Source organism: Jaculus jaculus, chromosome 8, assembly GCF_020740685.1.
Source record: "Jaculus jaculus isolate mJacJac1 chromosome 8, mJacJac1.mat.Y.cur, whole genome shotgun sequence".
Taxonomy (NCBI): domain Eukaryota; kingdom Metazoa; phylum Chordata; class Mammalia; order Rodentia; family Dipodidae; genus Jaculus; species Jaculus jaculus.
In genome coordinates, this window is record NC_059109.1 from 47397618 (window position 1) to 47541796 (window position 144179).

Consider the following 144179-nt stretch of genomic DNA (forward strand, 5'->3'; position numbering starts at 1 on the left):
ACTTTTTGAGGGGTACAGAAAAATCTATCAAAAAAACGGAGAAAAGTAGAGAGTGTCTTTTTCCTCTCACCATAACCCCCCCCACACACACACACACACACTCGTGTGGGGCAGTGGATGAACCTACTTACACATCTGTGGATCCAAATGTTCCCTCTTAGTGTTACTTTTACTTGCTTTGACCATGTAAAAGGATATCCTACATCCACCAGTATGGTATCTTACAGACTCATTTCCCTCCCCTAAAAGTCCTCTGTGCTTCACCTCCTCATCCTCCCCTCCCAATCCTGAGCAACTCCATTCCTTTAAGAACCCAGCTTGCTTTCTGTGGCTCCTATATCTAGCTCCCTGCACCCCACTGCGGGGGCCTACTCAGCCCGCAGCCCGCAGTGGGGGCTGAACAAGGCCGGGCTGTAGCTGGCGCTGCCCTGGGCTGCGCTCCGGCGTCCTCCCTCCTCTCCCTGGGCATAATGACCTCATCCTCCCCGCTGGCGGCCTCCCAGTCTGAGCCGGCAGCAGGAGCATCGTCGTTGCTGCAGATTTTGTTCTGGGATTCGGATGTTCATTCTTTTCTCAGGATCCCCCAGGTTGCTCAGACAGAGTGGCTGCCAGTCAGCCCCAAGAGTCCTGGAATTTGGCCTCAAACCAAGTTTGCCTGGGGCCAGAGCTCTGCCTCTCCCCAGTCAGGCTGGCAATCAGAGAGGACAGACTTCGGAGCAAAGCGTCTTGGCTCAGGGAACAGAGCCATAGACTTGGGTCTTAACTTTGAGCTTTCCTTAAACTGCTGCAGCTATCGCTTTGTTCGTCAGGTGGACAGGATGTACTGGGCTGTCCATGCGCAGAACGTGGCATGCCCTGTACCAGGCACCCAGGCTGACCCCACCTGCTGAGCCTTGTCCCACAGCCTGCCCTTTCTCCACAACCGTAGGAAGGACCTTCAACTGGACACATTGGCCACCCACAGTTACTTCACATTTCTCAAATTCCCTTGCAGTTAGGTGTGACATAAGTTCTAGTACTAGGAAGTGTGCAGAAGTGGGGTAAGCACCTTCTAGAAAGAAAAAGAACGTCTCTTCATGTTTCCTTCTTGCAAGCGGGAAATGTGATAGCTGGAGCCAGAGCACAATAGCCTTGGAAAGAGAACTCTGAATAGTAGATGAATAAAATAGAGGCTGGTACCCTGACTCGAGGTAGCATCTCTGGCTGGCCCTAGACCATCTTCCTAACCTTTGCCAAAGAGAGAAATAAGTTTTAATTGTAATTAGGCTACTTAGTTTGGGTTTCTATGTTATATATACCTTCACCAAGTATGGTAGTAATGAGAAGAAAAATGGTGGGATAAGGGAGACAGCTCAGGCAGTAAAGTGCTTTCCTTGCAAGTATGAGGACCAGAATTAAATCCCCAGAACTCATGTGTAAAATCTGGGTGTGGTATTGTGCACTTGTTATCCCAGTGCTGGGGTGCCACAGATGGGTGAGTCTGTATAGCTCACTGGCCAAGCCTATTAGTTGAGTTCCAGGTCAGTGAGAGATCCTGACTCAAAAATCAAAACAACAAAAGGTAGACAACATCCCAGTATCCAAGGAAGTCATCCTCTGGCCTCCACATGCACATTCTCTCTCTCTCACACACACACACCAAGAACACTTGCTACAACTTGGAACATGGCTGTGTCCCACACACTGTTCTCAGTACACTCAACTTAATGCTCACAGTGACCCTTCAAAAGTGGATGCGATAATCACCAGTCACTAATGAGGAGCTAAGGTTTAGAGAGAGTAAATAACCTGCTTAAGGTAGATTCATCCTTAAGGTCAAACACAGGGTTCAAATCACTATAAGGAAAGACTGAAACCAGGAATTAGGAAAGAAGAAAAGCTCCATCAGGTAAGAGGATAAATCCTCTATGTCCAACTCTAGGACAAAGCGCCCCAGATGCCCCAGAGAGCCGGCAGGACTGCCTGCAGGTATTCCACATTCTCAAGGGAGACAGCAGAGCTTGGCAGCTGTGAGACCCAACACAAGTCTGGAGCTGGAGGCAGCTCGGAGCCTCAGTGTGATTGTGCTGTAGACCTTCCATTGCTAGACCTGTGGGAGAGAACTTCCACTGCGGAAGAGCTCAGAATTAAGTGCAGCATTGCTGATGGCTAGTCCTGACGATAGAGCCAGAACAGAGGACAGAGGAGCTAAGGTAGGTGAGACATTCCCAATGCCATTCTTAGAGCACCTAGATCCAGACATACCTGAAAGCTTGGCTTCTTAATACTATGTTTCATATTTGGAATTAAGCCACCTTGGGTTGAGATTCTGCCACTTGCAACAGAATATCACATGCACATACACACAGGTTTTGAAAATCAGCCAATGGGTGAGAGCTGAGGAAAAAAAAAAAATCTTGAACTGATTTCTGGAAAGTTTAAGAAAAGTAATCTCATGGATTCCCATGGCAGGCAGGAACTTCTAAGACCTGCAGGAGCACAGCGAGGAAGAGGTGATAGTATCATGTCCACCTGTCCTGTCCCATGTCAGTGTGGATTTTAGAGCCATCCTGATGTGCTAGGTCATGTGACTTCTCTGGCAAAGAAGCAAAAGGTACCTCTCTGCCCTGCCACTGTTCCAATGTCTATGAGATCACCTAAGATGTCCTTCAAGTCCGTTCTGGTCACCAGAAGCCTGCGGTTCTTAATGTCCTGTGGCCCTGTCCTTCCCTGGGAACCCTTTGATCCTTCTGCTCAACCCACCTTCTCCTTAAAGCACTTCAGGGTGAGGACAGAGGTTGTCGGCTATCACTTCAGTCACATCCCACGTCACTTGGGGATTTTCCTTTGCTAATTGCAGCCTCCTCATCTATAAAATGGGGACCTTTATTACTCTCCATAGATGTCTTGGGAGTTGTTCTACAAAATATACAAATGTACCTCCCACTGTATTAGGCAAACAAATGTCACTATGTAATTGTGGGCTCCCTCGCTGCCTTTTAATCTCACAGGCTGGGCACACAAGAATGCTTTATAAATCTATGTAGGAAGATTTGGGGTTTATGGAGATCAAACCCAAATTTGACTGAATTTACATAATGCATCCACTACTAACAAAATAAATGAAGACTTTTAAAAATATTTTATTTTATTTAAATATATTTTTATTTTATTTATGAGAGAGAATGGGTGCACTAGGGACACTAACCACTGTAAACTCCAGATGCATGTGCCACCTTGTGCATCTGACTTATGTGGGTACTAGGGATTTGAACCTAGACCCTCAGGCTTAGGAAGCAAACTTGTTAACCTCTAAGCCACCTCTCCAATCCATTTTTATTTATTTGCAAGCAGAGAGAGACAGACAGCAAAGTGAGACAGGAAGAGAAAGAGAGAAAGGAAGAGAATGGGCATGACACCACTGCAAAAGAATTCCAGTTGCATTGGCCACTTTGTCCAGCTGGCTTTATGTGAGGACTGGGCAATCAAACCCTGGTTGTTAAACTTTGCAGGCAAGTACCTTAAGTGCTGAGCCATCTCCCTAGCCCTAAGTGAAGACCTTTATTTATCTTCGCAGAGCTGGGGATCAAACCCAGGGTCTCACATGTGTTACACAAGCACTTCATCACTAAGCCACACCCCAAGCCCGAATTGTCATTTAACTTTTTGGTAAAGAGACAGAACTCTAAGTGTTCTCTCACTTGTAACAAGGACCTTCACTGAAGCCCTTTGGTGTGCCCAGTATAATACTCAGCTCAAGAACGAGCACATGTGACCTGGCCCAGCCTGACCTTGATTATGGTATGCAAGGAAGGTGCCTGCTTCACAAACACTGACTTTGGGAGTTAGAAATTGCATAAAGGTTTGCTTTGTTTGTTTGTTTCAATTACAGCCACCCTTCCTCTTCCATCTGACATCCACACCTTGGAAACAGCATCTGTGTGGTGGCTCAGTCCTTGCTGGTGTGTGCCCACACCTCCGCCCACCGCCAAAAGCACATAGGAAGCTCTCTGTGACCCGAAAGCACCAGCTCCTCTGTCAGCGCTCTGCTGAGTCTAACAGAGAACAAAACGGGAATTAGATATGTGCGGTGGCTTCAGCATGAGACAGTTACTCGGTTTAATGCCAAATGCAAACAGAGAAGAAGGGAAAACGCATTTGCCAAAGGGAGCCCTCCCCGTGGGCGTTGGCGTGGCCCCAGACTACTTGACAAAGAGCCACAAAGATGGCATGGTCGGAGCACATCAACCAAATCCCTGTGTAGCTCCGAGGGGGGAAATTCCTGGGTGGCTCTGATGGGGGATGCTTGGCCTCCTTAAGAACCTTCACATTCTTGTTAAATGTTCCTTTCACATGCATGTCTGTTTTTCTTCTTGCCTTTTATTTTTAAGCTCTCACTTCCCTAAACATAGGAAACTTGGATTTTCAACATGAGTCCCTCTCTCTAAATTTATTTCCTCTACCTTGATATGCTGTCCAACACAGCTGGTCACTTTTCAACACAATTTAAAATTCAGTTCCTCACTCAAAGTTGCCACATTGTAAGTGCACCGCGGCCACAAGTAGCTATGGCCCACCATATTGGACAACACAGATATAGAACTTTTTCTCTGTGTGTGTGTGTGTGTGTGTGTGTGTGTCAGTGTGTTTGTATGTGTGCACATGTACATGTGTGTGCAAGCATGTGCAGACCAGGAATCAACACTGAAGATACATATAATAAAAGATTATTTTAGTATTTTAATATTTTCATTTATTTATTTTCAAGCAGAGAGAGAAGGGGAATGGGCACACCAGGGCCTCTACCCACTGCAAATGAACTCCAGATGTATGCAGTACTTTGTGCTTCTGACTTTACGTGGGTACTGGGAGATCAAACCCAAGGTCGTTAGGCTTTGGAGGCAAGTGCCTCAACTGCTGAGCCACCTCACTAGCATCTCACTAGCCCTTCACCTTCTTTTGTGAGACAGGGATTCTGGCTGAACCTAAAGCTCACCAGTGAGCACTAATAGGCAGTGAGCCCCAGGGATTCCCCTTCTCCACCTTTCCAGCACACGAATTACAAAGGCATGTCACCATGGCTGTGTGGGTGCTGGGGACCCAAACCCAGGCCCTCATACTTGCATGGTAAAGCACCTTCCCCACTGAGCCATCTCCCCAATCTTCCCTACTCCCCAGTTCCCTAGATAAAGAACTTAGTGTTTCAAAGTGAGTTCTGTCAGACACACCTGGTTCACTCTCCAGAGGCTGTAGCCCTGTGCTTGCCAGCAAGTGAGGAGGAAGCAAGCATGAGTTTCTTTTGTTGTTGTTGTTGTTTATTTTTATTTATTTATTTGAGAATGGCAGAGAGAGAAAGAGGTAGATAGAGAGAGAGAAAGAATAGGCGCTCCAGGGCTACCAGCCACTGCAAATGAACTCCAGACACATGCGCCCCTTTGTTCACCTGGCTAACATGGGTCCTGGGGAATCGAGCCTCGAACCGGGGTCCTTAGGTTTCACAGGCAAGCACTTAAGCGCTAAGCCATCTTTCCAGCCCAAGCATGAGTTTCTGAATCAAACACATCTTGAGTCTGATCACCACTTCCCAGCTTAGCAACAGTGTATGTGATGATTAATATTGATGTCACCTTAACAAGATGTATAATCACCTAGGAGATAAACCTCTGGGCATGTCTGTGCAGGACTTTCTAACTTGAGTTAATTGAGGAGGGAAGACCCATTTTGACTGTGGTCTGTACCATTTATGGACTGAGGTCCCAGACCGAATAAAAAGGAGAATATTAGCTGACCACCAGCATTCATTGCTCTCTGCTTCCTAACTGCAGATGCAATGTGACCAGCTGTCTCACACTCCTGCCATTGTACCTTCCCCACCATGATGGACTGTATCCTCAAACTGTGGGCTGAAATAAACCATTCCTTCCTTTAAGTTGCTTCTGTCGGGTATTTTGTCACAGCAACAACAAAATTAGTACAGTACAACTGTGTGGGCCAGATACTGGACTTCCTTGAGTTCCACCTCAGCTCCTCCTCCTCAACATGCCTCATGAGGGTTACTTGCACCTCTCATTCAGTCATAGTCAAGCTGCCTGGCTCTGAGGCAGTGCTGTGTGCTTCCCTTTCCCAATAGCCAGGAAGCTCAGGTTCTGCACTCTACACTGTACACAAGGTGGTGCTGAGCTAGCAGCAGGACTCAGTGGTTGTCAGCATAAGTGACACTACCATCTCTGTGTTGTGAGTGGATTTAAATTGGGAGCATTCTAAATACTTACATGTAAGGCCAAATATTAATGCTACTCTCACTTTTGGTTAGAGAAGCTTCTCTTTTCAGATGAAGGTGACCACTGGCGTGACTCAAAACTCACCAATGTGCTGAGAATAGGTGACAATGGAGTGTTCAGCACTGAGACATATCTATCACAACCTCCAAGGCTCAGAGACCATTTCAGAAGAGGTGATGGAAAGAATGTAAGAGCCATAAGAAAGGGAGGAGTGCTTATTATACTGTCTTCCAGACACAAAGTGGCTGTGGTCTTCATGACTTCACAGTGGCTGATTCAAGCTGCACAAGGTCTGCCTAATAGTAGGGGAAAAAAATGATAACATCAAGATAAAAGTTAGATTATGCTCATAGTATATTATCTATATATACAAAGTTTTCAATAAAAATTTTTTAAAAATTAAAAATAAATATGGGGCAATTCATGGTTTTTCTTGTTGCCTTTCAGAAAAACCCAAGACTTGAAAAATACCAAGGGGTTGATTGATCGACCCTTTGGAGGGTTATCACATTATTACCAGAGTAACAAATGTTTAGAGAACACTTACTATGGGTCAGAAACTATGTTAAAATGTTTTACCCATGTTTAATCTTCATGGGAATAAGGTAGATATAAGTACCCCCCACTGGTTTGCGTATGATGAAACTAATTCAGAGGCTGGGTAATTTCCCTTAGGGTACATAGCCGACAGTCAGAGGCACAGGATGACTCCTGGGGTCCACAGGTGGGCACTCTATTCAGAGGCTTGCTTCCTGTAGATGACTAATGTTGGCTCTTTCCTGAGACACAGGCCCTGCTACTGCCCTCACCCTGAAACTGAAGTGCCAAGTGGTAATCCACCAGCAAGACAACCAGAATGACCCACACTTGGGTTTGCACAGTCGGTCCAGCCTCAAGTGTCTTATATGTGAGGAAGGGTGAGGATATTTACACTGGGTGTAAGTTGGAGTTGATGCTCCAGATGTGGCTTTCCAATGTTTTCTTCCAGTGTTGAGGATCCATCCAGCGCCTCACACTCACTAGCAAGGGCTCCACTACTGAGCTCCATCCCCAGTCCTCCAATGTTTTTCCCCTCAAAATATGCATGGGTCTGCACTTTGACATAGCAGTTTCTCTTTGAGAATTTATTCTAATACTGAGAAAACATGCAGGCAAAATAAGTTAGTCACAGGGAAATTCTCAATCATAGTGTCAATGGAGAGGATGTAATCTGAATATCTAAACTGTGGGGATTGATGAAATAAACTTTGTTTCCCCGTAGGTCATAAAAGTAATCACTTAAGGGCTGGAGAGATGGCTTAGCGGTTAAGCACTTGCCTGTGAAGCCTAAGGACCCCGGTTCGAGGCTCGGTTCCCCAGGTCCCACGTTAGCCAGATGCACAAGGGGGCGCACGCGTCTGGAGTTCGTTTGCAGTGGCTGGAAGCCCTGGCGCGCCCATTCTCTCTCTCTCCCTCTATCTGTCTTTCTCTCTGTGTCTGTCACTCTCAAATAAATAAATAAATAATGAACAAAAAAAAATATTAAAAAAAAAGTAATCATTTAAAATAGCCTTGTGAACATAGGTGTTTAATGGCTTCAAATACTTGGAGTCATATTATGTGGGGAGGAGAAGTAAGTCACAGAACAGTTTCTACCTAATAGCCCAAGGTTTGCTAAGCCGTGGTACAAAGCTCTTCTGGACACCAAGTGCGAGTGTCCAGTGGAAGGCTTCCCTTGATATTTTCCTTTCCTAGTACTTTTCCTTTTATTCTCACAAACAATGTGACTGACACCTGTAACATGATTTATAAATCTCTAGTATTGTGCTTCCAGTTTTGCCGTATGATTTCTTATAGAGTTGAGCAGTCACTAGTTCACATTTTTTCCAAGGAGCCATTTCCACTGACACCATCCCATTTAGTGGAGGAGAGGCACACGGGCCTGGAGGAGCCAGGCTGTGGGGCTCCACACACTGGTCCACACAGCCCTTTCCCATTCCTGGGCTAACAATTGGCCTGTGGTTTTTATGGGCAAGGCTATTTATTTTCCAATCAGAGGCATTGAGTGGGGACTTCTGGGGGTAAACTGGTAGCTCTGGGCAGCTTTGAAGCATCACAAGTGGGAGGTTTTGTCCCGTGAAGATTTAGGAGGGCAGGCCCTCTGGACTGTTTTATTGGCTTCTTTTACATATGTATGGCAGGGAGCAGGGTGGGGGCACTGCTCCCGGGGGGGCAGGACCTCCCCCAAAGGCTACAGCCTCGGAAACCAGGGAGAATATTGGAAGCTTCTCAGACAACGGCCACTTCTCCCCCTAGCCACACCAGCCCCACCTCAGCCTTCCAGATCAATCCTTTCCTTTCTTCCACATTCTCTTCTAGTGGAGATAGAACTTGGAAGTGGGAAAGTATGGACCTTAGATGCAGATGTGAGCTGGCTCGATAGGCAATTTTTTTTTTTTTACTTCTCTGGACTATAAGTACAAAGAAATGGACCAATAATAGCTGCTATATTATCTTACAGATTGTTGTGAGAAATAAATACCATGAAAGTGCTTAGCACAGTTCCTGCTTATTAAGTGCTCACTCAATGCTATTCTTTCCTTCCCTACCATCTTCTCTTACTCTTTCCTCCTCTCTCTCTCCCTTCCTTCCTTTTTTACCTCCTGTGTCCCTTGCTTTTCTTCTTCTTCCCGTAAACTATGGGCGAATAAGTAATATTCTCAATCCTGAAGCTAGTGGAGGAGGACTAACACCGGTAGACATGTGATTTCATCCGTTCCTTAGCCCTTTGCCGCAAGAAATGTTGCAACTTCTCCAACTCCAAGCTCGAGAGAGCGCGCGCGCGCGCGCACACACACACACACACACACACACACACACACGCACACGCACACGCACACGCCCTGAATATAGTTTGCCCTGTGACTGTGGCTGCACATTCGCCTTGACTCGGGCGAGTGCAGGGACAAATTGGACCTCCGAGTGTAAATGTTAGCACTTTGGCTCTTCCTCAAGAGGCGCTGAGCACAGATGTTTGCAGGGGCAAGCGCTGCCGGCTAAGAATGGGGGCATTGTGTGCGGGCTCACACAAAGGCCCAGTGGCCCCACTCGGCTGCCAGCCTCCCGAGCATCCCCTCTTTACGCATTGATTTATTAGGCCAGGGATGAATGAAAACGTAATTAATATTACTGAAGCATTAGAGTCTATTTAATTTAAATGCCACTGAATATTTCACTTTCAGCTGGGAGTGACAATGTGCTTAGGCCCGGCTGGTGAAAGCAGGGGCCATCTGTTACCCCGGTGAAGAAGAGAGACAGAGGAGGCCGAGAGTGCGCGGCTTTGTGGGCATTCCAAAGGTCCTCCATCATCATTCAACTCAAGGGCAGCCAAACTGCATTCCTCCGCAGGAGCCCTCGGCTGGGGGGGCCTTAGAGAGCAGCAGGGAGGCTGTGGAAAGGTAGGAGCCCAGCGCTGGCTGCTGGCTGCGTGCAGAAAGCCCACCGGGAGGCGGAATGCTACGCCCAGCAGAGGACATGAAGCTGCAGACGGAATCCGCTGCCTGCCGTCCAGGGAGGAATGAGGGCCATGGCTAGAACCGTGCCGTCCAGCAAGGTAGCCACTGGCTACATGTAACAACTTCACTAAAATTAAATTCTAACACAATGAATTCTCACCTTCCACGTTTGTTAGGTCCAGTAGCCACACGTGGGAGGTGGCTACTGCACTATGTAGGCAGTAGATGGATCCCATTGCCACAGAAAGCTCTGGATAGCTCTGTTCTCTAGAAGGCGACTGCACCTGCGTAGTGGCAGAGAGAAGACTCCTGATTGGCTGATGTGTGCGCTCTCTGAGCCTCCACAAATCACATTGAGCATCAAGAGCAGGTGCTATGCGTGTATGTTCAAAGCCAGTTCTGAGGCTTGCCCTTGAATTTGAGCTCTCATGACTCAGTTTCTCCACCTGTGAGAGAGTGATTATAAAGGGGCCTGACCGACAGTGTGGCAGGGAAAAATAATAATTGTTAATTGCTTCCAAAGGTTCTTGTCATACATGAGCTACTTGCATGGCGTAGTTTAAAGGGAAGAATGAATTTGCATTAAAGGAAGAGTATTGCCCTAGTGTGTCTGAACGGAGGGAGACATGTGGATTTTGAATTCAAGAGAATAAATCTTCAGACCGACCACGGGGCCCAGATCTTGGGTTGGGGTAGGGGGAGGCTGGAGAAAATCGGGAGTATCCCGGAGCACTTGGTGCAGCCGCAGTGGGAGCAGCAGGAGGGGGAGGTTCCATCCTTAGCAGGCCGATAATTAGCCCGGTGGGTTCTCTCATAATTGGGATCATTTGTTCTCCTGGCTTTTTCTCTGACAAACTGATTCCATGCCAGGGGAAAGCTGTGTGACTCACACCTTGCCATGCCAATTAGCTGATAAACATCAAACGTAAACAAAGATGGCCTAATTAAAACTAGTCACTGAACCTCTGTGAGCATCTTGTCAAAACTGCACCAACATTCTGCACCCAGGCTTGTGTGGGTCTTGGGAGCTAAATGAGGGACTCCAGGGAGAGTCTGCAGCTGTCCCTTCTGGGCCCCAAGGTAACTGGGGAAGCAGGCAGAAGGCAGAGGAAGGCTCCTCTCTTTTGGCATCTCCATCTGCAAATCTCCTCCCGTGCACGGAGGATGTCCATGTGCCCCTTGCAGGGTTTCTTTTGAGGCATCTTTGTCCTGATCTTGGATATATCTCATCCTGAAGTTAGTTCTCACATTTTCCAGAGAGTTCCATGATTCAGTTGTTTTTTGTTTGTTTTTTTTTTTTCCCCCTGGAAAGGAAGAATGACTAGACTTGCCCAATTTACCATTCAAGGTCACGGCAAGAATCAAGTGGGTCTACACTCACGAAAGCACTTTGCAAAGACAAAAACATGATTCCACAGTAAACGATGCTGTCTGGCTGAGAATAGAGTGACACTTTGGGAGCTGGGGCCGTATCTCAGGGGTAGGGTACGTACTTAACAACCAGGAGACCCTGGGTTCTAGTGCCAGCACTGGAAAAAAGAAAAGGTAATACTTTGGGACTTAGATGTACTTCAGTACAAACTTCAGCTCTCACTTCCTGACTGTCAAGGTAAGTCACTTTGCCAACTCAGCCTCAGTTTTCTCATGTTATGTGGGGCTGCTGAATCATGCCAAGGGAAGGATTAAAGGCAGCAAATGCCCTTGATACAGGGCCTGGTATATAGTAGAAGACTAAACACAGTGGGTCCATATGCTGCCACTCCTTTCCAAGAAGAAAGGGGAAGAGATTATCAAACAGAAAAGGGAGGAAGGTGAGGAGGAGAGGTAGAAAGAGAGAAGGCTTTCTTGCACACTAGTCTCCATCTGCCACATACCTTCACTCTCTGCTCTGATTCTCTCTACTTACAACTTAACCACCAGCTCCTGGGATTTCACCGAACTATTGTTCGCTCCTCACACATACTAGACAATGTCGCTGGCCATCATTTGTCATGTTGTTCCCTATGTAGGAAAGAAACTCTCCACCTGATGTCCTCAACTCTTAAACCCTCTTCTCTGCCTTATACAACCTGGAGACATAATCCTCAGGCTGTTCTTTTGCTGTATGCCCTGTATCTGTTCAGCCACCATACAGAAATGCATAAGTGCATAAACACATAAATCGTTGAATTATGTGTGGCATGTATTCATACCAGACCCTGCCTTCAAGGATTCAAACTGTGTCTGAGAAGCCAGACTTGTAAATTATTTTATGCCTCACTAAATTATTGGGTGCTTAGTCCAAAGCATGACTTTCCCTCTTCCCTGTCTTCAGACTGTGATCCCCTGAAGGGTAGAGACTTTGTCCAACATCCTACAATACATAGACAGGGCAGAAACTCTGTATTCCTGTGAAGAAATGAATGAATAATCAAATCAGTACACGAATGAGGCCATAAGCAACCTCCTTATCTTTGCAGCAGTCATTTTGCCTGCCATCTATCTACCTGATCCACAGTGGTCTCCAAATTTATTTTCAGCTGACACTCAAAAGGACAGAGCCCTGTGCACTGTCTCATGCAACATGTACCCACTGAAAATCTTCCTTTTTTGTGTAATAAATCCACTTTATGTTTTACATACCATGAAACATGTATTATAGGAAAGAAAACCACAAGAAGAGTATGGGAGGACAGCCAGTGTCTCCAAGATCTCTGCTCCTGGTGCTTATCTGCTGTGATCGCCCCCTAATCCCTTACCTGCTATGGGAGCTTAACTACTTCTGCTCCTTCCTCAAAGTCCTTCCACTTGAAACATTCAAGGCGTCATGGTGCCATCCTTGGGGGCAGCAGTGTCCTGGATCTATCACTAGGTTCTAAGGCCTCAGAGCCTGTAAAGTGGAAGTGATAATTACACCCACAGCTCTGTTGTTTGTCCCAAAGATTAGCCAAGTTCATACATGCTGAGTGCTTGTGACTTCTTAAGTCAACACCTGGTAGCTCTTCTTATTCACCCTCCTGAGCAAAGGCTTCCAGTGTCTGGCAACCCGGAGCTACTCTTCGCCAAGTAGGGTGCAAATGGCTTGAGAGTGACTCTGAGCTGAGTTGGGGGCCAGTGTGCCCTGACTGTTAGGACTGTTTTCCCCCCAGCACTGGATTCTGAGCTGTTTCTCCCCGCTAGTACAAAGCCAGTTTCGCTCAACACTTCTAAAGTCAACAAAAGGGTTACCGCCGCCCTGGTGAACTCCTGGGAAAACGGAGTTTACTATCAGCGCCCTTTTGGCAGGTCACTTGACCGCGGAAGTGCCCATTCCCTGACAGGATGCAAGCCATGGCCACTACCCACCTGCATGCCAGCCAGCCAGAGTCCTCTTCCATCGTTGAGATGGCCTGAGAATGGGGGATTGTCACTAGCCTGGTCCTTGGGAGGCTGGGAGTTTCATTGTTTGCCAGGGCTATCGCTCTATCATGGGACCTGAGGTTGGTTTTGGCAATGGCCATATTTCCTGAACAATCGTCATGCAGTGTTTGGTGTAATGGAGGAGGGTTGGGACAACAGAAAGAGCCACTCAAAAGACCCAGGTTCGAGACAATGCTCTACCATTTACCAGCGCGTGGCTCAAAGCCTTGACCGCGGCACTGCTGAGAGGTTTCTGCCCGAGCCTGGGGCCTGACCCGGAGCCCGCAGACAGTCCGCCTGCCCGGCTCCCACTGGCCAGAGGACCGGGCACGAAAAAGAGAAGACCTCAACTGGTGCCCAAGGGATCCTGGCTAACAAGCAGTCACTTTCCCGTCTCCAGAAGAAGGGAGAGTCCCCGCAGATAAGCAGTCCTGAGTGAGGGAGAAATAAACCCTGGAGCGGGTGCAGAGAGAAGTTTAGGGTGCCGCAGAAGAGGCTGCGGAAAGACGCTCTACCCGAATCCACCTCCCACCTGGAGCCCCGCGGCTTTCGGGGCTCGGGGCTCTATTCAAATGCAAACACCAGGAGGCGCCTGTGCATTGCCGCCCAGCAGGAGGAGATTGACAAGCGGCCGCGGGGGAGACCCGGGAGTGGAGAGGAAGAGGCGGGCGTGGAAGGAAAGGACCTGGAGGGCCTGGCCCGGCCAGGAAAATCCCGGGTGCCGCCCGGCTCACTTTGGGCCAGTGAGCCCTGTCACGGTAAGAAGAGGGTGCTCCAGAACCCTCTGCCAGCCAGACTACCTGGGAGGGCCAGGGCAGGCCAGCCTCTGCAAGGAGCTTCCTCGTTTGAATCTGCTTCTGTTAGGCTTCTCAACCGAGCCTCCGTTTCCTCTCAAAAACGAGGGCTGGAGCGCCTTGCTCTAGAGTTGTCGGGACAGCCATTCACTTGCAATCAACAAATGTTTGCTCAGTAATTTTCCAGAAGTGTGTTCAGCTCAGCCCTCCAAGGAAATGGCTTTTAATCTGTTTAAAAAAAGAAAAAGAAAGAAAGAAAAGCAAGCAAGCAAGCAAACAAAAAACAGCAGAACCTAATGCAAGATATGGGTTTAGTTCCTGGGATAGAAAGGGGACATAGAGAAAAACTCATCAAATCCAAATGGAGTCTAGTTTTGGTCAATTATTACCAGTGCTACTTTGTTAAATTGGGGTGGGGGGAATGTTGAAACAGTGTCTAACTATAGAACCCATATTGGTCTCAGATCCTCCTACCTTAGCCTCTGAAGAGCTAGGATTAGAGGTGTGTGGCCCCCACATCCAGTTTCATTTGTTAGGTTTATTTATTTTATTTTATTTATTTGAGAGAGAAAAGCAGGTAGGAAGAGGATGGGTGCCCCAGGGCTTCCAGTCACCACAAATGAACTCCAGACACATACATCCTTGGCTTATGTGAGTCCTGAGGAATTGAACCTGTGCTTCAACTGCTAAGCCATATCTCCAGCCCTAATTGGTTAGGTTTTAACAAATGCATCCATGGTCCCATGGCTATGAAAGATGTCAACATTAGAGGAAACTGGTTAACTGGCATTTGGGAATTCTGTGGGTGGAGGTTATATAGACAGACCAAACTTTAATTGAAATTTGAATTAATGTTGTTTATTATGGTTTTAAAAAAAGGAAAAGAAAAGAAAACGAGGCTGGGCATGTGCATGCTTTTAATCCCAACACTTTGGAGGCAGAGGTAGGAGGATTGCTATGAGTGCAAAGCCATCCTGAAACTACATAGTGAATTCCAGGTCATCCTGGACTAGAGTGAGACTCTACCTTGAAAAACAAACAAACAAACAAAAAAAGAAAAGAAAATGGTCTCAATGACAAGCAATTGGAAATCTTGTAGTTGATCCATTCAAGGGGATAAGCAAACATTACAAATAATTTTGTATGATTTCACTTGTGGACATGGCACCAATTAGAATACTTTCAGCTTTAAGTAACAGAAAATTTCAATTCAACCCATTTAAATTAAATTTATTATTTTAAAAGGAAAGGAATAAGCCTGAAGTTGCTGTGGATCTGGTCACCACATACAGGAAGGCTAATGTGCAGTAGTAAAGAAGGTATTCCAAAATCTCTCCTTCTACCCTCACATAAACACATTCTCTCCAAGGCCACCTCTAGTCTATCATTGCAGTATCCCATTCCTTATCTGTGGCATGCTAGCCAGGGACAGACACTGCTATTTACCTGAGGCAAATTCTGTTTTACCCTGGAGATTGTAGATAGGGTCTGCTTCCCAGATACATGGCTCTCCTCAGAGGAAACTGAATGCCTGATTTCAAATAAGACTTCTGAGGTGAGTGGTGGCACATTCCTGTTCTCCCAAACCTGGGAGGTGAAGGTTCTAGGATCAGAAGTTCAAAGACAGTTTTAGCTACATAGTGTGTTTGAGACCAGCCTATGCTACATGAGACCCTGACTCAAAAAAAAAAAAAAAAGAAAGAAAGAAAGAAAGAAAGAAAGAAAGAAAGAAAGAAATAAAGAAAGAAAGCTAGAATGAAACCAGACCTCTGTTTGAAAGGAAGAAAGGTATAGTAATCACTGGGTATACATCCAACCATTTGTGGTAACATGGAAAAGTTGTAGCATATTGAGTGGAGAAATAAGGGAACATATTTTCAAATAACTTAGTAGTATGATACTACGTATGTAAAACTGGTCACACATATGTATCTGCAGTGAGTAATATCTTCCAAAGGCAACAATGGCCATTAGTAGGTGATGAGATTTCAGAAACATTTTGTATTATTTGTACTATGCTCAGTTCTTTGTGATCAGTTGTATTGAGTTACTTGCTATTTGTATGTGATGCTTACACAGACAACAATTGTTTTCTGGGGGAAGGGGTCTGTTTTATCTTAAATAGGCAAGATCTTTGTGTGGAACCCTATAGGAGCTGCTGATCCCAGCTTTTGAGACTCCTAAGGAGTAAAAAATCATGAGTTTTTGTTTTTGCAATTTTGTTTTACAATTTTTTTTTGTTTGTTTCTTTGATGTCAGGTTGAAAACATGTCCACAAAAGAAGAAGGGGTTTGGTGGAAGAGGGGAAGGGAGTGGGGACAAGAGAAGGTAACGCGAGAGGATTATGATCAAAATATATTATATACATATACGAAAACTGTCAATAAAAAGTTTAAAAGAACCATGTCCACAGATTCTTTGAAATCCCTATTGAAATGCAGAGGCTATGTCACTTCAACTTAAACCTGGATGGCTGTTTCGAACAATAGAGTGTGTCAAGAACAGCACCGTGTCTGAGGCTAGGTCACAAAAGGTCACACGGCTCCCATCTTGTTGCCTGGAACAGGTGTTTGGGGGGCTCTGGGTCTGTGTGTAAGAAGTCTGACTACCTGAGACCATGTTGGAAAGAAGTCCAAGCCACATGGAGTGCCATGGACAAGCCATTGTAGTCATCAGACTAGGCCAGTGCCAAATGTGAAAGAAAAACAAAGAATGCATGGCCATCCATTCTCAGTTGTTCTGGTCACCTCTAGCCATTCCTGTCTTCTGAGCTATGGCTCCAGACAACCAGAGAGAGTCTTTCTCCACTATGCTTTTCCCACACTCTTGCCACATAGAACATATGAACACAATAACATGACTATTATTATTATTAAATTTTTACAATGCTGCAATACAACCTAGAACATTTTGTCCATGAGTTTTTTTGTTTTGTTTTGTTTTGTTTGAGAGAAAGAGAGAATGGGCATGCCAGAGCTTTCAGCTGTTGTGAACAAACTCCAGATGTGTGTGTCCCTTGTGCACACGTGGAACATTGTGTGCTTGCATCACTGTGGGTCTGGCTACAGGCGACCTGGAGATTTGAACATAAGTTCTTGGGCTTTGCAGGCAAGCGCCTTTAACTGCTAAGCCATCTCTCCAGCCCTGTCCATGAGTTTTTTAATGCTACAGCTATGTTCTCACAGGGACAGGGTACAACCCAAGGGTTGTCCTTGAACTCATCAGAAAAGCTGAAAGCAAGAAGATACACGAGGGTAGGAAAACACTGGCTACCTCACAAACTTCCCAAACTTGTGAAGGACAGAGGTGTATGAACAAAACATGAATCAGATGGGATTAAGGAAAGAACCGTTTTTAGTAGTGTTTCTGACAACAAGAAAGAAAAGGAGACATCTTGAGAAATCACCTAGGTCAACATGGAGGCTCGGAACACAAGATTCACAGAAGCAGGACTCAGAACAATTTCTACCCATTAGCCCTTTGCCTTTGGAGACATCTCCCTCCAAAATGGAAGCCCATCTGATCTTATGGTTGTGTGGGTGGTAGAGCTGCCTCCTGTTGCTGCCTCCCAGCACCTCCCAAGTTTCGCACCACACATGGCCAGCCTGGGACAGGATCATCGCTCCGAACTCAAAGTACAGAAGTAGTGAATACTGTCCAGAATGCTGGTGCTTTGGAAGGTAGAGGTAAGAATATTGCTATGAGTTTGTGGCTACCCTGAGACTACATGTTGAATTCCAGGTCTGCCTGGGCTAGAGCGAAACCCATCTTGGAAAAGAACAAAAACAAAAACAAGTACTGAATATTTATTGCCTGTTCGCCACCCGAAAGTCAAAAATTAAAAGTCATCATTGTGAACTCCATTAATAATGTATGATAAGTTTGCATTAATAAGCATAATATTAAAAACACACAGAATGGGTCTCATCAAGAATGAGACCTAATGTAAGCTATGGACTTGAGTGAATAATAGTGTCAGCATATAGACTCAGGAGTTGTATCAGATGAAGCCACACTGGTTGCAAGATGCTACTGCTGGGGGATGCCAGAGGGGAAGGGGAGGCAAGAGAGTATATATGGGAATGTTCTATGTCTCCTGAAAACCTAAAGCTGCTCTTAAAGGTCTATTAAAATAAAAATAAAGGTCTTGACTACAAAAATATATTCTGACAGCTGTTATGTCAGGAACCATCTGTAATAGCATTTATTCTCAATAGCATTTCATTTATACTCTGCCTCCCTCCACCAGAATGTACCCTCCTTGACAAAAGGGACTCTGTCTTAATCATCTTAGTATCCCTAAAAAACCAAGAAAAGTTCCTGTTTGTTGACAGATTGCAGATTATTGACTTGAAACTTCTTCCTGTTCCCTGTCCTCAACTTCTCCAGCATGTGGCCTTGCAGGATAGATTTGGCACCAACTCCAAGCCCATTAAAGTGATACTTTCAGGTGTATCCTGCCACTCAGGGACACTGTAACTTTGTGTATTTTAAATATCTCTCTGACACCCCTACAGAATACTTAGCTTGGAATACTTGCACAAATAAAGATGTTCCTGAGCTATCTGCTGTTTATCTGATAAGTTGGTTCGTCGACTTGCAGTCTCTCTCTCTCTCTCTCTTTTTCTTTTTTTCCTATGGTATTGAGGATCAAACCCAGAGCATCACACATGCTAACAAGTACCACTAAGGTATACCCTCAAGCCTGGGTTAGCACTTTTATCCCACGTTAGTCTCCTCTCATTCCTTTGAGCTGAAAGCTCCTTCCTAATTGTTCCATGGCTGGCTGTCACAATGACTCCTCCTTGTTTCCCAGTTGCTTCTTCAGTTGCAGAGGCCTTTCTGTGAAAGGATTGCCTTGACATGAGGCTCACTCATGCACTGTATGCCCTGATTTCATGTCCAGTGTAAACACAGGCAAATATGTAATTGACCACCATTATTACCACTTGCAATTACCTCAACTCCTCAGTCAACACTGTGAACTAAAGAAATGGGCGTGAAGAGTATGCATATTTAAAATTTTACCCTCTGGTCCCTTAAAATATTTATTTTTCAATCATAACTCCAAATATTTTAATTATGTCTTGTCACCCAATTAGTGCATGTATGTAGAATTTACAGGCCATCTAGGGTAAGGCTTCATAACTCTCCAAATATCTGCATCTCACTGAATGTCCCATCAAATTTTCCTAAGTGTTCATTTTCAAGGCACTGTTTCTAGATTGCTAAGCAACAACCACCAATAGCATTTCTGTAGAAATTAGGATGCTCTCTGAGCTTCCTCACAGCAAGATTCCTCTCCAAGCCCTGCATGTGAGAGGACTCCACCTGTAGCTCTCTGGCTTCTAAGGACTATTTACACCAGAATGACTTAGGATATTTGTCAAATCTTATTCTCTATCATGTGTCAGATTTATTAAATTGGCATCTACAAGGGAAAAGCCAAGGAGTCTGCACTTTAACGAGTACCTAGGTTGTTGCCCTTTATATTGAAAAATCATTCTTGTGCCCTATCCTTGACCCATGCCTTGCCTCTGTTACTGCTCTGAATGAGCAAGAGGGAAGTCAATGGCAAAGAAAAGCATTTCCTATAGAACACTTTTCACATGTGATCTTCCAGAATTACTAAATGTGTGCTCCAGAGAATTCATGAGAACTGTACTGGTTAGAAGGCCAGTTGAGCTGCCTCTATAACAGTTGAAGTAACTGGTTCAAAAGTGACATCATGTAAAAATAACATAATTTGTTTACCATGAGTGGAAGAGCTAATGTTATGTAGAGCATCCTTCTGTCTTGTTGCTCTTCCATACTCAATACACAGCTTGTAGGTCATATCCTAGAGGATATACTTGCTCAAGATCCAATACAAGTCAGAGAGAGAGAAAGGGATAAGGGAAGAGAATGCCCTTCCTTTCCTATGAATGACATGACCCTGATTCCACTCTTATCTGACTGGTAATGTCAGCTGCAAGGGATGCTAAACAACACCAATCTCTCTTTCTTTTCTTTCCTCTTGCCCCCTGTCTCCTCTCCGTCTTCACACTAATTTTCTCTTTCCATCCCTTCATGTCTGTACTCAGAATAAATCTGAAAGTTCTATTGCTAAAAGAAAATGGAAATGATTATTCCTTAGTACCTAGCAGCCATTTTCCACTATCCTTTCAGTAGGGTTATCAAACTCACAGTGTGTGTGTGTGTGAGAGAGAGTGTGTGTGTGTGTGTGTTTGTGTATGCATGGGTGTGTGTGTATGCCGCATAACACAGTCTTCTAGTGTTATTCCAATTACTTAAAAGTTCAATTCCTGCACTGGAAAGATGGCTTAGTGGTTAAGGTGCTTGCCTATATAGCCAAAGGATCTAGGTTCTATTCCCCAAGACCCATGAAAACCAGATGCACAAGGTGGTGCATGTGTCTGGAATTTGCTTGCAGCAGCTGGAGGCCCTGGTGTGCCCATTCTCTTTCTATCTTCCTCTCACTGTCTCTGCTCCTTTCTCTCTCTCTCAAATAAATAAATAATTTTTCTTTTAAGTTCAGAGCCAGGCATGGTGGCCCATGCCTTTAATCCCAGAACTCTGGAGGCAGAGGTAGGAGGATCACTGTGAGTTGGAGGCCACCCTGAGACTACATAGAAATTCTAGGTCAGCTTGGTCTAGAGTGAAACTGTAAGGGTCCTAGAATTGCTGAAGAAAGACCCTGGACCCAAATAGTATGTAAAAACAAAGAGTGTTTATTCTGCAGAATCAGCCAGCATGTGGGGCGTCAGCAATTCATACAAAATGGTGACCAGGAGAGGAGCACACAGGCTCCTTTTAAGCACAACTAGGGGAATTCCAGGTAGGTTAGGAATCTTCTAATGTGATTGGCTAGGCAAGGAGCAATTACACTTGTATGGCTCTTATTGGATGGGGCAAAAGCATGCTAAAGGGACATGTTTGGGCATGTTTAGACATGTCTCCAGGAACTGACTCACCCCCAAAGCACAAAATGGCACCTATATTCCTTGGTCACATGTCAGGGTCACTATTGATTAATAGTCTATCCTTTGTTTGTGGTTTTTCCCAGAAGTCATGCCTACCTCTCCAGGAAAGGGAAACTTAGGCCTGGTTAGAGCGGCACCTTACTGAAGCCTTTCATGGCCTCAGTTTGGTCCCTTCTAAACCTTACTTTGAAAAATCGAAAAATAAAAATAAATAAAAGGTTCAACACCTTTCCAAGTAAGTCATACAGTCATAGGATTTCCAGATAAAATTCAATGCATTTAGTTACATTTTAATTTAATTTCATTTATTTTTTTTGAAGCAGCAAGAAACTTTATTAAGAGCAAAGCCCTAGTAAAGTTCTGAACACTTTGCCTAGAGGTGGCAGTCCACTCAAGTGGAGAGTACTCAAGGGCTTTTTGTAGGACTTCTAGGGTCCATTTCAAGGGGCATAGTGTGGTCATCTTGTTTGATTGGCAAGTTTGGGTTATATTTTCCTCTACTGAAAAAGTTTCCTCACTTTTTTTTTTTGAAAAAATATTTTTTTCACAATTTTTATTAACAATTTCCATGATTATAAAAAATATCCCATGGTAATACCCTCCCTCACTCATCCCCCGCACTTTCACCTTTGAAATTCCATTCTCCATCATATTACCTCACCATCTCAATCATTGTACTTACATATATACAATACCAACCTATTAAGTACCCTCCTCCCTCCCTTTCTTTTCCCTTTATATCTCCTTTTTAACTTACTGGCCTCTGCTACTAAGTATTTTCCTTCTCACGCAGAAGCCCAATCATCTGGAGCTAGGATGCACATATGAGGGAGAACATGTGGCGCTTGGCTTTCTGGGCCTGGATTACCTCACTTAGTATAATCCTTTCCAGGTCCATCCATTTTTCTGAAAATTTCATAACTTCATTTTTCTTTACCTCTGAGTAGAACTCCATTGTATAAATGTGCCACATCTTCATTATCCATTCATCAGTTGAGGAACATCTAGGCTGGTTCCACTTCCCAGCTATTATAAATTAAACAGCATTACACATGGTTAAGCACGTACTTCTAAGGAAATGAGATGAGTCCTTAGGATATATGCCTAGGAGTGCTAGAGCTGGGTCATATGGTAGCTCAATCTTAAACTGTTTTAGGAACCTCCACACTAATTTCCACAATGGCTGGACCTGATTGCATTCCCACCAGCAGTGTAGAAGGGTTCCTGTTTTTCCACATCCCCACCAGCATTTATGATCATTTGTTTTCATGATGGTTGCCAATCTGACAAGAGTGAGATGGAATCTCAATGTAGTTTTAATCTGCATTTCCCTGATGACTAGTGACATACAACATCTTTTTAGATGCTTATATGCCATTTGTATTTCTTCCTTTAAGAATGCTCTGTTTAGCTCCATAGCCCATTTTTGGATTGGTTTATTTGATTCCTTATTATTTAACTTTTTGAGTTCTTTGTATATCATGGATATTAATCCTCTATCAGATATATAGCTGGCGAAGATTTTTTTCCCATTCTGTAGGTTGCCTCTTTGCTTTTTTCACTGTGTCATTTGCAGTGCAGAATCTTTGTAATTTCATGAGGTCCCAGTGATTAATCTGAGGTTTTATTGCCTGAGAAATTGGGGTTGTATTCAGAAAGTCTTTGCCAAGACCAATATGCTGAAGGGTTCCCCCTACTTTTTCCTCTAGCAGTTTCAGAGTTTCAGGTCTGATGTTAAGGTCTTTAATCCATTTGGACTTAATTCTTGTGCATGGCAAGAGAGAAGAATCTATTTTCATTGTTCTACAGATACATATCCAGTTTTCCCAACACCATTTGCTGAAGAGGCTGTCTTTTCTCCAGTGAGTATTTTTGGCACTTTTATCAAATATCAGGTGGCTACAGCTACCTGGACTTACATCTGGGTCCGCTATTCTGTTCCACTGATCTACCTGTCTGGTTTTGTGCCAGTACCATGCTGTTTTTGTTACTATGGCTCTGTAGTATAGGTTAAAATCAGGTATGGTGATACCACCAGCCTTACTTATGTTGCTCAGTATTATTTTAGATATTCGAAGTTTTTTGTGATTCCAAATGAACTTTTGGATTGTTTTTTCTATTTCCATGAAGAATGCCTTTGTAATTTTGATAGGGATTGCATTAAATGTGTAGATTGCTTATGGTAAGATTGCCATTTTCATAATATTGATTCTTCCAATCTAGGTACAAGGGATGTTTCTCTACTTCTTAATGTCTTCTGCAATTTCTCGCTTGAATGTTTTAAAGTTCACATTGCAGAGGTTCTTTACTTCCTTTGTTAGGTTTATTCCAAGGTACTTTACTTTTTTTTTTTTTTTCGGTGCAATTGTGAATGGGAGTGATTCTCTGCTTTTATCCTCTGTGTGTTTGTTGTTAGCATATATAAAGGCTACTGCATTCTGTGTACTTATTTTGTATCCTGCTACATGGCTGTAGGTTTTTATCAGCTCTAACAGTTTGCTAGTAGAGTCTTTAGGGTCCTTTATGTATAGAATCATGTCATCTACAGATAATGATAACTTGATCTCTTCCTTTCCAATTTGTATTCCTTTTATGTGTGTCACTTGCCTTATTGCTATGGCTAAGACTTCCAGAACTATATTAAATAAAAGTGGGGACAGTGGATACCCTTGCCTTATTCCTGATTTTAGTGGAAAAGCTTCCAGTTTTTCCCCATTTAGTAATATGTTGGCTGTAGGCTTGTCATAAATAGCTTTTATTATATTGAGATATGTTCCTTCTATTCCCAGTCTCTGTAGGACTTTTATCATGAAGGGATGTTGGATTTTGTCAAATGCTTTCTCTGCGTCTCATGGGAAGATCGTGTGATTTTTGTCCTTCAACCCATTTATATATATATATATTTGCATATATTGAACCATCCCTGATCTCTGGGATAAAGCCTACTTGGTCAGGGTGAATGATCTTTTTGATATATTCTTGTATTCTGTTTGCCAATATTTTGTTGAGAATGTTTTCATCTATGTTCATGAGGGAGATTGGTCTGTAATTTTCTTTTTTTGTTCTACCTTTGTCTGGTTTTGGTATCAGGGTGATGCTGGCTTCATAGAAGGAGTTTGGTAGAATTCCTTCTTTTTCTATTTCCTGGAAAAGCTTAAGAAACAATGATGTTAGCTCTTTCTTGAAGGCTTGGTAAAATTCAGCAGTGAATCCATCTGGACCTGGGCTTTTTTTAGTTGGGAGATTATTGATAACTGTTTGGATCTCCATGCTTGTTATAGGTCTATTTAAGTGATTAATTTCATCTTGATTTAATTTAGGTAGGTCATATAAATCAATGAAATAATCCATTTCTTTCAGATTTTCATACTTTGTGGAGTATATGCTTTTATAGTATGTCCCAATGATTTTTTGAATTTCTATGGAATCTGTTGTGATGTTACCTTGTTCATCTCTGATTTTATTAATTTGTGTCTCTTTTCTCTTTCTTTTGGTCAGATTTGCTAAGGGTTTATCAATCTTGTTTATCCTTTCAAAGAACCAACTCTTTGTTTCATTAATTCTTTCAATTGTTTTTGTTGTTGTTGTTGTTTCTATTTCATTCATTTCTGCCCTAATCTTTATTATTTCTTCCTGTCTACTGACTTTTGGTTTGCCTTGTTCTTCTTTTTCCAAGGCTTTAAGGTGAAGCATTAGGTTGTTTACTTGCAACCTTTCTAGGTTCTTAATATAGGCACTTCAGGTTATAAATTTACCTCTTATAACTGCCCTCATTGTGTCCCAGAGATTTTGATATGTTGTGTTCTCATTATCGTTTGGCTCTATAAATTTTTTGATTTCCTTCTTGATTTCTTCATTGACCCATTCATTATTTAGTAGTGTATTGTTTAGTTTCCATGATTTTGTGTATGCTCTATAGCCCTTCTTGCTGCTGATTTGTAGTTTAATTCCATTGTGGTCAGATAGAATGCAAGGAATTATTTCAATTTTCCTGAATTTGTTAAGATTTGCTTTGTGTCCTAATATATGGTCTATTTTAGAGAATGTTCCATGTGCTGCTGAAAAGAATGTATATTCTGCAGCCTTTGGATGAAATGTCCTGTATATATCTGTTAGGTCCATTCCTCATTTAGTCCAGATGCCTCTCTGTTTATTTTTTCTCAGGATGACCTGTCAATTGATGAGAGTGGGGTGTTAAAGTCACCCGCTACCACTGTGTTTGGTGTTATCTGTGACCCTAGTTCTAATAGTGTTTGTTTGATGAATTTGGGAGCCCCCATGTTAGGTGCATATATGTTTAGGATTGTAATGTCCTCCTATTGGAGTGTGACCTTCCTTATCTTTTTTGACTAATGTTGGACTGAAGTCTACCTTGTCAGATATTAGGATAGCAACCCCTGCTTGTTTTCACCCTAAGATCATGTCCATCCTTTGCAGAAAGGTGAGTTTCTTGGAGACAACAAATTGCAGGATTCTGCTTTTTAACCCAGTCAGCAAACCTATGTCTTTTCGTTGGGGCATTGAGGCCATTGATATTAAGAGATATTATTTAAAGGTGTGTATTTATGTTTGCCTTTTTTTGTGTGTGGTTCCAGTTTTACCTTTTCTCTCTTTTGTTAACTAGTATTTGAGTATTGCTTGGTTTTTTAGGTTCCTTATATGTGTGCTTTCCCTTTTCTTCAGCATGGAGAATTCTATCAGGTATTTTCTGTAGAGCTGGTTTTGTCTTAAAATACTCCTTTAACCTGCTTTTGTCATGGAATGTCCTTATTTCTCCGTTTATTTGAATGGATAGCTTTGCAGGATAAAGTAACCTTGGTTGACAGTTGCTATCTTTCAGAACTTGGAATACATCACTCCAAGCCCTTCTGGCTTTTAAAGTTTGTGTTGAATAATCTGCTGTCATCCTGATGGGCTTGCCTTTGTAGGTAACTTGATTTTTCTCTCTAACTGCTTTCAATATTTTTTCTTTGGTTTGTGTGCTTGGTAGTTTGATTATAATATGGCGAGGAGAGTTTCTTTCCAGGTTTTGTCTGGCTGGGGTTCTAAAGGCTTCCTGTATCTGCATTGGCACCTCTTTCCCAATTTGGGGGAAGTTTTCTTCTATGATTTTCTTGAAGACACCTACTATGCCTTTGGAGTGGAACTCTTCTCCTTCTACTATGCCCTGAATTCTTATATTTGATCTTTTCATACTGTCTTGAATATCTTGGAATTCCCACTCATACTTTTCTATAAGTTTTTCTTTCTCTTTGTGGGCTGTATTAGTTCTGCCATCTGGTCTTCTAGCTTAGATATTCTGTCTTCTCCTTCACCCATTCTCCTGGTGAGATTTTCTACAGAGTTTTTTATTTCATTAACTGTGTTCTTCATTGCTAGTAATTCTGACTGGTTTTTCTTTATTATTTCTATTTCCTTATTTATGTCTTTTATTGCCTTCTTTATTTCATTAAATTGGTGTCCTGTGTCTTCTTTGATTCCTTTGATTTCCTCTTTGACTCCTTTGATTTGTTCTCTGACTTTGAACATATTTACAATCATTCTTTTGAAATCTTTCTCAGGCATTTCCTCTAACTCGTTCTCACTGGAGGTCATTTCTGATGCATTAATACTGTTAGGTGAATTTATATTGTCTTGCTTTTTAGTGTTTCTTGTGTTATAATGTACATATTTTTGTATCTTGGATTAAGTTAATGGTTGGATTTTCTAGCTAGCTAGTATTCTTAGCTGTATCAATTTATTTGATGTTGTATATCTTCAGGATAGGAGCTTTAGGTGTTAGGTGTGGCTCTTAAGGCTCTCAGAGTTTCTACAACGGTGCTCCTAGAGGTTCAGTTTCCCTGTTATGGGAGTATTCAAGTAGGCTGAGTGGAATAAAATACAGGTAGATTCTAAAATTTAACTAAACACTGTACACATTCAATCAAAAACAGCACCGAATATTTATGCAAGAGTAGTTATTATAACAACCAGATCCTCTAGCAACAAAGAGGTCAATATTTCTGGTCTGTTGAGGGATCCAAATCAGCTTGTGACCAAGTGAAACCCTTCCCTGGTGCAATCAATCCCAGTTACCTTGTTGGTTGATTTTGGTCTCAGTCAAGTTGTTGGCTTGGTCATTGGGTTGCTGTCCTGATTTCTGGAGCTGGGCAGTGGCTTTTCCTGCAGGGCAAACCGAGCCTGGCAACTTTGGCCCTGCAGATCGGCACCCCCGCTGCTGGAACCGCTACTGCTGCTGCTAAAGCTGTTGCTGCTGGATCTGTTGCCGTTGCTGCTAAAGCTGCCGTTGCTGCTGCTGCTGCTGCTGCTGCTGTAGTTGCCACTGCTGGATCTGCTGCTGGTGCCTCTGAAGCTGCTGCTACTGGCTCTGCAGCTGCTGGGGCTGCTATTTCTGGTGCCAGAGGTGCTGATATTGCTGCCGGACCTTGCTCCTCCTTGGGTCCCGCTGTCAGCTCAAGTTGGTGTGGCCGGGTACCAGGACCACTGTTCTGTTCGCTGGAGCTGGGCTCAGGTGGTGGGGGAGGGGAGGGAGCCACAGCTGCTCTAGTTCTCTTGCTGTTCCACATGTTCTTCTACCTTGTGATCTGCTCCTCCGTTGTTCACTGCCACTCTCCCTTCACATTTCTTGAGTTGTGGAGAGCGCCAATGTGAGGGAAAGCTCCCTGCACCTGTATTTTCCCGCAGCTGGAGCTGAGCCTGGCGGTTTCTGGTGCGCTGCTGCCGCCATGGTTGGCGGACCTGCCAGGGCCACTTTTGCCAGCCTGTGTGGGCTCTGGATGCTCTGGATGTCTTCTATTTCTCTCCTGCTGTTTCAATTTCCTATACACTTCACTTTTTAGTAAAAGTGTGTATTTTGCTGAGTTTTTTTTTTTTGGTCTTTTTCCCTAGGCTGCTTTGGCATGGTAACTATGCCGCCATCTTAACCGGAAGTCCCTTCCACATTTTAATTTTAAATAACCACCATTTCTAAGTGTAAATGTACCCCAGATATTAAGATTTAACTAGAGGTCTTTTATTTTTATTTGCTAAATCTGCCATCTCTATGTGTTCAGAGACCAAAAGTTGAGAGGTCAGGAAATTAACACTTGTTTTTCATCCCTAAGGGTAGGAAATGGGTCTTTAAAAAGGCTCTATGCCAAGAAGTCAGTTCATTCCTTTCTTAAATGATGGAATGTCTATGGCAAAACAAACAGCCCCTCCCAAAGAGAAGAGAGTGGAGAGTTGGGAATGAATGGTGCAGCAGCATTATGGACTATGTACAAACAGGATGGAGACCACTGTGGTGAGCCAGGGCAGCAGAGGCACAGGAGCAGGGCCTCTCTCAGAGAGCACCCCTGAGGTCTGGAGAAGACAGCCCAGATCAGTGAGTGACATCAGCCCCTGTGTCAAGAAAGTTGATGTGATGGTTAATCTCCAGTTGTCAACTTGATAGGATTGAGAATCACCATGGAGCCTCCCCTTCACCCTATGGTGCCTGGGACTTGCCATCTTGTCTAGGATGGGGGTGGGAGGGAGCATAAGCGACAGCAGCTGGATACATACAGTAATATCCTGTCTTTCACCACATAGTGCTTGGGACCTGCCATCTTCTCGGGGTGGCATGCTGGTTGTTATCACCCCTGTAATACCTGCACAACCTGCATAACTGTAAGCCCATCAGCATGTTGACAGAGAGGATAGACGAGGACACAAAGAACGAGACACCAAAACAGAAGGACTACTTGGAAAGCAGAAGAGCTCAGTGGAGAGAGGTTGGGGAGGGGGGGACAAGAGAGGGAGCTAGCACAAGAATACACTCAAATCACAGTATGTTCCTGCACTAGAATCACCATGATAACAGATATCTGGCCAAGTCTGTGAGGTATTTCCTAGATCAGGCTAGTTGAAGTGGGAAGACCCACCCTCAGGAATTGTGGATGGCATCACTCCATGGGCTGGGTTTCTGAATTATGTAAAAAGGGGAGAGAGAGCTGGGCTGTGGCATTCACTGGTTTTTCCTTCTTTACTATGGATGGACTGAGTGTGACCAGCTTTGTCAAGCTCCTGCTGCCATTCCTTTTCCTCCACACAGAGCTGTATGTAACCCAGGACTGTAAACCAAAATAACCCTTCCTCCTTTAAGGTGAGTTTTGTCAGGTATTTTGTCTTATTAAGTATAAGAAGGTAACTAACACCCATGGGCATCTGGGGAAAGGGTGGATTGTAAAACTTCAGGAACATAGGCAGCTGAAGCTCTTCACAAAGGCAGTAGAACCCCTGCACTGGAGTAACCTGCCTAGCTTCTCAACTTCCTGGTGACAAATCCCTGGAAAACAAATTTTGTCGCACTTGAAGTAGTACACATCCTCCACAAGGGCCTCCAAATACACAGTGTGGTTCAAACCCCAAGTTGTTTCATGTATCTGTAGGAATCAGGCTCCAGTTGATAGGAGCAAGAACCAAGCTATAGGCCAGCCATTCACAGTTAGTGTCAGGTCCAGTCCTCCACCTTCATCTTCCCCAAGTGGATCTGACCTGACCTGCAATCCCTCCTGATATTCTAGCTATTTCTGACACAGGTGGGGTAGATATGCATGGCCCCTTCCACATACTTCACCTTATTAAAGCCTCAGAGTACCTCCTATATGACAGGATCCCATGGCTAAGGATCAAGTCCCATGGGCCATACCATTAACTCATATTTCTGCCAAAGAACAAGAGCATCAGTCTGAATCCCAGCAGGCATCAAGGATAGAGTCCTGCCCCCACCCCAAATCTAAGGCTTTGTTTCCTTCATCTCTTGGAGTTCCTGATACCTATAGTGTGATCATAAGGTGCAACTGCTTCCTCTGAATTGCACATCCAGCTGGCCTCCTCTCTACAACTGGCCCCCCTTGTGCTGTCCCTCCCCATAAGAATAGTCTCATAGTCAGGCCTGAGGTCACCAAGCCAATGCATGGTTGTCAAAGGGACACATTCAAAATACCCAGAGTGCTTTTCAAGCTAGAGGTGACCAGACTCCACCCCAAACTAACTAGATCTCTTGGGAAAGTGTTCAGGGCTCTGCTTATATTTTTTGAAGTGCCACAGATTATTTTGGTGTATTTCCTTGGAAGATGTCTCAGTGGGTAAAGTGCTTATCGCAGAAGTATGAGGACAGGGAGGTTGACCCCTCAGCATGCACATAAATGCTGCAGGGGGTGGGGAGTGACTCACTGGAAATCCCAGTTTTCAAGAGGTGGAGACAGGCTTTCTCCTGACTGAGTAGAATCGGTGACCCTGTTTCAGTAAAAATAAAGTGGAAAGCAACCAAAGAAGAAGCCCAGCATTAAATTCTGGCCTCCACACATGCATTGACACATACACATGTATGTATTAAATATGTACCCCCACACACACACACCAAAAAGAAAAAGGAGAAGGAGGAGGAAGAAGAAGAAGAACCCTGGCTGGTGCATGGCACCTTGGATTTGGAAAGCTCTTGTACCCAGATGAGCTTCCCAACTCCCAGCCAACTCCTAGCCAGCTTTTCTTCCTTCCCCTTTGCAACTGTGATGTCAAGATGCAAATCTTCCTTGACCCTGAGTTTTCCAGAGCTGTAACACAGTGCTCCCTGGGGATGCTAGATGTGGTGAGCAGATAGATAAAAATTAAATTTGCTCCTGTTCAGTATGTAGATTTTTGTTAAGACCAGATATTTCTTTGCAGTGAAAGTAATTTATTCACAAAACTATGGTCAATAAATTGAACTCTTGGGACTGGAGAGATGGCTTAGCACTTAAGGCATTTGCCTGCAAGCCAAAGGATCCAGGTTCAATTCTCCAGAACCTACATAAGCCAGAGCACAAGGGGGCACATGCATCTGAAGTCCATTTGCAGTGGCTGGAAGCCCTGGCAAGGCCATTATCTCTCTTTTTCTTTCTCTCTCTAACTCCCTCTCCCCCTTTCTCTCTCTCAAATAAATAAATAAAATATATTTTAAAATAAATATATTGAAGTCTCAACTGAAAGATTATAAAGAGACAATTTTGATAGTGTCCACAGTGATGTGGATCACCTTATTGACCACTGATGTCCAGGGACTCCTTTAGTTCACTGTTCTGAGGACCATCTGAGCATTGGGGATGAGTAAAACAAAGAATCAAATGATTGGAGGGTCATAAGCCCAAGGGGAGAACTGCTACTTTTGCCTGACTAAGTGGATATATTATGCCCATGGATATGTGTATTCCCATATATTAATGCTACCCTCCCTTTTGGTTAGAGGAGCTTCTCTTTTCAGATGGTGTTGACCCCTGGGGAGACTTAAAACTGACAAGTGCTCAGAAGTGACAGTAGAGTGTTCAGTACTGAGACATCTCTGTCACACCCTCCAAGGCTCAGGGACCATTGCAGAAGAGGTGGCAGAAAGAATGTAAGAGCCAAAGGAAAGGGGAGGAGTGCTTACAATGCTGTGATTCAGATGCAAAGTGGCCTTAATATTCATGACCTCAAAGTGGCTGACACTACTTACACAAGACCTGCATAATAGGAGAAAAAAAATGATGACATCAGAATAGAAGAGAAACTAGTTGAAAAGAAGGGATTCAATGGAGGGGGAACTGGGGAGGGGGAAGGGAAGGGTGGTGGGAAGGAATTATGATCATGGTATATTGTTTATATTTATGGAAGTTGTCAATAAAAAGGTAGAACAGGGCTGGAGAGATGGCTTAGCGCTTGCCTGTGAAGCCTAAGGAACCCATTTTGAGGCTCAATTCCCCAGGACCCACGTAAGCCAGATGCACAAGGTGTCACATGCATCTGGAGTTCATTTGCACTGGCTGGAGGCCCTGGTGCACCCATTCTCTATCTATCTGCCCTTTTCTCTTTCTGTCTGTCTGACACTCTCAAATACATAAACAAACAAAAAATGTAGAATAGAGTGATAGACATGTATATAGCTTATGTAAGTAAAATTACATATATGTAGCTATATCTGCATGTATCATACTTACAATGTCCAATGATGGCTATCAATTTACTTGGTGGATAAAAGGAAAAAGGGAAAAGCAACAACAAAATGAGAAAACCATATCGCCTTTTTTCCTGTTCCATCACTTCCAGCCTTGTTCAGCACCACTGGCCCTGCAGCACACTCCTCAGACCCAATCGCATCTCCAATTCACACCCTTCTACTTGGCTGGGTCTCTGGGAATGTATATTGATGTGTTACCAGCACAGCCATTCAATACAATTCTGTCAGTTCACTGCGCGTTTAGTCAGCACAACGCCAAGCTATTTTCTTTGAAATTAACCAGATTTTTTTTTTCTGCTGGAGATATTGAATCAACATGGTATGTGTAGCACAGCATGACTTACGCTGCACTGATAGCTGCCCCTGTGCACTGTCTGGCAGCCAGGAAGGCTACTTTGCCTCAGCTCCCCTGTGTTCTCATCACTCAGCCCTGCCCTTTCTTCAAATTCAATCCATTCCTGTCATAAAAGATCCTCTCTTCAAACTCAACCCATTCCTGTTGTAAAGGATTCTCTCATTCCTGTTTTGGAACCTACACAAATAGAGGCTGCCCTTTGGGGTGCAGGGCTGCCCCTTTATGAACCCATTTATAGAGCGCATACCAAATCCAGAACATTTGAAAACCACAGCATAAGATCTAGAATGTATGTGAAGGTGCAGTATAGGGAAGGAAGAAAGGAAGGGAGGGAGGGAGGGAAGGAAAGAAAAGAGACAGACTCAGAGAAACAAATGCTACATGTACTCTTTTATATGTGGATCCTAGCTTCAAATTTTTAGATCTGTATGTAAGTTGGAGTAAGAGTCAGAAAAGGTCAGAGGCTGGAAAGGGGCCATGGAGGTATGGGGAAGAAAGGGTATGGCATCAGAGGAGGGTACTGTAAATATGTAAGTAGAATGACAGAATATTGGAGGTGGAAAGGTCTAAGTGGGGTCAGGGGAAGGAGATGGAAGAAAAGAGGTGGTTGGGGAAGAATTAACCAAAACTAAAGATATTATGGAAAAGCCATACAGAAACCCACTCCTTTATTAGCTAATTAAACATTAGAATGAAAAAAGAGTTTGGGAAGAACTATCCTTAAGGGGTGGGTAACACTGTATCCAGAAGCCACATGTTGTTATAGGAAAATCTAAGTTCCAGGGCTGGAAGCCTTTGAAGACCCCAAAAACAATTCAGGCTGTTGCCAATGCTCATGGCTGCCCACCAGAACTAGATGATAAGACCCTATTGCTGAAGACATCACATACTTTAGTTGGAGAACATTGTGAAACCAAGCTGGAACTGAGCTGGAAGCCTCTTCCATGCTGACTAGCTGTCAGAGTGCTGGAAAGTGCTATGCAGCCTGCTGGAGGAACAAATTCATCAATAATCTTAACTATAAATAGACCTTGTGAGGTATAACACCCATCCAGCCAGGCAAGATATGTGTGCTGGTGCAATAGTGGCATGACTGTGACGGGAGTAACCAACTGCTCTCTGATTGGATTTGAAGCCCACTCCACAGGAGGGAATTCATGCCTGCTACTATAAACCTAATCAAAAGTCTGTGGTTAAAAAGGTCATAGGCCCTAAGGAGGAAGCTACTTCTGTTGCAGTAACATTTATGTATGTTTATGCTCATAGATTAGTGTTGCTATCATCTTTGGTCTAGGAGGCTTCTTTTGGTAGTTGGGAGGGACTGCTAGGAAAATGAAAAATCATAAAGTGTTAAAAAATGTGTGACTGTTGAGTGTTCAGCACTAAATGGAATGTCTTTCTCATGCCTGTTAGGACTCAGGGAACATTGATTGATAAGAAGAGGCAGAAAGATGTAAGAGTGAGCTAAGGATAGGGAGGAGTACTATGTGGTACTAATGCTGCCTTCTGGACATGAAGTAGCTGCTGCATTCGTGTCCTCATAGTAGCTGTCATTACTTGAAGAAGACTGGCACAAGAGCCATACAATATTGGGCCCATCAACATTCTGCCACAGGTGGTAGAGGAAGGGAGAAAACACCAAATTAGAAGAGGGGCTAGTTGGGAAGAAGAAGTGATTTGGTGTACGAGGGGTGGGAAGGGGAGACAAAAGAAGGTAATAGGTAATATTATGATTGAAATATATTATGTACATTAGGAAAATGTAAACAAAAAGCTTCAAAGAAACGAAAGATGGAAAGAAAGTAAGGAAGAAAGAAAGAAAAAGAAGGAAAAGAAAAAGAAGAGAGGAAAGAAAGAAAGAAAGAAAGAAAGAAAGAAAGAAAGAAAGAAAGAAAGAAAAGGAAAGGAAAGGAAGAGAAAAAAAAGAAAGAAGGAAGGAAGAGAAGGAACAACATAGCTCATCTGCCATACTAAGCATACTAAAGGACCTGAGCCTTTTTGGGTTTTGGTCACTGCAGGAGATCCTGGGTCTGATCTGTGGATACCTATAGATGATAATATTAATAAGGGATTTTTGTCATGGACAACAGAATCATCCACAGTTATAGTACTAGATTTGCTAGAGGATATTGGGCTGTTTTTAGAATTTCCAATAGTGTCAGATCAGAACTCTATACCTCTAGAAGAGAAATTTTACATCCATAATACTAGTCTGTCCTCAAGGCAGCCCATTCTGTACTCTTAATTCCACTTACAGCATGGTACTTGCTGGGACACTTCTCTCTTTCTTTTTCTCATCTGCCTCCCCATGCCAGGCACATAAAGTATTTTGTTGACTTTGGTCACAGAAGCATACTGAGAGAATGTGTGGGAATGCAGTTTTGTGTTCCTGTCCTCTGAAGTAGGAGGATGATGGGGGTGTGCTTGTGATGTGGAGAGATGGGGACAGAGGAGATTTTGTGAGTAACCAAGTGTGAAACCTTGAGGGGTAAGTAGTCACTAGTCCAAAGGACAAGAAAAGGGAACTCGAGAAAGCGGGAAAACCTTCAGGTGCATGATCCAAGAGAGCAAGCCATGGCCAGACTAAGTCATACTGACATTTTCTTGAAGCTCAGGTGCTCCCCAGCAGAGGTAGGTTCAGGTGGATTCTTCTGGCTGATCAACTCTGCAAACTGCCAAATGTTTCTCTCCTTTCTCTCCCAAATACATACCTTCAATCCTTTTCTTGGAAAGTAGCCCTTTTGATTAGTCCATTCAGACTTCTTTAACAACTACAAAAAAAAAAAATACTATAACCCAAGTAGCTTACAAGCAACAGAGAACATTTCTCACAGTTCTGGAAGATGGGAAGGTCGAGATCAAATTGCTAGCAGATCTGATGTCTAATGGAAACTCATTCTTACATAGATCACCTCTTACTATGTCTTCGCATGATGGAAGAGGCAAGGAGCTCTCTGGGGCCTCTTTTATAAGGGCACTGATGTCATTCATTTGGGACCCACCTTTATGATCTTCTCAGCTGACAAAGGTTCATTCTCCTAATACCATCACATCAGAGGTTAGCTTTTCAACATATGAATTGGGGGTGACACATTCAGACAATAGCATGTCCTAACTACATTGTCCCATTGTGCGGTAAACAAAACAACGTTCAGTGTTGTGGTATTATCCATAAACAAAGAAGAATTTCCTTCATCTTTTCAGAATATTTCCTTTGAAAATTCTAATATTCTAAAATACTAAAATATGCTCAAGATGATTTTTCTGTTAAATGGCCCCTTCCTTACAAATGTAGTAACATTGTCCCAAACAGTGACTCAGCAGCTCCTACAAAACAAGGAATCAATAATTCTGGTCTTATTTATTTCTATTTCCCCTTTTGAGATGGGGTTTTATGCAGCCCAGTCCAATATATAACATATTATATAACACTTGCTATGTAATAAAGGATGGCATTAAACTCCCTATCTTTCTGCTCCACCTCTCAAATGCTGACATTCTAGGCATGAGCCACTATGCCTGGTTTAAGGTATCATTAATTCTTTGTTCATTTAACTCTTGGGGGATACCTTCTTGGTGATATCATCTTTTCTGAGGACCATATCCTCTCCATCCACCAGAGCCATATATGATCCTGCCTCTGGCCAGTACTGGTTGGACCAGGTTATGGGCATCTTACCCAAGCTGAATACATTGGATTCCATCCCTTCATCACTTAGGATATCTTCATCATTCCATTTGGCAAATGTTTACTGAACTCTGACTTCAGGTCTTGTTCTTGGAGTGGGAGATCCCATGTGTCCATGCCTCAGTGTGTGGTTTACATACTGACCAGTACTGAGCCTCATTTCTGCTGGGTAAGTGGCATCCATTCCCTGCACAAAGCAATCCTGTCAAAGCAACATCACAGGCCTCTCATGCAGGGAAATACCTTGCTATTGTTCTTTATACTTTCAGAGCCATTTGTCCCTGGCAGAGTACCTGAGAAACCTCCCCAAAGGCTTAATCTTCATTGAAAGAAATATTTGTTTTTAATATTTAAACTATATCATCCACTTTATGAAAACATTAAAAAAAATTCAAAGGAGAGGCCAGGGAGATGACTCAATCAGGGATGGAAGGATCAGGAGTTCAAAAATCATCTGCTATTACTTAGCAAGTTCAAGGTCAGCCTGGGCTACACAATATCCAGTTCAAAAAGTCTATCCCTTGATGATCTTGAAAAATCTATAGGTAGTACTGTGCCATATGATTATTGTGAGAAAGGAAGTGAAGGTGTATGTAGAGACACAAGTGTGTAAGGGGCTAAGTATGTAATCAGGGCTTATGATCTTTCTCTTTGAGCCGAACCGATATGTGTATGAACATAGATGTTTATGGCGTAAAACCCATGGAAAAATACCAGGAGCCAAAAACAGCCCCCAGATGCAGACAGGCAAACAATCTTGTGACCATAGCATGACCATTGACCCCGCCTAGTGTACTATAGATAACCCTGACAGGATGTTTCCGAGAAGAAAACAAAAAAAGATCCCCACCGACCCCAAGTCTATTAATAAGTAACCAGTGCTGGGACTGTAACCATGCTTCTGCTTCTGTAAACCTGCTTCTGCTCTCCCTAACCCTATAAAAAGAGACCCTTCCCCTTGCTCGGCACGCTCAGTCTCTCGAAGGACTGGAGTGCCCACAGGCGCCTGCGTGAACAATAAAGCTGCCTCTTGCCTGTGCATCCAGTGGCTCGGTCTTGGTTCTTGGGTGTGGGTCTCCCACCACGGAAGATTCCCCCCGGGAATCTTACAACTGGGGGCTTGTCCAGGATAGAGAGACCCCCTGCCCAACCCAACTACTGCCCACCAGAAGGTAAGCGATTGATTTGGTGCACCATTCTGTCTGTCTACGTCTGGTTTCGTTTTTGACTGTTTGCGCTGCATTAGAAAATCGGCTCGGATCCAATGTCGTTTTGTATCTGGGCGGCCTGAGAAGGAGCTGACAGGCTCAGACTTCTCCCCCGCCACCCTGCAGGACACTCCAGGGAATCTGGGAGCCCGATTTTTTGGGGCTCAACAAGTATCCGAGGGATACGTTAGTCTGTTGGGTGGACGAACAGTCCTCCCATCTGAATCTGCATTTTCAGTTTGTTACCGAAGCCGCGCTGCGTGTCTCTGTGCCGGCTGTCTCTCTGTTGTCTTAGTCCTTGGTGTTTGTTTAGTGTTGTCTCTTGACAAAATGGGTCAAAAAGTGGTGACCCCCCTGAGTTTAACCCTAGATCATTGGAAAGACGTTCGGAAGATCGCCTCCAACCAGTCAGTAGACGTCAAAAAGGAAAAATGGAAAACTTTCTGCTCACTTTCAATGTGGCCCACTTTCAATGTGGGCTGGCCAAAGGATGGAACTTTTAACCTCTCTACTATTTTACAGGTGAAAGCTAAAGTGTTTGATCATGGCCCACACGGACACCCAGATCAGGTCCCCTATATAGTTACCTGGGAGAGTCTGACAGTCGACCCGCCACCCTGGGTTATTCCTTTCATTCCTCCTCAACCTACCCCACCGCTGCCTATCCCTGCCCCTACATCCTCCTCCTCTTGTTGTCCAGTTGATACCAAGAAGCCCCTAAAACCAGTACTTCCCCTGGACCCCAACACCCCCCTTATAGATCTCCTCTCGGAGGAGCCCCCTCCCTATAGATCTCAGACCCAAGATACCCCTAGTCACCAGCCACCGGCCCCTTCGGCCCCACCCAAGCTCCCTTCCCCAGTGGCTGGACGTCTGAGGAGCCACCAAGAGCAGCCACCTAAGAAGGAGACTTCACAAGCCTTTCCCTTGAGGCAGGGGCCAGGGGAACAGGTTCAATATTGGCCCTTCTCTGCCTCAGACTTATATAATTGGTGGACCCACAACCCGCCTTTCTCCAAAGACCCTACTGCCTTAACTAACCTGATTGAATCTATCTTAGTTACCCATCAACCCACTTGGGATGATTGCCAACAACTCTTACAGGCTCTTCTTACGTCAGAAGAAAAGCAGAGAGTCTTTCTGGAAGCTCGAAAAAATGTTCCAGGCAATAACGGGAGACCTACCCAGATACTAGATGAGATTAATGATGCTTTTCCTTTGACCCGCCCTGACTGGGATCACACCTCAGCAGACGGTAGGGAACACCTACGCCTTTATCGCCAGTTGCTCATAGCGGGCCTCTGTGGTGTTGGGCGCCACCCTACTAATTTGGCCAAGGTAAAGCAAGTAATACAAAAACCAGATGAATCCCCTGCTGCCTTTCTAGAGAGAATTAAGGAAGCCTATCGCATGTACACCCCCTACGATCCGGAGGATCCTAATCAGGGGGTAAATGTGTCCATGACTTTTATCTGGCAGTCTGCCCCAGATATTAGAAATAAACTTCAAAGATTAGACAATTTACAAGGACAGTCTCTCCAAGATTTATTAAAGGAAGCAGAAAAAAATTTTAATAAGCAAGAGACACCAGAGGAGAGAGAAGACCGCTTACGTAGGGAGGCAGAGGACAGGGAGGACAAACTTAGGAAAGAAGCAGAGGACAGGGAAAATGCAAGAGAACGCAAAAGAAGCAAAGAATTGAGCCACCTCTTGGCCACTGTAGTACAGAACAATGATAGGACTAATAGGTTGGGAGACCAAGGGAGACCCAGACCCAGAGTGGACCGGGACCAATGTGCATACTGCAAAGAAAAAGGACACTGGGTAAAGGACTGCCCTAAAAGACCCAGGAAACCAACGCATTCCACCCCGAAATCCAACCTGTTTGCCCTAGATGAAGACTAGGGCAGTCAGGGCCAGGAGCCGCCCCCCCAGAGCCTAGGTTAACTCTTACTGTCGGGGGGCACCCTGTCACGTTCCTAGTGGACACCGGCTCCCAGCATTCGGTCCTCACCCAATGCCCTGGACCCCTGAGCGGCCGGACTGTCTGGGTACAAGGTGCCACAGGAGGAAAACAATACCACTGGACCACCGAACGGAAGGTACATTTAGCCACCGGTAAGGTCACACATTCTTTTCTACACATACCGGATTGCCCCTACCCATTGTTAGGGAGGGACCTTTTAACAAAATTAAAAGCCCAAATTCATTTTGAAGGAACTGGGGCCAAAATATCTGGTCCTAAGGGAGTTCCCCTACATGTATTGACTCTTAATCTGGAAGATGAATATCGGCTCCATGACAACTCCCCAAGTGAACCTAAAGATATAGATTATTGGCTAAAGGCCTACCCACTGACCTGGGCAGAAACTGGAGGGATGGGATTGGCCAGACAACAGGCCCCCCTTATTATAACCTTAAGGACATTGACATCCCCAATATTATCAGTTAAACAATATCCAATGTCTAATGAGGCCTACCTGGGAATTAGGCCTCACATAAGAAGGCTCTTGGACCAGGGAATTCTGACCACCTGTAGATCCCCATGGAATACTCCACTATTACCTGTCAAGAAGCCTGGTACCGGGGACTATCGCCCTGTCCAAGACCTTAGGGAAGTTAACAAAAGGGTGGAAGATATCCACCCCACTGTGCCTAATCCTTATAACCTGCTGAGTTCTTTACCTCCCTCTCATCAGTGGTATTCAATCTTGGACTTAAAGGATGCCTTTTTCTGCCTGAGACTGGCTCCCCAGAGTCAGCCACTGTTTGCATTCGAATGGAAGGACCCTGACTTTGGAATCTCAGGGAAATTAACATGGACAAGACTTCCCCAGGGATTTAAAAACAGTCCCACCCTCTTTGATGAAGCCTTACACCGGGACCTGGCTGACTTTCGAGTCCAGCACCCGTCTTTAATTCTGTTCCAATATGTGGATGACCTCCTGCTTGCGGCCTCCTCACATCAGGACTGTCATACAGGTACCGGGGCCCTGCTTGAGACTCTGGGACAGTTGGGCTATAGAGCTTCTGCTAAGAAGGCCCAAATCTGTCAACAAGAGGTCATCTACTTGGGGTACAAATTAAGAAATGGCCAACGCTGGTTAACACTGGCATAGACACTGTAGCTTGCATTCCTGTCCCCCAGAACCATAGACAACTCAGAGAGTTCTTGGGGACCACTGGGTTCTGTCGCCTATGGATATCAGGGTTTGCTGAAATGGCAGCCCCCCTTTACCCCTTGACTAAACAAGGAACCCCCTTCAATTGGACTAAGCCACAGCAAGAGGCTTTTGACAAAATTAAACACTCTCTCCTCTCTCCTCCGGCTTTGGGCTTGCCTGACATCACCAAGCCCTTCGAGCTATTCATAGATGAAAGACAGGGGTTTGCGAAGGGGGTGCTAACTCAGAGGCTTGGACCATGGAGGCGCCTGGTTGCATATCTCTCAAAAAAGTTAGACCCAGTGGCCTCAGGCTGGCCACCATGCCTAAGGATGATCGCTGCAGTTGCAGTCTTAACCAAGGATGCAAGTAAACTAACCCTGGGGCAACCTCTGACTGTGCTAACGCCACATGCCATTGAGTCTATCGTGAGACAGCCCCCAGATCGCTGGATGTCTAATACACGTATGACTCATTACCAATCCTTGCTTCTTGACAAAGACTGTGTGCAATTTGGTCCAATAGTGGCCCTAAACCCTGCCACCCTGTTGCCCCTCCCTGAGGGGCCAGAGACTCATAATTGCCAGCAGATTCTTGCAGAGGTACACGGAACCAGAAAGGATCTCACTGACCAGCTGCTGCAGGATGCAGATTTCACCTGGTACACGGACGGTAGCAGCTTCCTACTGAATGGTGAGAGCGGGCCGGGGCCCGCAGTGACCACCAGAGACCAAGTAGTCTGGGCTAGCGCCCTGCCTGGAGGGACCTCGGCACAAAAAGAGGAACTCATTGCCTTGACTCAAGCCCTCCAGCAGGCTAAAGGTAAAAGACTCAATGTGTACACTGATAGCCGGTATGCATTCGCCACCGCCCACATACATGGGGAAATTTACAAAAGAAGGGGCCTGCTGACTTCAGAGGGAAAAAGAAATCAAACATAAGACTGAGATATTGGCCCTCCTCAAGGCTCTGTACTTACCCCAGAAGCTCAGCATTATACACTGTCCAGGCCACCAGAAAGGAAACAGCCCCAAGGCCATAGGGAACAGGTTCGCTGATAAAGCCACCCGTGAGGCAGCTCTGGGACCCCAACTCTTGATTTTGATGGCCACTGAGGAGGGGACTCCTAAAGCAGCATCTCCAACTCCGGGATGGGAATACACGAATGAGGACTTGGGCTTAATTCAGAAACTGGGGGCATCATATGATGCTGCCCACGGCAAATGGACTTACCTAGAAAAGACTATTGTACCTCAAAAGATTACAGCCCTCCTCATTAAGCAGCTTCACAGGCTAACCCACATGAGCGCTCAGAAGATGAATATTCGACTAGAACAAAAGGAAACAGGACATCTTTTTCTAAACAAAGGTTCAATCCTAAAAGAAATTGCAAACACTTGCAAAGTATGTGCTCAGGTAAATGCTGGATGAGCCCAGATGGCCCTTGGGTCCCGCCTGAGGGGACACCAACCCAGGGCTTGCTGGGAACTCGACTTCACTGAGGTAAAACCGGGTATGTATGGTTACAAATATCTCCTAGTCTTTGTAGACACTTTTTCAGGATGGGTAGAAGCATTTCCCACCAAGCATGAAACCGCCAGAATGGTAACCAAGAAATTACTAGATGATATCTTTCCTCGGTATGGAATGCCACAGGCACTTGGGTCAGATAATGGGCCTGCCTTTGTCTCCCAGGTAAGTCAGTCAGTGGCCAAGGCACTGGGGATCAATTGGAAGTTACATTGTGCATACAGACCCCAAAGTTCAGGTCAGGTAGAAAGGATGAATAGAACAATTAAAGAGGCTTTATCTAAATTAATGCTTGCAACTGGCTCAAAGGATTGGTACAACTCCTACCCCTGGCCCTCTACAAGGCCCAAAACACCCCAGGCCCTCATGGCCTAACACCCTTTGAAATCCTCTATGGCAGCCCCCCGCCAGCTGTCACTTTCATGCTTACAGAAATTTCTAATTTTACTGATACCCCCACCTTACAGGCTCACTTGAAGGCCCTACAGTTGGTACACCAGGAAGTTTGAAAACCTCTAGCAGCTGCCTATAAAGAGGCGACTAATAAACCGCTAATCCCCCACTCATTCCAGATAGGGGACTCTGTTTGGGTCCGTTGACATCAGACCAAGAATCTGGAACCTCGCTGGAAAGGACCTTATACCGTGCTCCTGACAACTCCCACGGCCTTAAAGGTAGACGGAATTGCCACTTGGATCCACGCCTCCCACGTCAAAGCTGCCCTGACAGAATACCCAGACAGCACACCACCAAACCCCGCATCATAGAAAGCACATCGCACTCCAAATCCCCTAAAGATAAGACTCTCTCGATCTTAACATGCCTCTTCTTAACTTTCAGTTTTGTGAGTAACGTCTCTGCTAGTCCTCACCTTCCCTTATCCTTGACTTGGCTAGTCATTTCTGAGGAAGGACAAATTATTTGGTCTACTACCTCCCCTGCCCCATTATGGACATGGTGGCCCTCCTTAACCCCCAATCTGTGCGCCTTGACTGCCCATAGAAAACCTTTTGAAGAGACTCTAAAAAGGGCCCATCGGAGGAGACACAACCCTCCTGTTAGCCCAGGATGTTACTCCAAACCTGCCAGGCAGTTGTTAAACTCCACTCTATATGTTTGCCCCCAATATGCCCAGGCATCAGACTGTGGGACTAGATTGGACTATTATTGTAAAAACTGGGGATGTGAAACCACTGGAAATGTATACTGGCAACCCAAATCCTCCTGGGATTTTATTACTGTAACTCGCCTAAATCAGGGTAACAAGATGCTTCTAAACATTACTTTCACCTCTCCCGGCAAGGCAGATAGGACATGGCTCAAAGGCCACACTTGGGGGGTCCGTTTTTACATAGGTGGGCCAGACCCAGGTTTCCTCCTTACCATTAAGCTCCAATTATCGACTGACATAAGTCCAATAGGCCCCAACCCAGTTCTACCAGATCAAAAACCTATCCCCCGACTCCCACTTTCCTTGGCTCTGCCTCCTAAACCTACCAATGTTATAATTCCCCCTTCTAAAAGACCAACCACTCAACCCTATAAACCCCAGGGAACAGGTGATCGACATTTTAGTCTAATACAGGGGGCTTATCTCTCTCTAAATGCCTCTAACAGTAATTATGCCCAAGACTGCTGGCTCTGTTTAACTGCTAACCCTCCTTACTATGAAGGTATAGCCTTACCAGGAAATTTTGCCAATTCCACTAACATTCCTACTCGATGTCTTGCTGTTGCATCCCATAAATTAACTCTTGCAGAAGTAACTGGCCAGGGCTCCTGTATCGGGACCATACCCACTACTCTTCAACATTTATGTAACAAAACTACTCCTGTGTCCCCTGGATCTTACTACTTAGAATCTGCAAATGGAACCTACTGGGCCTGTAATACAGGACTGACTCCTTGCGTTTCTGCTACTGTCCTTAATTCTACTGCTGATTACTGTGTCCTAGTCCAGTTATGGCCATGCATTACCTACCATAGATCAGAATTCATTCTTCAGGTATTTGAAAATAGACCTAGGCGGGAGCCCATATCCCTTACCATCGCCCTCCTTTTGGGAGCAGGAGGAATCTTAGCGGGAATAGGAACTGGAACAACTGCCCTGGTACACTCTGAGCAGACCCGAGCCCTACAAGAAGCGATAACCACAGACCTACAGGCCATAGAAAAATCTATTTCTGCCCTAGAAACTTCCCTTACTTCCCTTTCAGAGGTAGTATTACAAAACAGAAGAGGCCTAGACTTGTTGTTTCTAAAAGAAGGGGGCCTCTGTGCTGCCCTTAAGGAAGAATGCTGTTTTTATGCTGACCACACGGGCATAGTCCGGGAATCTATGGAAATGCTCAGAGAAAGACTAGCCCAAAGGCAGAGATTGCTAGAGTCACGACAAGGCTGGTTCGAAGGTTGGTTTATAAATCCCCTTGGTTCACCACCCTCCTATCCACCCTCCTGGGTCCTTTGCTCATTCTTGTACTCCTATTAACCTTTGGTCCATGTATTCTTAATAGGCTGGTACAGTTTATACGGGACAGGCTCTCAGTTATCCAGGCGTTCGTCCTCACTAGTCAGTATCAGTCATTAAGCCAAAATGATATAGGATTATAAGTAAAAGATTTTACTTAGTTCCAAGAGAAATGGGGGAATGTAAAACCCATGGAAAAATAGCAGGAGCCAAAAACAGCCCCCAGATGCAGACAGACAAACAATCTTGTGACCATAGCATGACCATTGACCCCGCCTAATGTACTATAGATAACCCTGACAGGATGTTTCCGAGAAGAAAACAAAAAAAGATCCCCACCGACCCCAAGTCTATTAATAAGTAACCAGTGCTGGGACTGTAACCATGCTTCTGCTTCTGTAAACCTGCTTCTGCTCTCCCTAACCCTATAAAAAGAGACCCTTCCCCTTGCCCGGCGCGCTCAGTCTCTCGAAGGACTGGAGTGCCCGCAGGCGCCTGTGTAAACAATAAAGCTGCCTCTTGCCTTTGCATCCAGTGGCTCGGTCTTGGTTCTTGGGTGTGGGTCTTCCACCACGGAAGATTCCCCCCGGGGAATCTTACAATGGTATACAGGCATGTCTCTGCAAAACAACTATGCTACCTTATTTGCCTAAGAAGAAACTGTTGTAGGGGTTTTGGGGATTCAGAAAACGTTCTTAAACTTCAAACGCTGAATTTGTATGTATTTTTTAAAAGGAATTGGAATAAACAGATTGAGAAGGCTAGTTTATAAACTGTTACATTTATTCAAGGAAGTCAGGAGAATGACCCACATGTGTCTGAGATCCACATGGGCCTGGAAAAATATATGAAAAGGGAGTTTTTTAAGGTTTGCAATTTATTTATTATATACATGGACAGTTTGGTGGGGGTCAAGGTAGGGTCTCACTCTCTAGCCCAGGCTGACCTGGAGTTCACTATGTAGTCTCAGGGTGGCCTCAAACTCAGAGAAATCTACCTACCTCTGCCTCCTGAACACTGTATACTGGAATTAAAGGTGTGCGCCCACCATGCCCGGCTAAGGCTTGCAATTTAAATTAAATTAGATTTAGAGAGGAAAAGAAAAAATACAGAGAGCTCCTGCCCCATGGCAGGCAGAAGGGGATAGGGAGTCCATGTGGGAGGAGGCTTTCCCACCATCTCAGCCCAGCAGGGACAAGTCGAGGGTGTGCTTACCAGAGCTGGGATCTGAAGTTCAGGGGAAAGGTAAAAAGACCAAAAGAGGCCTTGCCTACCTGGTAAGAATTATTACAAACTTATTGAGGCAAGCTTTACCTTCAGGCTCAGGTGAGTCTGAGAAAGAGCTAATTGGTCTGGGCTCAGGGGCTGGCTCTGGATTAGGGGGTGAGAGAGCTGATTGGATAGGCTGGATCAGACCTTGAACTCTGGTTCTGCTGGAGCAGGCAGGTATGGTGCCTCCTCTTTGGGCCCTCTCTCCCCACTGGCTACCTAATTCCCCCTCACTCAAACAGTAGATAGGCGAAGAAACCCATGTGTATATCTAATTACATTCCCAACAAGAACTGGTAACCAAATCCAATGGGGTAACCAGAAGTGTGAACCACGGCCACTCATCGTCCAACCTCGCCCTCCACAAACCTTCATGTCTAGAAACTCAACATGCCTTCCTGGGAACTGAGGGCCGAATGCTTTCAGTGGGGCTACTACAGTAGAATATTATTTAGAAGTGCATCAACCATGGTCATCTACTTTGCTCATTTCTGGAGGCTAGGCAGACCAAGGCAGCTGCGCTGCTAGATTCTGGGTCCGTGATGGTGTGTTTCCCTATTACAATGGTCTGTTACTGCTGTGTCCTTACAGGTGTTAATCCTGTTCTTGAGGATTCAGCCTCATGACCAGAACAACACCCAAGGGTCTCACCTCCTTATATCACCACATTAATAGCTGGATTTCAACTCGTTTGGGGGAACAGAGACATTCAGACACAGCAGGAGGGAAGAAAGAAGACATCATGATGCTTATAGTTCTCAAATGCTGAGTGGTTTCAAAGAAGAGATGTAGAACTCTTCTCTACCCAGTCTTTCAAGGTGACCACTTAGAAATGCATCAGAACAAGTGCCACACAACAGGTCATCACTTACCAGAGCAGCATGGATGTCATGGGACGGGTTAACAGGGTGACATAGCAGGCTCTGAAGTTTGGCTTCTGAAGTTCAAGTGACATTGGCCTAGTTTCTTAGTTTTCCTCACATTCTATTTCCTCTGGCTCAGTTATCCCTGGTGTAAATGGCTATATGACAATGTTGCCATGTGCTCCAGCAGGTTTGTATGAAACATCAAAAACTTGGTTGTTTTCCTTTACAGTTGGTTGTGGGTTTTTGTTGTTGTTGTTGTTGTTTGCACCTGACAGGTCCCTTTTTGCATTCAGAGGATTAGGATGTGGATAGTGTGGGGAAGCTACATTCATCCTGCTGCATCTGATTATGGACTTTCTGTGAGGGTTGAACAGGATACGCCAGCATCTCTCACAGTGGCTGGAATATGGGCATTTTCTAGCTTTATTTATCATTGTCAGGTAGATCTTACCAAGTGCAAAGTAATCTTGCCCAAGGAAGAGCAAGAGGTCACTAGTGGAGGTTGACTGTCACCAACTGCATATGAACACTGGAAACTGTTTATGTTGGTGGTCTTAGCATATTCCTTTCTGAAGCCCCACTGTGTGAAAATGAAGAATATTGCAAGGTCTAGGAACTGAGGCCAAAACTTTATTCTCTTGTTCTTACTAGTCCATATATAATTAATTAGTTTATACCAGCTATATTTTTACTCTAATTCTGAAATAATCTTCAAATTCTGGATGAAGACATTTCAAAAAAGTGAGACAGGGTTTCATGTATCTCAGGCTGGCCTCAAGCTTGTTAGGTGGCTAAGAATGACCTTGAACTTCTAATCCTCCTGCCTATACCTCTCAAGTGCTGGAATTACATGTTTGCACTGCTACGTTGGGTTTAGGCAGCACTGCGGATCAAACCCCAGGTGTCATGCATGCTAGGCAAGTATTTAACACTGAGCTCCATTCCCGGGCTCACTGTGGTTTAATATCTTTTTTAGCAGTTATAATAGGCTAAGCAGGCTAGAAGGATAGCTCAATGAGTAAAGGGCTGTGTTCAATCCCTAGGACCCTCAGTAAAAACTGGGTGTAGTGGTTCTCCCTTGTAATTCCAGCACTTCGAAGGCAGTCCCTGGTGCTTGCTTACCAGCCAAGCTAGCCTGCTTGCTGAGTTCCAGTGAAAGAAGCTACCTCAAACACAATAAAAGATAGAGGTTGGTGACACAGAGGAACAACACTTGAGGTTGTCCTCTGGCCTCCACAAGCCTGTGCATATATGTGTATACACACTCACATGCACACACCCTAAACTGCATATGCTAGACTTCTCCATGTTGTCATAAGAAGACTTCTTGGTGAAGCTGTTAGTTGAGAAAGCCCAGAATGGCAATCAAGATAGGATCTTTTAACAGCTTCCTAGCTATGGGCTTGGCAGGTAGACACTGAGACTGGGCACGGGTTCCCGCTTACAAAGGTCGTTCTCATTACTTCAGTTTATGTTTTTGGTAATTCCAGGAGATAGACAGGCACAATGAGTCCCATTTTCTTAGACATAGATCTGGAAAGTAAAGTGAGAAATTCAAGCCTTAGAGAGTGAAAGGAGCTGCTGGTGGCAAAGGAAAGCCGGATGTGAATGGTGTGTTCTCACTCCTGTTCACTGACAAAGCAGAGACATGCACACACACTCTGAGCTGAGTATTGGAGACTTCTCCGCACCATCATAAGAAGCCTTCTTGTGGCTAGAGAGATGGCTTAGTGGTTAAGAGCTTGCCTGTGAAGCCTAAGGACCCCAGTTCGAGGCTCGACTCCCCAGGACCCACGTTAGCCAGATGCACAAGGGGGTGCACGCATCTGGAGTTCGTCTGCAGTGGCTGGAGGCCCTGGCACACCCATTCTCTCTCTCTCTCTCTCTTCCTCTCTCTCTCTCTCTCCCTCTCTCTCTCACTCTCTCCCTCCCTCTCTCTCTCTCTCTCTCCCTGCCTCTTTTTATCTGCCTCTTTCTCTCTGTATGTCATAAATAAATAAATAAATAAATAAATAAATAAATAAATAAATAAATGGAAGCCTTCTTGGGAAAGAGGCTGACCCTGAGCAAGGGTGAGAATTTCCTGGAAATCTAGCATTAGGTGAGTTTGAAAGAAGAGGCATGGAGTGAATAAAGTCCAAGTTCTGGTCAGTCTCCTATTATTTTTCTCTTAGTTCAGTAATGAGAACAGGTGAAGATACAGCAGAGGAGAGACAGAGAGAGAGAGAGAACACTTGTAAGGCCCTGGGTTTCACTTATCCCTAGCAAAAGGGAGGAAGGAAGGGGAAAACTGGGACTTGCTGACAACAAGCCACTAAGCCAGTGATTCACTGCATGTCTTGTCCCATTGATGTGTGCCTGGGCTATCTCCACATGATACAGTACGGACAGTGTGTGATTTCATTCACAAGCTCTTATTCTAAGCCACATGCTGTCACCCAGGTAGACATCTGAGTAGGTGAGAGGTGCATGATTCAAAAACATACTTCTAGCCAGGTCTGGTGGCACACACTTTTAATACCAGCACTCGGAGGCAGAGGTAGGAGGACCACCATAAGTTCAGAGCCACCCTGAGACTACAGAGTGACTTCTAGGTCAGCCCAGGCTAAAGCAAAAACCTTCCTCAAATAATCAAAAAAAAATCCCCCAAAACAAAACATAATTCTTGAGGAAGCTGAGAGCAGAATGCACACAGGTGAATAGAGAACTGAGGACCACATTGACAACCCTGGTTTCAAATACGTTTAACAGAAGGGACAGGCTCCAGAGGAAGTGTGAGTGTGAGTGTGTGTGTGTGAGTGAGTGTGTGTGTGTGTGTTGCTCAGCTCTTTTTTCTTGCTGCAATTCTCTCCTCTTCCAAGGGGGTGTTATTTTCCAGACCATCTGCATTTCCTGTTTTTCTACTTGGCAATATCACCTGCAGCCTTTGTATGGTGCAGATGATGTTACAGAGTCCAGTCTTTGTGGTTGCAGGACCACATGAACATCCCTTGGGGAAATAGTACTACTTTATGCAGAAAGAGAAGCCTGGTATGGGAGCACACACCTAGGATCACAAAATATTCTCTAAAGCAGGACTTCTCAAACACACCTCACAATTACTTTAAGGGCTTGAAAACAAAAACAAAAACAACCAAACAATAACAACAACAACAAAAAACCTGTTGTCTGGGCCCCACCCTAAATGCCTGCATTGTTCTGAGGGCGGAGCCTGGGCATCAGATGATGTAGCCAGGTTTGAGAACCCAGCACTTTTTAAAATAAGGGACCAAATAACACCAAAAAAGGTTACCAGAGCCTCACTTCTCGTCCCCAGTCTGTGTGCATGTTCATGCTTACATTAAAGTAGTCTGAGACTGGATTGCAGAGATGGCCATGTGGTTAAGGCACTTGCCTATACAGCCTAGTGAACTGGATTCAATTCCCCAGTGCCCGTGTAAAGCCAGATAACACAGAGTGGAGCATGGGTCTGGAGTTATTTGCAGCAGTTGAAGGCCCCGGTCCACCCATTCTCCCTCCTCACCCCCCCCTCTCTCCATAGATAGATAGATAGATAGATAGATAGATAGATAGATAGATAGATAGATATCTTCCTTCCTCTCTCTCTCTCTCCTTACAAATAAATAATATGGAAAACAAATACATAAAAAACGGAACCTGAGATTGAAAGCACAACTTACCATAACATGTGCTCAGACTTTCTCAACAAATTCTTCTGAGGTTTTGGTTGTTCTATTATGATGACAAGAAAATGACTGAGGCATTTAAGTCCAAGTAGAAGATGGCTAAACACATCCAATTTTTCCTCTCTCCACAAATACCCCGACTTCACACATGCATTTCAAGTCTCTGCTTGAGTCTTGTCTAGCCAAAAGTAATCACATGACTGAGCCCAATCACATGGCATAGAGTATGTACTCTGCCTGCTGTATGACGACAGCATGATGTGGATGCTGATATTGCTGTTGGCAAGGAAGACTTGAAGGGTGAATTTCCATGTGCTCTGCTAGATGCCAGTAAACAAGGCCTATAAAAGCATATGGGGCTGGGAGATGGCAGCTTGTTGCACAAGCATTAGGACCTGAGTTCAATCCCCAGAATCCACATTAAATTTTTAAAAGAGCCAGGAGGCAGGAGAGATGACTCAATTTAGGTGTACTGACTGCACAATCATAAGGGCCTGAGGGGGCCTGAGGCTGCCAGAGTTCAGATCTCTAGATCCCAGGTAAACTTCTAGGTATGGCCACATGCTCATGAAACCCCATTCCCATAGGGGAGCAGAGATTCTGGAATCACTGGAAGCTCCCAAGCTTGGGAATTAGCAGAAAAAGAGACTCCAGCTCAAAACAAGTCTACATGGAAAAGCAATAGAGCCAGACACCTGCCATTCCACTTGAGCCACTGCAGCAAGCAACCTCCACCACAGGAGATCATATGAGGCACATACACATGCCCATCACACGTGTGCACGCATGCACACACACACACCTCACATATGAAACAAAAAGGAACAGCACTTGAGGGATGACACTCAAGGTTTTCCTCTGTCCTCCACATCCATGGGTATATACATGCGTGTGTACTGGCACACACATACAAAGAGATAAATATATAGAAAACATAAACTTTTAGAGTAGTGAAAAAATTTTACCTAAAGATATTTTTTGAGTGTATAGTATTGTGGTGTGTGTGTGTATGTGCATGCCTGTGTGTGGTGTATGTGTACATGCTGTGCACCCCATGTACACACATGTGGAGGCCATAAGAGGATATCGGGTATCCTCCTCTGTTGCTCATTGGCATGTTTCCTTGAGATAGATGAACCCAGAGCTGCTGTTTTCAGTCACGATGGCTGACCAGTGAGCCCTTGCTAGTCTCTGCTCTCCAGAGGACTGGGGTTACAGGTATTTGTAGCCACAGTCAGATGTATTCAGGGGTTTTGGGGCATTGGACTCAGAGTAAATCAAGCCTTTATGCTTGTGTGGCAACACCCTTACCCACCCACTCATCACCCCAGAACCTTAAACACACTTTTAAAATCCCTTTGGGGAAGTGAGTGAAAGGTATACAGGAACTCATTTTGCCATCTTTAAAATTTTTCTGTAAATTTAAAGTTATTCCAAAATCAAGTGTTTTCTTCAAAAAGAATTTTTAGGGACAACACAATGTTAAGGAAAATTTCCCACACCTAAGAGTCATTATCATATTCTGTGATTGTCATGGGATTGCCAATGCCACCACAGTGAGACTACTTCTCACAACAAGCTCAGAATGGTGTTCTGTGTTAATGACAACAGAGCTGGAGGTGTAGCTGGCTCAGTGTGGAGCATTTGCTAGGATGCAGGAGGCCCAGGGTTCAATCCCCAGCACAGCAAAATAACTTAAAACATAGCAATACTAGTAGTTAGTGGCACTTCTTATTTAAGTCCATGCTAACGGCTTACATCTCTAAATATTTACTGAAATATTAAGTGCAGTGCTCATTATCATCCCTGTTTATATGTAAGGGAAATAGATTCAGAGAGAGAAGTTTGCTTGCTTAACAACCGTAAAGCTAGTCAATGGCAGCCAAACTCAAACCCTGATCCAACTAATTATCGAGCATGAACTTTTAGGCTCTATGTTAGATCTATAGGTGATAGCTGACCCTGGCCATAATACATGCCTTTGTTTATTAATATGCAGTGCACTGTGTAGTGCTGGCTTCATTGGAGTTAGACATTTTCTACATGCCTATTTCTTTTCTTCTCCTCCTCTAACTTCCAACGCCACCACAGTCTGTCTGCTCATCCCAGCTGATCATTTCCTACTTCAACATCACATGACAGATTAAGTCACACTAAGGTGTGAATGATTAATAGTTTCACACATTACTCCTTTCCTGGAGTACATCCATTTTTCTGAGAGGATAGGTGCAAGGTGGTCAGGATGTAGTTTACACAGTGGCAGAGTGCCTACCTAGCATGTGTGAGACCGTAGGTTCCACCCCCAGCACTAGAAAAGAAAAAAAAATCTATAGGAAGGAGTAGTTATCCGAAAGGTAGAATGATAGACTTTAGGGTGCTGGGAAAATAACTGCTTAGAGCACCTGCAGTGCAAGTGTGAGATCCCGACTTAGGATTCCAGCACCCATGCAAATGCTGAGTGGGTGTGGGAGCCCACCTGTAATTCCATCACCCAGGGGATCCCCAGGGCAAGTTGGCAAGCTAGACTAGATGTATTAGTGAGCTCCTAATTCAAGCAAGACCCTGCTCAGAAATCAAGTGAAGAGCAATAGAGGAAGACACCTGATGTCAACCTGTGGCCTCCACATGCATGTGCACACATGCACACAGCACAAACACACACATGCATCATGTGCCCACACACATGCACATACCACACGCACATGCACATGCATGTGCCCACACACGTACACCAAAAAAAAAAAAAAAAGGTGAGATTTACCTACCATGGCACCTTCATAGGAGATATTTGAGAAGCTAAAAAACACAAATCAAATGCGCAGAGTACATTATAATCCACATCCAAGAGTGCAGAGTCCCGAGAAATAACATTTGTCATCCTCTCCTTTCAGGAGCTCATCTGGTCAAAAATACCTAAGTGCCCACAGTCATTTAACAGTGAGCACCTGTCACCTGGTGCTTAGCAGTTTCAAAGGGGACAGGCAGAGTCAGCTAGGATGGTGGATTCCAAACCAGCTGGATAAAACAAGTGTACAATCTGTTTTGCCCCCATTCATGGATTTTCCCAACACACCTTTGAAGTAGGTACTAGTCACATCTTGTAGAGTGATTTGCCCAAAGTTTGACAGGTAGTAAGCAGTGGCCTCAGGTTACCAACACTGCCCCATAATGCCTTCTGGTGTTGTGGCCCAGCTCCTGGGGGGTGGGCACCTCCTGGTGCAGATCCAATCAAGAGACAGGAGCTATATTAGAGTGATTTGAACAGGGACTATCTAATTTAAAATAATAATAACCAGTAGCAGGAGAATAAGTACTGAGGGGCTTTGCCTGCATATGATTGGTCCTTGCTTTTTAAGAGTCCTTGGAGGGCTGGAGAGATGGCTTAGCAGTTAAGCGCTTGCCTGTGAAGCCTAAGGACCCCGGTTCGAGGCTCGGTTCCCCAGGTCCCACGTTAGCCAGATGCACAAGGGGGCGCACGTGTCTGGAGTTCGTTTGCAGAGGCTGGAAGCCCTTGCGCGCCCATTCTCTCTCTCTCCCTCTATCTGTCTTTCTCTCTGTATCTGTCGCTCTCAAAATAAAAATAAATAAAAATTTTTTAAAAAATGTTTAAAAAAAAAAGAGTCCTTGGAATATTATCTATCCCAAGCCAGAATCTTAGCCCAAGGGCAGAAAAAGTGTTTGTGGTTCCACCCCTCACAATCCTGGCTGTAGTCAAGTTCAGATTCTTGCTCGGCTACTTCCTGGGTGGTGGGGGGGGGGGGTGGAAGGGGACCTCCCAGAAAACTCTAGTGCTCTCTGTAAACTGCCTACACTAGATAGTAAAATAAGAGCTACATCATACAATAAAAATAATGCCTTGACTGAAGGCTTTGGACAAGAATACAGTCAATTAATCAATGCAAATGATTGAGTGAAATAACTGACAGCTGCCTCTACCATTGTACTGTTATTACAACTGGGACTCCTCTTCTGAAATGCTGCCCAGTGGGATCATTGAGACAGTATCTGAAAATCAACAAGACATCCTTTGACCTCATTTGCAGGCTAGTCTGTCCTTTGCTCTGCCGTAAGGAACTACCATATGTTCCTCGGCTCTATTTTGAGCATGGGCTTTTTTTTTTTTTTTTCAAAATAGGACTAAATGTTAGTGTCAGGTCAGCATTCACTCTTCCCCATCAAAAATCTCTCTCCTCTCTTCTCTTCTCTCTCCTTCTTTCCCTCTCTCCCTCCATCTCTCTCTCTCTCCAGCCTCACTGGAAGAAACTGCCCTCCTCTAATCTAAGAGTGGTATTTCTGTGCCTACTTAACTTTTCCCTAGCTTTTAACATGAGCCAATTGGCTTTAATCACAGGATGTTATTGAAAAAGATTGGGCAGATTATGGGTAGTAGGATAGATAATTGCCAAGGAGAAACAAGGAAAAACCAAATGAATCTTCCATCTCAGGGAGAAATAAATGGCTTTATTATGGGGTCAGATGTGATGATCCTAAAACTCTCTGTCCAAGAGAAAATGCATAATGGTAGTTTGGGAGTTGGAGAATTTGGCAGAGACAACATCCATGGATCAAAACAGCTTTTAAGGGACAACCTCAGGGGATTGCATTTCTATAAAAGGAATGAGATGTTTCTCTTTATGCTGCTGAAAATGCAGAATTAGAGCCAATCAAAAGCCCAGCTAGCTCCTCCATCATTGTTGCCCAAGGATAGAAGAAACATTATGTTACACTGTATCAGGGTAATGGGCAAAAATCTCCACATTCTCCTAAAGGCATTTGTGTAAAACTCAAGAAGAGAAAAAATACCTGGTTCAAAATGAGTTTTTCAGGGACATCTCAATAATGTCAAATTTAATGGCAGCCTTTAAATTCAAGTTCCATTTCTCCTTCCAAAGGCACCAAGGCCAGCAGTATAGAGCTGTGTTTGCCCTGCGTGGCATTTAGAACCAGTGGTGATGAGTCTGTCACAGTGCAGAGCACTGTGCAGTTCTATAGACCTCGATTTTGAAGCAGAGGGCCAGAGCCTCACCCTGCTTATCACAAATACCCCAAAACAACTTGGTGACAGAGACTCAAAGAAAAGAACATACATACTGTGCATGCATTTTCCATTTCCACTGAAATGCTGACATGTAGGGGGGTGCTCCTGTGCATGTGGTGATCAGAGGACCACCTTGGGGTGCTGGTCCTCGCCTTCCACCTTGTTTGAAACAGGGTTTGTCCTATTGTGTTGCATCTGCAAACCACAGACTAGGTGGCCTGTGAGCTTCTGGCTTTACATGGGTTCTGGGGATTTGAACTCTGGCCATCAGGCGTGCATAGCAAATGCTTTAGTTACTGAGCCATCTCCCCAGCCCTCCGCTGAGAGTCTTACATTCTCATCTACTGACTTGAGGACTGCCCTGAGTGCTCACTGTACTCCACACTGCACTTTTCTGTAAGAAACTCATCCATTCTTAGATAGTCTAGTGCCACTTGGTGTAAAAAGAGAAATCAAGAGATTGTATGATTGGCTCTAAACTTTTCTAGTTTGGGGGTAAGGTAACCCATACACCCCAGAAATCCTAAAAGGCTTGGCCTACCTGAGCTCCTCTGTACCCAAAAGAAACCCCAATCAGAGCACTGTGTGGCCCAGAGAATAGGGATAAAAGATGGGGAAAAATAAACACAAAACTAAACTCAAAATGAACTGGTACCATAGAAAACTTTCTCCTTGAAGGTAGACTAAAATATATAACCCTCAACAGGAGTATAGGGATAGCATCTGAATAGAAGGGCCCTGAGGAGGTTGAGATGAAGTGATGAAGTCAAACCTTAAAAAATTTTGGTCAGGGCTGTAGAGATGGCTTAGTTGTTAAGGTGCCTGCTTGAGAAGCCTAAGAACTCATGTTCAAATCTCCAGGTCCCATGTAGCCAGACACAGTTACGCAAGTGTGCAATGCTGCACATACACACAAGGGGGCACATGTGTCTGGAGTTATTTCATAGCAGCTGAAAGGCCCTGGTGTGCCCATTCTCTCTGTCTCTCTCTCTGTCTTTCTCTGTCTCTCTCTCAAAAATAAAATAATAAGAAATTTTGGTTGGGTGTGGTGGTGCACACCTTTAATCCTAGCACTTGGGGGGCAGAGGTAGGTACATTTCTGTGAGTTTGAGGCCACCGTGAGACTACATAGTAAATTCCAGATCAGCCAGGGCTAGAGCAAGACCTTACATTGAAAAACAAATTTGCTTTAACCTGTAACTCCCAGTACCATAAATTGATGCTACCCACATTGAGCTGTTGATTGGAGAGACCTACAGGGTCCCCTAAACAAGACAGGCTTCTGTCAAAGCACTTGATTACCCACCTGAGGTTAAAGGTAAGACCCTATCAATGAAGACACCATATGCTGCTGGCACAGAGCACGGAGAGACCTGGCTGGAATCCAGAAGAGAGCCAAACCCCAGTTAGCCCATCTTGGGCTGGAAAGCACTACATGAGCTACTGGAGGAAAGTGGGCACAATGGTGTGAGCAAGCAGGAGTCTAAGCTACTCAGAAGCAACCAGGCTGCCAAGAAATACACACCAGTGCAATGGCGGAACACAGCCCTGGTGGGTAACCAATAGCTTTCTGATTGGCTAAGAGATCCGCTCAGTAGAAAAGAACCCATATCTGGAACTGGGTCTAAATCCTATGGAGACAAAAATGATATTCTCCAATGTCAAGTTCCCACTAGTCTTTGGATAAAAGAGGTACTACACTCATCAAACTCTCCCTAAATTAATAATGCTCATTTAATTTAACCTATGCTGACTTCACTCTCTGTTGGAGAATCTGTTTTTCTTTTTCAGAAGGTAGCAAGACCGGAGGACATAAACCACCCCTGGAATTTCAGTCAAGGTCCAGGTGAATCCACAGAGGAAGTGGGGAGAGGAGCAAGAGGGAGGCTTCCACGGTGAGCCTGACAATCAACGCTGAGGTGGAGGAGACAGCGGCTGAGGGTGCTCAACACAAACCAGAGCAGAGAACCAGAGGCTCCTGAGAGCTCATCACTGAAGCAGGCTTATAACACACCCACCGCTGGGCGTGGTGGCGCACACCTTTAATCCCAGCACTCAGGAGGCAGAGGTAGGAGAATCGCCGTGAGTTCAAGGCCACCCTGGGACTACAGAGTTAATTCCAGGTCAGCCTGGACCAGAGTGAGACCCTACCTTGAAACCCCCCCCCCAAAAAAAAAAAAAACACCCACCAAGGCTCAGGGAATTTTGCCGAAGATGGAGCAGAAAGATTGTACGAGCCACAATCTGGGACATCATGCCCATAGGCATTGCCTCCCCCCAATAACTTACTGCTGCTCCCACAATGCATAGCCCACAACCCTATGGGGAATAGCTGCAACCCCACAGAGGAGGGCCCTCAGCAGAATGGGGGCAGGGAGGAGAGAAAAGATGGTACCAATACATCATGTTTCCATATATACTTTCTTTTTGAGGCAAGCCCGACAGACTGACTTTTTTTTAATGTGTGTGAGGGAGAGATAGAATTGGCATGCCAGGGCCGCCAGCCACTAATCGATCTCCAGATGTGTGTGCCACCTAGTGCACATGTGTGACCTTGTACACTTAACATCACCTTGTATGTGGCTTCTGTGGGAACATGGGTCCTTAGACTTTGCAGGCAAACGCCTTAGGTGCTAAGCCATCTCTCCAGCCCCAAAATACATTCTTAATTAAAAAAAGAAAAATAGGGCTGGAGAGATTGCTTAGTGGTTAAGGTGTTTGCCTGAAAAGCCAATGGATCCCATTTGGACTCTCCAGGATCCATGTAATCCAGATGCACAAGGTGGTGCATGCATCTGGAGTCCATTGCAGTGGCTGGAAACCCTGGTGAGCCCATTCTCTCTCGCGCGTGCTCTCACTCTAGCTCTCTCTTGCTTTCTCTTGCTCTCTCTCAAATAAATAAGTAAAACATACTAAAAAAAAGGAATTAAACATCTAAACTTCCAAAAAGTTATTTACGGGCTGGAGAGATGGCTTAGCGGTTAAGCGCTTGCCTGTGAAGCCTAAGGACCCCGGTTCGAGGCTCGGTTCCCCAGGTCCCACATTAGCCAGATGCACAAGGGGGCGCACGCGTCTGGAGTTCGGTTGCAGTGGCTGGAAGCCCTGGCGCGCCCATTCTCTCTCTTTCCCTCTACCTGTCTTTCTCTCTCTGTCTGTCGCTCTCAAATAAATAAATAAAAAAAAAATATTAACAAAAAGTTATTTACCTGAGAGAAGAGAGACACAGAGAATGAGTAGGGCTCACCATGGCCTCTTGCCATCTCAAATGAACTGTAGACACATGTGGCACTTTGTGTATCTTGTTGTATGTGGGTACTGGAGAATCAAATTCAGGCCATGAGGCTTTGCAAGCCAGTGCCTTTAACCACTGAGCCATCTCTCCAGTCCCCCTCTACTTTCATATCTACCTATATCATATCCCCTTAAGCTGTCCCTTCATAGTCACTTTCTGAATTCTTGTCATATACTAACTTACTTCAACTTATACACAGATCAAAAACTTCAAAGCTAGGATGTGCATATGACAGAGAACATGTAGTGTTTGTCTTTCTGGACTTAGGTTACCTTACTTAGTATAACATTTTCCTGAAATTTTCATAAACTTCATTTTTCTTTACAGCTTAATAAAACATCACTGGGTATATGTGCCACATCTTCATTATCCATTCGTCATTTGTTGGACATCTTGGCTGATTCCATTTCTAGGTATTTGAGTATAGCAGCAGCAATAAACATTCCTATTTTTAGCAAGAACTGTGTCTGACTGGACTTGCTTAAATCTTTGTATTATTTCTAGTCAGAAGCAACTTCAAATTCATCTACAATAAAATGGATATCTTCAACAGTTATTCTATCCAACATTAATTTATTATATCAGAGGTCATTAATATATAACCAGTAATATATATCCCTAATAGTAGGATTTTTAAAATTGCAATCAAAGTCACAACATTTGTATTTTAAAATCCACAAGGATGGTAAAATCTTTTTTTTTTTTTTTTTGAAATTTCTTTGAAAGCAAATGCCTTGTCAGTAACCAGAGAATGCACACCCTTGGAGAATGTAGGTTGCAGTCCCTCCCACACTCAGGTGGTTCTACTCAGTCTCTTCCCAAGCTCTTCTGCATCAAGTATGGTCCAGTGCCTGCTCCGAACTGCTGGACTTTGATTCAGTTGAGAAATCATCCCCATTTTCTCTGAGCATTTCCCTTACCAGTCCTAGGCAGATGGTTCATAACAGTTGTACATTTTTCCTATACCTGCCACTGAGGCTGAGAGCTTCTTCCAAGGTTAGCTATTCCTAAGAGTGATCATGGCTTATTCGCTGTCTATCAAAGATTTGGGCCTGGAGTCTGGAGCAATGCGAATTGTTCACCTTGAAAGCATGAGAACCTGTGTTTGGATTCCCAACGCCCATATAAAAGTAAAAGCCAGTGTGGGCTTGTTGGCTAAGTAGTCTAGTCTAATTGGTGAGCTCTAGGTTCAATGAGAGAGGGAGGGTTGGGGTGGTGGCTCAGTGGGTAAGAGCATTTGCTGTATAATCATGAGGACCTGAGTTCAATCCCCAGTACCCATATAAAAATGCTAGGCATGGCTGTGCATACCTGTAACTCAAGCACTGAGGGGGCAGGAATAAGAGGATTGCCAGGTTTACTAAATGAAAAACAATGAGCTCCAGATTCAATGAGAGACTCTGTCCCCTGGAACTAAGATGGAAGAGCGATGGAGAACACCAGATGTCCTCTGGCCTCCACATGCATGACCACAGGGCACATACATGTATACCACACACACACACACACACACACACACACACACACACACACACACACACACACAAAAATAAATAAATAAATAAATAAAATAAACAATTGAGAAAGTTATCTACTGTGGACCTCTGGCCTCCACATACACATATGTATGTGCACATGCACCTGCACATACAAGCTTGTACATGACACACATATACATGCCAAAAAAGGAAGGGCTGGAAAGATAGATCAATGGTTAAGAGTGCTTTCTTGCAAGCCTGTCGACCTGAGTTCAAGTCCCCAGCACCCATGTTAGGCCTACACAAAGTACCACATGCATCTGTAACCTCTGGCAATGCAAGGCAGAGCCAGAATCCAGAAGTTCAACAGCCAGATAGACTGGCATATGCTACAGCAAAACTTGACTCTGTCTTAAAGAAAGAAGAGAGGAAACTTTGTGGTTGCCCTCAGACCTCCACACATACATGCTTACATAGACACACCTACATACACACACACACAATTTTAAAAATTTTATAAGATGATGATTCAGACATGGCTGGCCAGTAAATTTTTGGGAGGAAATAGTATTGCTTTTGATCGATCCTGCCCAACTCCCCGGGGCGTGTGCTTTCTTTACTGTGCAATGGATCACAAGAGGCTGGCAGCACAAACTCCCTTACAGAGTCCAATGCAATGAAAGCCTGGCCTGAGCCATGATCCAACATTGGGATGCCATCTAGGACTCTCTGGTTAACCTTACCTAAGTTATTTCAAAGCTCTGAGCCTGGGGGGCTAGCTCAGGAGGTAAAGTGCTTACTGCAAAAGTGTGAGGGGGCAAGTTCAGATCCCCAGAATCTACATAAAATGTCAGGTATGGTATTATACACCTGTGATACCAGCCCTGGAGAGGCAGAGACAGGAAATCTCTAGTGCTCACTGGCTAATATAGCCAATCAGTAAGCTATAGGTTCAGAAAGACCCTGTTTCAAAAAACTAAGGTGGCCAGGCATGGTGGTACATGCCTTTAATCCCAGCAGAGGTAGGAGGAGTGTCATGAGTTTGAGGCCACCCTGAGAATACATAGTGAATTCCAGGGTAGCCTGGACTAGAGTGAGACCCTACCTCAAAAAAAAAAAAAAAAAAAAAAACCATTGAGGTGGAGAGCAACTGAGAAGGCCACCTGATGCAACGTCTGGCTTCCTGTTGCATTACACTTTATCTGGGGAGACATGAACCCCAAAAAGAGCATGGATGACAGGCCAAAGAAGTGATCACACCAAAGATCAACTTGGTAAAGCAGTGAATTTATAGGGTTCTTTTCAGGATCATAGATAGGTCCAAAGGCAGATGCTTCACTGAAAATCCCAGGCAGCATGGCTGATGAGCCCCGGGCGCTGCTGGCCTGGAGTGGAGGACTTGCTGGCCATTCTGCCTGTGGGAGAGTCTCTTCTCCTCAGCACGTCTCACCGTGTATCTGGTGTTGGGAAGGGGCCTGTGTGTGAGTCCTGCTGGTATCAGGAGCTTCCTAGGGTGTCCAGTCCTGAGCCTTCTTCACTTCCTCAGCTCTAGTCCATTCAGAACTTCCTAAGTCTTTTTTTTTTCTTTTTATTTATTTTTTGCAAATTTTTTTGTTTATTTTTATTTATTTGAAAGTGACAGAGAGAAAGAGAGAGAAAGAAGCAGAGAGAGAGAGAGAGACAGAATAGGCACACCAGGGCCTCTGGCCACTGCAAACGAACTCCAGACACGTACGCCCCCTTGTGCATCTGGCTAACATGGGTCCTGGAGAATTGAGCCTTGAACTGGGGTCCTTAAGTTTCACAGGCAAGAGCTTAACCGCTAAGCCATCTCTCCAGCCCTTTTTTTTTTTCTTTTTAATCAAGGTTGAGTCTCGCTTTAGCCTAGGATGGCCTGGAATTCACTATGTAGTCTCAGGGGGGCCTCCAACTCCTGGCAATGCCCCTACCTCTGCCTCTCAAGTGCTAGGAAGAAAGGCGTGCACCACCATGCAAGGCCCTGAGTCTTAATGAACCAATGTTTCAGTGTTTCAGTTTGGAACTTCCTGATGAGCTTGCCCCAGGATGGAATATTTCAATTCAGAGGACATACAAGGCCTCCAAACACAAATACACATGCATATGCACGCCACGCACATGTACATGCAAAACCAAACAAATGAAATAAAAGTTCTTAATCTGTTTATCTTTTGTCGTTGTTGTTTCTTCATCTCTTAACATGTTGGTTCTAAAGACAGAGATATAGAGTGTTATGATGATTCAGAAAGTCTGAAACAATTTCTTGGGAAGTTTCTGAACACTCATCACACTTGCCCAGATCACCTCTCACATTGGACACAATGTTATAAACTCTAAAGAAGTTTGTGCTAGTTAGTTTATAGATTATAGACAGGAAATCAATAGAGCTGTAGAGAAACCTTTTACAAAAGGTACAAGGTTTTAATAAATTGCAAGACAATGCCCTGAGTTCCCAATTTGAGTCTGTGTTAAATTGTCAGTGAAGACCCGTCAGGTTTCCCACAGTGCTCAGAGCCTGAAGGAAGCACAGTTATCTTTTCATTGACAAACATTTCTACTCCGTCTATAAATCAACATGGTTTCCTCCTGACCCTCCAAGATTCAACAGCTGTCAGAAAGTTGCCAGGTAAAATAACGATTCAGGATCCATGGAGCACACTGCCTTATTGAACTGCTCCCAAGCTCACTGGTGCGGAGACCAATAAATCATTGCTTTACAAGTCATCTGGAACACCAGGTATAGCAGAGTCAAGGTATTGTACCTGGGGGAAGAGAGAACCTTTTTGCTGATTCTTTGAGTGCATCTGTATCTACGTTTCTAAGCCTTCAAACATCAACATGGAAATACTGTGGTGTTGTTTTTTTGTTTTTTTTTTTTTTCTTTTTTGGCTTTTCCAAAATCCCTTCCATCCATTCAAATGAAGGATTAGGGATTCTTGCCAGTGTGGCTCCCACTTTAATGATGTTCCACTTCTCACTGCGTTCACACCCTCAGGGAAAGGTTGGCCTGCTTTCAGTTTCCAGAACACAGACAGACAAAGCTATTTCTCCCATATGCTTAAGAATCAAGGCAGTGCTGTGTTGGGAGGCATCTGCCTTTTAAAAAATTTACTTAGGCGAAGAGGGAGAGAATGGGTGTGCCAGGGCCTCTTGCCACTGCAAATGAATTCCAGAGGCATGCAGCACTTTGTGTATGCAGCTTTACCTGGGTACTGGGGAACTGAACTCTGGGCCATCCGACTTTGCAAACAAGTGCCTGTAGCCACTGAGATATCTCCTCAGCCTGGCTTTTGCTTTTTCTTAATTGAGCAATTAGAAAAAATAATAATGCCAACATCTCTCTTTTGTAGAAGCATGACCATTTTGGAAGTTCCTGGCCATTGATCCTGTTGCAAGAGTTGGGTGGGGCTTCTCTTGAAAGAGATGACAATGAAATGTGTTCCAGAGAGAAGGTGGAAGGAGGATAATGACCTTGTATTTTAAGCAGTATTAAAGATTCCCTGATGAAGGCTGGAGAGATGGCTTAGCAGTTAAGGTGCTTGCCCGAGAACTCTAAGGACCCAGGTTCGATTTCTTGTTCCCATGTAAGCCAGATGCACATGGTGGTGCATGCATCTGGAGTTAATTTGTAGTGCCTAGAGGCCCTGGCATTGCTCATTCTCTCTCTCTCTCTCTCTCTCTTCCTATCTGCCTCTCTCTCTCTCTAGTAAACCAATAAAAATATTTTTAACAAAAAGATTCCCTGATTAAACAAAACAGCAAGCTTCTTCACATCTTATTAAGTTAGTATTTAATTATTCCGTTTTGAAGATGGCACTTCTTGTTATTTTTAACTCTCCTGAGTTAATTTGCATGAGATACATGTGATCTGAAAGAAGAGATGCTCTTGTGAGTCAAATGCTATGGTTTAACTGAATTAGGACTAGAAATAGAAGGGAGAGCTCTTGTTTTCATTTCTATGAGGTGGATACTCTGCCATAGTAATGTTTCTGTTACTAAGAAAACCACACTTCAAATTTGAACTATGTTTATAAGCTAGGATTTGTACAGATGAGAACTTCTGAACACATACTGCACCACGCTCACTGATGAATGCTAAAATTAGTGAGTGAAATTTTTTTTTTTTTTTTTTTTTTTTTTTTTGGTTTTTCGAGGTAGGGTCTCACTCTGGTCCAGGCTGACCTGGAATTAACTCTGTAGTCTCAGGGTGGCCTCAAACTCATGGCGATCCTCCTACCTCTGCCTCCCCAAGTGCTGGGATTAAAGGCGTGCGCCACCACGCCCGGCTTTGAGTGCAATTTTTAAGGAGACAGGATTATTGCATAACCTTAAAGTTTCTTCCTCAAAATAAATTTTTGTGGTGGTTCTAACATGTGTATACAAATTGTTGGTTTTTTTTCTCTTTCAGAAGAGAGAACTTAAGCTCCTCTTCACAAAAATTTAGTGGCTTGTTTCTACCAACTAGAGTACACAAAGGGAAAAGCGGTAACTTTCCATGGCAAGATCTGGTAGATTCCACTTGGCCCAAGAAACCTCTTAGTATTGCTATCATCAGAGTCAACTACATACTGTAATTTGATGAGAACAACATGTCACTTCTACAGTATCCTTATCCTCATGAATCATGAGAAAGTACAGATAAACCCAGGTTAAGGCACATTCTACAAAATGGTTAGCCACTTCAGTACTTCTCAAAAGATGATGAAGGATGTAGGGGAAGAGGGACCAGTATAATCACCTGCAGTGTGATATGAGATGCTTTAGATTGTATCCTGGAGCAGGAAAAAAAAAAAAAAAAACATTAATAGGAAAATTGCCAAAAGCTAAATAAGCCGGGCATGGTGGTGCATGCCTTTAATCCCAGCACTTGGGAGGCAGAGGTAGAAGGATTGCCATGAGTTCAAGGCCACCCTGAGAATACAGAGTAAATTCGAGGTCCTGGGCTAGAGTGAGACCCTACCTCAAAAAACAAAAACAAAAACAAAAACAAAAGAACCTGAATAAATTCTGTTGTCTACTTATTAACAATGCACCATGGATTTCTAAATTTTGGATAAAAGGGCTACAGTTAGGACAGATGCTAACATTAGAGGAAGCTGGATGAAGGTTTATAAGAGCACTACCACACTACCGTTATAGCTTCTTGGAAATTGAAATTTTACAAATTTTTAAAAATGAATCTGCATGGGTATGGGAATATTTAATGTAAACATAGGCAAACCTCCTATTTACTCATTCTCTCATTCAGTCCATTCCATGTCTATTTCTTGAGCACCACTTCTCTTCCAAGCACACTTCTAGATACAAGGAAATAATTCTCCTTCTGATGGAACCTCCCATGCTCCTGGGACTTACAGCCCAATGTGTGTAACAGGTATAAGGAGGGGTACAAAAGACAGATCACTAGGGAAGTACTTAAAGGGTTCCAGACCTGGCTTGGTACTCAGGGAAGGCTTCTCTGAAACAGTAGATGTGTTAGCAGAGACCAGAAATGGCTACATAGGGGTTGCTTCTGTTTGGTCACAGAGGGGACCCTTCCAGGAAGAAGGAATAACATGATGAAGACCTGAAGCAAGGGCAGAAAGATCAGGAAGGAAGCCAAGAGCTGAGACTAGAGGGAGAGAAGGACTGGATAAGAAAGCAGGGTTTAGGGCTGGAGAGATGGCTTAGCGGTTAAGCGCTTGCCTGTGAAGCCTAAGGACCCCGGTTCGAGGCTGGGTTCTCCAGGTCCCACGTTAGCCAGATGCACAAGGGGGCGCACGCGTCTCGAGTTCGTTTGCAGAGGCTGGAAGCCCTGGCGCGCCCATTCTCTCTCTCCCTCTATCTGTCTTTCTCTCTATGTCTGTCGCTCTCAAATAAATAAATAAAAAATTTAAAAAAAAAAAGAAAAGAAAGCAGGGTTTACAAGAGGGCCTACACCTATTAAACTCTCTATTAAAAAAAAAGTAAGGGTTATCTCATTTGTCCTGGTGCTAACTTACTCTCCATTGGAGAATCTGCTTCTCTTTTTCAGATAGATGCAGATCCTTAGGAGAGAGCCACCCCATCATACCTCCAAAGGGCCCCAACTGAAACTAAGGAAAATTGGTGAAACAAGTAAGGATGCTGTTTTCCTGATGAACAGGATACCAGCACAAAGGGGAAGGAGACCAACACAGAGAAAAATCAACGCCTACCAAATCAGAGAGCCAGAGTCCCAGAGGCCCCCAACACCTCATCACTGAAGCAGACCAAAAATGAACCCAACATGGCTCAGGGAAATTTTGTGGAAGAGGGGGCGGAAAGAATGTCAGAGCCACATGTTGGGTCATGATATGCAGAGACATTTATCAACCAATAACTGTGGGCTAATTCCACAATGCACGACCCATATACTTCAACAAGGAGGGGCCAATAGGGAGGGGGTAGATCATGGATGAGCCTAATAATGGTACCAAACTGCCTGTACTTGCAGAATAGAAAACTAATAAAAGAAAAAGAGAAGAATTATGAAGAAATAAATAGATGTTGCTCACCTTTTAAAAAAAAAAAGCAGAGGCAAGAGCATACAGGGTTTTGCAGGACAGGGAAAGGATTTAGGATTTCATCCTAAAGCAATGAGAAACCTTAGGAGAGTTTTATGTCATTATGGTGTAAGATATTTTCCTTGATATGTGTGTTTGTGCTTGGATTTGGGTTAAATTTACTAGCAGTGACCTTCCAAAAGAAGCCATTTTACTGTGACCCATCTCTACCTTCAATTCTTATTTTAGGAGTGAAGAATGGAAAAGACCTTTAGCTCATTGCACCAAAGCCACAAAATAATATCATCACAGATCTGGGTCACATTCTCAAGGTGAGGTTTTGTTCTGTGAGGCTCTTTTAGCCTGGAAGAAATGGCAACAGAAGATTTCCCATGGGTACTCTTTCTCTTTTTTTTTTTTTTTTTTGAGACAGAGTATCATGTAGCCCAGGCTGGCCTTAAACTTAAAACTTGCTTGCTATATAGACAAGAATGGCTTTGAATTTCTTATCCAATAGGATTATAGGCATGCACTTCTATAACTCTATGACTGATTTTATGTGCTGCAGGGAATGAAATCCAAGGCCATATGTATGTTAGGTAAGCACTCTATCAATTAAGCTATATCTCCAGTTCCCCCAATGGGCACTTTTTCTGGCACAGGAAATATGCTGTTTGTCCCAAATACTCCTTTGCTTTCCTGCCCTAAGCTGAGTTGGAAACTCCTATATTGACTGAGCCATGTCATGGAGGGGAAGGAACAGGAGTGTAAGCAAATGAAGGCATATATGGACGGGCACTCTGCCTTCCCATTTGGGGGTGCTCTTCCTTGTGTCAAAGCCTCGGTAGGAGACAGGGCTCTGTTTCAATTTATAGAAATATAACTTATGAACCATTAATGAGGTTCAGGATTTCCTCACCTGGATCTTTGACTCAAAACCACAGGGCTATCTACAATTCTTCCTGGTGGGGGACGTAGTCCCTAACAAGCAGGCCCAGGGTCAGTGGTGATGGCCATCTCCACAGAAGTACCCAGAAAGTCCTGAAGCATGATTTGGGGCCCTGCTGCCAAGCTTCCTGTGGATCCCCCCATTTGTAGGCACCATCTGATACCTTCCTGATAACGTATTTTGTGCCGTGTTTTCCTGGTATCTCTGACCACAAACCCCAGTGAAGAATCAAATAACATGATGAATTATATGGCAAGCACTATCTTCATATGTTGCTGGAAATACTGTCTCCTTTAGTTCCACTGAGATAGACAGATTTCCCTATTGACAGAGAAAGGCTGTGTACTAGAGTAATGTACTTTATTAAGAAATAGAACCAAAGTGTATCCTTTCCTCAGGCCCAGAGGCCAAAACAATTGCTTCTGTAACAGCAAAAAAATTGGAAATAACCTGAAATGGGTAGAGAAATTATAGTCCAACCACTCACCAGGTTACTATGTAGCCACTACAAGCACAGTTAGCAAAACAGATGTAAAATGGAAAAGCCTGAGATTTCAACAGTGCAAAAACTTGAAAAAGAAATTGTAAGGCTAGAGAGATTGTTCAGTGGTTAAAGGCTCTTGCTTGAAAAGCAATTCTCAGGAAGTAGGATCATGTGAATAGAAGAGCTGTTTGGCTGGAAGAATAATTATAGGTAAGGTTTCCCCTCTACTTCTGAATTCGAATGCTATGTAGTATGCATAATTATGAAAGAAAATATTTTTCCTCACTGTGTGCTTGTCTCAGTGTTCCATGTAGAGAGAAGTCCTTATACTTGAACTCTTCACAAACATTTAGAATAATGACCATCAGGACCATTTTCAAGACTATGCTAACAGGGAAACATTTTACCCCAATTCAACTGAATTATTTACTACCAAGTTCCAAGACATGTCAAAATTTCAATCCCTGTCAGCTTCTGATCTGAGATTAACTCCTCTGTCAAGCACATGCATTTGAGAAGAAATGAGCCCTCACTGCCCTCCCTTGCAGCTGAAGCTGTCTGCTACAGGGAGCCGTGAGATCTCCTCCATGTGACTTTGTAGAGACGAGACATCATTCCTCTGACCCATACTTTACATTAATAATCCCCAGTGGCTTCAGACACCCTTCATTTATGATGTGCTTGTCATCTTCCTACCCTTCTCTGCCATCTCTCTACTTCCTTGGCCCCAAACATATATTCTCTAAGAAAGCTTCCCCCGCCCCCCAAAATACCAAGACATAAACTTAATAGTAGTCTATGAATTATTTAAAAATGTAAATGAAATGGTCATTTTGTAGGTAGAAATGAGCTAATACCTATAATTCCATATCATCTTACTTAATTAATAACAGCTAGGCATGGTGAGCCCCACATCAAAAGGTCTGATACCTTTTCCATATATTCCAGAGATTCGTAATTTGCATCTAGCTGAGACATTTCCTGAGAGCAACTTTAAAGTCCTTTTCATCCTAGACAGTATTGATATATTTAACAAGGTGATCTCATTAAATAAGGCCCACCACATACATCTGCTCAATCACAAATCTTGATTAACTTTCAGCATTAAAAGTATTGGAGCCCTGTGAGCCAGCATTTCTACTCTTGATAATTTGTCCAGCAAATAAATGTACATGCATATAAAATGATGTTTGTTTAACATTATTCATTACTGCTTTGATTTGTAATAGCAAAAGACTTTTTTTTTTTTTTTTTTTTTTGAGGTAGGGTCTCACTCTAGCCCAGGCTGACCTGAAATTCACTATGTAGTCTCAGGGTGGCCTCAAACTCATGGTGATCCTCCTACCTCTGCCTCCCCAGCACTGGGATTAAAGCATGTGCCACCACACCCAGCTTGCAAAAGACTATTTTTAACTAACTAAATAAATTTGGCATATCAAGAGAGTGGAGGGATAGAAAGATGGCTTAGCATAGTTAAAGGTGCTTGTTTGCAAAGCCTGACTGCCCAGGTTCAATTCCCCAGTATTTGAGAGGAAGAGGCTAGTGGAGAGAGAGAGAATGGGTGCACCAGGACCTCCAGCCACTGCAAACAAACTCCAGATGCATGAGTCACCTTATGCATCTAGCTTACATGGGTACTGGGAAATCGCACCTGGGGCCTTAGGCTTCCCAAGCAAGTGCCTTAACTACTAAGCCATCTCTCTAGCTCCTCCACATCATTTTTTAAACATAAACTCACATTTTATTAGATAACATGTTCACACTGGGCTTAGTGGTGGTGCATGCCTATAATCCTAGCACTTAGGAAATAGAGGCAGGAGAACCAGTAGGTCAGTGTCATCCTTAGCTATGTGGTGAGTTCCAGACCAGTCTAGAATACATGAGATCCTTGTTTCAAAAAGGTTGAGGAGAACATCACATTTTCCAACACCATACATTGATCATTGCAATGCAGAGATATTCAAAAACTGAAAAGAAAGTGGAAAAGAAGAGGAGGCAAGGAAAGGCCCACAATAATTAAATAGAATCATGGTTTAACCTTAAAGCTCTTAGGAATCCTTGAACTCTGTTCTTTCTGAGTTAGGAAAATACTAGTTTCCACCTTGAGCCAATTGAAAGTATACCTTAGAATATAAATATTGGCCGGGCGTGGTGGCGCACGCCTTTAATCCCAGCACTAGGGAGGCAGAGGTAGGAGAATCGCCGTGAGTTCGAGGCCACCCTGAGACTACATAGTGAATTCCAGGTCAGCCTGAGCCAGAGTGAGACCCTACCTCGAAAAACAAAAAAAAAAAAGAATATAAATATTAAAGAATATGGTGTCAGGCGTGGTGGCACACACCTTTTATCCTAGCACATGGGAGGTAGAGGTAGGAGGATTGCTGTGAGTTCGAGGCAGCCTGAGGCTACATAGTGAATTCTAGGACAGCCTGAGCTAGAGTGAGACCCTACCTCAAAAAAAAAAAAAAAGAAAGAAAGAAAGAAAAAGAAAAAAAGAAATGTAAATTAAATTGGTATAATTTCACTATCACATTGACAAGCGTATATATTAATGCTACTATCAAGGTCTGCTACTATATGCTGGAATATTTCACACTGTTCTAATTGCTGTGGAATTCTGACTCTACATCTTTCTAGAATATTTTAAGAGGTAGGTGCAATGGCGAGCTCTTAAATTCTAGCCACTGAGAAAACTGAGGCAGGATGACTGCTGGAGTCCAGGAGTTTCATGTCAGCCTGGAAAACATAGCAAGACATTGATAAGATTAAATCAATAAATAAATTGAATAAAAGTGCAGGGGCTAGAGGTTCAGTGGTTAAGGAGCTTACCTGCAAAGCCTGATGACTCAGGTTCAATTCTCCAATACCCACATAAAGCCAGAAGCACAAAATGGCACATGAAACTTGAATTTGTTTGCAGTGGCAAAAGGCCCTGGTGTGCGCATCCCACCTCTTGCAAATAAATAAAATTTTAAAAATAAATAAAGATCGCAAAGCTCCTCATTCCATTAGTTTTACTTTCGGGAACGTATTACAAAGAAATATATTAACAGAATGGTTACAGCAGCAATGTTTGTGATCACATACAAAACAATTAGAAAGAGCTAACCATTCTACAGGAGGAGAACTAGTTAATTGTGAGATGCCCACGGAATAAAATGTTTACCAGTATAAAGCAATGAAGTGGAATATAGCTCAGTGGTACAGTGCTTGCCTGTCATGCACAAGGCCCTGGCTTCAATCCTCATATTGAAAATATATTTTCAAGTATAATATAAATATGTATTTAATATAATTATATATTATAAAAATATTAACATATATCAGTAATATACAATATGGTAATTGCATATTTTTAAATTTTATTTACATGTTTGTGGGTGTGTATGTGTGTCTATAGGCATGCCAAGATCTCCTGTAACTATAAACAAAAGTGTGATGGCTGCACCACTTTTTTCATCTGACTTTACACAGGTACTGAGGAAGTGAACCTGAGCCAGCAATCTGTAACCAATGAGCTATATCTCCAGCCTATAATCACATATCTTTATTAGGAAAAAGCTGCTGAAAGGAGTATGGTCCAGAGGCTCAGGAGATTGTTCAGTGGGTAGAGTGCTTGACGCACAGGCATGAGGATTCAAGTTCGGATCTCTAGCACCCATGTAAACACTAAGCATGGTGGTGTGGGTTGGTAATCCCAATGTTGGGGAGGCAGAGACAGAAAGGTCCTCAAAACTCACTGGCTAGCTAATCTAGCAAGATTGGTGAGTCCTGGGTTTTGTAAATAACCCTGTCTCAAAAGTAATAATAATAAAGTGGAAAAGACACTGAGGAAAATATCCAATATTGACCTCTGGCCTCCATCTGCTCACACGTATATGCCCATACATACACAAACACACATAGACACACAGTACCCCATACACAGACACACAGAGAAGCATGATACATGTATAAATAGATAGTGTGTTCATAGAAATATGTTTCTTCAAAATGTTTTTTGTTCCTTTTGTTTTATTGAGACAGAGTCTTGCTGCGTAGCCCAGACTGGACCTAAACCTTGAATCCCCCTGCTTTAATCTCCCAAGTGCTGGAATTGCAGGTCTGTACTGCCAAACTGGGTCAAACATGTTAATGTGATCTTTTTTTACTTTATTATATTTCATTTATTATGTTTCTAAAGCTTTTTCTATTACATTGTTCTGCACCTGTAAACTTTATTTATCATTTAGTTATTCACTTATTGTGAAATGGAATTGCACTGTGTAGACCATGCTGGTCTCCAGTTCAAATCCTCCTGCCCTAACCTCCAGAGTGCTGGGCTTACAAGTGTGCATCATCAAGCCCACTCTCAATTTTACTATAAATGTGTCAACTTTATAAAGAAGAAAACACTCTCCTTATTTAAAAAAATGAATTGAAAAGTGGGTCTCCTTTGGGAACATCTATTCTACATATAGAAAGAAGATTCAATTTTCTTAAGGGTTTTACTACCCACTAAAATGAATTGCACATTATTTTTACTGCCTGAAGTTCTTGGAATAAATGTGTCCTTGATCTCTTCTAAGGACTCAGTCCAGAAAGATTAATCTGTGGCTTTAGTTTGAGAAATGAAATCTATTAAGTGGTCTTAAAAACAAAAGTAGACATCATTGTTCATGCAAATTACTGGTGCTTTAAAGAGTCCTGAGCACTGCCTCTCTTCCTTTGTACTTTCTCCTTGTAGAACAGGGGAAGGCAGTGTGGGGGAGTTCTGTCATGGAGGCATCCAACTGCCCTGTGCGTGTGCAATGAAGGCAATAGCCCTTCTAAAGTTTGGAATCTGTCAGAGCCTTTGAGATGACAGTAGGACTTTGATTTTGTGATTGCAATTACAGATCAAGGTAAGCACCCACTGCCTGAAAACTTTCCCTGATGGAAAGGAATAAACTTTTATCTCTAATACCTGTGTCCATCTAGAATACAAATAGAATGTATTCTCAGCCATCAGAGCATGCCATCCTTGAATAGCAATGGGCTGAAAGACAGCCTTTAAATCAAAGTGAAGGTTCCTGTCCTAGTGCCCCCTTATCATCCTCAGCTAGGACCCCCACGGAGCCCAGAGAGAAGAGTGACCCACTCCTTAAGCAGTTAGAACAGCAGAGCAAGCCCAGTGACTCAGCAAGGTTTCTGCTACATCAAGTGTACACATATTCTCATCTGCCTCTTCCTCCACCTGACATAGTGCTTCTTTTTAAAAAATATATTTTTTATTGATTTATATGAAAGCAGAGAGAAACAGCAGACAGACAGACAGACAAACTGAGAGTATGGATGCACCAGGACTTACAGCTACTGCAAACAAACTCCAGATGCATGCACCACTTTGTGCAGCTGGCTTATATGGGTACTAGGGAATTGAACCCAGCTTTTTAGGTTTTGCAGGAAAGTGCATTAACCACTGAGCAGTCTCTCCAGCCCACAAATTGCTTGCTTTCAGACCTCCAGAAGAAAGCCAATCACTGGTTAGGTTGTGGAGAAAGATATGTTCATACACTGTTGGGGAAGTATAAACTGATGGACAATTTTGGAAGGCAGACAGTTTGCCAGCATATATCAATTTGAAAAGCCATATCCAGTTTCCAGGAATCTATCTTCTAAAATTCTAGTCCAAGGATACATGGGCTAGTGAAGCCTATGTAGCATTGTTTATAGAAGAAAAAGTCCCAAATTGTCTATATGCCTATCACTATATGATTGTTTAAACATGTTTGTAGTGCCCTCACAGTGAAACATTATGTAGCCATTACAAATGAAATTCTGGCCAGGCATGGTGGCGCACGCCTTTAATCCCAGCACTAGAGAGGCAGAGGTAGGAGGATCACCATGAGTTCAAGGCCACCCTGAGACTACAAAGTTAATTCCAGGTCAGCCTGGACCAGAGTGAGACCCTACCTCAAAAAAACAAAACAAACAAACAAAAAAAAAACATGAAATTCTGGGGCTGGGGCAATGGCTTAGTGGTTAAGGCATTTGCCTGCAAAGCCTAAGGACCCGGGTTTGATTCCCCAGGACCCACGTAAGCCAGATACATGTGTCTTGAGTTCATTTGCAGTGGCTGGAGGCCCTGGTACCTCCATTCTCTCTCTCTCTGCCTCTTCCTCTGTCTCTCTCTCTCTAAAATAAAAATGAAAATTAAATAAATTAAAATTAAAAAATGAAATTCTGCCAGGTGTTGGTGGCGCACGCCTTTAATCCTAGCACTTGGGAGGCAGAGGTAGGAGGATCGCTATGAGTTTGAGGCCAGCCTGAGACTACATAGTGAATTTCACATCAGCCTGGGCTAGAGCGAGACCCTACCTCAAAAAAGAGAGAGAGAACCAAAAAAAAAAAAAAAAAAAAAGTAAAAAGCCAGGCATGGTGGCGCACGCCTTTAATCCCAGCACTCGGGAGGCAGAGGTAAGAGGATCACCGTGAGTTCGAGGCCACCCTGAGACTACATAGTGAATTCCAGGTCAGCCTGAGCCAGAGTGAGACCCTACCTCGAAAAACCAAAAAAAAAAGAAAAAGAGAGAGAGAGAGAGAGAGAGAGAGAGAAAGAAAAAGAAAAAGAAAAAGAAAGAAATTCTGCCTGACATGGGGGCACATGCCTTTAATCCTAGCACTTAGAAGGTAGAGGTAGGAGGACAGCTGTGAGTTTGAGACTTCAGAGTGATTTCCAGGTCAGCCTGGGCTAGAGTGAGATCCTACCTTGAAAAAACAAAAAGAAAAGGAAATTCTATGATTATGACTTATAAAGCAATTTTTATGAAATAATACCTCCTGGGGAAAAACTTTTATTTCTATGAATGAGTATCTGTCTCTGGTTGTATATGTGTATAAATATTCAGTTTGGGCTGGAGAAATGGCTTAGCGGTTAAGCGCTTGCCTGTGAAGCCTAAGGACCTGGGTTCGAGGCTTGATTCCCCAGGTCCCACATTAGCCAGATGCACAAGGGGGTGCATGCGTCTGGAGTTCATTTGCAGTGGCTGGAGGCCCTGGCGCGCCCATTGTCTCTCTATCTGCCTCTTTCTCTCTCTGTCTGTCACTCTCAAATAAATAACTAAAAATAATAAAAACAAAAAAAAATTTTTAATATTCAGTTAGTGCCTAAAAAGTTTGAAAGGTTAAATACCAAGAAAAATTAAGATAGATTTTTTTTTTCCTAAAGAGGATGTGGTTGGGATTAAAATGAAAGAAGGAAAATTCACATTCTACCTTATGAATTTCTATAGTTTAAATTTGCAAATTTTCTTTATTATGTTTTCTGTTATTTCATAAATCATAAAAAGATTGTAGGAGACAAAACCTATTTCTATATACTCAGTAGTTCATGCCAAGGTTCTACTCAGGGTGACACAAACTCTGCAATTTCAGTTCCATTCAGCCAAGAAGATCAGAGTTCTAGGGAGAAGCCAGGTGGCACCTTAGGCTTTGAGAGTTGAACTGAGTTTGAGGGCAGAAGGTTGGCTATGGAGCCGCAAAGTAAGCATTCAGACATTGGTAAAGAGATCAGAACAGGAGGCCAGTTAATGTCAACAGCCCTGAGCTGGGATCCATGGATATAAGGAACATACCTGCCCTGCCTCTGAGCCCAGCTGGCTCTTCAACCCAGGTGGGACTGAGCCCACCAATGATGAAACAGACTGCATCCAAGGGACAAGGGTGGAACAGATATTGCTGCAAAAAACAACCTGCTCTCTATTCAAGCTCTAGCTCTGTGTTAGAGCTGTGGGAGGGAACCAATCCGAAGTCCTAAGCTCAGGGCTGATGATATAGTTCTGTTGGTAGAATGTTTGCCTGACATATATTCAACCTCAGCACCATATAACCAAGTGTAGTGGTACACATCTATAAGCCCAGTAATTTGGAGGTAGATGCAAGAAGATTAGAAGTTCGAGTTTATCCTTAGCTCCATAGTGAGTTCGAGGCCAGCCTGAGCTCCATAAGACATAAGTGTGTCAAGGAAAGAAAAGGTGCATAAAGAGAAGCCCATCATCATTTTGACATAGATGATGGAGGAGAAAGAGAAAAAAAAAGAAAGAAGAAAGATTTCAGTGGAAGAGGTAGGGTAGGGGGCAAAAGAAGACAATAGGAGGGAATTCTGATCAAATTGTGGTATATCCATGCATGAAAATTCTCAATTAAATGAAAAGCTCTATGATCTCAATATTTACATAGAATAGGGAAGGCTCGGGCCTACTCTGCTCTTGCTCTCGTTCCTGTCTTCCCTGCAGTCTCTTCCCCTCCTCTTCAAGGGATTCCCTTCGCTTTCCTTTCTGGACACTGGGCTCTTCCTCTGTAGTCTCCTGGAGTGATTACCCCTTCTCTCCTTTTCTCTGTGTCCCTCATGCTGCAGAGCCTGATCTCCCTGGTATTTTTATGCCCATGTCCCCATCTTCCTAAAGCCTCAGTTTTACTTGTGTGGAACGAGGTGCACTATTCCTGGAGTCAATATCAGGTTGATGAGGGGAGTAGACATCTCCCTGCTCCAAAAATTCATTTAATATGCTATCTTTATAGAAAAGACAAATAAGATATTAAGCTGACATGAACAGATACTATACTTGATCTTAGGCTAAAAGCAAGGGAAGAATTCACCTCTGACTCTCAAGCCATTTGTACCTTAGACTCCAGAGTGGTGGCTGAGGTCCACAGGCCACAGATCCTTCCCTCTCATTCATTGAAGATATGATCTCCTTCTCTCTAACACTATTCCTGTTCCAATTCTCTGGAATTTCAAGACCCGTGATGTTTCCAGTGCTCTGTATACCCAAATCTTGACATCAGTTCCAGTGGATTGCTTACTTTAGTAGGTAACATGAACATCAACATCTCTACCTCATCCCACTCTCCAACTACCACTTCCTAGTTTTCTAGCTCACTCCATCATTTCAACCATTCCTTCATTCATTAAGGTCTAAAAAGTTTTAATCCTGCCATATCTTCACTGGCCTCGATCCCCACAGGGCCTCCTCTTTCCTACCTAGGTCAAATGCATGGACTCTCTTCAGCATATACAAATTTCTCTTACCTTAACTACTCTCTCAATCTATTCTAACCTCTCTCAATTTTTTCTCTCAGTCTTTCAACTTTTCTTGTTTCTTCATCTCTCTCTTGCTCTCTCATTTAACCCCAATAAGACTTTTATCCTAACTAGTCACTTCACCCAAAAATTTACAACAAGGTCACCAATAGCTTTCACAGTGACAAATCGAACAGTCACTTTTTGGTCCTCACCCATCCTGACCTATTTATGTCACTTGAGACTATAGTCAGCCCATACCTGATTATTCTTTCCTTTAACAGCCTCCTATGTGCTACACTTCCTGCTTTGCTGGCTGCTCCAGTCAGTCTTCTTAAACTAAATTATCCTCATCTCTCAGATATCTGAACATGTCCAAGCTCCATCTTTAGACCTCCCTTCTGCCTGCACTGATTCTCCCACCCATTTTATTCAGTCTCATGGCTTTAAAACTCCAGGTTCACATGTGCAAGACTTGTATAGTACCTTGTATGGTAGTTCTACCAGACTATGAAACATGGCCCTCAAACTGAATGCCTAACTTGAAATGTTTCTCCGTAAACCTTCTCCCCAGTTTTCCTTGTTGTGAAAAATGTTAAATCCGGTTGGGTGTGGTGGTGCATGGCTTTAATCCTGGTACTCTGGAGGCAGAGGTAGGAGGATCACTGTGAATTCAAGGCCAGCCTGAGACTACATAGTTATACACCCTTGGCTAAAGCAAGAGCCAACCTTGAAAAACAAAACAAAAAGTTAAATCCGGGCTAGAGAGATGGTTCGGCAATTAAGGCAGTTGTCTTCAAAGCCTAATGACCCAGGTTTGGTTCCCCAGTACCCACATAAAGCCAGAAACACAAAGTGGCACATGTGTCTGTAGTTTATTTTCAGTGGCTGGAGGCCCTGGTATGCCCATTCTCCTTCATTCATTCATTCTCTCTCTCTCTCTCTTTTTCCTTGCAAATAAATATATATTATATTATATTTTTATTTATTTATTAGAGTCAGAGAAAGAGGGAGGGAGAAAGAGAGAGTGACAGTGAGAATGGACATGCCAGAGCTTCTGACCACTGCAAATGAACTCCAGATGTGTGCACCCCTTGTGCATCTACCTAGTGTGGTCCTGGAGAAATGAAACTGTGTCCTTTGACTTTGCAGGCAAGTGCCTTAATCATTAAGTCATCCCTCCAGCCCTGTAAAAATATTTGTTAAATGTTAAATCCAAGGCCAGGAGTGGTGGTGTATACCTTTAATCCCAGGACTAGGGTGGCAGAAGTAGGAAGATCACTGTTAGTTTCAGACCAACCTGGGACTACAGAAAGAGTTCCAGGTCAGCTTAGGCTAGAATGAAACCCTACCTCAAAAAGAAAAAAAAAAAAAAAAAAGTTAAATCCATTCACTTTGTTTCAGGCACAAGCTTTGAAATCATCTTTGTCTTGTCTTTCATGTTCTGTCTGATTACAAGCATGCACCTGTAATCCCATCACTCAGGAGGTAGAGGCAGGAGGATCAGAAATTCAAGACCAGCCTGGGCTACATAGCTAAACCCTTTCTCCAAAAGAAAAATTCTTTAAACCACTTCTCACAACTACCACTTTTCCCAACATGAGCATTTGGCTGGTTTGTTGAAACACTGCTGAGGATCCAACTGTTGGCTCATCACACATATCCCCAGATACCACACGTATCCTTTCCTCTTTTCACATGGGTAGATTTGGGTTGACCAGTTATATTTATAGTTTGCTTTTGGGTGTATAACTAAGTTCTGGACTGAGGATGAAAGCAGAGGAGATGTATGTTTACTCCAAAGTAGAAACAAAGGCCATGGGTTTTGCCTAAGCCCCTTTTTCACACTTCCTATGATCTGGAACCTAGAAAAATCTGTGGCCCAGAAAAAAAAAAAAAAATCAATGGACCAAGCCAGGTGTGGTGGCATATGCCTTTAATCCCAGTACTCAGGAGGCAGAGGTAGGAAGATTGCCATGAGTTTGAGGCCAGCTTGAGACTACATAATAAATTCCAGGTCAGCCTGGGACAGAGTGAGAACCTACCTCATGAAAAAAGAAAGAAAGAAAGAAAGAAAGAAAGAAAGAAAGAAAGAAAGAAAGAAAGAAAGAAAGAAAGAAAGAAAGAAAGAAGGAAGGAAGGAAGGAAGGAAGGAAGGAAGGAAGGAAGGAAGGAAGGAAGGAAAGAAAGAAAGAAAGAAAGAAAGAAAGAAAGAAAGAAAGAAAGAAAGAAAGGAAGAAAGAAAGAGAAAAACAAATCAATGGACTAAGAGGGACCTATGCTTGTAAGCAATCACATGAAAGCTCTGCCCTGAATGCATACCTCAGGCCGCTAGGTGGTAGAGAATTGTGTCTTTAACCTACTGAATTATTACTGCTGAAACAGGCAGATAGAGAGAGTGATACAGAATATGTGCACCAGGGCCTCCAGCCACTGCAAATGAACCCCAGACGCATGTGCCACCTTGTGCATCTGGCTTTCGTGGGTCCTGGGGAATTAAACCTGGGTCCTTAAGCTTTGCAGGTAGCAGTTAAGGAACTGCTAAGCCATCTCTCCAGTCCTGAAACCACTCTTTTCAGAAGTCTAGCCTTAACTAAAACAAGCATTTGCATTCTGGCCTCACTCCCAAAATTCATAACTCTGAAATACCAAAAAGCCAACTGTGAAGTCAGCACTAATAAATGTTTACATGATTATTAAGTTTCTATTATGTCAACACCACCAGCTGCTACCCAAACCCCTATGTGACATGTCTGTGTGTAATCAAGTTTAAATCATACAAAGTTCAAAATTCAGCTTGAACTAGGGCAAAACCCTACCTCAAACACACACACACAATTCAAAATTATTTCCAAAACAGTTCATAAAAAATAATTCTGTGAAGTTATGTAAAATATGATGTGAAACAGGGCCTTGAAGAAAAAGGACTTAAGTCTTACGATGGCCTTAACTGACCATGTACTCGCTGAGTTACTTGGGCAACTTGCTTAAGCCTAGACTCAGCATTCATCTTCTGTAAAATGGGGAAGGAGCAGAAAAATAATACCTAGTTCAAAAGGCTATTGAAATAATTTGAAAGAAAAACCAGAGTTAGAAAGATGGCATTGTGGATGAAGCACTTGCCATGCAAGCTTGGGAAGCTGAGTTTGGAACCCCAGCACCCATATAAATGCCAGGTAGGCATGACAGAATGCCTATAACCCCAGTGCTCAGGAGGGAGTCCACAAAAGGATTATCCCTAGAGCAAACTGCCTAGCTAGATTAGCTGAGTCAGTAAACCTCAGGTTCAAGTAAGAGAGCCTATCTCAACAAATAAGATAAAGAGCGATCAAAGAAGGCACCCAATATCAGCTTCTGACCACCACGTGGAAGTGTACATGTGTGTACTCACACACACACACGAATGCACATACATATGCTTGCATATCATAGAGAAAGAGACAGAGACACCCACAGAGAGAGAGAGAGATGCAAATGCCTGTAATCCCAGCAGTTTGAAAGTGGAGACAGGAGCATCAGGAAGGAGCTCAAGGCCAGTTTCAGTTATATTGCAAGTTTGAAGACAGCATGCAGCACATGAGACCCTGTCTCAAAAAAAAAAAAAGAAAAAGAGAGAGAGAGAGAAAAAAACCAACATTTAAACAATACACCAGTTTTGAAAATACTTTGCCTAGATCCCAGAATGGATGAAACAATTATTATTACAATACAAGAATTATTATTACAATACAATAAAGATTGCCACCAAAGCTCAATGTTTGAAGGGAGTCTATAAGTCAGTCAAAAATCCCAACCCTGGGCTGGAGAAATGGCTCAGTGGCTAAGGCACTGGCCTACAAAGCCTAACAACCCAGGTTTGATTCCCCAGTACCCACATAATGTCAAATACACAGTAGCAGATGCATCTGCAGTTTGTTTGAAGTGACTGGAAGCCCTGGTGCACCCAAACTCTCTCTCTCCTTGCAAATAAATAAAAGTTGTTTTTTTTTTTTTTTTAATCCCAACCCAACAAGCTGGGTGTAGTGGTGCACGCCTTTAATCCCAGCACTCGGAGGCAGAGGTAGGTGGATCACTGTGAGTTTGAGGCCACCCTGAGACTACATAGTGAATTTCAGGTCAGCCTGAGCTAGAGTGAGACCTTACCTCGAAAAACCAAAAAAAAAAAAAAACAAAAAAAAAAAAAAAAAAAATCCCAACCCAACAAAATGATCTGTAAAGATTTGTGTGTGGGGGTGTGGTGTATCAATATGTAATTCAGGTTGGCCTTGAATTCTTGCTTCTCCTGCCTCAGCCTCCCTAGTGCTAAAGATGAGTACTGTCACACCTGGATTCAATTAACTTTGTTTTTGAAATAGTGTCTCCTGTAGTTTAGGCTAGCTTCCAACTTGTTATGTAGCTAAGGATAGCCTTAAACTCCTGATTCAGTGTCTCTACCTCTCCACTATTAGGATTACAAGCACGTGCCACCATACCTGGCTATAAGTTTGGAGCCACATATATCAAAGTCACTGTCTCTAATGAGTGTCATTAGGCATACCTTAGGATTTTAAAAAATATTTTTATTTATGTATTTAAGAGAGAAAGAGAGAAGGGGCACACTAGGTCCTTCTGCCACTGCAAATGAACTCCAGATGTGCTACTTTGTGCATTTGGCTTTATGTGGATACTGGTGAATCAAACCTGGACATCAAGCTTTACAAGTAAGCACTTTTAACCACAGAGCCATCTCTTCAGCCCAGGATTTTGTTCTTTTAAAGCACTTCCATAGGGCTGGAGAGATGGCTTAGCAGTTAAGCGCTTGCCTGTGAAGCCTAAGGACCCTGGTTTGAGGCTCGGTTCCCCAGGTCCCACGTTAGCCAGATGCACAAGAGGGGGCACGCGTCTGGAGTTCGTTTGCAGAGGCTGGAAGCCCTGGCATGCCCATTCTCTCTCTCCCCCTCTATCTGTCTTTCTCTCTCTGCCTGTCTCTCTCAAATAAATAAAATAAAAATTAAAAAAATAAAAAATAAATAAAGCACTTCCATATGCAAGAAACTGATATAACATTGGTTTCTTCCATTAAGTAAGAGTTGGGTAGTAGGACCGCACAATGAGGAGAAGTCTGCAAAATAATATAATAATAATATAATAATATAATAATAACTTATAATTCCAAACTATATGGATCTATAATCATATTCAAAACTTGATCATATTAAAATTATTAAATAAGTTGGCCAATAGATAAATGTGCCTGGTGTGGTCCTGATAAAACTGCTTTAGCATTTGCCACACTCCAGATCCCCCCGGGCCTCCTCAATGTCTCTGTTCACCTTTACCATGCTATTTGTCAGCAGTGTGGTTCTCTGTACAAGTCTGTGTCCCAGTGAACAACACTGCAAGCTCCATCATGCAGGCAGAGGATGTCTGACCTGCAGCATAGCTGAGTTCATTGAGGACAGTGGCACATTTGATGATAGCATCTGCTGACTATGCTGCTGGTGGGTCTCTGTCACCAGGACAGAAAACTGACATTGATTTTATCTTTAGATTTTTGCTTGAGCTACCAATATGACTGCAGCTCTGCTTACCAGGAAGCTCTTAAAGTGGGATAGGAACCATTATTTAATCAGCATTGTGTCTGTCTTACTACCTAATGCAAATAGGCTCCCTATTGCCTAAAATAGTAGCTTCAAGAGGGAAGATCCCAGCAAACAGAAACTACAAAATCCAAACAATTGAACATGTCTAGGCCTGGGGACAAAGTAAGGGTCTTTGGAGGTGGTTGTGGGTAAATAAATGTGCCATTTTTTCCAATCCAAATGAATAACAGGAACCCAAGGAGAGAGGAAATCACTTGAAAAAAGTTGAGTGTGAAATGTTCAATTTTTCACTTGGCTCCATGGTTTGGGACTAAAAAAATAAAACAGTCCTTTAGACTCCAAAGATTCTACCAATTGCCTTTATTTTCCTCACTTCCAGTACCTATGAATTTGCTCATTTGAATGGACCAAAACTATCAAGTAAAGGTCGTTATCAATATTGCATCTGTCCCAGATGGATTAGAGGGAGAATAATGTTTGTGGCTCTCTGTAATCCCTCCATCAACTCCAGGATTTCCAGTTCCTCTAGGGAATGTGATAAAGCCACAGAAAATCCCCAAAGACAAGATGCTGCAGGTGCTTCTCTGGTTTAGCTGAAAGACACAAGAAAAGGTAATACAGGCAAGAAAATGAAAGAAAACTCTTTCCAGTCTGCAAATGAGAGGCAGCTGCATCAGGAGCTGTCCTATTCCTCAAGGCCCATGCAGCAGGAAGTCTCTAAGGTTTAATACTTCCATGCACATCTTCTGTTTCCAAGATGAACCCAAAGGCTACCTGCTTCAAGCATCCTCAATATGGAGCCAGAGATACATACTGATGTCGTTTGCCTCCAGTGTAGTTCTGTTTCCAAGTCCAAAAATAGGCTTGACGGAGGCTTTGAACACGTCTTTATATTCTCTGTGCTTGGATTCCTCTAAATTGAATGGCTTTTACCATCCACTTTCATCATGGAATTGAGGGGAAAGAGGTACAATGGGATTTGTTTTTAAAAAAAAAAAAAATTTTTTTTTGATAGGGAGAGAACAATGAGACATAAAGCAGCCATTCTTTACTCTTTTAAACAGTAATTTATATTTATTGAAATTTATAGTGCACACACAGCCTATGGGGAAGACAGCAAAGAAGGGAGAGCATGCTGGGTATTCCAGAGAAACACAATGAGAAAATAGAACAAAGCTAGCTGAAAAATTCACATTCCTGACATTGAAGTCAGGATCACAAGCAGTATCAGTAGCAATTTTAACAGTATTTCCCTACACACACACCTTTTTTTTTTTTTTTAACTCTGAAACGTTTTTGGCACTTTGTAGACCTGTTTTATTCATTCGAAATTTCTACAAAACAAATTTAAAAACTCAGCCCTACTTATCAATACATAAAGTGAATGACTTTCAAAAAAAAAAAAAAAAAGTAAACACCTAGATCCTCTTGGTGTTCTTCCTAGAGTATGGAGGCCCTAAAATGGCCACAGCCAACTCTTAGAGTAAGGGTGTTTAAAATTCTTCAGTAGCCTGCTAACCACTTCAATGACAAAAATGTTGAAGCTAATGTTCCTTATATCATATCTGTGATTAGAAACAGTCTCAGACTAGAAATCATGGGTACATCAACATTTGAAAAATATCCACTCTTTATGTGCATACACACACATCCCTCTTAAATATTAGTTTTTTTCTGAACTTTTCATATCGGTTTCAACATATCTGCTTGCATGAAGTACCAGAACATAAAAAGAAATTTCCATTTCAATCATGTAAAAAAACAAGCTTAATTTTAATTTTCTTCAATGATTATTTCTATGAGTTTTGCATATTTCATGAACCTGTCCCCCTGAAGGAAAGGAGAGGAAGAAACAGTGAGATTGTTCCTGCAATGACCCCACCAAGGGTCTGCTGGGTTCATTTTTCCTCCCTGCAAACAATTGGGAAGCAGGCAATCCCCAACGTTGGCCAATCTCCAGACACTTTCCTTTGTATACAAACAGGGAGTTGAGATGGGTTTCCTCAGCAAGACAGTCTTGGACCCGAATTTTGAATCTATGAACTACAGTACTCCACATATGATTGTGCCTAGTGTTTAAAAGGCCCCTGCTGAGGTCTAGTCAAAATATTTACTTTCCTCTCAGAAACTGTAACGCAAAGGCAGAGAAACAGAGTGAGGGGACGAATCAAAAGAATAAAAAAATCCTTCCCTCGGTGGAAAGAGTGTCAGACCTTTGGGTTTTCTGCAACAACGACTGTCCCAGTAGGTTCTCTTCATTTAGATCAGGCGTGGTTCACACACCTTGCTGATAGATAGCATTCATCTGTTACACGATGACAAATTAAGGTTTGCATCAGTTTCAGAACTCCCGTAGTTCAAAGAAAGCCCCACTCACCCGGCCCCAAGTGGGTGGGTTTAATTGTGCTTGCGTGCTCCCGGGTGAGTGATGGGCACCTACGGTTCTTCCGTCGTGGACCAGTGGCTCCCAGGGAAAGTGTCCTAGGCATCTATAGGGATGTGGCTGGGCGGTGACCCAGCTCCCTCCCTCGTGTTTTCAGCCCGCATCACGAGAGGCCAGAGGGCTCAGGCGGGACAGCAGACTGGCCGTCGCATCCCGCTGCCCGTGTCCTGCCGCGCGCGCGCGTCCCTCAAAAGAGGCCAAGAGCCAGGACGTGGCAAGGCGCCTCGGGTCCAACCTTGGATCCTCCCCCAGCTTCCAGCCTAGCATCCTCTAGGGTCCCCCAACCCGACCTGAAGCTGCCTCTAAACCCGGCCAGGGCTCGGTGGCCAGGAGAGCCTTCCGCCTCCGCTCCCTGCCTGCGGAGGCTCAACTCCCACCACCAAGGCAGAAAAGCACCTCTGACCACGCATTACAAGTGACACTCATTATTCCTGTTTGAACAAGTTTCAGCGAGGGTTGGGCCCCGAGGCCCCTGGGCAGGGCGTCACGTGTGCCCCCGTCACTCCGGCTCCCCTCGCCTCTCCGGTTCGAGTTATGCCATCAAGCTAATATATTGTGACTGCTCTTCTCTCCTGTGACAAAGGCTTGCAGCTGCCTCCGAGTCAATAGACGTCAAAGAAATATGAAAACACCCATGACACAAAACTTCAATCCTGGCTGGAGTCTACATAATCAGAACCTGCTTCTGCTCCGCATGCAGAGGATTAATTTATCCAAAAGTTTAGTCAAATTTTTATTCCGGTACCTTTTTTCCCCAGCAGATCCTCCTACATCTGTCGGGTTTGTAATGTAATTTGTAATTACTGCCCTTCATGTGGTCCGGTGCCTTGAACCATCTTTAATTAAAAGCATAATTAAGGGAAGATCTAAAGAAAGACAATTACCAGATGGTCTTTTTTTTTTTTTCCTTTAAGAGGCAGTCCTTGCACAGAGAGGGGCTCGGGGTCTGTCCCCAGACCCCTTGCCTGGAGAGGGGGCGGCGGCCCAGCGGCGCCTGCGCACTACAGAGGCCTGGGCCCAGGGAGCTGGGTCTTGGGTCCCCCCCCCCCACTTCCCCGCCTTAGCCTTGGTGCTCCACGGTGGCGGCGCCCAAATGTGAGCGCTAACATCTTCGCGGGGCAGAAACTCACTTTCTTCCCTCTATCCCGATGGCCCGAGAGCGTGGGGCCTGGAACCCAGTCCAGGCAGAGGCAACTTCAAAATCCGTGGAGGGGGCCCTAAACTTGAGGCCTGGCCCACCCTGCGAGCGAGGAAGGAAGGGGAAAGGATGAGACACGCGGGGGCTGTCCCAGGAGAGGACCCAGCTTGTCAGTGGACCCCACCTGGCTAGAGTGGGAGCTGCCCTATCTGTTTCCGCGGGGGTCTAATAACTTGTGACTTAATAGAAGACAACCAGACATCTTCCTCTTCCTCGCCTTCAGCCCCGTCGGGCAAAGTGACCCTTTGGTGACGATGAACTCCTTGGTGTCCACTGGTCCCTAGAATTTCCAGAACAAGGCGGTGTAAGGGGATGAGCCCACTCTCCACACCTATCCCACCCACACACCCCCCACCCCTCAAATGAATAATACAAGACCAGAGCCAAGATTTCTGCATTAGCGCCGCAGACGCCCGGGCGGCTGGCGCACGGATTCCAAAGTCAGATCATGGAAATTAAACTGTTGTTGTGTTGCGGGAATGTCATTATGTGACTGTTCATATTCAAAGTCAGGCAGCAATGAATTGTAATCATTTCAATTATCTTCAATACATTTTCCTTAGGACACAAGTTGTCAGAGATTTAAAGAGAAAACAAAAAAGTTCATTCTTGCGGTTCCGTGGGTCCATTTTCCGGACGGTTTGTTACTCTTGCTGCCTGATTTGGTTTCGGCTTTTATTCCCCAGCCTCGGATTGTTTTTCAGAGACTTGGTTGGCGGGAGAGAGTCTCCGCGGTTCTGGCGGCTTCTCTGGCTCTTGCCGACCGTCTCTGCATGGGTGGAAAGAAAGTTGGTTTCCTTGAGCCTGGCGCGCCCATTTTGGTTGCTTTCAGGTTTAATTAACTTTGAACAACACATATGCTTGGAGTTCTGGATCTGGTGCCGCCTTGGAGAAAGGAGGGGAGGGTCGTATTATACTCTCCGTCCTTTCCAGCCTGGCTCTGGGGTGCAGGGTGGGCTGGCAGCGTCCCATAGCAGAGGCCAGAGCTAAAGCGTCAAAGAGGCACGTGCTGGACCGCGCCCGGACCTCCCGGATCACTGAGACGGAATGGAGTCCTCCTGCCCAGGGGAAGCAGGGAGAGGTGGATGCGCTCAGCCCCTTCTCCTTTGTTGAAACTACCTTTGGCCGGTGGTCCCTCCGCCTCTCTGGTCCCCGAGGGTGGGACAGTGGCGAGTTGGATGTGACACGGGTGGTGGGGGGGGGTGCAGGGAGGAGGAGGAAGCAAAGCGCCCTCAGCTCCCAGCCTGGGCAGAGAGAGTAGGGGTCGCCTTTGAAGCCCAAGTCCAATCTCGCGGATTAGGATTAATCCCGATCTTTACACTAATATAGCCTCTCAGGTTTTTATTATACTCATTTGGGAGGAAATGAGCTCTTGCCAGGCAAATAGCACCCCGCACCTCACTTCTCATAGCTGCGCAGGGCCGGGGCCTGAACAACCCCGCGGGCGATCCCCGAGCTGCCAATATTATATTTGTGAAATGTCCTTTTGTTGAGGCTTTTAACACCTTCTTATAACGAATCATTTGTTCTTTTCTCTTTAATTTTGATAGACAATTAGCCATCAGAGATACACCAGTTGACTGTAGCCAAGCATTAAACTCGCCTTTATGTAACGCTAATTTAGCATAGCTGCTTTGTTTAACTTTGCTATATAAGAACCAGGTTTTGTAGCAAAAAAAAAAAAAAAAAATAGGTGTAATTTTATGTGGGGCTTCATTTCTTTTGGCCGAGTACGCAGCAAGCCCTTTGGTCTTTGTGCAGCCTTAGGCTGGGGCCCGACGCCATTTCTCGTGCCTAGCACCTGCAGGCCGGGGAGGAGAGAGGGAATTAGCATTGATATAGATTTAGTTGAAATGTAATCTCTTAAATCTGTCCAAGATTCGGAGAGATAATTACACTCTCACTGAATTGCCAGGGGTCAGCGTCTCTGAGGACCTGAGAAGTTGATTTACTAACAATAGTGTTACATAAAAAAATGGCGTTTGAGATTATAATGTTAATGGCTGCAGTCGCTGGGGAATGCAGGCCGCTTCCAACTAATTCCACGTAACTCGATTTTTTTTTTCCTCTTCCCTTTTTCTTCTTGGGCTTAGTCTTCGCAAGCAATCAGGCTTTCGTGGTTTTTAATTTGGTGCAGGCACCCTGAAGACTAGAAAGAAGCTCTGCAGCTTGGGCATGATGCGCTTGATCCAGTGTTTGCAGCACTGGCCTCAACAGCCAGGCTGGCCTCGTTCCCCCCAGGAGGACCCAAAGGAGAGCACGTGCTCCGAACATCATCAGGAGAGGCTGAAAGAGCAGCGGGAGATGGTACTGACCCCCAGCAAGCGCAAGGCACTCTGCCACCGGACTGCCAAGCATTCAGTTTTTGGTGGCCTCCCCACTTGGGCCGCGCCTGTATCAGTGTCCCATAGAGGTGATATGTGCCTTCCAAGGATCTCAAGATCCTCAGCCGGAAGATGACCAGGTTGTGTTTCTTGCCCAGCATCCTTGGACCTGGGGAATGCTCACTTCTTGCAGAAAACTTTCCCTTCTGGCTGAACTTGAGCCTAAAACTGGGGCATGAGTTTTGAGAAGCACCACAAAGGCCAGACTCCAGTTTGAGCTGGGAATTTAGGAGAGTCCTCAAACCACATTAGCTTTCAGTGGCCTAGGCCTATTCCCAGGACCTGGCCATTGCTGGTCATATGCCTCTTTAAAAAGTTCAGAATTTCTCCTGTGGGGCAAGAGTTTGGATCATGAAAGGAGGGCACCTAGGCTCTCTACTTCTTACTCCATACCCTGTGACTCGGGGATACTGAGCAGGGCCCAAGGGCCAGACTTGGGTGCAGGCCTTGCCTAGGCTGTCTCGGAACCCAGGGAGCTTGGGCTTCTTTGAGGAAAGGGTGCTGAAGATGTGAAGGGCAGGTCCAAGCAAATGAAGGAGTCTGATGCACACTTAGCCACATCACCCAGCCTTGGTACTTCCACATCCCTCCTGGCAAAGTCGGAGAGGCCTCAGTGCCCAAGCCCTTAGTGCTGGGGGGAGAGGGAGTATACTGGGCTCCATACATGTTTACCTCTTTGCCCCCTTATCTTATATGTAACAGCAATATATATGTTAATTGAAAACTTCTGAATTTAAAAAGGTTGTGACAAGTTATAATTTGTCCTGTCAATGCCAGGAATCCTTATTTATCTCTTTAGCTTGCCTCCTGCTTGTGCCTGTCAGCTAACAGCTTGCCTAACTCGTTGACTTCCTCACTCATGGCACGGAAATGACAAATGTGCTGTTTTATCCGTACAATTTATTTCATTATTGTTGCCAGCACGAAGCATCACAATCAATCATAAGGAAGTCCAGTTGGCAGGTGTCAATCTTGGTGTGTTTTTGTACGTCTCAGTCTATATTTAATCCAATTATAAGGGTCACGGAGTAAGTGCCAATCCTCTTGTTACAACTCACATCTTATTTAAGATTTAAAGTAAAAAAGTCAACTCGATCACGTGGACCTTTTTGTGGGGAGGGAGCATAGTTGAAACCCTCTATCTCCCTTCTCTCTATCTTCTTTTCTCTCCCAATTTAAATTCCATGGTCATCCCTTTTTATTAAAGAGTTTCAGGGAATCTGACTTTTATTAGAATCTATGTGCAAATGAAGGCTCTCCTTATTTTGCTGAAGTAGAGGCAGACTTAATGATGAGAGATCTTTCTGCTCATTGCCCATTCAAATACAATTGTAGATCGAAGCCAGCCTTGTCAGGTTGAGAAAAAGTGAATTTCTAACATCCAGGACGTGCCTGTCTACTCTCAGTGAATTGCATCCAATCACCCTCAGGGAATTCAGCTAATGTCTCCATCTCCACCCAGACAAGGCAAAGAAAAAAAATCAAACATGGTGCCACAAACTGACTTAATGTGAAAATGTTTGAAAGGAAAAGACAGCAAAGTTTTCTTGAATTGATTGTAATAGAGATTTTCCTTAGTGCGAAGGAGAACTGGAAGAATTGGAGATTCTCTTAAAGGTTCAATGGAACTTTTTAGTGTGGTAGAACAGACGGTACAGAAGAAACTATGAGACATCTCTTTGTATGGAACCATGAAAATAATCAAATAGCAGAGAAACCACAAATTGCATATCATCATGCTATTATGCCATCCTTTAGAGCAGGGTAAAGAGATGGCAAATATTATCTTTGCTAAATATTCTCCTCTTTGATGCTTGAATTCACAAAATAGTCCTCCCATTTTGATTTAAAATAAAAATCTTGTTAAAACAAATTTGCTGTTTAAAGGGGAGGAAGTGTAGAAGGGGAGAAGAGCAGGAAGCATACACCTCCAGTTAATTTTGCTACTTAAATGATCTGGGCGTTGGTGACTTATATAGCCATTCAAAATGATCCGCAATTATACACAGATTTTTTTTCAATTATGTGGGGACATTTGTCAATTAGTACTCATCCAGGAATGCTTTTTTTAAAAAAAAATAGAAGTTAGCAGAATACATTGTGGTTCACACAGTAAAATGAAACTGAGGTAGTTAAGCAGAAAAGGTCAGTTCTACTTTTAAATTGTTGGGGAACATTCTCAGTGAAAAGACAAATACTGAATCAATTTCCACACTCCCTGTAGCCCAGATCCAGCAGCAGGGGCTCTACCAATATACAAGATGCTTTATTTGCATAAAGCAAAAGAAGAGAGATAGAGACCTACACTGGGAGTGGGGGGGGGCGTCTGGAAACTTTGGGCGTACAAGCTCAACAGACCTTAGCTACAGTTCAAGAAGTCATGATCCAATCTCTCCCTCCCTCCCTCCTTCCCTCCCCCTCTCCTTCCTATCTTCCCTCCCTCCATACCAGCTGTTCAGTCTTTCCTTTGGCCTTTTCCCCACTCCCATCTTTCACCCCATTCCACTTCCACCTCGCCTCTACTGGCTGGAAGATAGTTTTGTTTCCTGCCAAGGATGGGCCAGGTGGGATTGACCAGGAGCCTTTACCGACTGTGTGGCTGTTGTGTGCTCACTGCTGGTATGGAGAATCAAGAGTTTGGGACTTCCCGAAGGGTCGGAAAATTGCAGTCTAGGCTAGCCCAGGCTGAGGGAATGCCTAGAAGAAAAGACTTTCTCCCCTTTGTACCCCACCTCCTTGCCAGCCTCGGGTAGTACGTACTCCAAGTGCCCTTGTCCCCCTCCTCCCCCTCGCCTTCGCTGAGGGTCCTGGAGGTCTAGAGAAGCTGCCCCTGGCCATCAGGGCCAAGGCCAGACCTTGAAGGCTGGGCACCCCGCGGAGTTCCAGAGTTCTCCAAGGTCAACAGCTATCCAGAGAAGCACGCTTCGGCTGCTCGCTTAGGCTGCGGCAGCATCCTCGGCTCGGCTGGGTGGCGACTTGAGCGCGGGCTCCAAGCCGCCCAGCTTCCAGTGCCGGGGGCAAATGGAGAGCGGCTCGAGCGTTGGCCCGGAGCTCGGAAGCACTGCGATCTGGCCTCGCCTGCACCGCGGGAGCTCCCTCCCGGCCCCAGCGTGCCCCTTTATTGACAGGCAGATAAGCAGGCGGCGGCGGCCCCGTTTCCAGCTTCCCTCTTGAGCACCCTGCTGGGTTGCAGGGATCCTAGCCCTCTTAATGGCCTGGACTCCAAACATTAGCTCTGAGCAGCCCCGGCGGCAGCCTCCGGTTGGGACCAGGGCTCGGTGAGAATAGAGCCTGTGGACGGAAAGTGTAGATTTGGCAAGGCCTAACCCAGGCCCAGGGCCTATCGGTGGTACACACTCCAAGACGTGGAGAAGAGCTCCTCTGAGACTTGGGACCCGGAGCTGGCCCCTGTCCTACGGTCCAGCTAGAGGCTTACTGAGAAACCAGGTCATAGACGATGGACGGTGGCAGCAAAGAAACCCGAGCTAGTGCGCCTCTTCCCAGGCTAGCAGAGTTCGTGGGGCCACACCACCATGCTAGGGACAAGACTCAGACTACAGTTGCTCTGGGCAAGAAGATACTCTGTGGCCCAGACACAGGCCGACTCGGGAGGGAGTTGGGCTGGCGAAAGGAAGTGTGGAGTACATTTGACAATAAGAACATGCCCAGGAGACCTCTCCAACATAACTGGACTTCTGGCTCCATGGGCTGAGCGAAACAAATAAACAACAACAACAACATCGAGTCCTGCTGCCAGTCAGCCGCGTCTGGAGCAGGCAGGCGGGCTGCCGAGGTCGATCTGGCCTGCTCCTCTCCCAGCACCTGTCTAGGTGTGCTGATGCTGAAGCAGGGGACCTCATGAGCTGGTACCCACAGCAAGGTTCTCCTTTCACGCCCTGGGACCCTGGTGCATGGGACCTGGTCCTATGACCATCTCAGGTTCAAGGTTCTCCTCTCTGCCTCCACAAATGCACATCCTGCCCCAGCCAGCTGACTCTGGCAGAAGTTGCCCAAAGGCAGTTCCCCTTTCCTTTCCACCACCTCCTCAAGCGCCACCTGCCCTTCAGGCGGGACCACAGTCACTTTCAAATTCGAGACCCGGATGCTAGCAGAGAGGGAGGAGATTGGAAGTTGAGAAGCCCTGGGGGGGGGGGGGGAGGGCAGGAATGAGAATGGTTGGTACCCTTTCCGAGATAGTCAGGCTTCGCTTCTCTAAGACGACTCCAATTCCACAGAAGGTGTGAAGACCACCAGGTCTGTATCTAGCTGACTTCATCCCAATTTCTGTCGTTCGCTCAGCACCAGAAGGGGGAAATCTCAACTTCTGAATCTTCCGTTTTCCCATTGTTTTTCCTCCTCTAAGCCACAAAGTCAACAGCTCACTCTCAAGTCAAAGATAAACACAATCACCTACATTTTCTATGTGGATGAAGCTTTTCAGTTGAGGGGGCGTGACAGAAGTCAGAGCGCGTCGAGTTCAAGGCTTGCCTGACGAAAGCCCCCGTAGGCCTGGATTTGGCCTAGTTGAGGGCAAGCGGTTATTCTTTCTCTCCCTGGGAGCTTTTGTCCCTGCCCAGCTGGCGACCTGTGGGTGCTAGGGCCAAGTTGAGTTACCCTCCCGAAAACGACTCCTGCCAGAGGTTCCTATCAACCCAGCGTAGTATAGTCTTCGGGTTTATCTCTGATGAAGGTAAGTCCCCGCAGAGCTGAGGAGGGAACCGGGGGTCACTTGCAGTGATAGCTGGCTGGTTTAGGGCCAAGGACCATGGGATCCGCATGCGCGAGGACAAGTGCATCTCGGGTTAATTTACTTGGGGCGGAGTGAGGGGCGTCGACTGTATGTCTGAAGTGCCAGCCTGGGCGTGTGCAGTCGCCCGCCTGGCCAGAGAAGAAGGCTCCAGGGGATGGAGTGGGTCCGACCCTGGGTGCGGAGAGGGAGGCTCCTACCAGGGCGGGAAAGCGAGCCTGCGCCGAGCTGAACCCAACTCTGGCCGCCGTGACGTCACGCGCGCCCAGCAGCCAATGAGGAGCGCGCTGGCGTGGATATTAAGGAAAGTTAGCGCCTACCCAAGCACCCTCTTTTCTTATCATTGACATTTAAACTCTGGGGCAGGTTCTCGCGTAGATCGCGGCTGTCAGATCTGCCACTTGCCCCTGCCGAGAGGCTGCGAGGAGTGTGGGAACCCGCGCCCGCCAGGCTCACCTGCCACCCCGCCCTCCGCTCGCAGGTAACTGCCCCGGCTCGGCTTCCCGCCCCGGACCTCCGCGCCGCCCGCCCGCGGAGCCTCTCGGTGGCTCGCTCGGGGGTCCCCAAGCCCGCCTCAAGGGGCCCCGGGACGATTGTTTCGCCTTTAAAAGGAGGCGTCCAAAGATGGATAGGAGGGAGTTGTCCAGGGCGGGAGAGGAAGGGACGGGAGGAATATCAGCTGACAAATGTTCTAGTCCCAACAGTGGACTTGCAGCCTGGCCCTGAGCTGAGGGGTGAGGACGGGGCTCTGGCACTGCTCTCTACCGAAGTCGCTGGCGACCGTGAGAAATGCAGGAAGTGGGGGTGCAGTTTGCACCCAGATCTCCCCCACCCCATCGAAACTCCTAACATTCCCGCGTGGAGAGATCACTAGCTATTCCAAGAGTTTGTGGAGGCACGGCACCCAGGGTCGGTGAAGGTGCCACAAGTTTCCAGTTGTTGCAAAGTGTGGGTGGCAGGCTCCATCACCGAGTCAGAGAGATGGGGTTCGTTCCCCATGAAGGAGAGAGGACGAAAGAATGCGGCCCTTGGAGCTGGGCAGCGCGCAAAGCCCCCAGCGTGTGATTTGAGCTGCACTTCGGAAGACCTAATAATTAGCGATTTTCACTGAGCTAGAACGCGGTCTCGGGTTACTGCGAGCTACTTGCCGCCAGCGCCATGGCCTCTACTGCGGCGGGAAGTGTGTGGGCAGCCGGGGGATCCGGCCGCCCAGCGCCTGGCCAACCTCAGGCCGCAGCCGGGTGGTGGAACTGTCCCGAAGTGGGTAGAAGAGACCACTACACCGAACTTAAACTAAATCGTGTTTCCACCTTGTTGAAAAAGTCCCTAAACTGCTGGAGAGGCCCAGGTTGGCTTAAGTGGGCATGGGAGCATCCCACCAGGCCCTGGTTCGCTCTCCCCCACTCCCACGCGTGCTCCTGGCGCCCCCTCTCTAGACTTTCTGGAGGTACTTTTAGAGGACACTTGGACCTCAAGTACCTGTGACAGGTGCCCTGGACCCCCGCCCAACTCCGAGCCAAGTCAGCCCCTCTCCCCACTACGCCTGGAGGCGAAGCCAAGAGCTAGGTGGCGGCCGGGCTGCGCACCTTACCTGGGCGGGAGTCCTCTGCTCCGCGCGCGCCTTTCCCGGGAGCTGAGCGGCGAGCAGGTTCGCTTCGCAGTAGGAAGTGGACCTTCTCCTCCAGTCATAAATCAAACCCAGCCATCCTCGGGCCTCCTCCCTCATTAGAGATGTTTATTGGAGATTGTGTTTATTCGGCTGTCACGGCGAGAAAACGTGGTGACATAATTACCTCTGACCAGAGTCCTCGCCCCGCGCCCAGGGCAAGCCAGGGACCTCCTCAGATGCCTTCTCACTCCCATACCCTCCGCGAGTAGAGGGCAAATCTGCTTGGCTTGTCTTTCCTCTCTCAGATCTTCTCATATCAATTGAATTATTGGAGGAATTAGTATTCAACTTTCCCCTAGGCCCAGGAGTTTATTTGTTTATTTTAGAATTTGAAAGGAAAACCAACGGGAGTCCAACTCCCCTGGGGCAGAAGGGGGCAGTGCGGCAGTGCTGGAGAGAGAAAGAGGAGTCTCTTTCTCCAAGCAAACTTTCCGGCCCGTGAGGCTGTGACACGCGGGGTAGAGGGGTACGGGACGACAGACCTTGCTCCCGCTTGGGGCAGAGCACCCACCCAAATGCATGGATGCCCTTATAGATGGTGTTCTTTGTTGCTTCATTTTTCATTATTTTCCTTCTGGCTTAAGGTTCTGGGTGGTGGTGGTGGGGGATAAAAACAGCAATTCCTCCCCTACCTTTGGTCCCCGGGCTGTTCCTCCTCGTAGGTCCCCGAAGCCCGGTTTGTGAGTCACCATCTGTGAGACTGGGTTAGGAAATGATGAAAAGCGCCGAATTGTTCTCTAATTGAAAATACATTTTTTTTTGAAGGTGCTTGCTGACAAAATATCTGGGATTCAGCTTTTGATCCCTCTTTGCAGCCTCTGTTCTCTGGTTGCTAGTAAAACTTGCATTGAGCCCTTTACTGCCTTGATTAACAGGCAGATTAACTCTTAGTGGGGTTGGAAACAGCTTGCCCCAATCAATGTCATTTTAGATGCCCGTCAGGATGCAAGGGTTCCTGGATGCTGAAGCCATGACATTTGCTCCCTCCTTTTCCCCAGTCTCAAAGCGGTGTGTTGCTAACTCCTGAACAGGACAAATTACCAGATTGTTTGGAGAGAGGTTCTGTAGGAAAAAAAAAAAAAGACTGAGGTGGCCTTGGCTTACTTTACAATTGAAGCCAATCTCCTCTTTTCAGATGTGGAAGTTACAGGGAAACCCACGAGGGAATGTCTTAGCGCGGCAGCAAAATAGAAAGCAAACTTTCCTAGGAAGGCTATATTTGGAAGATCTAAGCTTGCAACGGGCATTAAGTGCTACATATCAGGAGCTTTAGACCTGGCTTCTATCTAGACAACAGCGTGTCCAGTGGTAAGGCAGTTGTGGCAGTTCCTTTCGATGACTGCAAGCAAGAAATCTCTTCATTGGGACACCCAGCTGTTCAAAGTTGGTCTTGTGCATTTTTCGGGGGGGGGGGAGGAAAAGAAAGGAGGAGAGAGGTTGCTCAGTGTGAATGAAAGACAAATCAATCCAAAGAGGGCCTGTGCACACTAACCATTTGGCAGGAGGCGAAGAAAGGCGAGGGCACCGGTAGTTTTCTCCAGCCAAGCGTAGCCCCAGTGTGGAGGCACCACTGGGCAAGCTCTGGACTCTCTGCTAGGACACTGCCCCGACTTGGCTTGGAGAGGTTGTCTGGTGAGCAGGATTCAGACAAGTTGCTGGAAAAAGTTGAGGGAGAAAGGCCCCAAGTGGGGGAGGGGCGGGACCCGGAACTCATAGCTACTGGAGCTAGGGGGCTTTGTATTTTTAAATTTAATTTATTTTATTTTTGCTTTTCGTGAACCTTTCACCTGTTTGTATGGTTCTGTAATCCAAAGAACTCACCTTTAAGGGCCTGCAGAGAAAGAGAAAGAGGAGGATGGAGAGAGAGAGGGAGAAGGGAGGGAGATGTTTGGGACTCTGTACAGTGATTCAGGTGTAGGTTGAAACTTTTCTCCTCCAAAGAACTGCTTCTCTGCCCTTCCTAGTGTGCCTACACCTGGGCTCTGTTTGGCCCAAGGAAAGCAGTTAGCTGGGAGGCATTGGAACACCCGGTAGGATACTCGTGGTTCCAGAGCTGGAAACCAGAAGCACTTCCAGAGAGCTGGGCATTTCTTTACTCGCTTAGGACAGAGACCTGATGGGGTGGGCACTGGCGTATGTCAGGGACTGGTAAGAGTAATAGCCTCACCATTGGCCTCAACACTGGCTAAAAGTTCTGAGCACTGTGTGGCAAACAGCGATGGTCCACAGGATAGCCCCCCAACACAGATCCACCAGTGACAGTGTGTGACTTGGTGGACCCTGCCGGAACACCCAAGACAGTCTTTCTTGTGAGCCAGGGGGACTCAAGCTAGGAGAAGGCAGTGGAAAGTGGAAGAGAAATGCGAAAAGAAACCGAAGAGGCAGCTCTCACCATACTGTCCACCCCTGCCTTGGAGGGAAAGCAAGTGGGCCTCCGACGTAGTGGAAGCCACAATTAAAATGGCGACCTGCGAGCTGTCTCAATTCTGTGGATGCTTCTGGTCCTAGGGTCTGCAAGTTCGTCTCGTCCTCCTCCCCCTAGCTCACATCACCCCCACAGCAGATACTTGGCAGAGGGGTGAGGATTCCAGGAGGGCAGAACCGCTCCTCCACCCTCCTTGAGACTAGCCCAGAGAGTCAGAGAAGACATCTTGCTCTCATCTTCTACCCCCAAACTTTGGAAATTCTGCCTCTTTCAAGGGCTGAACTACCCCTCCCCAAATATTGACACTCTAGAAGCAGCCAAGTCTCTTTTGTTTCTTGTTTGTGGAGTTTCCAAGTCTTGCTCTGAGCCCCCATCCCCACCCAATGACGTCAGCGGCATTCACTCCCCTTTCCTTGCTTCTTCTGATTTTTTGTTAAAACTTCTCGGAGGTGAGGTGGGGGTTGGGAGTGGGAGAAGGAGCTGATTGAAAGAGCCAGTGCCCTGGGGGGAAATAGCAACAAGATTATGGCTGCTTCTTTCTTAGGGAAAGCTTAAGAAGGTGCTAATCCACTCGGTTGCTAATTGAGAGGTTGTAGAAATGATATTCGCCTCCAGTTCGTACAGTCACGGGATAGTCTTCCCCCTTCTTGCCCACACTCCTTTAATGCTCGCTTGAGAAGTAAAACCTGACAGAAAGCATGCAGACTCTCGCTGGTCTGGGACCAGGACTCGCTGTCCCACTTCCAGGGATCCTCCGAAAGCCTCGGTCCTACGAAATTTCGCACCGGAGTCCGCAGATCTCCTCACCCAGTGCCACTTGCTTCGCCTCTGGCCTAGGCTTCCTCTGCTCTCCGCCCTTAGTCCACGAGAAGGGGCAGAGCGGGTCACCTTCCCCAAGCCGAAGAAATGAGCAGGTCGGTGCGTACCCAGCTCTGGTGGGAGAGGCCTCTGGTGCCCCAGATTCTCTGCCACGGCTCCCCGGTCGCCGCGCTGCGGTGTCCCGGGGCTGGCACCAGAGAGAGTGAGTCCCGAGGCAGACCCGGAGGCCCGGCGCGGCATGTGGCGGGCTCTCAGTTCCAACTCCCAAGGGAGGTTGAGCCCGCGGCCTGCCATCGGCCAGTTCAGGCTTCGCACATGATTGAAGAGTTTACTTTCTTAAGTTAATCAGAATCCAGCGGTCCGCCAGTGGCTTCGGTTCAGCCTTCTGGCATCAGCTTTCCCCGAGCCCATTCCACTTTGCAGGCTTCCGAGGTGCCCTCCGCATCCCGGGCCTTCCCCCCGCTCAGCTTCAAGGCCTGCAGGCTGCGAGACAGCTCCGGACAGCTCTGGACAAGGCAGCAGCTCGCTCCCCTGTCACCTATACTGCAGGCTCCCAGGGACGCCTTTGGAGTGTACTGAGGTGTATCCTAATGTCCAGCATTCAACAAATGGACTTCTGGTGTGTGGTCAGAAGAGAAAAGCCATTTACTTACTTTCCTCCCCGGCTTTTCTGGCAACAGTTGAAGGGGAGCTGCCTCCGCAGATTGAGCTGACCCAAGAGAGGGGAGACATAAGCACCACACACACACATGACCCGTGACACACGCCGACACAGGCTGGCATACCGAGAGCGACGGGACACACGCACACACACACACACACACGCACACACGCACACACACACGCCACCCCCCACCCCATCCAGGCACGACTTCGCCTTCCCTCTCATCTTCCCTTCGCCTCCCCTCCTCGAGCGCCTGAAAAAGCAGCCGCACTTAGTCAACAAATGGCACGTGGGAGAAGTTGGAGTGTTTGGTGAGAACTCTTCAGAGCTTTTCACAAGAATCCTCTGTACACAAAGTAAGTGGCGTGTTTACTCGGGCCTCTCCAGGCCGGGCTGAGCCTCCCGCTCCGCTGCGCACCGCGGCTTCCACCAGCAGAGAGAAGAAAGGGCGAGGGGAGCGGGGGTGGGGAAGTGGGCCAGGCCCGGGAGGCCCTGGCTGGGGAGGCCGCGGGTCCCACCGAGTTCTCGGCCTGGAGGCCTTCTCGGGCCCAGGCTGCACCTCACCACCGCCGTGGGAGTGGGGCTGCTGGAAGCCTACGATTCCCCCGCCCCCCCCCTTTACTCCTGGTCCTATAGGCCAGGTGGGCTAGGGTGGTACCACCGCGGTGCACTGTGTCCAGGGGCCAAGGCCAGGATGAGATGAGGGCGTTAAGGGAGGGTGGACGGGGCGGGAGGGGGTGCGGCAGAGCGGCAGAGCGGCAGGCCATTGTACACTGGAATTGGCAAGAAAGGACATCAAGGAGATGTGAAAACTTGCTCCCGCGGTGGACTGGGAGCCCTGCGCCCAGCTGGAGGTGGAGACAGCCGCGCGACTCCCAGCCCGGAGGCCTCCACCGGCCGATCAAGTTCGCGGCCGCAGCGCAGCGCAGGCTCCCGGAGCGCGCGGAGCGGGAGACCACGGCGAGGCGAGCGCCCGAGCCCGGGAGCGGGGGGCCCCAGCGCCGGAGAGAGGAGCCGGGACCCACCGGCGGTGCCGAAAACAAGTGTATTCATATTCAAACAAACGGACCAATTGCACCAGGCAGGGAGAGGGAGCATCCAATCGGCTGGCGCGAGGCCCCGGCGCTGCTTTGCATAAAGCAATATTTTGTGTGGGAGCGAGCGGTGCATTTGCATGTTGCGGAGTGATTAGCGGGTTTGAAAAGCGAACCGTGGCTCGGCCTCATTTCCCGCTCTGGTTCAGGCGCAGGAGGAAGTGTTTTGCTGGAGGATGATGACAGAGGTCAGGCTTCGCTAATGGGCCAGTGAGGAGCGGTGGAGGCGAGGCCGGGCGCCCGCACACACACATTAACACACTTGAGCCATCACCAATCAGCATAGGTGTGCGCTGCCGCCACTTCCCTCACCCACACTCTTTATCTCTCACTCTGCAGCCGCTGACAGCCCATTTTATTGTCAATCTCTGTCTTTTTTTTTTTTTTTCCCAGGGATCTGAGAATTGCTCTCACACACCAAACCAGCAGCATCCGTGGAGAAAACTCTCACGAACAACTCCTTTCAAATACCGTCATTGCACATCGTGGTGGTCTTTAAGCAACAACAGGAAAAAAAAATAACCCCAAACGACAAAACCAAAAAAAAAAAAAAAATACCCAACCAAACAAAACTCTTGACGGGAGCTTTGACGAGGAGACAGAGAGAGAAAGAGAGAGAGCGCGAGCGAGCGAGCGAGCGAGAGAGAGAGGATGCCTCATAAAGGTGAGTCTGCCTTCTTTCTTCTCGCTTTATTTTTATTGCCATGTTCAGGCAGGTCCCCCTCTACCTCGGCTCTTCCTTCCCCCCTGTCGCCGGTCCCCTCCCCCACCGCGTCGCCGGGAGAGTTGGGCCGGAGAAGTTTCCACGCAGGAGCACAAACTTTCTACCGCCCGCGAAAGCCCGCGTTCCAGGGCGCCGCCGGGCGAGCGGGAGCCGCGCGGGGGCTCGGCCGGCTTCGAGGCAGCATCCGTGCGGGAACCGAGGCTCTGGGCGCCGCCGCCGCCGCAGCCCTCCGCCCCCAGCATCACCGAAGGCTCCAGGCCGGCGAGCGCGAGCGGACGAAGAGGCTGAGCGGTGCGGCCCAGGCCGCGGACACCAGCCGCCGACGTCGCTTTGTCCAGCCTGGCCCGAACCAGCGCGCAGCGGAGCGGGGCGCCGTCGCCAGGCGGCCCGGCTTTGTGCGCCCAACGGCTCCGGAGCTCCAGAACCCTGAAGCACTCGAGACCCAATGCGGCGCCTCGCCCGGCCGCGAGCCCGCCAGGAGCCGATCGGCCCGGCCAGCCGCACGCTGGAGGCCACGGGAAGCCGCAAGCCAGCGCCGGCGGCGAAGGACAGCACCAGGCCGACGTGGTCGCACGCGCGCGCTCCGAGGGAGCTCCGAGCCCAGCCCCGGGACGCTCCGCTGCCATCCAGGCTTCTGGTTTCCAGCTCCAAATTCCCGGACTTCCCCCAACTCTCTCCTTCACCCAGTGAAACTTGGTGTACCCGGCTTCTTCACCCCCCAGTCGCTTGGTGGGCATTTTTTTTTTTCTTCTTCTTCTTGCACTCGGTGTTGCCATTTCAACAAGTTCCGAGCTGGAAAAGTGGTGGCTTTTTTTTTTTTTTTTAAAACTCGGAATCCCCTTATTTTCTTTTCTTTGTGTGGCCTAAAAAAAAATTCTATATAAAAGCATTAGCTTCCCCATTCGTCTGATCACATCCTCTCCCAGCTAATTAGTCTGAGTAATTTGAGAGCTTTTGGATTCTAAGACCCCAGGAGGAAAAATGGCTTTTCAAAGTTCATAAAGTTGTTGCCTCTTTCTCTGTGCAGATTTTCTCAGTCTCCCTGCGCCATAATAGCCTTGAATTTTAGCAAGTGTAATTGGGGAAAATGGAGTTGAATTTCAAGTGGAAATGCTTTCTTTTTCCAGTGCTAAAATCTGACCCTTCAGTAATGACACTTTTTGGAAAGTTTAACCCCCCTCTCACTTTTCTTTCTTCCTTCATTTCTTTTATTCTTTCTTTCTCCTTTTTTCTCCTTCCCTTCCTCCCTCATACTCATCCAAACTCTGTAAGCCATTTTGATGTTTAACTCAAACTTGGAAAGGTTTGAATGAGGAGGAGGTAGGAACAGAAAATGAAATGAAAGCTGAAATACTTGAAAGCCTTGCTAGTTCACGGAGGAGAAATAGTAGTTGTTGCCATTGACTTTTTTTTTTTTTTTTTTTTTTTTTTGTCGCTGATGACTTTTGCATGGGTTTGGAGTTGTTACCATTTGGCCCAAGAAAGTAAAACTTAGTCATCCTAAATGTTAATTGCTGGAGGGTTAGGGTTGAGAGGGTCGAAAGTGAGATCTCCCTTTCACCCCACTTAAGGAGTTTTAGAGATGGACTTTGAAAATTAAATAATTAATTAAAATAACATCAGCATTCGAAAGCCAAGTCTTGTGCTGGGGTCAGGGAGAGGGAGCAGTGGCTCAGTGGCCTGTGGACCAACCAAGCCTGGTGGACTTAGAGACTTTTGGAGACTCCGAATATTGTAGGTCTGTGGCTCAGCATAGGCCATATAGAGCCCCAGGCTGGGCTGAGAGCTTAGGCTGCGGTGGTGGGGTCTGTACCCTTTAAGAACGCGACTGCTTCCGGGTGCCCTGCTTCCTGGGGTGCTTTTGCACTTAGTGCTAACTATTACTTAAGTAATTAGATAGCTTCTTAGACTGGGGTTTGGTGGGTGGGAATGGAGCAAAACCGGAACCTGAAATGCTATCACCTCCCCAGCTGCTTGCAAAAGCAATCAGCTAGACCTTTCTGGGATCAGCTAGACAATGTTTTTAAATGACATCAGGGAGTTACCAGCCGGGATTGGGCATTTGTGATCCTGTACAGTTTAGAGAAAGGAGTTCAGGAAGTTTTCCTGCTCCGAGAGGAATTCTATTCTTTCTGTACCAACTGGCTACGTTTTGCAACTTGAGTCTTACGTATAGGTAGAATGGAATGGAGTGGACATTCTGATCTGGGGTAGGAAGGCTGTTTGCCAGTTCAGGATATGACCATGAATTCGGGGACTGGGAGAAAGGAGGCAGGCAAGGAAGGGCTAACCCAGCCAGGAGTATCTAGGTGTAGCCCTCTGCTGTGGCGAGTATTTACCCGGGCCACAATTAGATGCTGAGAAATAGTTCTTGCCCTAGGCTTATTTTTATGGATTTAAATTGCCTCCCAGTTAGTTAGAAATGATACCATAAAGGGCCTTAAGAGGAAAAAAAAATACAATTGTTGAAATTCTTTGCTTTCAGGCAGGCAAAATTAATCATCATCACAGGCAAAATAGGAAAAAGAATGATTAGAAAAACAGAAATGATGCTGTGACTATTTCATTATTTTACCTTTTTTTTCACCCTGGGCAAACCTCTTGAATGGGCTCTTTATTGTAACTCTCCCTTCCCAATTGAGCTCCCCACGGTGCCCTTGTATCTTTTTACAGCCCCTAACAACTCACACCAGTAACACAATTACCTCCAGATATTTATAACAAGAAATTACTTTTCTATTTTCTCCACCTCTCCTCTAAGAACATTCTTTTAAAAGGAAGGTAGGGAGAGTTTGGTGGAAGGCAAATCTTGAAGACCTGTACTGGAGTTAGGACTTATGAAGTGACAGGAATCCCTCGGTTTCCCTGTGAGTTGTGTGGGGGGGTGGTGAGGGGGTAGGTTTGGTTAGAAGCAGTGTTGCTGGTTAAGGAGTCTTGGTTTTGCTCTTTGGGTTTGGGGAGAGCTGGAGAATAGAAGCCATTGTTCCTGGTCTGTAGGCTTTGTCAACCATGCTCACCCCCTCCTGTTTGTACTTTTTAAAGCAGTGAGTTGAGGTAGACTGCGTGTGTCACAGTACAGTAAAGGGAAGGAAGATCTAAATGCCGAAAGAGAGGTTAATACAATAAATGAGCTTTAAGGGAAAAACTTGGACTCATCACTTGCCAAGTCTCAGAGGGCTGGAAGACAGATGGTGGAGGTGTGTGTGTATGTGGGGGGTTGTTTAACTATGAAACTTTTGGTGGAAGGGGGTGATAAAGGATAAAGGAGTAATCAAACAGTTCACCTCTGGGGATTTGGGACAACTGAGGCAAAATTCCTTATGGAGGGAGGAAGTATGACCTGTGGTTCCCCCAGACTTCAACCAATGTGTGCCTCCACACACCGTCAAGTTCTTAAGAGGTCTCCTTCTCTTTCCTTCCAAACTTCAGATAGTAGTTTTTCTTCTCTCCTAACCCTGGCTCTGCTCCTTTCTCCAGTCCACACTGGTTTAGCCCTGCCCCCTTTGATAATTTTGCAAAGTGGGACCTCAACTCCTTAGATTTTTTTATTTCCCCAAACCTAGCCAGAGCAGCCTTTCCCAAAGGATGTATTTCCATGGGAGGAGCCATTGGAAATGTGGTGTGATGCTAGGACTGAGGATTTTAGGCAGAAGGACTGAGCCATAGATGCCTGCTTTGTATAAAGACTGGGCCTCAGAAAACGCCTCTGCATCCTGAGGCCAGTTTGATGTACACTTCTTTCCTTTATTTTTGTTGTAGGGGGAAGACTTTAACTAGGGGCGCGCAGATGTGTGAGACCTTTTGTTATAAGAGTGGACAGACATCCCAGATTTCAGGCAAGTTCTACCATGCTGTTTGGGGTTTCAAAACCTGACTTTAAACAAATTAAGAATACTTCTTTGGATGGGAAAAAAATCAAAGGTCGTCATTTCTCCTGGTTAAAGGGCTAACTACTAAAGAATTTAGGAAAACTGTTTGAGAGTACTAGGATATTTTATTTGTAGCCCAAAAGGTGGATTTTGCCTGCATTGAGTCCAAAGCTAGGTGACCCTCACAACAACTCAAGTGGTTGAGTGACTCAGTCACTAAGAAAGGGGAGATTCTTCAGTCCTGGCCCCAGGGTGTCCGGTGGGAGTACAGGCCTGCCTACCTGTGCAGCACCCGGGATTAACTCTTATTTTCTTGCTAACAGAACCCCTTATTCGAGCCCCTTGGGATCCGGAGGCCCTCAGCCAGCGCCAGATCAGCCAGCATGCAGAACAGTAAGTGCTTCAGGTCTTCGCAGACCTCGGGCTGGAGGCCTGGGGACCTCAGGGGAGATCGGGGGAGAGAGCTTGGAGCCTCCCTTACCCTCAGTAAGGGCCTGGCTGGTGGATCCCTGGAAGGAGGCCCGGGGGACCTGTGGCTGCTGCACCAAGTAGCCCAGAGGGAGGGGTTTGCTCTGCTGTTCTTCAGAAGAGCAGAGAGAATGGGCCCTTCAAAACAGCTCATCCGAGTTTTCGAAGCTGCTGTGGAGAAACCCCATCCCCCCCCCCCAAATCCTGTAACTCATATCCCCTCCCCGCCCCTGCCCGGGCTCTGACCCCAGAGAGAGGGGCTGGGCTGAGCAGGGCGGGGCAGTTGCCCCAGAAGGAGGCCCCTTTGGGTTTAGCCAAGACTGAAAGTCTTAACCGGGTGAGGTGGGGCGCTTCCCTCCTCTAGTCAATCTCTGGGCAGCTCCTCCCCTCCCCACCCCAACCAAGGGCCTGGAAGGGAAGGGGAGCGAGCATCCTGGGCCTGTAGCTGGGTAGAAGAGTAAACTAGAGAGCGCAGGGTTTCCTGGGTCTGACACCGGGTTAGAGACTGCACCAGGAAATGGAAAAGCTTTGCCAGGACAGCTGGAACTGCACGGATCCCTAGTATCCAAGGTCCATGGTGCCTTATTCCTCAGTTTTTATATCTTCCTTCCTCCTTTGCCCAGGACCCGTGGGCCCCTACCAACCTTCTTGCTTAGGTGGTTGTTGCTTTGTGGCACAGTTAGGCCTAGAGCTCAGGCCTGGTAGCCTGAAGGTTCAGTGTACCTAGGCGGGGTTGAGGTTTGGAGTTTGCGTGCAACTTAAAGATATATCTGTATTCTGGAAAGTGGAAGGGCCGAGGTGTTTTTGTAACTTGCCTTTGTCGACCTGCCAAAGTGGGTCCCAGCATCTAACCCATCTATTCTGGGGTCACTGGTCACTCCTGTTGCCTCAGGGGTTGGTGGGTGCAAATGCACCTGTATTTGGACTGACCTTGCTAAGGAAGCCCTTGCGTTGCAGGAGCAAATACCTTGGACTATCCTTCTGGTGGCTGGTTCTCCCCTTGGAGGTCAGACTCCCTAGCCTTAGCCTCTCAGGTGGGCCAAGGCTCACAGCCCTGAGCGTTTGTCACTGTGGCCTGGACGGTGGGCCCAGAGGGGCACGGGTCGCGGGCTGGCCTGTCGGGCTTTGTGCCGCTCATTCCCGGGTGTGTACGAGGCCTCAGAGCATCCAAATTGACACCATATGTTTTCCTATTAGATGCTTTGCGGTCGAATTCTAGGCGCATAATCATCGCCACTGGGCGAGAGCGCCAGCGGTCCCTAGGGAAGGGACACAATGATTGAGGCTTAACCTCTAAAGGGGAATTTAGAACCGCGCTTCCTAGCTGCCATTTCCATGCTGGCAGAAGCACCTAGGCCTCGCGACCGTTGGGGCAGCACACTGCCCTCCGGAGCTGCGGAGGTGGCCGCTCGGCTTTTTTGTTTGTCTTATTTTTTCAATGAAGGGAAGAGGGAGCTCTAGGATGATCCGTTGGCCTCCTCAGCTTTGGCATTTGAAGACCTAGACTTGCCCGAGCTATGTGTAAAGTCTGCAAAGTCTCCCCTCCATCTCTCCAAGGCAGCTTTTTCTGACAAGGCTCCTTGGGCCCGGACGTGGGGCTCCAGTAAGTTGGAGCAGCTGATGAGACTTGGGAAAGCAAGGAAGACGGTAGAGGGGATTTAGGAGAAGCCGGAAGCATAGCAGGTAGGCCTTGCTCGGCTGGAGAAGTGGTGTCTCGGCACCGCAGAGTCCCTGTTTGCGCTGGCCTAGGCCGGCCAGAGCCCAGATCCCTAAACGCCTGTCACTTCTCATCGAGTTGAGGCCCCGCCCCCCCTCTTTGGTAAGACACCCCCCCCAGCCCCAAGCCTGAGGCTACCCTGAAAACGCGGCTCCCCTCGAAGGGGAGACGAGTGCAGTTCAATCTCGTCTGAGTGATCTACAAATAGGGACGGAAAGGGTCGTTTTATCACGGTCCCGTTTGTCGTGACGATGCAATTTCCCGGAGCGGAGCACTGTCACAAAGTGACAAGGCTGCCACAAGCGCCCCGACTGATCTTTTCAATTAGCCTTCCATGCATGATCCGGAGCGACTTCCGCCTATTTCCAGAAATTAAGCTCAAACTTGACGTGCAGCTAGTTTTATTTTAAAGACAAATGTCAGAGAGGCTCATCATATTTTCCCCCCTCTTCTATATTTGGAGCTTATTTATTGCCAAGAAGCCCAGGCTCCTGGAGTCAATTTATCAGGAGGCTCCAAAGAGAGGAGAGGAGAAGAGAGGAGAGGAGAGCCGAGCAGGGAGCTACATCTTCTCCTGGGAGGGCTGCAGGTTGGAGATGCTTGAGGAAGTGCAACTGGGGGGGGGGGGGGGGGAACTGGCTTTCTGTGTGTGCCCTTGGTTTCTGAGGAGGGGGGATACAGAGAGGGGCTCACCACTCGCCCAGTTCTCTAAGACCAGACAATGGGGACGAGGTCGTGAGATATCAGATCAAGGAGCGAATGGGAGAACCGGGCGATGGTGGAATTTTCTCTCTCTTTTCTGTTTTTGGTTTTCTCTTCCAATCTGCGTCCTTGGCTCAGGGGAGGGCGGGGTTCAGCAGCGGAAGTGCGGCGAGGGGTGGTGGGCAGGGTGCGAAGACTCCAGGCTCCACGCAGCACCTACGGCAGGGGGACCACTGCGCCGAGGGGGTCCCATCCTTGATGCCTGCGGTGCAGTCGCGGTGGGGCTCTCTGGCTACAGATTTGTCTTTCTGGTTCTTCTCTACTGTTCTGTTTTCCCCTTCTATTAAAAGAAGAAAAAAAACAAAAACCCAACACTTAAACAAAAAGCCAAAGCAAACGAAACCCGGAGCTGTGCCGCGCGCCTGCGCTAGAGTTTAGAGCAGGACGCTTGCAGCAGAGTCCTCAGGGCTGGGGGACGTGTCTTCACTGTGGCTCCAGTAGACCCCCATGGCTTGTGGTGACACTGAGAGGAAATATTTGGGTGGTTTGCACCGCGTGGCTTCCCGGGCGGACCGGAGTGCTGAGGAAGTAAGGCAGTGGCTGGGGCACTGCTGGGGTAACTTGTGCTCTTGGGCATTGTCCAATGTGGGACTGTGGCTAGTGGAGGCTGGGCTGCCCACTACCCTGCATAACTGGTGGTCCTGTGGAGGGGTGGGGTTTTCTGTTGTTGTTTTAAATATCTATACCAAGGACCTGAGGATTTGATCTGGCTGAGGTTGGCACAGGTGGGCAAGGGAGCTGAGGTTGCATTGTGGATCTTTCTCTCTCCTTTCACTTTTTCTTCTCTTCCTCCTCTTCCTCTGGTTCTCTCCTCTCCCTTTCTCTCTCCCCTCTCCTCTTCCTCAGGTCACAGCGGCGTGAATCAGCTTGGTGGTGTCTTTGTCAACGGGCGGCCACTGCCGGACTCAACCCGGCAGAAGATCGTAGAGCTAGCTCACAGCGGGGCCCGGCCGTGCGACATTTCCCGAATTCTGCAGGTGATCCTCTCAACGCCGCTCCCCCCACCCGCGGCCCTTCACTCTCAGCACCCTCTCTTCATTTCTTACTGTAAACACTGCTAATGATGGGCCCCCTACCCTCCCCAGCTCCCCCACCTCCCTGCTTTCCCCTCTCCTTCCACTCTTACTCCCTATCTTTTTCAACCTGAGTCAGTTATATAAGATAATTCATCTGCTTAAGAACAATTTTTTTTAAAAAACTCTTCATTTGGTAAAGACATTCATATGGTAACAGTCCATGAACTTAAATGAGCTGAATCATATAAACTGGTATAATTTCATGCCCCTCTCCCCATCCCATTCTTACCTCAGATTTTGAGAGATTTGTTTGTACTCTTCATACTTATGAAGAATGTATACGTGGATTTTTTGAAATAAGGAAAATGCTATTTATCCCTCTAAACTCTCATTTGTCCAATTGGGCATATTTTAAATGAAAAAGTAAACAATCGGTTTATTTTTTCTCTTTGTTCTTTAAACTATAACACCACTTTAAGCAAGGTCAGCACAAAAAAATTGTATGACTTCGTTTTGATGCATCTTCAGGCAGTGTTTAGGAACACCGTTTAAATTTTTAAAACTTTTTAAAATTAATTCAAAAGTGTTTGAAAATATTTGTAGTTTTAGGGCTACACATGTAATTTTAAGAAAAAAAAGCTCTCTACAGTAAGTTCTCATACCATTGAAGGTATATTTTTGTGTTATAGACCCATGCAGATGCAAAAGTCCAAGTGCTGGACAATCAAAACGTAAGCTTGTCATTGTTTAATGTATACTTAAACAATTTTATTTTTGTCTTGAAATTATTAATAATGTGGTTTTCTGTCCAATTCCCCTGTGCAGGTGTCCAATGGATGTGTGAGTAAAATTCTGGGCAGGTATTACGAGACTGGCTCCATCAGACCCAGGGCAATCGGTGGTAGTAAACCGAGAGTAGCAACTCCAGAAGTTGTAAGCAAAATAGCCCAGTATAAGCGGGAGTGCCCGTCCATCTTTGCTTGGGAAATCCGAGACAGATTATTGTCCGAGGGGGTCTGTACCAACGATAACATACCAAGTGTAAGTTCACTGAGAACATTTGCCCTCTCTGCACTAAGCTCCCTGCTCTCTCTCTCTCTCTTTCTTCCTCACCACCAGTTTCTCTCTCTTCCCCCTCTTTTCCTTCCCAGTGTCTTGTTACTGCCTCCACCTGCATTCCCATGTGTCTTCTCTGTACCTGGGGGCATTGAGAGGACTGCCCTGACTTTTTGACCATGTGGAAAATGGGGGTCAAATGTGGGGAGTTGTTCACTTCATTTGCATACTGCAAAGCAGAGGTCAGAGGCAAGGACACTTGTATCCTGAAGCAAAATGAAATGAACACCAGATTTTAACTTCCTCTAAATTCGCCTGTTTGGACCTTCTTTCAGGTTTCATACATCCATTTCTGCTCTAAAATAAAAAGAATCTCTAAACTTAAGCATAAATATTTTTATCAGAAAACTCTTTGAGCAAAGCAAAGCAACCTTGTGAGGTCGTCAGGTATACCCAGAGAAGGTGAAGGCCCTCCCTCAAGTCCCTTGAATTCTTTACCCAACTCCATTTCCATGGGCAAAATGAGAGCTAGCATTCTTTCCACAATGTGGCTGTCAATCCACTGATTATCCTGGGGTGTCTGGGAGCTTTGTAATGTGTTTTTTGGGGTCATTCTTTAAAGCGTGGGTGAAGTGAAATAGGAAGTTAAGACACAGTAATTGTGTCTTTTGGAGACACTACCATTTGGTTTGATTTTGATTTGATTTGCAGGTGTCATCAATAAACAGAGTTCTTCGCAACCTGGCTAGCGAAAAGCAACAGATGGGCGCAGACGGCATGTATGATAAACTAAGGATGTTGAACGGGCAGACCGGAAGCTGGGGCACCCGCCCTGGTTGGTATCCAGGGACTTCAGTGCCAGGGCAACCTACACAAGGTAAAGAAAGCAGCCATCTTTCCGAAACCTCTTCCTCCTCTGGGCTTTCTTGCCTGGGGTGTGTAAAAGGGGGCTGCCATGGAAGGTTTGGCCACTTTAACTAGCACTGCATGTAATTGGTGTTTGTGGAAATCAACCACCTCATTGGCCTTGAAGTGTGAGGGTTATGTATGTATGTACGGTGTGTGTGTGTGTGTGTGTGTGTGTGTGTGTGTGTGTGCGCGCGCGCGCATGCACGCACGCAAGAGTGAGCTGCATGGTGTCTTACTCAACTTTGACATTAAAATGCATGGGGAGCCCACTTGCAGTATGTGTGACAAGTTAACACAGTGACAGACTGCAAGGTAAACATACTTGTATCATGTGCTTTTGCAGTAATTGACAAATTATGTGACTGAGTAAAGTGTGTATGAGAGGATGAGCCTCCACATGCATGGCCAAGTGAGGATAAGCTTTGGAAGTGGTGGTCCCCTCCCCTGCCCTTCGCATTGTCTGTGGGTGGGGTGAGGAAGCGGGGTGTGGAGACTGAGTTAGCTCCGGGTGGTGCTGGGAGGGGAGATGGGCCCCAGGATCTGTAGGAGGGATGGAGGAAGAGGAGTACTTGGGGGCCGGTTGTCTCCCCCTCCTCCCTCACATAGAGGTAGCTTGGTCAAGAATAGGAAACAGTTTATTCCGAAGATTAATAGGTATTTGTTGTCCTCGTGACAAGGAGATAATATGCGGGATAATGGGACGTGGCGTCTCACTCCTGGGAGCACCACAGAGCCTGGGGGCTCGGGCCCAAGGCGGGCAGGAGGGAGCATCGCTGTGCTCTCGAGCGGACTCAGCCCAGCGCCTCCGCAGAGCCGAGTTAGAGGAGGGAAAATCGGTAACAGTATGCGAAATATCTGGTACAAAGGATGCTTCTGTCACTCGCAAGAATTTGTTATGGGAACAATCCTGTCGCTCTGTAATTGCTCATTAGAGAACGTTTTGTTTCTCATTAAGGCGACATGAATAAGCGTCTAGTTGAAGGAGACAGCTGTAGAAATGTTCCACAAGAGACCTCTGGACACGATTCGGCACCAATTGCCAATTAGACATGTCAGTTTTAAGAGCAGAAAACAATATAGGACGGACATTGGGAAGATAGGGAGAAAAGGCGTTCGCTTCTTGTTTCTCAGAGCGGCTTGGCCAGAGAAGGCCTCGGGACTTGCAGGGTCCTGTACCCTGGAGTGACTCCACCTGTGAGTGTCTCGAACCTGCAGCCTTCGGTACCCCAGGACCGCGTGCTCACGGCCAGGGGCGTTATTGCCCCTGGTAAGACGGGGGGGGGGGGCGGCACAGCAATCTGTCAGGTGGCAAGAAGACAACCCCGCCCAGCCTGATATTTAAAACTAGGATTCCTAGATGCCACACCCATCCCACGCTGGAATGTCCTACTGGAGACCACCCTTCTGTCCCTAGAAAGCTGGAGTCTTGCTGACCCTTGCCCCCCCCCCCCCCCGCCCTCTTGGTCCAAGGTGTCTTGGTGAGGAACTTGGGCCCAAGAGCCCAGGCCCAGGAACGATGGGACTAGAAGCTTCCCGCTCTGGGCACCCCAGGCACGAGGGCTCACGTTTGCTTGAGGCGCTGGGAACAGACAGACACCCCTTTCCCGGCTTCTGGGTGCGGGGATTGATGTCTAGGACTGCAGCTTCCACCAGAGGTGGCGCTTGGTTAGGCTAGATTTTCTCCTGACGGAGCTGGAAGGTAGGAAGCGAGAGCCTCACCTCGGCGGTGACGGACGAGGCGGGAGGTGGCGCTAGCTGCGGAGGAGCCGCGGTCCTTCGAGAATTCCGCACGTGTGCACTTCCCGCGTGCCCGTCCCCGCGTGCCCATGCCCCCGGCCCCTGGGCGGAGAGGACGCGTGGCGGAGGCCCGCGTCTGGGCCTGGGGCTCTCTCTGGGCTAGAGCTTAAGTTCCCGGGGATGGAGCCTGGCCACCTTTCCCGGCCCAGGAGGCTGATCTTAGGTTTTCAAGAGTCCATTTACTCCGAAAGCATAAGGCGAGGGTAGGTCTCAGAAGGAGACAAATAGGGTTTCCAGCTGATCTTTGCCAGGCGGCTGTGAATAAAATCGCGAGGATGTGGCTGACAATAAGGAAACATCTCTATCCAGTCCCAATTCTCCGACGGTTTGGTGGTTTTAGGGATCACGAATCACTTTTTCTTATCTCCCCACTCTCGCTCCAACCCCTTAATACCCGGGCTCTCTATAGGATTTAGTCACTCTGTCTTTAACAGATGCTACAGACAATGTTTTGATCCGCGCTCCAAAGCTGAAAGGTGCCGCAACCGGGTTGCCATCTTTTCTTGCTTGTTTTCCGCCTCACTGGTTAAGACACTAAGAAACTAAGGCATGATTTTATTTCCCAGCGTCTTTTTTCCCCCCTTCTTACTGTTCTTCTCTCCACCCCCGCCCACCGCCCCACTTCTCTCTCTTCTCCTCCTTCCAGGAAACAAATCCTATCCCCAGCGTCAGATGGTCCTGGGGCTGGGATAATGGGAGGCGCTTTCAAACTCGCCTTCTCACGGATTAGGCTGGGAGGTGGACGGCGCCCATTAAAGGCCCCTTCTTTGCACCGCTCCAAGGGGGCGCCTTTTAAAGAAGATATCTTAATTGTCTGCCACTTAGGTTTATCATGTGGGGAATTCGAGAGATCCTATTTGTAGGACTTTTATTTTGTCAAAAGATTTAAAGGTGCAAGGTAATACCACCAAGGGGGAAAAAAAAAATAACGCCCAGACTGGGTGACCACTCAGTCACTACCTGGCTGCAAACCGCTTCTGATTTTAAAGTAGGGAACAAATTTTCAGCGGTGCACACTCTCTTCAGAGAGACCTGGAGGCATGGCTTGCCTCCAACCTCACTTAAAAAAAAATATTTAAGAGCTAGTTCCCTTGTCTCTTGAATTTTAGTTCTGGCGCTGGTGCGGTCCTTAAGCATATATCTTGTGGCAGGCGCATGCGTGTGTATGAGTATGCGAGAATGGGGGGGGGGGAAGCTGTGAGTGTAAATCTAAAGTCTTTAAAATTAGGAGGATGTCAGAGAAGCAAATGAGATCAGAGCATGCTATTTGCAGATATATATATATATTTTGAGACCAGGCAACTTATTTTCACTGGAAGACTCAGGTGCTAGACAGGGTCTCGTGGAGCTTCCACCCAGGCATGAGTAACCTCGGGGAGATGGGCTTTGTGTCTCAGCTGAGCGCTCACCTTCGCTGCAGGACATTGCTGATTTTTATTTGTGTTTTCCAAAAGCTATAACCGATGGACTCTTCTAGTAGGCCCCAAAAGGCTCTCCCACCAGCGACAAAACTCTTCCCTGTTTACTGAACGAGAAAATAAAGGGGATTGGGTCCCCTCGTGTCTTCCCTGAAGCTCAAGGCAGCAAATTAGCACGGGCGCTGGTGCCCTCACACGCGAATCCAGAGTGTCTGCCACGGCCTGGAGACCCTCCCTTCCCCCACCCCTCTGATGGCCTTAAGACAGTGGGTTTTCTCCTCCTCTTCCCCCCCCCCATCTCATTCCGCCCTCTTGTCTCTTTTTCCTCTCTTCACCGCCCCCCCCCCCGCCCCTTCTCATACCTTTTTGGCTTCCATCTCTCACTTCATCTCTCGGCCCCTCCCCCACCCACTCTCTTCCTCTCCCTTCCCTCATCATCCTCCCTCTTCCCATCCCTTTCACCCCTAGCCTTGGTCCCCATCTCCCCTCTCTGCCTCCCTACACTCCCTGTCCTGCCCCCCTCACCTCCATCCTACCCCCCCCCCCAGCCAAGCGCCCTAAATAGCACGAAGGCGCCCGCTCTCCGGACAGTGATTAATGATAGCAGAGCAGAGGGGTTAACACACTTCGCTGAAAAGTCTGTTGACTGGGCTTCTTGTAACACAATGTGGCCCGCTGCACGCCTCAAGAGAATCCTTTTGTTGTCGGTGCTCATTGTGGCCTCAAAATTCTGCCCACGAAAGTTTGCCAACGCTCCTGCCCCAGGAGTTTAATAGTTTCCCTTACTCGCAGTGCATTGTGTGGCGCTGAAAAGCAGCCCCTCGCTATTCAAGTGTTGGTGGTCATCTCAATAGATCTCCAAGGGCCCATATGGTGGCCAGTGCCTATGAATCCGCCTGTTTAAATGGGGGAGAAAGTTGGGGTTTTAAAACATTTCAAAGTTCCTGAAAAGATCCCACTAGATCCTGTCACAATTCCCTGAACTCTTTGAAGGCCCTGCCTATTGTCTCCTGGTTATAAATGATATTCCCACCGAGGCCTCCTGACGGCCCCTCCCCCCAAACTGGCCGAGTTTCTAGGCTCCCGAGGGGGCCAGTCCCCGTTTGTATCCTATGAGGGCCTCAAGTCTCAGCGCCCAGGATCCAGCCTGCAGTGTCCCCAGAAGTTCAGCTAGGGCCTGCATCCTTCCCGTCACACAGGCAGGCTGCTGGCGCTCACAGGCAAGGTGCGGTGCACTGTGAGCCAACTACCCCAAGTGCGCATCTCTCCTCCGAGCCCCAAGGAGAACAATGAAACTTTTCCTGTTTAATGATAGAAATTACATTAAAAGTGGTGGAAATGCCCTAATTAAAAATGTACCACTTAAATGATATGCCTAGGATTCAGCTGCGGCATAGCGCACTTAGCTCGTTAGTGAACTCTCTACTATTTCTTTTTTTTTAAAATTACACGTTAAAAATTTAAAAGAAATCTTACTTTTCTCTGGTGCAACACATTACAAAGAATGGACAGTCCTTTTATCTAAATATAAAATTCCATTTTCAGCAATTATAGCCTGTTCTTGGTGATGATATAATTACAGCTGTGCTCGTAATAGGTGTCAAGGCGAAGCGCACTCATACAATAGTTGAATAAAACCGCAGAACAATGCGAGCACTTCTAAATTCACAACCTTTAAAATGAAATTGACTGTGCAGAATTCAAATAAAAACTAGATAAATATTTTTTTAAAAAGATTACAAGCTTGGTTTGGTTTCTTAATCGCATTTTCTACAAACCTATCAACACCTAATTGATTAGGTAGGGATTACTGATTATAGATCAGCTGAAATCTTGAACATCACTCTTCTATTTCCCCAACACCGCCAGAGGTAAATACATTCCACAGGGAAAGGGAACTGAGTGAGACATTTGGGTAGTCCGGGTGAGTCATGTGATCATTTTAACTGGAAGCTTTAATGTTTTCCTTGTCAATGGAGAAATTCTGCTTCATGAGTACATTGTCAGACCTTACCTACATAAATACAAAGGAAATGGTGCTCAGGTAACCAGGGTTGCTCATGACAGTTGTTTAAGAAAGGCTGGCACTTGATTACCTTGGGAAGGGCTTGATGACTATGCCTTTGGAGTCTATAACTATACCAAGAATGCTTTGGAGGCTCCAAGTCATTACGATTTCTTTCACCATCCTTTTCTTTTTGTTTGTAGATGGCTGCCAGCAACAGGAAGGAGGGGGAGAGAACACCAACTCCATCAGTTCCAATGGAGAAGACTCAGATGAGGCTCAAATGCGACTTCAGCTGAAGCGGAAGCTGCAAAGAAATAGAACATCCTTTACCCAGGAGCAGATTGAGGCCCTGGAGAAAGGTGATGGGGTTTTTCAAAGCAGAGAAGCAGTAAATCAAAGTAAATGCCACACCATGAGCACAAAGAGCTAAATTTAGCCAGGCCCTTTGCATAGAGGACTGAAAAGGTTTCTTTCTTGCTTGCTTCTTTCTGTCTTCCCCCTCCCTCCCCTCTGGGTCTCTTTTCAGGTTGTATATGTGTGTTTTCTTCTTTTCAGGTTTATAAAGGAAAGTCATGATCTGGCTATTTTAGGCCATAGAGGGGTCACTGAATGTCATTTCAAAGAAAAATTTAACTTGGCCCTAGTGGGAAAGTTCTTCCATGTCTAGCCAACACAAATGTCAAATTGTTTGAAAGGGAATTGTTTGGAGGTGATGGGAGTGAGGATGCCCGATGGGGTCAGCTCGATCCAGGGTTTGGTCCACACATTATGTGTAGTTCTGGCATAACATGAACAAAACCTTATTCTTTCAGAGTTCGAGAGAACCCATTATCCGGATGTGTTTGCCCGGGAGAGACTAGCAGCAAAAATAGATCTACCTGAAGCAAGAATACAGGTAATAACCCACAGGTTGTGTGGTGGCTTGATGCTTCTTGATTCCTATCATGGACCCTCTTTGGAGATGAGGTGCTACTAAGCTGTGCCCTTCACTTATACAGCCAGGAACAGGGCCACTGTGCTCAAACTGTTGCCACAGAGCTGTGGAGGGGTTCCCGGTGGGGTGGAGCTGGGAGCACAAGACAAAACCATTTCTTGCCTGTCTAGGTATGGTTTTCGAATCGAAGGGCCAAGTGGAGAAGAGAAGAAAAGCTGAGGAACCAGAGAAGACAGGCCAGCAACACTCCAAGTCACATTCCCATCAGTAGTAGCTTCAGCACCAGTGTCTACCAACCGATCCCACAGCCCACCACGCCTGGTAATTGAAAAGACAAACACCATCTAGAAGTCTTCTTAAACTTACTTTCCTTGGGCTCTGACTTCCCCCAGGATGACCTGCCATCTCTCTCTCTCCTTGCAGTTTCCTCCTTCACATCAGGCTCCATGTTGGGCCGAACAGACACTGCCCTCACCAACACATACAGCGCTCTGCCACCCATGCCCAGTTTCACCATGGCAAATAACCTGCCTATGCAAGTAAGTGAGGTTGACCACCTGTTGCATGGGGCAAAGAATAGGTCAGGGTCTGCAGACCCCATTATCTGTGTCTTCCCCCTTGGGACGCTTTCTCATGACAGTGATTGGTTTGGTCAGTCAAGTTTGAGACAGTCAGTCCATTCTCTTTTAGTTGATTGATTGATTGATTGATTGATTGATTCATGCCCTTGAAAAACAAACACCCAACATATTCAGTCAAGTTAATCTGCCTTTTATCATCATATTAGCTAGATAATGCTAGGTGGAAGTGAGATCTTTTTGTGTAGCAGTGAAACTTGCACTACAAAGTAGAAATAATGCTGGCATATTATAAGATAGAAAGAAGTTAGTGTGTATAAAATTTAGGTTATTTTATTGTAAGATAAATTTAGAATCTTTGTATACATTTTGGACATCATTTATGATATATGTCAAAAAACACTTGTGAGAAAGAGACAATGAGGACTGGAAGTGAGATTTCAATTTACGCCGTGAGATACATTAACATGGTAGAAAGTAGTTTTCACTCTGCATTTAAAAATAAAAATGTGGGCTGGAGAGATGGATCAGTAGTTAAAGGCACTTACTTGCAAAGCCTAATGGCCCTGGCCCCATTCAATAGTACCCATGTAAAGCACAAAGTGGTACATCTATCTGGAGTTCATTTGCAGTGGCAAGAGGCCCTGGTGTGCCTCTTCACTCATTCTTTTTTTCTCTCTCTGCTTACAAATAAATAAAAACATTTTAAGAAATAAAATAAAAATGTAATAGAAAGTAATTTGCTAGAAATTTAGTGTGTATTGGCTATAAAACATGTAACAAGTTGGTGGCACTCGTAGCTGTTTAGGAAGCTTGATCATATTTGCGTGTATAATAACTGACCTCTGTGCTTAATTCTGTTGCAAATATTGACTGGCCCCTACTATGTGGCTTGGTCATGTACTTGGTTGGTACTTCACAATTTAAGTTGTATAGGGCATGTGGGATATATTAGATTGTTGCTGGGTGGGTTCTTGGTGGAGGAACAAACAATCCATTTTCTTATGGGCCTTTTGCAATGGCTTTCCTAGGTCTTCTGTTTGTACAACAATTAGATATGCCTGAGGGTGTGAGATTGGTCAGCATGAGCCCCCGCTGGGAGCGATTCTGGGGTTACACAGATTGTTTCTTCTCCACTGAACATCTTTTGCTGGACTTTGGCTACAAATAACAGTAAAAAAAATGTTTCATAGTCTTCAGGCTAATAGTGGAACAATCAGATAAACAACTTGAGAGGAATTATTCACATGTTTCTTTTTATTGCATCTATTTATTTGCCATAATGCAGTGGATGTAAATTATGGGATCAAGAGCCTGTTAGTGTTGCTATGACTGCCTTGGAATTTTCCAGAAGTCAGGTTGCCTAGAGGAAGTGATTGTAGGAATTAGAAACAAATGCAAGCTGAGGTTCTGGCAGGACCCTCAAGGCCTGTTTGCCTCTTTGAACTTGATGTGAGTAGTCATCATCTGACATTAATAAGTCACTGAGTGTCTTGCGCAGCTTTATACATGGTAGCAACCAGATTTCTGTGAAGATGACAAAATGTGTATATGAAAAAAAAATTGTAACAATTAAATAGATGCTGGATTATATTAGGGTGGTTGCTACACATAGACTGATACGTTGGGTCAATGTATCCCAAACACTGACTTGAAAATTATGCAAATTAATTAAAAGTACATGCATTTATAAAACAAAGATACTACAAAATGATCAATAATTTTTTTTTTTTGTTTTTGCAAGGTGGGGTCTCACTCTAGCCCAGGCTGACCTGGAACTCACTCTGTAGCCCAGGCCAGCATCAATCTCTTGGAGATTCTTTTACCTTAGTCTCTTGGGTTCTAGGATTATAGATAGGAGATGCCACAGTCCACTCCAATCACTTTAATTTGACTATTCAGAGAAAATTATTCTTTGAATTTTGGAAAGGGGAGTGCAGATTGTCCATCTGTTAATCTTTTGATCGAAATCAACTAACTTTCTTGCAAAAAAATATGTATTCCCCCTCTGAACCTTCTCTGGAGTGTCACCCTTTCCAAGGATGTGGGTCTTGGGATGCTAAGCACTTGTCCCCTTTGCAGAGTAGCTGTAGTCTCCCCTATTGCTGATACCATGCTTCTATTAATTCATCCCATGTGTTCTATCTTCAACTAACCCATGAGAACTCCATGAGGGATCTTTTCCTGGCTTGACATTTTTCTTGTTGAGTTATAAGAAAGTTTTATCATTTCAACGCTATTATTCTGAACACTTACAAAGTAGCAACACAATTGTATGGATAAAACTCAACTGGCCCTTTCGGGTCAGTTAAGAAGTCACAGTTGGTTCTCAGAATGAAGACAGGTTATAGTTACTGACATTTCTGGTCACTTTAGCCTGAGGTTATTATGGACTGTCTCTTTGAAAAGTCTTTAATCCTACAAGTCTGGCATTGACAGGTTCCCAAGGTCCCTTCACCAAACTTTCCAGAGAGCTCCTCCTACTGCTCTCTGCCCCAAGGTTGAGCTATGGGATTTAGGATCTGAGGGCTCCAAAGTTGATCCAAGTTTGCAGGGGAGACAGACTGTTTCAGTGTAGGCTGTCATGAGGCCAGTACACATAAAAGATAAACACGGGCAGGAGTTCTTCTAACATACGGATGGTGCCAACTATTTAACAGGACACTTGTTCAAATGTGCTTTTAGAAGTTTACTGTACAGGCCACTGTAGTCTTGTCAGGGGCAAACCAACCTTAGATCTATCCCATGGAACTCTATTCAATTCCATGAAGGTATCATTAATGATCAAATGTGTTGACAGAGGTCCTGAGAAAGAGGGAGCCTGGGGATGAGGCTGTGTGATATGCTTCTTAGTCACCACAGGTTTGCCTTTCTCCCCACAGCCCCCTGTCCCCAGCCAGACCTCCTCATACTCCTGCATGTTGCCCACCAGCCCTTCGGTTAATGGACGGAGTTATGATACCTACACCCCACCACACATGCAGACACACATGAACAGTCAGCCCATGGGCACCTCGGGCACCACTTCAACAGGTGAGCACTGTTGTTTACAGTTGTGCAGAGAGGTTTTCTTAGCTTCTTTGGCTAACTGCTTTCCCACTCTGCACTCAATTTACTTATATAAAGAAACTTCTTCTTTTTGCACTAAACTAGCATTTATTTGATTTCTAAAAAATTAAAGTCATCTTTATTTTTGTTAAGTAGAAACTTTGTATGGATGCATCATGTGTTGGTACTATCATTTCCCTCCTCCCTGCCCTCATTGCACCGAGGCCCTCCTCAGTGGGATTGCTGGTATTCCCCACGGGGTGGTGGGTTAGGAGTTCTGAGAGTAGCAGCCAGTCATTGTGGGAGGTGGGAGCAATGGCTCTGGCTGTTCCCCCCTCCCACCCCGTGGCTCTTAAAATCTTTCTGTCACCTCTTCTGCAAAATTCCCTGAGCCCTTGTGGGTGTTTTAAGGCTAGTGTTGAGCTTGGCAGCTTTTGGATTTATGATTTGGTACATGTTGAGTATACTTTTTTTTTTAAATGTTTCTGGTGCTGTAGAAGACTGACAGAAAAGGGAAATTCAGTGAAAATAGTTAGTTGACACCAAGTGTCAAACAAGGTGTCTTTCAATGGTGAATGTGCTCACAGAGGTTGCGTATGAAGGCAAGTCCTAAATTGTCAGATTATTAGGCAGAGCTGGCCAACCAAAGCTCCATAAGCTCAGTGTGGTGCATTTTTGAAGACTACTTCATCTCCTAGCTTCTCTGTGCTTTCAAACTGAGAAGTAGCTGCCCTGCCAAAGATCTTGTATATGGAGGTGCTTTCTTTCCCTTTGGGTAGAGTGACATGGGATTTATACATATGTATAAACATATTGTCTCGATTCTGAAGGTACTGCTTTTATTGTCAAGGTTGAAATTTTTAAAAAATTAGTGACAAATATTATGAAGCATTTGAGATTTTTTTTTTTTAAGTCTGCATGTTCATGCTCTGTGCTGTCTCTTGAAGAAAATACCTACATGGCTATTTTTTCTCATCTATTCATAGGACTAATTTCCCCTGGAGTGTCAGTTCCAGTTCAAGTTCCCGGAAGTGAACCTGATATGTCTCAATACTGGCCCAGATTACAGTAAAAGACAGAGAGAGAGAGAGAGAGAGAGAGAGAGAGAGAGTGGGAGAGAGGAAATTATGTTAATTCAGTCAGTGACTGTGTGGACACTGGATGTTCAGGAAAGAGAAATGGCTGTTAGAAGCACTTCATTCCACAACTGGGTCCTGTACTGGACCCATGGAATGACTCAAAACAAGGACCTTTACATACAGAAGGCACGGTATCAGTTGGAACAAATCTTCATTTTGGTATCCAAACTTTTATTCATTTTGGTGTATTATTTGTAAATGGGCATTTGTATGTTATAATGAAAAACAACGTAGACTGGATGGATCCTTGATCTGTATTGGTCATGAAGTTGTTTAAAGAAAAAGAAAAAAGGAAACCATGATCAACGAGACTTACCATGAGTTTTAAGAGTTTTATCAAGATATATCGAATCCTTCTACCCATCTGTTCATAGTTTATGGACTGATGTTCCAAGTTTGTATTGTTCCTTTGCATATAATTAAACCTGGGACAACATGCACTAGATATATGTAAGAAATATCTGTTGGTTTTCCAAAGCTTGTTAACAGATGAAGTTTATGTGCAAAAAAGGGTAAGATATAAATTCAAGGAAGAGAAAGTTGATAGCTAAAAGGTAGAGCGTGTCTTCGATATAATCCAATTTGTTTTATGTCAAAATGTAAGTATTTGTCTTCCCTAGAAATCCTCAGAATGATTTCTATAATAAAGTTAATTTCATTTATATTTGACAAGAATATTCTATAGATGTTTTATACACATTTTCATGCAATCATACATTTCCTTCTTTTGGCCAGCAGAAGTTAATTGTTCTTAGATATAGTTGTATTACTGTTCACAGTCCAATCATTTTGTGCACCTAGAATTCATTCCTAATCAATTAAAAGTGCTTGCAAGAGTTTTAAACTTAAGTGTTTTGAAGTTGTTCACAGCTACATATCAAAATTAACCATTGTTGATTGTAAAAACCATACCAAAGCCTTTGTATTTCCTTTATTATACTATTTTCTTTTTAACTTTATAGTGTGGTGTTACAAATTTTGTTTTCATGTTAGGTTAACTGACATTCTTAGGTAACTTTCAGAATCCTAATGACCCTTTAAGAAAATTATTCTTACAGACACTGAAAGTTGGAAATATGTTAGAAAAAAATCCATTTAAAGCAATAAATAGATGTGTATTCATATACAGCCAGAAAACACACACACACACACACACACACACACACACACACACACACACGGTAACATTTTTCAGTTTGCCATTTAATTCAAAAGCTCAAAGTGCAGAAGTAATGTAAAAATGCAACAAGCTATTAACTAGGAATTGTGTTTTGAATTAGGACTGGCATTTTCAATCTGGGTAGATCTCCATTGTCAGCCGATTTTAACAGTGATTGCACTGAAGTATATTCAAAAGTAGATTTCTTCCACAAGACTCTGAAAGCTGTTGCCTTTCTCAGATAGCCCCTCTCCCTTTTCCGTTTCCATCCCTGTTGCACAAGAGGCATCATTTCCCATTGAACCTCCCCAGCTGTTCCCATTTGAGTGCTGCTTTCTGTGCTGTTGTGGATGGTTGGAGGGTGGAGGGGGATGTTGCATGTCAAGGAATAATGAGCACAGACACATCAACAGACAACAACAAAGAGGACTGTGACTGGCCGGTGGGAGTTAAAGGCCTTCAGTCATTGGCAGCTTAAGCCAAACATCCCCAAATCTATGAAGCAGGGCCTATTGTTGTTCAGTTGTTCTTTGCAATGAAGCATGGATCTGATCATGTTTAAAGTGGCAGCACGCAGGGCAGGAGTGCGGGAGCCCAAGCAATGGATAGAAAAAAATAAGCCTTTGTTGGGTTAAAAAAAAAAAAGGTCTCTCTGAGACTGTTATAGTTGTTAGTTCTGGGCAACATATAAGACCATATTGATAAGTTTTCTTCCGCAAACTTCACTAAAACGTCTGGGGGGTGGTGGTTTCTGTCTGTCAGGATTAAAATGCTTACACATGCAGAAATCTCTGGTGGTGGTGGGGGATGTAGAGACACACTTCCATTGATTTGTTTTGTACACTGTTTAAAAAAAATTAAATCCCCAGAAGCAAATGATCACAAATATAGATATTAACTGGAGGATTTAAACATACCTTTATAATTCAGTATGTTTAGTCATTAAAGAATACTTATGATTAGATGATAGAGACTCATCTGTTGGCATGCTATAGCCATACTAATAATTTTATTCCACTAGAGTGGCTTCCCATTGGAGACACCTTCCTAAATTGATTGTAGTTTTTATATTGCATGCATGTACTTTTATTCTATGTCAGCCTGTACTGCCTGCTGGCATGTACACACTGTTGGTACATTTGCCTTTGCAGACATTTCTACCTCCTGACATTTTGCTGCCTCTGTTCCCTGAGGGACGTGTGCTGAGGGAACTGTCAGAGAAGGGCTGTGTGGGAGTGTTGCAGCCACTGCTGGCTGCCTTGCTTCTTCCCTGAAAGACAGGGCAGTTTCCATCTGGCTATGAATGGGGCCAGGGTCAGGCAGCTGGAGCTGGCCCATGGCTTTGCTGTGTAGGGCATGCAGACTTTGGAGAACTGGGTAAAGCATACTTGGATGCAAGAGCTGGGAGAAAGGGAGTGATCTGGGTCTGCTTGGGTGCATTTGGGCACATATATGTGTCCTTGAAGGGTCAAGACTGTCAAGGCACAGTGGCACAACCTGATGGAGTCTGAAGAAATGGCTGTGGAAGCCCTCTGATCCAGCAGGATGGAATAGCTGCCTTGACTTCTGCCTATACACGCCCTCGGGGGCCGGGGGATGAGCTGTCCTTCCACCGAAAGCCCAAACACTCCTGAGGACAGCATTGCCACACTTCGTGGGAGCAGAGCCAGAGTCTGCCTTTTACTCCTTGCTGTAGGAATTTACTTGTTTATTTACTGACAGGTATATCTACATGTTTGTCAATGGGAAATCTGTGGGGATTTTTAAATCTAATTTTTTTTTAAAAATTTTTATTAACATTTTTCATGATTATAAAATATATCCCATGGTAATTCCCTCCCTCCCCACCCCCACACTTTCCCGTTTGAAATTCCATTCTCCATCATATTACCTCCCCATTACAATCATTGTAATTACATATATACAATATCAACCTATTAAGTATCCTCCTCCCTTCCTTTCTCCACCCTTTATGTCTCCTTTTCAACTTACTGGCCTCTGCTACTAAGTATTTTTATTCTCACGCAGAAGCCCAGTCATCTGTAGCTAGGATCCACATATGAGAGAGAACATGTGGCGCTTGGCTTTCTGGGCCTGGGTTACTTGACTTAGTATAATACTTTCCAGGTCCATCCATTTTTCTGCAAATTTCATAACTTCATTTTTCTTTACCGCTGAGTAGAACTCCATTGTATAAATGTACCACATCTTCATTATCCACTCATCTGTTGAGGGACATCTAGGCTGGTTCCATTTCCCAGCTATTATAAATTGAGCAGCAATAAACATGGTTGAGCATGTACTTCTAAGGAAATGAGATGAGTCCTTTGGATATATGCCTAGGAGCGCTATAGCTGGGTCATATGGTAAATCAATCTCTAGCTGTTAAATCTAATTTTTATTTTATTTATGTGCAAGCAGAGAGACAGACAGAGAATGGGCATGATAGGGTCTCCAACCACTGCAAACGAACTCCAGATGTATGTGTTCTTTGTGCATCTGGCTTACTTGTATACTGGGGAATTGAATCTGGGTTCTTTGGCTTTGCAGGCAAGCACCTTAACTGCTAAGCCATCTCTCCAACCCATATCTATCTATCTATCTATCTATCTATCTATCTATCTATCTATCTATCTATCTATCTATATACATATATATGTATGGATGTATGTATACATTTTTTTTTTGTTGTTGTTGTTTTCAAGGTAGGGTCTGCTCTAGCCCAGGCTGACCTGGAATTCACCATGTAGTCTCAAGATGGCCTTAAACTCACGGTGATCCTCCTTCCTCTGCCTCCAAGTGCTGGGACTAAAGGCATGCGCCACCACACTCAGCTCTGTGGGAATGTTTTTTTTTTTTTTTTTTTTTTAATTTTTATTAACATTTTCCGTGATTATAAAATATATCCCATGGTAATTCCCTCCCTGTGGGAATGTTTTAACACCATTTTCCAGGACAAAGACTGGGTATTTGTGATGTTCTTAGTACAAACAGTCTACATTTGTCTCCATTTTTTAAAAAATATTTATTTATTTATGACAGAGAAAGAATGGGCATAGATACTGCAAAAGAACTCCAGAAGCTTGTGCCATGATGTGCATCTGACTTATGCACGTTCTGGGGAATTGACCTGGGTCCTTAGGCTTTGCATGCAAGTGCTTTCATCATGGCTAAGCCATTTCTCCAGCCCTTGTCTCCAAATTAGAGCTGAATCATTTTAGCTAAGCATTACTTTTTTTTTTTTTTTTTGGTTTTTCAAGGTAGGGTCTCACTTTAGCCCAGGCTGACCTGGAATTCACTATGTAGTCTCAGGTTGGCCTCGAACTCATGGCGATCTTCCTACCTCTGCCTCCCAAGTGCTGGGATTGAAGGCATGCACCACCACATCTGTCTAGCATTACTTTTTGTATAACAAATTTCTAAAGATTATTTCCACTTAAAGCTGGGCCTCCTATTCTTAAATGACAAGCAAGTGGCTTCTTGATATGGCTTATATATCATCTCTGTCATCAACTGGTTTCCTAAGATGACTTCCTATAGCATTAACATTCAGCTTTGTTCTCTGAATGTTTACCCTCTTAGGACGGTATCTCTATTTTTCTGCCCATTTCTTTGTGCTCTAGGCCTTAATGTTAACAAAGTTTTGTTTTTGTTTTTTCCCCCTGCCTTTGTCTGTATCTGTGGCTCACGAAGATTAAATACAGACTCTTTTTTTTTAATAAGTTTTTTTTTTTTTTTTGTCCAGGGTCTCATGATATAGCAACTGCCACAGCCTCCCAAATGCTGGAATTATAGGCATGAGGTACAGACTAAACTGCTCAAAGTTCAAAGTGTGTGTACTTAGGGTTGGCACTGCTTAACTTTGATGATGTTGGTTTTGACTATCTTTGGAAAGCAGTCACATGATGTCTTAAGAGATGACGTTAATAATGGGCTCAGTGAATAGGGGTTCCCCACAGGTGTAGGTGTAGGTATGCATCTCATTCATTAAAATTAGGGTCAACAGGGAGCTGATGGAGTGGGTCCCCTCCGTCTGAAGCATTATCTGCTGCTGTCAGTATTTGAGGGTCCTGGAGGTAGTGCTAAAAAGGAAGTGGAAAAGAGGCAGAGAAAGTGGATATTGTTTAGTGGCTATCTAAAAGAAATTCTGAAGGTCTCAGACCCTCACTACTTGAGCAGACTGCAGGGGTCACAATATTTAACCTCATGTCAAAGAAAGGCAGAACTAGTGTAAGAATGAACACCAAACAGGGTTTAGAGGTTTGTAAACTGGAAGCACTTCATATCCTGGGAGCATTTAAATGTATCAGGGCATTTCAGACAGTATATCTGGCAGTGTTTTCTGCCCCTACCCCACCCTGCCAAGGTAGGGTCTCACTCTAACCCAAGCTGACCTGGAACTCACTCTGTAGCCCCAAGCTGGCTTTGAACTCATGTAGATCCTCCTCCTTTAACCTCCTGAGTGCTGGGATTAAAGATGTGTGCCATCATACCGGGCTTTGTTCTTAAGTACTTATAGCTGAATCAAACTGATAATGAAAAAAAAAACTGTTCACAGAGTGTATATTTCATAATATATCAGAAGGATATGTGTGTGTGTGCATGTGTGTGTGTGTATATATATAGCATTTTTGAAAACCAATATTTTTATGCAGTAACTTTTTAAGGTTATAGGGAACAAACTATGTCTTCAAAGGAAGCAAAACAAAACACATGTTAAGAAGGGGTTTTTATCAAAGAAAAAACAAAAATATACAATGCTTCTCCAGTAGTTAATTTTTACAAAGTCTACCTAGTGAACTAGAAAATCAATGGCTTGGACCTGATACTTTTGGAGAAACCAGGTAAATTTCTTAGTCAAAATACACTTTATTGAGTTTTAAAAATTACATTTACTTTTAAAAATAAGAGTTCAAATATGTTCACTCAATTTTTAGGGTATTTATTGGCTGTTAATTTTGTAGATATGGTAGCCAGAGAAGTAATCAATGACCTATTAAGTATTTTATAAGCAATTTGCATATCTGATGACTTCACATTTTCTTTTCAGAGTCAAATGCTAAATGATTGTTCCATTCTGTGTTTGTACAAAAATGAATGACAACACAGTAAGAAAAAAGGTAGAGTTATTAAATCATAACCTGACAAAAACATTGATTTAATTTTATTCAAGTTGCTCATAATGCTTTCAAGGGATACAGTAACGCTTTTCTGGAGTCTCTGTAAAACTTGATTTGTGATCTATGCACTAACACATTTCTGAAGTTGCTTTAAATCTTAAAAGTACCTGTGCTTAATATAAAAGCCCTTTAATTTTAACTGACAGATCAATTCTGGAACTTTATTTTGAAAAGAAAATGGGGAAGAATTTGTCTTTAGAATTAAAAGAAATGAAAAAAATAAACCAGACATTTAAGAAATAGAAGAATAAAACTGATTTTTTTAAGTACTAATGAAACAGTGGTGACAAAATAGTTGTCTTTTTGATTTTAATCACAAAAAAATAAACTGGTAGTGACAGGATATGATGGAGAGATTTGACATTCTGGCAAATCACTGTCATTGATTCAATTATTCTAATTCTGAATAAAAGCTGTATACACCATGTGTTTATGCTACAGTGCTTTTTTTTTAAGTGACTGACATTCATCATATTGGTTAGACAGTTTTAAAAAACTCGTCTTTGTTTTCTAAAATGTTGTCAAGAGGAAACAGTATACTTTGTGGTATAATAAAAGAAAGCTTCCCTAAAAATGCTATCTATAACTTCTTCAAAATATTCAAATATATTTGAGAATTTATTTTAGAAATTCAATTTCTCCTAATGGATGTGAACATCTTTATTTATATATGCAAGCTGCTCTTTATCTTGCACATTACCGATTGTCAAAAGCTCTGAGATTTTAGAATTGTGATTTTAAAACCTAGTGTTTTAGATGAAAACTAGTTCCTGATCCTATGTGCTCTAAGACACGTTTATGTGGTTAGAAATTTACATGTGCACCCAGTGTTCTTAGTTAACAAAGGGTTTACGTAGCACGATTAAAATCTGAGTTAGTTTCATTTTCTACTTTGATTTCGACCTATATTCCATAAAAACCTCTCACTAAGCCTTAACACAGTTTCCCTTGGTACTCTAGCATTAATATAGCTGTCAGTTTGAATTTCAATCCTGAATTATGCCTGTGACATAATTTCATAGTGCTGACTTCAGTTGTTTCGGATTACTAAACAGAAGATCATTCACGCTTCCATCACTCAGAGTTCTTCATTAACTATTATGGTGGACCATTTTTCATATTAAATTCAAAAATATTATTTTGTCTTTACCACCTTGATAACAGGATACATAAATACAAATTTATTTCATGTGGTAGGAAACAAAATTTTAATTTTTTTTTAAACAAGCCTTGGTTGCTTAGCAGTTTTTGGTGACTTTTTCAGGGATATAGAGGAAGGTATTCACACCCCACTTGGATTTCATGTTTCATATGTTACCTCCTATAACATATCCATTACTGTGCTTTTAGTTCACCAAATGACCGGTGTAAGGCACATTAATTTTTGTTGCTTTTTTATTTAAAATGCAGTTATTTTTCTAAACACAACAAAAGATAGATGTCAAAATAATATCATTTCGGCTATATGATTTCTATACAAAAAGTTGGTTAAAAATGAAGAACGACAGCTCCATTTTGCAATCTTGACTGTGTTTTTCAAAGATTGGAGGGTCAACTCGTTAAGAAAAATATTTACATAAGCTATTAGCAATCATAATTAGAGTGTCATAGGCTTCTTCAGGCAGAGACTAGGGAGGAATCCCTAGAAGTCCAGGTGCTTCTTGCCTCCGGCCATTGGGCCACAGCCTGGGCCCAGCAGCTTCGCAGATTCTGCCAGATCCTGTTTGCTCGAGCGGCTCACTGTGTCTGACAAGTCTGGAGGCAAATGCAGTCGCTGTGGCAGGATTCAGGAGAAGGAAAAGAAGAAAAAATTAATTTTGCTTTCTCTAGCATACTTCCCATTACAATATTATGCTCTGTTGATCAGCATTTAGTCTTGCATACAAAATTCCTGCTAAAACAATTCCTCAGACTGAAGCCCATTCTAGTCACATCCTATTCTTACCAGATTTTTACAAATTATAGCTTTTGTAGAACCTGGACCCAGATCACTAGTGGAACATTCTAAGTCTAAATGGATTGAGATTCTTTTCTCATTTTTAGGTAGAAACAAAAACATGCAAATATACAACTTGAAAGAGATCAGAATAATGACAGCAGTTTCTCTCTGTCTTTATTGTAGTTGTGTTTTTGCCAAGGTTCTAAAATGCTTTTTTAGTCAAATGTACCTTTTCAGGAATTATGGATCCCAACAAATGCTTTTTCCCCTAGGTACATAAGTTGACCTTATGATTCTATTTCAACACAATGCTCTTTCTAGGAACTCACATTTTTCATAGAAATGTTGGAATGGTAAAAATGAAAAAGCGGTGCCAGAGGGTAAATACTTTTCAAGTGCACAGGTAAGTAAACTATAACATTTACAAGTTACAGGTTTTGCAAGTTTGTCTCAGTGCATAATGTTGGAATATGTTTTCAAAAGTATAGTTTGGTTTTGAATATTCACCCATCCTATTTTTCCCCCTTCTCAGACTCAGGCTGATTTTAAACAGACCCAGTGATTAATAGTAATTACAGAAGTTACTGTAAGTAGGAAGAAATGTTTGTATTTCAAAATCACATTTTGTGTTGAAAAGAATTATCAAATTCCTTTAAGTATCAGTACTCCTAGATTATAATTTATTTCATAAAAAAACCCAAATTTAAAGGAACAAAGAGTAGACTCTCCATATTGGTCGATTACCCATGTATAGATTCAACCAAACACACCTTGAAAGTACTTGAAAAAAAATGTCTTTATTAAATATGCAGAGACTTTTCCCTTGTCTTTACTCTACCCGCTACAATTTATATGGCATTCACATTGTGTTAGGTATTGCTGACAATCTGAAGAAAGAATACAGAAAGATATCTGTAGGCAATTAATAAACATTATGCCATTGTATAGAAGGGACTTGGGCATCCTTGGATTCTGGAATCTGCAGGGTCTTCAGAAGCAACCCTCCATGGTTATGAAGTATGAATGCATCATAAATATTGTACGAGATGTAAGTGGGTGTGAGAGTCTACAGGTAAGACAGGATGGTGCTTTCCAGTGATAACTAACCAGTGCTTCCAGAAGGAAACTCGCCTGCAGACAACCAGATGAAAACTTCATTTGGGAAACTCTCTTCTATATGGAAAAAAAAAAAAAAAGGTAATAAAAGCTAATATTTGTGTGTGAAAATTATTGTGGCCCATAAGCATGTGCCAGCCAGAATCTATTCTGATGAAAGGTATTTACTGTCATGAAACATCTGCTGTGTAAACATGTTCAAAATATTTAAAAAATTTATGAAAAGATCTTACTTGATTTCAGATTGCTAACATTATATATTAATACAAATAAATTTATATTGAAGACACATTATTTAGATGCATGGTCAACAAAGGTGGGAAGAAAGCTCAGGAAAATTCATAATATTTAATACAGAGTTATTCACTGATTTCCAGCACCCATCTTGTCACTTAAGTAATTAAATATCTATTTCTTGCATGATTTTAAAAAAATCTCAAATGGGAACTATTTGTTTCAAATAGTTCTTTCATTGCTTTATAATTTCATTTGATCCACACAGGATTTCAGCAGGAATGAAAGCATGAAGCTGCAGAGCAGGCCTCTGAAGTCTGAGGTGACATGAGTCTCTGTGGTGCTAACTCAATCACGCCTCAGGAAGAAGCCGGAAGCAGGGCTTAATTACATCTGAGTTTATTGTTACTTTAAGATCTTGTAGTCATTGCTGATGAGCACAGAGAAAAATCACTGGGATTGCTAGTGATCTGAAGGTTATATGGACCTTAGAGAAAGCTATCACAAAGCAAAGTGTGTGTGTGTGTGTGTGTGTGTGTACACTTTTGGAACCTCACAGATGATGTCAAGTGGTACCATTAGGCTTTTTAGAAAATCAACTCATCAATAAATATACAGAATCTGTAAGGCACTCTGAAGAGATCAATGAACAGAGCACCTTCCACACATCTTGCTTCCTTCTAATTCTGTCACATGTATAAGACAGGCATGCAAATCATTTTCCCAGTGAACATTCCAAGTTATTGATACAAGAAAGGCAGAATCTGGGTAGAAACCATGATTGTAGAAGGACAGCAGGGAAAGCTTTGTGGAGATGGGATTGGAGCTGGTTCTTAAGTGATAAACTGGATTTGCCTCACAGTAGGACCACTGTGTCACAGGATGTATTCAGTTGAAGGGTAATCCTGCTCTGATAACTGAGGAAAACAAATGAAGTTTCTTTAGGACTAGCAAAATACAATATGTTTCAGGAGCTTAACTATTTGCTTGTTGACTGCCTAAGAATTTCTCACTCTTTGTTTGTCTAGGCAATGAATGAATGTGAGACATTTGGCTGAAAGCCCTTCTTTGCAAAAAATAATATCTTTTTTTTTTTTTTTTCCGAGATAGGGTCTCACTCTAGCTCAGGCTGACCTGGAATTCACTATGGAGTATCAGGGTGGCCTGGAACTCATGGCGATCCTCCTACCTCTGCCTCCTGGGTGCTGGGATTAAAGGCGTGCGTCATCACACCTAGCAAAAATTTTTAATTATTAAATTATATTTATTGAGGGAAGTACAGAGCCCAGGAGAGGTGCCCACGTGGCTAGAGATCCCATGTGGAGGGGCTGGAAAATCCATGCAAAGAAAAGAGAAAAAAAGTTCACGAAGCTCCTGACAAGGAGGAGGTAAAGGAGCCCATGTCGATAGTAAGGGTTAGGGGGCCTTCCCCACTGGGCCAGGGTCTGGGCCAAGCCAGCCCAGGCCTAGCTGGGAGAAAAAACTCACCCACAGCTGGAAGTTCCTAAGTGTTCTGAGCACAAACATATCTATGTATTTGAGAGTGAAGGAGTGAGTATGGGCACACAGCGCCTTTTGCTACCATAAACAAACCCTAGATGCATGCACCACTTTGTTTATCTGGCTTTATGTGGTTATTGGGGGACTTGAACCCCGGCTGTCAGGCTTTTCAAGCAAATGCTTTTAGCTGCTGGGCCATTTCAGCCCCTTGCAAAAATATCTAAATGTGATGTGACATGTCTGAAAATCTTGCAGACTGAATGGCTTTGAAGAAAAATCACACATTCACATGGAACTTCTGAGAATAAAAAATTAGAGTGATATGAATAACTGTCTAACCACATACTTCTCCGTAATGCTGGCTGAATACACTCTTGGAAATCCACGTGTCTATGTGTGATTTTGTCTGGTTTTGATATTACTTGAATGTGGTCACCATGAAGTGTAAATTCTCAAGCAGTGCATCGTATGCTCTTTCCAAGATTCCCTCTGTGCAACACAGTGTGATATGGAACGGTAAGGAGGAAAGAGGGCTCAGGTTCTAGTCTTGCCAGGTAGGTCAGGGAGCTTCCCTTTGTGACTTTTGTAACCTTTATACACTTGACAAACAAGTGTGTCAGGGAGCTTCCCTTTGAGGCTCCTGCAGCCTTTGCACACTTGACAAGCACATGTTTAGATGCTGCTGCATCCCAGATCTGTCTTCGAAAAAGTCAGCTGCAGTTCTCCAGAGCACAGTGACCTTCTTTAGACTAAAATACAGGCTGCAGGGCAAATTTCAAACAGTGAGGTTCCACTGAGTAATGGTTTAAAGAAAAAACAGACTAGGGCGAAACAATGAGTAGGACACATACATGAAAGATACGATTCTCAACATTATAAACCAAATCCAAGTATTCACTTGACTTCTATGCCAGGGGTCCTGAGGCAAGGCCAAAGCAAAACTAGATCTTTTATCTAAAGCTGAATATTTTTTTCCACCTAATTTTCCTTTCTTAGCTACTGGAAGGGAGGGGCTGTGCTGATGATTGAGGAGCCTGTTTTTCTCATTGGTACTGCACCTATGTGGGCTAGATGTGAGAAAGACAGGGATTCCCATGATTTCAACAAGGATCACATGGGATCAATGAATTCCTTCCTCCCAGTGCTCTAAAAAGCATGAAAGTATACTAAAACAGTTTTGCAAGATTGGGCGAGGGCGGGGGCACTTCTGCCAAAGGTACCTGTATTTCACAGGACATCCAGGACTATCATCAGGGTACAGAAGAGATTTGCTGCCTCCAGTGAGCACCAAAGACAACAGAACTCAGAAGTTTTTTCCCTCATGCCTGCCTCTGCATTTGGTTGGGTTTTGCCATTGTACATTTGTACCTTCTGAGTCAGCAACAAGCTGATCATATACACACATAGAATGGGATTTTCTGGCTTAATGGTTCTCTTTCTAATTCTTTTTCTCCCAGCTTGCCAGACTTATGCCCAGCACTCAGTTTCCAGACAGAAGGGCCAAGATAATGAATCTAGATTACACACAGCTTTGAGACAAATTGCAGGTAAATAGCCATTAAAAAAAGTTTAATCAATTTATGTTTTTCATATTTTCCCAAGAGTGGACCACTGGGCACTATTTGTTTTCTGAAGACAGTTGATAAGAGTACATTTTAACCCTTAGCAGATGAATAAATTTGTTTTAATCTTTCACACATCTCTCATGTTCCCTGGAAAGTCAGTCTGTGTTGCCCAGAATCACAGAAACAGGCATTCATCTTTCAGAACAATTCTAATGTATTTTCATTTTCTCATAAACATAACCATTTTGAATGAAAGCTGGTGAATACCTGATGGGTTCTGAGTGGTCCTCTAATAGAGGAAGCCACTGGCTTGGCAGTGACAAAGCAGAAGTCATGGTGCCGAGTCACTGTGCATGCAGGGTGAGTGACAGCGTGATGCCTGCCTCTGTTCTTCACTCTCAGGGTCACCTCAGACAAGCCACTTCTCCTGTATAAGCCTCAGTATTCTCACCTATCACAAAGGGATAACTGTCTCCTTACAAGACTGTTGTCAGGATCAAAGGAGATGCACAAATACGTTGGGAACTATTAAGTACTACCCTAATTTCCTTATACCTTTACGAAAGGATTTGAAGGGGTTCACAAAAATGCATAGAAGAAGTGAGCTTATTAGGGAAAGGAAGAGAATCTGTACATAAAATTTACACATAATTATAAATATAGTAAAAGGATATTAGACATAGCTACTGGGTCTCCAGTCAGCCAACATATCTGAGTATTTAGTGTAAATTATCCTCCATTGAGATCTGTAAAGAAACATAACAGGAAACTGCAGTCACAATTTCTGCACATTTAGGCAGTGGGGAAGATGAGGCCTATCAACTGCCTGGGTTCTGGGCCGGTGTCAATGTGCATGGCCGTATTAAGAAGGCAATTTGTGGGGCCGAAGAGATTGCTCAGCGCATGAAGTGCTTGTCACACAAGTGTACCAGAGTTTGGATTTCTCACACCCAGAAATCTGTGGTGGGTATGGCAGTCTACCTGCAATGCTAGAATTTGGGAGGCAGAGACAGGGGATCCCACGGCAAACTGGCTACCTAGATGAACTGAGTCACTGAGCTCTAGATTCAAGTGGGAGACATTGCCTCAACATAGAAAGTTGAGTGTTCAAGAAAGACACCCAATGTCAACCTCTGACTGCCACATGCACACTCATGTATCTACAATCTTGTGGGTCCAAAAACTTGTGAATATGCATACACACTTGCACACTATACTCATATACACATCAAAAAAAAAAAAAAAAAAAAAAAAAGACAGGCCGGAGCTGGGGATATGGCTCAGCAGTGAAAGGCCCTTGCTCTGCAGTTCTGCTGACCCAGGTTTGATTTCTAGAACTCGCATAAAGCCAGATACAAAGTAGTACACATGTCTAATCCCAATGCCCTTCAGCAATTCCAGTGTGTCCTGGCTGTGCATGCCCTTACCACCTGAAGGACTTGCTGATTTTTGTGACCCTACTCTGTGTGAGGCATTGCTATGAATGAAAGGAATGAATTAGAGTATAGGTTAAGTAGCTGCAAAAGAGACACTCCAGTACCTTGTAAGAGTGGCTTTGCAAATGTAGAAGCATATCACTTATCTACTCATCTACATTCACAAGGAGACAATTCTGAGCTGGAAGGACTGATCTGCCATTCTCAGCAAGGGAATCTGCTTCTGACTCCAAGGCTGATGCTCCTATGAGCTCCTAGCTAGTAGAAAGAATAGGGCCAACAGGCAAAACCTAGAAGTTGGATGCATTACTTCTACTCATGCCCAGAACTTAAGACATGACCAGACATGGCTGCAAGGGAGGCTTAAAAATATATGAAAATGTTTATCAAATCTACTACTATGGGAGGAAGAATAGTGGCTATTTGGCAAGAACCATTTACATGGTTTTGAGAAAGCAAAATAGCAGACATTATCACCATCTAGGAGTATCTGGAAGCAACAAACTATGGTTGGCTGCTCTGGGGTTTCCCTCTTGTTGTTACTTCTCATTGCTGGCACAAAATATCCAACCAAAAGCAGCTCATGGAAGGAAAAGATTTATGTTGGCTTACAGTCTTGAGGGGAAGTTCCATGATGTCAGGGAGAGTGGCATGAGGAGAGGCTAGACATCACCTTTGCCATAGCAGGTGGAAAACAGCAGCAGGACAGTGAGCTGAAATAACCCTGCCCAGCGGAGGATACTAAACCTCAAGGTCCACTTCCAACAACACACTTCCCCTGGAAAGGCTCCACATCCCAAACTGCCATCAGCTTTCAGAACATATGAGCCCATGGAGAACACCAATTCACACCACCACACTGCCTTCCCTCCCCCCCCTTCCTCTTTTGTGGGTATATAATGTGTGCATGTGTTTGTGTAGGTATGAGTGTGGAGGTCAGAGGTTAACCTCACTTTTCGTTCCTTGACTTCCATCTTGTTTGAGGTGGGGTCTTCTGTTCTCTACTACATATGCCAGGCTACCTGGCCCACAAGTTTCTAGGGATTTTTCTATCTCCACATATAATCTCATCATAAGAGTGCTGGGATTACAGATGTTTTATTGCATCCATCTTTATAGCACAGAGTAAGCATTTGCACTGCAAAAGATGGAAGTGGGCATAGGAAGGAAAGATTGAATCAATAAAATATCTAAAAGAAGCAGTATAGACAATAAATTCTGTAGCTCCAAGTCTGATATATCTAGTCAGGAAAAATGTATCTGGGTTTCCAATTTGCCCCTCCATCTGGGCCGCCTGGGAACAATCCATCTTGAGTCAGTACATGTCCTTGGAAGCCATCTATAATCCTGGCACCTTCTGGGGTCTCTACTGCACATGGTTCATCTAATGGCCCCATCAGGCATCCTCTAACACAAAACCACGTTACACATCCAATAATATATTTTTTTTTTTCTTCTGAGGTAGGGTCTCACTCTAGTCCGGGCTGACCTGGGATTCACTATGTAGTCTCAGGGTAGCCTCAAACTCATGGCGATCCTCCTACCTCTGCCTCCTGAGTGCTGGGATTACAGGCATGTGTCACCACACCTGGCATACCAATGATCCTTTTATCCAGCATTTTTTAAATACTTTCATAGTACCAGGCAGGCTACCAAATTTGTTAATCTGGGGGAGGGGAATAAAACTGACTTTGAAGAGTAGGACACTCCTTCAGCATTCAGGACCCCTACTTTCAAAAGGATCAACATTCTTTCTGCTGCTCCAATGCAAAACAGTACCAATGCTTGTAATCTCTCAAACAACTGCAGCTGAATGGCAGCAGTTTTGGTTCAAAGTTTTCAAATTCTCTCTGTGCCATATCCTTTTGCTCATACTAGTCTACAAAAAAGTCTGCTATACATGGTAAGGATTTACTTTTACATTTTTATTTATTTAAGGTCCAACTCATTCTCAGAGTTTAACATTGCAATTGTTTTCACTGAACAGCATAATCATATTTTATTCTTTTAATTAAGAAATACATTTTTTTCTGACTTATTTGAAAATTAAACAAAATTTCAGAACTGCAACATTGCATTTGGTTACCCACTGAAAAATGCTAGGTGTGCAATTATTTTGACTGCCAATTATAACTGACAGTATTGTCTTGCCTCCAAATCTGCTTTCACCTCTCTGAAAGGAGATTGTGAACAACTTACTTGTCTAAAACAAAGTATGATTTGTGGAAAACATGAGTCTGTGGCAGAGACTGATAGTTTACTCTGAGTATATAATCTGTTTAGAGAGTAAAAGATTTTTTCCATATTAGAAGAACTAAGATAAAGGCTACCTTTCTCAGCTTCTCTTCCAAAATATAAGAATGAGTGATGGCATCCTGGCCACTGGATATTGACAAGTGCCATGGTTAATATTGCGATAAGATATTTTTTAAAGAAGAGTGGGCACCACCTCTATCCCTTTCACCTTAGTATAGCTGTTAGAAGTCACCAAGGGAGCCCCTGCCCTGGGCCCCTCTAGTCAACCTCTCATTTGATTAGACCATTCTCCATGAGAAGGCCTAATCAAGGGCTAAAGGACTTGCATCTATAATCTGTAACTTCCTCTTAGCAAGGCATCATGATATATACTTATAATCCCAGTGCTTGGAGGTAGAGGGAAGAGGATCAGGAGTTCAAGGCCAGTATCAACTACATAGTGAAATGGAGACAAGCCTAGCTACATGAGAACTTTTAAAACCAAACCAAAAATGAATCTATCCTTCTTTATGAATATTCTTTTTTTTATTTTTTTAAATTTATTTATTTATTTATTTATTTGAGAGTGACAGACACAGAGAGGAAGATAGATAGAGGGAAAGAGAGAGAATGGGTGCGCCAGGGCTTCCAGCCTCTGCAAACGAACTCCAGACGCGTGCGCCCCCTTGTGCATCTGGCTAACGTGGGACCTGGGGAACCGAGCCTCGAACCGGGGTCCTTAGGCTTCACAGGCAAGCGCTTAACCGCTAAGCCATCTCTCCAGCCCTATGAATATTCTTTAGAGAGACACAGGGTCTCAGAATTCCATGTCCAAGTAAAAATGGCTATAAACCCTCCAGGTCCAGCTAAAAAGAGATGAACTCAGGGTAGAGCTACATAATTATCAAGGAGAGACAAGAGACTATAGCTCTGTTAAAGGAGGCATCCTGTTTGCAGCTCATAACAACACAATGAAAGGCTTGGTATTTGGGACCTTTTAGGTTTCTGTACCCGTCCACTGGGCTGGCAACCTTGCTGATGGTGTTGATGGCCCTGAGTCTTTGGTAGACTCACTGAGAGGCTGGCTGGAACATGATCAGGTGAAGGGTGTTTCTTCCTCACTCAAGTCTATTGTTTTAGATGGCTTCTGGGTACTTACTAATAAGAAAAGAGAGCAAGACGGGTAGAATGGATGAGAAAGTCAGATTCAAATCTTAGAGCAGGCACCCTTCTCATTGCAGGGGCTGCAAAGGTTTCCCCAATTCCATGCATCTGTGTACTAGGTTTAGAAGGTGAAAGAGAAGCCGAGCAGTGTTCCTGCAACATTCATGAATGCAGTTGGCAGGCAATGATGCAGACAGAAGTTTTGGCATGAGCATCTACTGACAGAAAGCAGTTTCATGGGAATCAAGATAGCTTTGCAAATAGAGTTAGACCAGCATTTACCTGTCCTGATACTTGTTTCCTAAGGGAAAGAAGTCACAGTGGAAAATGTCATTTGCTAGCCCCAACGCTGTGGCCAAAGAGGTCTATATCCCCTCTGAGTAGCTTTAGTATTGGTCTTCACATCCTTACCTTCTTGTCTTCCCTAGAGACCAGTCTGGAGGCAATGCCCTCTAGTTCCTCCTATTATTTTCACTAAACTTCACTGTTATGTGATAAACTCTCTGCATAAAATAATTAAGTGGTTGTATTTTCTGTAAATGAATTCTAAAACTATGTCTAGATAATCTTTGGCTGGGATAGTTTGCTTATGGAACTGAGGGAAAGCAAACAGACTAAGAATTGTCTTGAAGGAATTGTAATGCCAAAGAAACCACAGGCCTGGTAAGAAGTCCTTACTTAATCCCTAAAGCCATCCCAGGGCCTCAAGACTTTATCAATAAGTGGCTGTGAAAACTGCCCAGTCACTCCAAGGGCAGCTTCATGTAGCCATGGACAATAAACAAGAAACGACTTCATAAAAGGGGATAGAGGATAACAGACAAGAAATATCTTTCTTTTCTTTTCTTTTTTTTTTTTTTTTGAGGCAGAATCCATGTAGACAACCTCAAATCTTAAACTTGCTACATAGCTAAGGATGACTTTGCAATACACACACACACACACCTATTTTTTGTTTTGTTTTGTTTTCGAGGTAGGGTCTTACTTTAGCCCAGGTCACTGCATTTTTGACCCTCGTGATTCCACTGCCCAAGTGCTGGATTCCAGGCAGTCAGACTATGTTTATGTGGAACTGAGGACTGAACCCAGGGTATTGTGCATGCCAGTCTACAACTTACCAACTGAGCCAGTCTGCAGGTTTTTCCTAGAGAACTGTCCAGCTAATATAAGCTGCCAAGAGAGAGAAGTTTTGACTTTTCTAGCTAGGAAGATTCCTGATTTATCTCTAATGATATGGTATTTGTAGGAAAAATGAGAGTGGACATTTACAGAGACTTATTATTATCTTTCAATATATACTCACCTTTTTAATTTTAGTAGTGAGACTTTTGCATACAAGGCCCATATAAATAAAGGCTTCATTTCCTAACTTCCCTTGGCTGGTGGTAGATCATGTAACCATGTTTGTAACAAGAGGAAAAGAGCAGTCGTGATGTCACAAGTTCAGTGTATTGAAATGAATAGGACTGAGGCTGGCTGGCTTCAAAGTCCCCATCTTATTTACTATTCAGTGATACGACATTTCTAGTAGTAGAGCTAAAACAGTGACAAGGTAGACAAGACCCCTTTCATGGAGCTTAGAGTCTCTGAAGGAACACTGTTCAAGGAGAGATGGACAACATACAGGAAGCAGGCAACACAGATCATTTGGGTAGTTTGAGGAAATGAAGTATTGTGACAAGATACGGGATATGGTACTACTTTAGTTGAAGGCCTTCCTGAAGAGTACACTTGAGATAAGACATTGATTTTGAGCAGACTGAAGACAGAAGTTCCAGAATATGGGGGATAAATGTAAAAGCTGCAAGGCAGAAACAAGCTTGGCATACTGGTTTGTCTGAAGCAGCCAGCAGGCAGACATTGGCCATGAGAAATACAGCCTGGTAAGCACAGGTGTCAGATGTGGAAGGTCCGTAAACTTGGATTTAATTCTGGTGGGCCAGAGCTAGCAAGGAAGTGACAGAACCTTTGTTCTGTGAATTTGAGGGCTACCTTGCCCATTTCCTTACAAAGTCATGCATGCATATTTTCAACAACAGAAAACTGAACTTATTACAAAGATGCACATTCTAGGAAGGAACTCCCCAAAGACAGTCTACAGTGGCTAGCTCCCTTGTCACCTGGCCATGCTCCCCACTTCCAGTTTCTTCTCTGGGAAAAGTGCTGGGATGGAAAAGTCACTCCTGGCTACTACCACACTTGTGACCTTCTGATTGTGCTCCACTGCCTAAATGGTTCTCCCTGCATTTCCCAAGTGACTCCTTTCCATTCATCCTCTTTTTATTTCTTTTTCTTTTTCTTTTTTTTTTTGAGGCAAGCCCAACAGACTAGCCCCCTTTTTTGGTTGAGAGAAAGAGAGTGAGAGAGTTGGTGCACTACAGTCTCCAGCCACTACAATCAAACTCCACACGTGTGAGCTACCCTGTGAGCATATGTGACTTTGTGCACTTGCGTCACTGTGCGTCTGGCTTATGTGGGACCTAGAGAGTTGAAAATGGGTTCTTAGACTTTGTAGGCAAGTGCCTTAACTGCTAAGCCATTCTTCAGCCCCATTCATCTTTTCTTAATTGTTCCCCAGGGCTTCCCATTTTGGCAACCTCTTTAGGGAGATGCCAGGTGCTCCTTAGTCTGAGGCTTGCATGGCTTCTGAGCACATGGAACAGCAGCAGTGCACAGGCTCCAGAGAGTGCTGGGCCTCGCGGGAGTGTCAGATGCCATCACAAGGAAGGGAAGCCCGTGGAGGATCTTGCAGACATAGACTGTCATTCTGATAGGAACCCCAAGCTTGTTCTACCTGGGGAGCCACTTTTATACTTAGGTGAGGAAAAACTTTTAGGAGTCATATCTTAGGGACTACCCTTCAGGCACCTTAGGAATACGACAATATTTTAGGACACAAAGAAACATGTATGTATATATGTTTTAATCTGAATGCTGAGCCTAGAAAAGTTATTTTAGATATAAATGTCAACTGCCAGGTATATGAGAATTCCTTTTTATCCCATTTCTTTTTTCCTTTAAAGCACATGCTATGGGAAGTACACTGGTGGTGGCAAAAGGAAGCAATTTTTGCTCTTGTCCACAAGACTTCAAAGTAATGCTTGCTTCTAACTCTCACCTGAACCTATGTACTCAGTAAACTGTAGTAGACAGATGCATATGTACACCTACCTTAGGAGATTTTAGATCTGTAGCAGACTCACTATACAATTTAAGGACTGTCTGATACATGGCTTATGGAGTAGGGAGCAGAATCCTAAAGTGTGAGAAGGCAGGAATGAGGGAGTGCTTGGGCATTACATTATGGTCAACCCACTTGTTAATTTTCTAAATGGGCAGCTCTGGATGAGCACCCTTTTTGGAAATGTGGCAACCATATATTTCTATATACTGTATAATACACATGTGAACATGCATTGATTTCTCTCTGCTGTATGTGAATGACTCCCGAGGGCATAAAGGCCAGTGTGTTTCTCTGTATAATGCTCTACAGTGGATGCAGAACATTATTCTCCAAAGCCCCGAGATGTGGTATGGAGTGCTCACTGGCATGGAGATGTAAAACATCCTGACAGCTCTAAATCTCCCAACTACTCTCCAAGTACTTTGAGACCCCCACGTTTAAGGTCTGCTAGTTCCTGGGTATGAAGAAAGAATTTTTAATGGGGCCAAATGTAGGTGTTTACAAGGGGGAATTGTTGTTTTTTTATTAGGAGCTGCCTTATGTTCAATAGTTGTATTTACTTTGTCAAGCTCGCCAGAATTAGAAAATCCCCATTGCTAGGCAGCCCAGAGCGCTTGCGAAGTATTTCTGGGCATTCAGAACTGAAGCATGTGCTGCCCAAAGGCAGGTTTCATTACAGTGTGTTATTTAGTCCTCTTGCATCCCTCCCTACCCCCACGCCCTCGGACAGGCACATTTCTGCAACAGGAAATCTTGGTTATTTTATGCTGAAACATATTTACACGACAGAAACATGACAATTAACACATTTGTACAGCTTCAGGGATAGGCACACTTTAATGGTTTTTTGAAGTAGGCTGATTTCCTGGAGCTTTGGATTGTATTATATTTTGTTCTGCATGCATGAACAAGTTCTCCTATAGGTATTACAGTGTACCTGGTATGAAAGTGAATGAAAAGAAAATAACACAAAAATTAATTCTGTTTTATCTTTGCCAAATCATTCTTAATTTCTTTCACCAGTTCAATGTACACCAAGGGCTGGACTATTACTTGTCATGTTGTGTTAGCTTATATGCAGACAGTAGTTTTTTTTGTTTGATAAAAATGCAATGCAGCTTTCTATTGGTTGGACAAAACCTTCCCACAGCGAATGAAATGTATACACTATAACAAAGATTTTCTTCAGTCTTCTTGGACACACAAAGGCACACTCTTCTTTCTAGGTGGAATATACTTCACTTGCCCTAGGCCCACAGCTAAGTGACAATAAGTAGAATTATTTCATACATGCCCTTGTATATGAACTGCCTTGTATACATGTGTTGCTGTATATATATACATATTTATATGTCATCATGAATATTTTCTTATCTTTTGCATTTGTACATTAATTGATCACTAAAGTCAGCAGATTTTAGAAAAATAAAGCTTTTGATACTAAAGCTCTTTGAAATGGAAACTTCCATTTGATTTCAGAAAGCATATGAATACTGAAAAGTCCATATCACAAATCTCACTTAAAAATCACAGGAAATTAATAAATTACTCTGGTTTCACATAGTTACCCTGTACAACTATCCCCCCCCCCCCCCCCCAGAATTCCCTCATCAGTTTGAAAGGAAGCTTAAGAACAGACTGGGCAAAGCCCAGTTCCCTCTCTGTATGCCTTCGGGCAGTGATGGGGCAGCCAAAGAAGGAGAGCCCTGGCTGAGGGACACAGATTAGAGATGAGGACATAACTCTAAAGAGTAACTCTCCCCAGTGCCTTCACACGTAAGAAGTAAGCAGTAACTCAATCCAGTTTAGATAAAAAGGCTCTCCAGGAATAATGGGAAATAAAGGAAACAAGCAAGAAAAGCAAGAAAAATTACTGATGAAAAATACAGAAAAGACCAAAATATTTGTGAGTATATAGATAAATAACTGGCTATTTTTAAGGGTTTTATTTTTTTTGCTTATTAATTTGGCTAAGGCAACAATGTATGCTTCTATAGAAATGTTAACAACAGGTACTTTTAATTTTCTCATGGATACTTTAGAGGTAATTTCTCATAGA

General features: G+C 44.6%; 2 protein-coding genes, 1 long non-coding RNA gene and 1 pseudogene across 14 annotated transcripts in view; 2 read left to right on the forward strand and 2 right to left on the reverse strand.

Annotated features, from left to right (window-relative positions):
* Positions 1-76344: 76344 nt before the first annotated feature.
* On the reverse strand, positions 76345-76513 carry LOC123463005 (annotated as a pseudogene).
* Positions 76514-93629: 17116 nt separating this feature from the next.
* Pax6 (paired box 6) lies at positions 93630-121643 on the forward strand. 8 transcript variants are annotated; one of them, XM_045157564.1, is made up of 14 exons: positions 93630-93775; positions 100359-100629; positions 104449-104525; positions 104882-104951; positions 108352-108482; positions 109211-109252; positions 109347-109562; positions 110289-110454; positions 115910-116068; positions 116522-116604; positions 116814-116964; positions 117067-117182; positions 120104-120254; positions 121256-121643. In XM_045157564.1, the coding sequence occupies exons 4-14, from the start codon at positions 104942-104944 to the stop codon at positions 121339-121341; spliced, it is 1311 nt and encodes a 436-aa protein (XP_045013499.1). In that variant the 5' UTR covers positions 93630-93775; positions 100359-100629; positions 104449-104525; positions 104882-104941; the 3' UTR covers positions 121342-121643. The 8 variants fall into 8 exon arrangements, with proteins under 8 accessions (XP_045013499.1, XP_045013498.1, XP_045013497.1 ...); XM_045157563.1 differs by lacking the exon at positions 93630-93775 and adding an exon at positions 98965-99227; XM_045157562.1 differs by lacking the exon at positions 93630-93775 and adding an exon at positions 100055-100153.
* A 6529-nt stretch (positions 121644-128172) lies between these two features.
* The window catches only part of Elp4 (elongator acetyltransferase complex subunit 4), a 214685-nt gene continuing 198678 nt past the window's right edge, over positions 128173-144179 (reverse strand). For all 4 annotated transcript variants that reach the window (XM_045157135.1, XM_045157136.1, XM_045157134.1 and 1 more), the window contains exon 10: positions 128173-129521. In XM_045157135.1, the coding sequence (XP_045013070.1) occupies positions 129390-129521 (132 nt within the window). In that variant the 3' untranslated portion in view covers positions 128173-129389. The remainder of the gene's footprint in view (positions 129522-144179) is intronic.
* The window catches only part of LOC123462908, a 54781-nt gene continuing 54404 nt past the window's right edge, over positions 143803-144179 (forward strand). For both annotated transcript variants that reach the window (XR_006638554.1, XR_006638553.1), the window contains exon 1: positions 143803-144026. This is a non-coding gene — a long non-coding RNA (uncharacterized LOC123462908). The remainder of the gene's footprint in view (positions 144027-144179) is intronic.

Excerpts from the sequence above, each read along its gene's own strand:
- Pax6 (XM_045157564.1), top strand. Across the intron at positions 116,605-116,813 it reads TACCTGAAGCAAGAATACAG|GTATGGTTTTCGAATCGAAG; the intron begins GTAATAACCCAC and ends TTGCCTGTCTAG. Across the intron at positions 120,255-121,255 it reads CTCGGGCACCACTTCAACAG|GACTAATTTCCCCTGGAGTG; the intron begins GTGAGCACTGTT and ends ATCTATTCATAG.